Source organism: Sus scrofa, chromosome 3 (assembly GCF_000003025.6).
Source record: "Sus scrofa isolate TJ Tabasco breed Duroc chromosome 3, Sscrofa11.1, whole genome shotgun sequence".
NCBI lineage: Eukaryota > Metazoa > Chordata > Mammalia > Artiodactyla > Suidae > Sus > Sus scrofa.
Window position 1 is genome coordinate 59,330,224 of NC_010445.4, and position 141,113 is coordinate 59,471,336.

At 49.3% G+C, this 141,113-nt stretch overlaps 4 protein-coding genes and 1 long non-coding RNA gene across 19 annotated transcripts; 2 read left to right on the forward strand and 3 right to left on the reverse strand.

Moving 5' to 3' along the window:
* On the forward strand, positions 5,260–36,632 carry CAPG (capping actin protein, gelsolin like). Of its 7 annotated transcripts, none has more exons than XM_021087297.1 (12): positions 5,260–5,390; positions 9,743–9,905; positions 20,413–20,466; positions 27,042–27,077; positions 27,239–27,411; positions 27,509–27,663; positions 27,863–28,030; positions 29,815–29,964; positions 30,324–30,416; positions 30,875–31,007; positions 35,529–35,617; positions 36,450–36,629. In XM_021087297.1, exons 4-12 carry the CDS (start codon positions 27,055–27,057, stop codon positions 36,513–36,515), a joined length of 1,050 nt encoding a protein of 349 aa, XP_020942956.1. In that variant the 5' UTR covers positions 5,260–5,390; positions 9,743–9,905; positions 20,413–20,466; positions 27,042–27,054; the 3' UTR covers positions 36,516–36,629. The 7 variants fall into 7 exon arrangements, with proteins under 7 accessions (XP_020942956.1, XP_003124997.1, XP_003124995.1 ...); XM_003124949.4 differs by lacking the exons at positions 5,260–5,390; positions 9,743–9,905 and adding exons at positions 19,556–19,672; positions 21,903–22,083 and having other exon boundaries at positions 36,450–36,632; XM_003124947.4 differs by lacking the exons at positions 5,260–5,390; positions 9,743–9,905 and adding an exon at positions 19,556–19,672.
* Positions 39,593–70,970, reverse strand: ELMOD3 (ELMO domain containing 3). Of its 9 annotated transcripts, none has more exons than XM_005655213.2 (13): positions 70,715–70,970; positions 69,380–69,548; positions 67,882–68,159; positions 62,347–62,424; positions 61,344–61,413; positions 57,056–57,124; positions 56,025–56,116; positions 55,480–55,603; positions 55,151–55,273; positions 50,750–50,880; positions 41,504–41,580; positions 41,123–41,250; positions 39,593–40,512 (listed from the first exon to the last, which is right to left on the reverse strand). In XM_005655213.2, exons 3-13 carry the CDS (start codon positions 67,933–67,935, stop codon positions 40,310–40,312), a joined length of 1,149 nt encoding a protein of 382 aa, XP_005655270.1. In that variant the 5' UTR covers positions 67,936–68,159; positions 69,380–69,548; positions 70,715–70,970; the 3' UTR covers positions 39,593–40,309. The 9 variants fall into 9 exon arrangements, with proteins under 9 accessions (XP_005655270.1, XP_020942960.1, XP_005655271.1 ...); XM_021087301.1 differs by having other exon boundaries at positions 70,804–70,962; XM_005655214.1 differs by having other exon boundaries at positions 69,368–69,548; positions 70,804–70,893.
* RETSAT (retinol saturase) lies at positions 70,938–86,606 on the forward strand. The gene is made up of 11 exons (XM_003124944.4): positions 70,938–71,315; positions 73,543–73,725; positions 74,208–74,449; positions 75,099–75,300; positions 76,277–76,474; positions 78,870–78,989; positions 83,100–83,238; positions 83,448–83,557; positions 83,642–83,808; positions 84,195–84,354; positions 84,585–86,606. Exons 1-11 carry the CDS (start codon positions 71,147–71,149, stop codon positions 84,728–84,730), a joined length of 1,836 nt encoding a protein of 611 aa, XP_003124992.1. The 5' UTR covers positions 70,938–71,146; the 3' UTR covers positions 84,731–86,606.
* TGOLN2 lies at positions 86,458–96,567 on the reverse strand. The gene is made up of 4 exons (XR_298231.3): positions 96,158–96,567; positions 94,736–95,649; positions 93,007–93,090; positions 86,458–91,059 (listed from the first exon to the last, which is right to left on the reverse strand). It is a non-coding gene; the product is annotated as a trans-golgi network protein 2 (long non-coding RNA).
* TCF7L1 (transcription factor 7 like 1) lies at positions 107,929–128,765 on the reverse strand. The gene is given in 10 exon segments (XM_021087302.1): positions 107,929–109,291; positions 109,294–109,341; positions 110,432–110,507; positions 111,794–111,901; positions 111,999–112,158; positions 113,484–113,627; positions 114,248–114,331; positions 114,630–114,732; positions 116,228–116,360; positions 128,656–128,765. Coding segments are annotated over 10 exon segments (1,314 nt in total). The 5' UTR covers positions 128,731–128,765; the 3' UTR covers positions 107,929–108,908.

The window sequence follows — 141,113 nt, forward strand, 5'->3', positions numbered from 1 at the left end:
AAATCACTTTGCTGTATACCTAAAACTAACACAATATTGTAAATCACCTACACTTCAATAAAAAAGAGAACATATGAAAAGCCACTAGGGAGGCTTAAGGGGAGCCCATTTAGTGTAGTGGGAAAAACTGAGAAAACAAAACAAAGAAAGAATCCAGCCCTGCCATCAGGCACAGGGAACTCCTTCCTGACCTCCACTCCCCACCTGACCTTTGTTCCACATTCGGATGTAAGGCAGGGACAGCTTCCCTAACCACAGGACCGCCCACAGGAGCAGAGTCAGCAGGTCAAAGTCAGCAGAATGCACCACCGGCTGCAAACCCCATACTGAGTGGTTTCCCAGTGCAGACTGCCCTGGCCTCGGCCTCCTCCCCCTTCTGTGCAGGGCTTTGCATAGGCAAATGCCAGGGCCAAAGTGAGGGAAAGAGCCCTGGGCAGAGGGTGAAATCCATGCCTGCTGGGTGGGGGCCCTGGCCTGGGCGGTTCAGGGACAAGGGGCTGGAAGGAAGCTGCCTCCAGGCTTGGTCTCACCCCAGCCAGCCCAGCAGCATTGTTCTTTCTATCGATCGCATTGGCAGGCTTGGACAACCTCTGTTTCTTTGGCACAGGACTGTTTGATGCACAACGATCACTATTCCCACTAGATGCATTCCTAGAAATGGAATTTCTGGAAACTCACATTTTGAAGGTTGTGATGCCCCATTGTCTGGCAGCACCTGAGTGCTAGTTTCATGGTCTTTCCATAGCACATAGCGCTTCTCCATTTTTTCAGAACTTGGTTGCTGATCTCCAATAAGAACAAGTCATAATTTTCAGGCGCAGCATAGTCTAAACTCACCCTCAGAGAGAAAAAGAGCTGTTCAGAAAAAGAACAGCTCTCTAGAGCAGTGTCCACCCCCCAGTTTCACTAGAATCTCTGGAGGGCTTGTTAAAAGTCTTAGATTCCCAGACCCTCCCTGAGATCTTAAGAACTGGATGTTCCAGGAGGGAAGGAGGAACCTATATTAATTAATTAATTAATTAACTTTTAAAACCTTGGACTAGAACCTTTATTTTATTTTATTTTATTTTATTTTATTTTATTTTTCTCCCCCCCCTTTTTCATTTTTGGCCACCCCTCATCATATGAAAGTTTCCAGGCCAGGGGTCATATCTGAGCCTCAGCTGTAACCTACACTGCAGCTGTGGCAACCCCTGATCCTTTAACCAACTATGCTGGGCTGGGGATTGAACCTGTGTCCTTGGCACTGAAGAGACACCTCTAATCCCACTGTGCCACAGCAAGAACTCCTATTTCGTTATTTTTTTGGCTGCATCCGCAGCATGCAAAAGTTCCCAGACCAGGGATGGAACCCATGTCACGGCAGCGACCTGAGCCACAGCAATGACAGCCCCAGGCCCTTAATCCACTGAGCCACCAGGAAACTCCCTTTTATACTATTTAATTTAATTTTATTAATTAATTAATTTATTTTTTTTTTCTTTTTGCCATTTCTTTGGGCCGCTCTTGCAGCATATGGAGGTTCCCAGGCTAGGGGTTGAATCGGAGCTGTAGCCACTGGCCTACGCCAGAGCCACAGCAACGCGGGATCTGAGCCTCGTCTGCAATCTACACCACAGCTCACGGCAACGCCGGATTGTTAACCCACTGAGCAAGGGCAGGAACCGAACCCGCAACCTCATGGTTCCTAGTCGGATTCGTTAACCACTGTGCCACGACGGGAACTCCTTATACTATTTTAAATAAGCATCCTAGATCAATCTTACCACCAGTCAAGAAATCCTGCTCTAAAGGAAACATTCTGAGAGGATCCAACTCCTAGGACATCTTTAGAATCACATATAGCTTTTTGCTCAGCAGGAACACGGGGGTCTCCTGCAGTTCTTTTTCTGTGTCAGAAGAACACAACACAAGGGGCCACACGGAGAGGGCAAGTCCAAGGAGACGTTCAGTCTCTCTGGACTGCGGTTTCCCTCTGTGAAAATGAGGATATGAACAAGGCATTCCTCATGGTGGAGGTGCTTCTGAGGGTTGAATGAGATGAAACACTTGTGCATGCACAGTAAATATCAGTGCTTCCTGAGGAGGTGGTGATGGAGTGGTTGCCACTGTGCAGGGACGGTGGTGAAGGTTGGCTGGGGTCCTTGGTGTGAATGAAATGGGAAGCATTGTGAGCAGGAGGGGGTGGTTTCTGAAGACCTGATGGAGGAGAGCTAAGCAGACTGTGGCCAGAGGTCTCAGAGGTGGGAGAATGCAGGCTGTGGGGGGAGGACCCCTAGAGGCTGAAGGGGCTGTCTGCCATTCCCGTTGGCTGTGAGCATTTCCTGCATTTGGGGCCATCTCCACCTTAAGAATCCTTGCTTCCTTTCTTGGATGACAGATGAGACCTTCCCAGCATCCCTTGCAGCTAGGCTGCAGGCATTCTGCCAGTCAGATGCCCCCATGCTGGGCTGTGGATATTCCACAGGGCATCCACCCTGGGGAGGGGATAACAGCTATATTCTGTTTTCAGAGGCCAGGAAGGCTGACACCCCAGTGGTACCACCCAGGGGCAGGGATCAGCAGCGCTAGCCCAGAGCTGCTCCACCAGGCCAGTCTGGACATAGCCTTAGGGACCTTGTTCCTGGCTGATTCTCTGGTCCTCCTGGAGATGTGGTGAGCTACTGAATTTCTTTTTTAATTGAAGTATATTATAGGTGATTTACAATGTCGTGTTAATTTCTGCTGTACATCAAAGTGATTCTGTTTTTTGGAGTTCCCTTCATGGCTCAGCAGAACCGAATCTGACTAGCATCCACGAGGATGCAGTTTCAATCCCTGGCCTCACTCAGTGGGTTGAGGATCTGTCGTTGCTGTGGCTGTGGTGTAGGCCAGTGGCTACAGCTCTGACTTGACCCTTAGCCTGGGAACATCCATATGCCGTGGGTGCGGCCCTAAAAAGACCAAAAAAAAAAAAAAGTGATTCCTTTTTAAATTTTATTGTATTATTATTATTATTATTGTCTTTTAGGGCCACACCCGTGACATATAGAGTTTCCCAGGTTAGGGGTCAAACCGGAGCCTACACCATAACCACAGCAACACAGGATCCGAGCCAGGTCTGTGACCTACACCACAGCTCACGGCAACACCGGATCCTTAACACACTGAGTGAGGCCAGGGATCGAACCCGCAACCTCATGGATACTAGTCAGATTTGTTTCCACTGAGCCAGGACGAGAACTTCTCCTTTTATTTTTTGCTTTTTTAGGGCCACACCTGTGGCATATGGAAGTTCCCAGGCTGGGGGTTGAATTGGAGCTGTAGCTTCTGGCCTACGTCACAGCCACAGCAACGCCAGATCCTTAATCCACTGAGCAAGACCAGGGATCAAACCTGCAGCCTCATGGATACTAGTCAGTTTCATTAGTGCTGAGCACAACAGGAACTCCTAGCTACAGAATATTATTTTTAATAAATTATTTTTCAGCCTAAACTAGCTAGAGTTGATTTCTCTTTCAGTTAAGAACTCGAATTTATGAGTTCTCTGGTGGCGTACTGGTTAAGGATCTGGCATTGTCACTGCTGTGGCTCAGGTCACTGCTGTGGCACAGGTCTGATCCCTGGTCTAGGGACTGTAGGAACATCTGCATGCTGCAGGCATGGCCAAAACAACAACAACAACAAGCAACAACCTCTAATTTAGAAATGCAGCATCGGTGGGAGCACCACATGGATACCAAGAAGCCCAGTAAAGGTGTCTCATGGGAAGGGGAGACCAGGTAGAAATAAGTATCACAGCTTTATATTCCTAGGCTCTTGGGACTTTATATGACAAACGTTAATTTTGTAATTAAAAAAATCAGGAGTTCCTGTCGTGGCGCAGCAGAAACAAATCTGGGTAGGAACCATGAGGTTGCGGGTTCAATCCCTGGCCTCGCTCAGTGGGTTAAGGATCCAGTGTTGCCATGAGCTGTGGTGTAGGTTGAAGATATGGCTCAGATCTTGCGTTGCTGTGGCTGTGGCACAGGCCGGCAGCTGTAGCTCTGATTTGTCCCCTAGCCTGGGAACCTCCATATGCCACTGGTGCGGCCCTAGAAAAATACACACACACAAAAAAAATCAGTCAATAGGGAGTTTCCTGGTGGTCTAGTCATTAGTACTAGGTGCTTTCACTGCCCTGACCTGGGTTCAAACCCATCAATCCCAGGTCTCGGAACTGAGCTCTCATGCAGCCATTAAAAAAAAAAAAATCAGTCAATACAGATAAAAAGAAGCAAGGGAAGGTGGGCTGGAGGAGCTGCATTTGAGCTATGAGAAAGCTCTAGAAGAAGAACAGCCTAGGGGAAGGCAGGGCCCAGGAGTGCAGCTGAGGCCAAGGGGCATCCTGAAGGTATGCCGCCACCACAGGACAGCCGGGTCCCCTAAGCCAGGGAAGCAGGGAAAAAGGTGGGAAAAACATGTGGCGCAGCAGAAACAAATCTGGGTAGGAACCATGAGGTTGCGGGTTCAATCCCTGGCCTCGCTCAGTGGGTTAAGGATCCAGTGTTGCCATGAGCTGTAGTGGGAAAAAAAGGTGGGAAAAAAAGGTGGGAAAAAGCATGCTGAGAAGACAAGGATTCTTCTCCCAGGAGAATGGGAATCTACTGGCTGGAGTGGAAGGCCTGGGGTAGAAACAGGGAAGGGAGGGAGTTCCTGGTGCAGTTCAGGGGTAATGAACCTGACGAGGATCCATGAGGACATGGGTTTGATCCCTGGCCTTGCTCAGTGGGTTAAGGATCTGGCATTGATGAGAGCTGTGGTGTAGGTTGCAGATGCAGCTCGGATATGGCGTTGCTGTGGCTCTGGTGCAGGCCGGCGGCTACAGCTCCCATTCAACCCCCAGCCTGGGAACCTCCATATTCTGCAGGTGTGGCCCTAAAAAGAAAGAGGGAGGGGAGAACTTTTGGACCATGAGTTAGGGCCACGTAGGTGTCAGGGACGAGAAAGGGGAGGGGGGGATGGAGAGCAGGTCCTGTGAGGCGTGAGAGAGAAGGAACGTGTCCTCAGGAGAGTCTCACCTGAGCAGGTGGTCAAATTAGAAGCCTGAGAGGCACCTAGGGAGGGGCCCAAGGCCAACTGAAGGGCCAAGGATGGGTTAAAGTTAATGTCGGGGGGCAAGCTGAGATGCCAGTGGTTGGAGGGAGGGTTGGTGAGCAGAGGGCAATGTTGGGGCTGATTGAGCCTAAGCAGGCAAAGGCCCCTCCTCCTCCTGCCGCTGCCCTCCCAGACCTGCTCGCTCAGCTTATTCTAGTGGCAGCTATGACAGGCGACCAAAGGCTGACAGAGGTTTCTGGCCCTGTCCCTTCCGGGGGTGCACCTATTGCTACAGCTTCAGAGGCTGTGACAGATCTCCCTGCATCACCCTGAAGGTAGGTACGAAGCTTGGTGTGTAGTGTGTGTTTTTCTGGAGGGTAGCACCCTAGCTTTCTATAGATTCTCCAAGGGTTGGGTTGAAGCTGAAAGTTGAGGTTGGCTTTCTCTGGTCTCTTGGGTAAAGTCCACAAGCCGGCACCACCCTGCTCCTCTCTGCCTCTGCTGGGTGGGGGCAGGGGGCTGTGCTTCAGCCCCCTGCACACTGCCTTTCCCTGTTCTGGAACTTCCCTGTTCATCTCAACAGATTTGGTTCAGACACAGTGCTGCTTGTAACACTTGAATGACAACCCCTCTTCCCTGGCTCCTTGAATGGAGACACTTTTCGCTTATTTTTATTTTTATTTTTTTTGGCTTTTTGTTTTTTTAGGGCCACATCCGCAGCATATGGAGGTTCCCAGGCTAGGGGGTCTAATCAGAGTTGCAGCTACTGGCCTACGCCACAGCCACAGCAACGCCAGATTCTTAACCCACTGAGCTAGGCCTCATGGTTCCTAGTTGGAATGGTTTCCGCTACACCACGATGGCAACTCCACTTTTTGCTTTTTGCTGCTTTGTAAGATCAGTCCTACCTACCTCCCCAGCCTCAGCTCTTCCATTTTCCCCACAGACTCACTCACACGAAATTTCTCCCCACGGTTCCACCATGACCAGGCCCCAGGTGGCCCATTCTACACTCTGCTGAGTTAAGGAAATTCCCAAGTTGGGAAAAGTTTAGATCTTTACTGTCCTTACAGAATATGACAGGGAGGGAACTCTTAAATATAGCAAAGCTGGAAAGAAAGAAAAGGAAAGAAAGAAAGAGAGAGAAAGAAAGAAAGAAAGAGAGAGAGAGAGAGAGAGAGAGAGAGGGAGGGAGGGAGGGAGGGAGGGAGGAAGAGAGAGAAAAAGAGAAAGAGAGAGAAAGAAGGAAGGAACAAAAGAAAGAGGGAAAGAAAGAGGAGTTACCTCTGTGGCCAAACGGGATCAGTGGTGTCTCGGAGCACTGGGACATAGGTTCAATCCCCGGCCCAGCACCGTGGGTTAGGGATTTGTTAATGCCACAACCGCAGCTTAGGTCATAACTGTGGCTCAGATCTGATCCCTGGCCTGGGAACGCCATATGCTTCAAGGGTAGACAAAATAAGAAAGAAAGAAAGGATAAAGGACTCTTATGTGGGAGTTCCCATTGTGGCGCATTGGAAACAAATCTGACTAGGAACCATGAGATTGCAGGTTTGATCCCTGGCCTTGGTCAGTGGGTTAAGGATCTGGTGTTGTCGTGAGCTGTGGTGTAGGTCACAGACGCGGCTTGGATCTGGCATTGCTGTGGCTGTGGCCTAGGCCGGTAGCAACAGCTCCAATTAGACCCCTAGCCCAGGAACCTCCATATGCTGCAGGAGAGGCCCTAAAAAGAAAAAAATAAAAGGACTCCTATGTGTATACTTCAAAAATTTTTACCATCCCCCCCAAATCCACTCTGGTCATCTCTGCAACCAGCAATCCTCACAGGCGGTGCAAGCACCCTGTCCTCCCTCCAGACCCCAGCCCTCTCTTTCCACCTCAGCTCTTATCATAGGGCTCACCAGCGCTCCTTTAGCTGTCTTTAAATGTGATGGATTAACCCCCTGCCCAGATTCCACCCTATGGAGAACCCAGCATGTATCCCAGAAGCAGGAAGCCTGGGCGAGGTGGGGGCAGGGTGACTTACAATGGCACCTGGCTTCTTTCTAGTCTCAAACAGGCTCTTTCTTACCTGGGGCTGTGCACTTGCCTTTCTTCTGCTGGAACATTCCAGTCCCCTGCCTCCCTTTTCCTTGGGGCCATAGCTTAAGTGACCCTCGGCAGGGGTCCCAGACCGGGGAAGTTAGTCCCTCTCACGCTCTCCCGGCTTCCACCAAAATGAAATCTGCAGGGACATTTCGGGCTAGACTGTGGCCTCCCACTCAACTGGAAGAGCTCTAAACGGGTAGCCACTGTGTCTGTCCGGTTCACTGCCAAATCTCAAGTGCCCAACCCACAGCCTGGCACATCACAGCCTCTCAAAAAATATTTGCTGTAGCTGCATATTCAAATCTTACTCATTCTTCACCCCCTGCTCAAAGCCCCCACGGACCTGCAAACAGCCTTGGTGTCTCTCCTCTGAAGCGCCCATGGCTCGCTCCCTTCCTGCCACTGGACACCAGCTACCAGCCCCAGCACAGTGTCCTGAGGCCCCTTCCCTGTTTATCCGCTTCTCAAAATGCAAACGGTACCTCTTCTCTGGGCACCTTTGACCCTGCCCTCACCCTACTGGGTCCTTTCCTCTGTTTACCCTAATAAGTAGAGAGGGGGGTGTCTATTCCTCCCCTCATCTCCCAGCGCTCCATCACCCCCAACACCTTAACCCCCCATCCTTGGCCAGATGTAATCTGGTTCTGCTTAGGCTTCCTGCTCTTCCAGCTGGAGAGCAGGCATCTCTCGTTCCCGTTGCTTCCTTGTTCTTTTCTCTCAGGACTGGTAAGCAGAAAGCATATGGAAACCAACCGCACTGGCCTTCCACCTCCCTTTAGGAGGGAGAGACCCATTGCTGCAACTGGCGGATGTGTCTCTGTCCACACATCCTTCCTTGATGGGTGTGGAGGGCCCTGAGATCATCATCCCCACCTTCACCCACAGATAAGCTGAGACTGGAGCGGAAATGGATGCTGGGCCCTGGGCCAAAGCCATCTAATTTTGTAGAGGACCAAAGCCCTCAGTGCACCGCCCCGACCCCCCACCCCTGACGCTATAGGGACCTGAGCAGTTGTTCCACGGGAAAGGGCGACCCCTGGTGGCGAGAAATAACGTGGCGGCCTGTCCCTTATCTCTAGACTCTCTGTCGGGGGGAAGGGGCGTGGCCTGTAGGACGACAGACTTCGGCTCAATTCACTTGTTTGTTTTTTCTTTGTCTTTTTAGGGCCACACCCCTGGGCCTACGGAGGTTTCTAGACTAAGGATCCAATGGGAGCTATAGCTGCCCGCCCACACCGCAGACAGAGCAAGGCCAGATTCCAGCCGCATCTGCAACCTACACCAGGGCTCCTGGCAACGCGGAATCCCACTGAGCAAGGCCAGGGATCAAACCTGCATCGTCATGGATACTAGTCGGATTCATTTCCACTGAGCCACAACAGGAACTCCTTAATCTACTTGTTGACGCAAGGACCTTGCTTTGAAAAATCAGCAGAAATCTGTGAAGTCCTATACAAATGCAAGATTTTTAAAATATGAACAAAATATGGAACTTAAAGATAAATTCAACTCTAATTCCACTAATTTTTATGAAATTTTTATGAAAAACATTTATGTGCCAAGAATATCTCTAACAAAATGGGAATCTTGCAGTGGTGTCAGGATGTGTAACCCATATAGGTACAGGTTTCCCATGAATAGAACATGCATTTTCCAAGGCCCGGAAGGGGAAAAGAACCCCAGTTTTGGTGCACCTCACCCTTAGACACATTCCCTGTAATGACTTAATAACACTGCCCTGTGACTTTTTTTTTTTGTCTTTTTGCCTTTTCTAGGGCTGCTCTCACAGCATATGGAGGTTCCCAGGCCTATGCCAGAGCCACAGCAATGCTGGATCTGAGGCGAGTCTGCGACCTACACCACAGCTCACGGCAACGCCAGATCCTTAACCCACTGAGCAAGGGCAGGGATCGAACCCACAACCTCATGGTTCCTAGTTGGATTCGTTAACCACTGAGCCACGACGGGAACTCCTGCCCTGTGACTTTAACTACACCCTACTGGCTGGATTTTCAGGAAGCAGGGGTAAGCATTCAATGGCTTTGGCATAACACAAGCAAGTCACACAGGCTCTTACTGATTCAAGAGTCTGGTGCTAAGTCGTGGAATGCAAGAGAGAACAGGGATGGGTCAAGTGCTGTCTCCAACTTTTTATGGCACCTATCTCTTGGCTCTAGGGGCAGAGGGGCTACTCAACAAAATGTGGTTGTCTTAATAGAAACACTCGGAAAACCAAGCCTTTGAGAACTTCCCCAGGCATCAGTAACCAGTTAATATGAACCCTACTCTGGTTCCCAAAGGGAATTTGGGTGTTCTACTTTGAATATCCTTTCTGGAGTTCTTTCTAATTGTTCCAAGATGAAATGGACTATTACTTGAAAGCAGCTGGTTTCTACCTGACCACAGAATAAAATCTCGCTGACATTAATTACAGGGTCATGGCTATACCTTCATAAACTAGGTATTTTTTCTACCCACCTTGATGATTAGGGATATGACAGTATACGGCCAGAGCAGAACATGTAAAAGATGAAAATGGGGTTGGAGACAGAAAGTCCAATGTGCAGCTGGCCATGTGGTGTCACTGCTCCTGATACAGGTGTAACCTGAATCCTCACTTGGGAGCCAGAAATCAGCTGAGAAGAGGCCTCAGGAGAGAGCCTGCCCTGGCCCTGGAGGGTGGATGAAGTGGGGCCTCAGCACCGCTTATCCCACCAAGCAGGCTGGACCCTTGAGTTCCTGACCAGCACTGAGGGGTTTGGGTAAGTCCTTTCTGCGGTGTCTCAGTGGATCCTTAGGCAACCTGGGAAGTTAGTTCTGACGCTTGACGCTGACATGTGAGCAGAGCACTTTGAGAGAGAGCAAATTGAATGAGAGTGCCCTCGTTATTACTTCCTGGCAGCTCCTCAGCCCTATCTGGCTCTGCCATATACAATGATACCTGGGCGCAAGGAGCGGTCAGACACCGTGGACCGAACATTCGGACCTACACCGGAAGACCCTGGCTTTCCCTGGGCTTCTTCAGGAGACCTGCAGGCTGCACAGAGACCTAACAAGTTGAGTCCTGCCTCAGGGTGGGGGCTGCTCCTCCCTTTAGGAAAAGAGAGTTCCTTGCAGACGATGGGGAAAAGGGTCAAGGAGGCACCCTCTGCGTCCCTCCAAGCGTCTGGCCCGAGCCCCCACTTGCCATCCCCCTTCCCTGGCAGCCCCAGCAGGGTCGGGAGGGCGGGGCGGAGCTCAGGATCGCGGAGTAGGGCGCGGGCTGGCGACCCCACGGTTGAGCCCTGCGTGAGGAGGCTGGGAGCTGTATCACGGGGAGAGAGGCCCCTAATTTCCCAGGGCAGGTGAGACCCCGCCCAGTTCTGGGGATCCCACCCCTCCAGAGGTTCCCTTCCGGTCAGGAGCTCCACCCTCCCCGAGGCTCCGCCCCGCAGCCTGCTGCCTGCTGGGATTTGTAGTTCGTGGTGACGGGACTAAAACGGTCAGCGTGTCTGTCTCTGGATCGCAGAGTGTGTATGTGCGCGTGTGCGTGTCTGTCTGTCTATCTGTCTCTCGCAGGGATCGCAGAGTGCCAGTGTGTGTCTCGCAGGGATCCTGTAGGCTGCCGCTCTGGAGGCCCCGCCCCGCGATCCACGCCTGCTGGGATTTGTAGTTCGAGATGGGGTTGGGGCTTGGGTGGGATCTTGGGGTGTCATCCTTATTCCTGCTTTTCCCTGCGAGCCCTGGATCTGTCTGAACAGTGGGCCTGGCGCGGGGTCGCATCTCCGGCCTAGCTCCCGCTGGCCCTTCTCGCAGGCCGGACGCCCCCCAGGACGTGTCTGCCGGCTCCTGCAGGACCAGAGGCTAGATGCTCAAACTGAGAGGCTCGAACAAGGACGCACTCTGACAGGGGTGGAAGGGAGGGAGAGAAAGCCAGAGAGAGGAGTTGGCCTGGGAGGCGCAGCCCAGGCTTGGTGGGTGAGGCTGGGTTAGGTGACTGCCCAGAGCTCTTTCAGTTCTTGAGTTTGTGATCATAGTTGTCTCAAAGGGATAACCACACCCCTTCAGGACTGGCTAGACATCTTAGAGCTAATTAATGACCCTACGGGATTGACAGATAAAATTTTTATTTGCCAGATTTAGCAAACTTACAGAAGGAGCCCTTACAGAGAGAGAGGAAGGCTCTTGTAACCAAGAAAACCAAGAAATGGGGGCATCTCCATAGGTTTGCTTTGAGGATCAAGTACAGGGTGCTTTTTTGCAGGGGAGGGAAGTGTAAACTATAAAGCCCAGGGCATGGGTGAGGTGTTATCATCCACGGGATATGAACTCTGGGGCACTGGGGAAAGGGCACTGGGCCTTCGGGAGCTCTGCTTTAAAGGGGAAGATGCACTTTCTGTAGTTAGGTAAGATGTCCCCACAAGGAGAAGTTGGGTAATAGGTACATGGAACTTCTCTATACAATTTTTTTTTTTTTTTTTTTTGTCTATTATCTTTTCAGGGCTGCAGCCCCAGCATATGGAGGTTCCCAGCCTAGGGATCCAATCTGAACTGTAGCTGCTGGCCTATGCCACAGCCACAGCAACACGGGATCCAAGCCATGTCTGTGACCTACACCATAGCTCACGGCAGTGCCAGATCCCCAACCCACTGAGATAGGCCAGGAATGGAACTTGTATCCTCATGGATACTAGTCGGGTTCATTAACCACTGAGCCACGACAGGAACTCCTCCATACAATTTTTTAATTTATTTTAATTTTTTTGTCTTTTTGTCCTTTTTAGGGCAGCATTGGTGGCATGTGGAGATTCCCAGGCTAGGGGTCTAATTGGAGCTGTAGCTGCCAGCTTATGCTGGAGCCACAGCAACGCCAGATCTGAGCCGAGTCTGTGACCTACACCACAGCTCATGGCAACACTGGATCCTTAACCCACTGAGCGAGGCCAGGGATCAAACTGGCAACCCCATGGTTCCTAGTCGGATTTGTTTCCACTGCGCCACAATGGGAACTCCCTACAATTTTTTTAAAGTGGGGTGCAAATGAGTCAAGGCTAGCCTTGCCACTCAAAGGTTCCAAAGCCCTTTTCTGTTTGTTGACAACTTTATTGAGTGTACAATTCAGTGTTTTCTAGTATTTTCAGAGTTGTGAAACCATCACCACAATCTAACTTTAGAACGTTTTCATCACCCCCAAAAGAAACCTGTACTGATTAGCAGTCACCCCCTAAAATCCCCATCCCCTCTGACCATAGGCGACAACTAATTGACTTCCTGATCTTATAGATTTGCCTATTCTGAACATTTCTTTCTTCTTCTTTTTTTTTTTTTTCCCACACCAATGGCCTGGGTCTGAAGTGCTTGGTCCAGGGACTGACCCCAAGCCACAGCTGCAGGCTATGCCCCAGCTGCAGCAACACCAGATCCTTAACCCATTGTGCCACAGTGGGAACTCCTGGACATTTCCTGTAAATGAAATCATATAATTTGTGGTATTTTTTTGTGACCGGCTTCTTTCACTTAGCATGATGTTTTAAAAATTCAGATTGTAGCACATATCAGTACTCTGCACATTTTTTGTTTTTGTTTCTCAGGCTGCACACGCAGCATATGGAGGTTCCCAGGCTAGGGGTCCAATCAGAGCTGCAGCTGCCAGCCTATGCCACAGCCAGAGCAATGCCAGATCTGAGCCGCTTCTGCGACGTACACCACAGCTCACAGCAACACCAGATCCTTAAACCAATGAGTAAGGCCAGGGATCGAACTTGCAACCTCATGGTTCCTAATGGGATTCGTTTCCGCTGCGCAAGGATGGGAACTCATACTCTGTACAATTTTTGTAATGTCTTGGGAGTCTAATTATTTTGAAATAAAACTTTTTTTCCCCCCAAAGTACAGTATCTAGAGAATGAGCAGAGGCAGCCCCTTATGTGTGAAGGACTCAGAAGTATTATTAGCATTTGGTGCTGAGAGCAGGATGGGCCTTGGTGGAGGAGGAGGGAGAGCAGGGCCTGGGAGAGGAGGGGCTCCTGTCTCAGCCCAGCTGCACCTCAGGAGGCCCTGTGCAGTCTTGGCTGGGAGCAGAGGCATGGGGTCCTACTACCTGGCTCTGCCATTTCCTAAGGGTGTCCTGGAGCCAGTTACTCTGACCCCACTTTGCCTGCATTTCCTCATCTGTAAAATGAGAGTAAAGTGAGGATCTACTTTATTATATTTTTTTGGTATCAATAGATTATTTATTTATTTTTATTCTTTTTTTGAGATTCAATGATTTTTATGTTTTTCCATTATAGTTGATTTACAGTGTTCTGTCAGTTTTCTACTGTACAGCAGAGTGACCCATTTACACATATATCTGTCATTTTTTTTCTCACATTATCCTCCATCAATTCTCCATCACAAGTGACTAGATATAGTTCCCAGTGCTATACAGCAGGATCTCATTGCTTATCCATTCCAAATGCAATAGTTTGCATCTACTAACCCCAGACTCCCAGTCCATCCCACTCCCTCCCCCACCCCTTGGAACCACAAGTCTGTTCTCCAAGTCCATGATTTTCTTTTCGTGGAAAGGTTCATTTGTGCTGTATATTAGATTCCAGATATAAGTGATATCATATGGTAATTGTCTTTCTCTTTCTGACTTACTTCACTTGAGTCTCTAGTTCCATCCATGCTGCTGCAAATAGCATTACTTTGTTCTTTTTTATGGCTCAGTAGTATTCCATTGTGTATATATACCACATCTTCTTAATCCATTCATCTTTTGATGGACATTTAGGTTGTTTCCATGTCTTGGCTATTGTGAATAGTTCTGCAATGAACATATGAGTGCATGTACCTTTTTCAAAGAAAGTTTTGTCTGGATATATGCTCAAGAGTAGGATATCTGAGTCGTAAGGTAGTTCTATACTTAGTTTTCTGAAGTGCCTCCATACTGTTTTCCATAGTGTTTATACCAATTTACATTCCCACCAACAGTGTAGGAGGGTACATTTTCCCCACACCCTTTCCAGCATTTGTTATTTGTTGACTTGTTAGTGATGGCCATTCTGACAGGCGTGAGGTGGTATCTCATAGTAGGTTTTTGTTTTGGGGGGTGGTCTTTTTTTAATTTTAGGGCCATACCTGTGGCATAAGGAAGTTCCCAGGCCAGGGATCCAATCATAGCTGTAGCTGCTGGCCTATGCCATAGCCACAGCAATGCCAGATCCAAGACACATCTGTGACCTACACCACAGCTCATGGCAACGCCAGATCCTCAATCCACTGAGCCAGGCGAGGGATTGAACCTGCATCCTCATGGGTGCTAGTTGGATTCATTTCTGCTGAGGTCATGGTGGGAATTCCCTTTCATAATAGTATCAATTTGCACTTCTCTAATAAATAGTGATGTTGAGCATTTTTTCATGTGCTTGTTGGCAGAGGATCTACTTTAGACAAAGGTAAAAGGGAGGATTAGGTGAGAAAATCATATGAAAGACAGTACCTGGCATACGACGCCAACACTCAAAAGTGTTAGCTCTTATCATGACCTTACAATGGTGCTGAGAACCCGGTGTGACCCTGGCCTTGAAAGGGTAAACTTGTCCTCTCATGTCCTCCTTGGGGCCAGCCTCTGCTGCCCCAATCACTCAGTGCCCTCCCCACCACCACAATGCTCCATTTGAGCTTCTCCTGGACTGATTGTTCATGCTCTATTAAACAGTCCCATTTTCCCAACAGGTCACCAAGGAATTCCCAGGTGTCACCGTCCAGGACACCTCTGAGCACCCAGAAATGACTGAAAGGAAACTTCTTTTTTGGCCATGCCTGTGGCATGTGGAAATTTCCAGGCCAGGGATCATCGAACCCATGCCACAGCTGCCACCTGAGCCACAGCATTGACAATGTCAGTTCCTTAACCCGCTGCACCACCAAAGAATTCCAAAACCAAACTTTCTAATTGTGAGCTTTATTCAGAAAATATGGCCATCCTTGGAGTTCCCTAATGGCCTAGCAGTTAAGGATTCTGCACTGTCACTGCTGTAGCTCTGGTTACAGCTGTGGCACAGGTTCGATCCCTGGCCTGGGAACTTCCACATGCCTCAGGTGCAGCCAAAAAATTCAAACAAGCAAACAAACAAAAAAACCAAAGAGACAGAAAATATGGCTATCCAGACTCCTGGATATTCCTCAGAGCAGCTGAAATGATCTAGAAAAATTCACTATAGGTCATACTTAAAGGCTAGCAGCATCCTGAGTCAATGCTTTCAAAAGAATGTTTTTGGGACTCTGTGATATGGGAATATTTAGAACCCTGTCAGCACCCCCCGGGCCAAGGAAATGCAGCAGCTCAGGCTGACGTGCCCCTTTGGATGGGAGTCAGAGGAACCAGAAGGGACTCCTTGTTTAGTGCCTGCCATTTACAAGTGGCAAACAGTTCTCATTATGCCTCAGTGGGTTAAGAACCTGACATAGTGTCCATGAGGATGTGGGTTCGATCCCTGGCCTCTTTTAGTGGGTTAAGGATCTGGCATTGCCACAAGCTGCTGTGTAAGTCACAGGTGTAGCTCGAATCCCATGCAGCTGTGGCTGTGGCCTGCAACTCCAATTCAACCTATAGCCCAGGAATTTCCATATGTTGCAGGTGTGGCCCTAAAAAGAAAAAAGAAAAAAAAACAAAAAACAAAAAAACCTCTATACAGATGGGAAACAGGTTGAGACGGCCTTATGGCAGAGGAGTTAGAAACCAGGTTGGGACGGAGTTCCCGTCGTGGCGCAGTGGTTAACGAATCCGACTAGGAACCATGAGGTTGCGGGTTCGGTCCCTGCCCTTGCTCAGTAGGTTAATGATCCAGCGTTGCCGTGAGCTGTGGTGTAGGTTGCAGATGTGGCTCGGATCCTGAGTTGCTGTGGCTCTGGCGTAGGCCAGTGGCTACAGCTCCGTTTCGACCCCTAGCCTGGGAACCTCCATATGCTGCGGGAGCGGCCGAAAGAAATAGCAAAAAGACAAAAAAGAAACCAGGTTGGGAACTTAGGGAGAATCATTTGCAATTTCAGGAAATTCTTGGCCCTGGAAATCAGCCCATAGCTTGGTTCCATGGAAAGCAGGCCATTTGGGTAGTCCCAGACCTTGGCCAGAGCTCAGAAGTCAGTCTCTGATGCCTCCCTCTCCTGGTTTCTTTCAGTCAGATATTGTCTTAGCAGTAGGAGTTTATTGGGAGTGTCTGTTGTGCCTCAGAGGTCATGAACCCAACTAGTGTCTGTGAGGATGCAGGTTCAATCCCTGGGTTAAGGATCTGGTGTTGCCGTGAGCTGTGGTGTAAGTCACAGATGCAGCTTGGATCTGGCGTTGCAGCCCTTAAAAAAAAAAAGAAGTAGGAACTTATTAATAATAATGACAATGGCACCCTGTATGTGTCTAAACCTTCATTCTTTTTTTTTTCTTTTCTTTTTTTTTTTAGGGCCACACCCGAGGCATATGGAAATTCCCAGGCCAGGGGTCAAATCGGAGCTGGAGCTGCTGGTCTACACCAGAGCCACAGCAACATGAGATCTGAGACACATCTGTGACCTACACCACAGCTCACGGCAATGTTGGATCCCCAACCCACTGAGCAAGGCCAGGGATCGAACCCACATACTCATGGATACCAGTGGGGTTTGTTTCTACCTCATCACAACAGGAACTCCTTAGACCTTCATTCTTTTCAAAGAGCCTTCCATAGGTCATCTCATTGGATCCTCACAACCCCTCAAGGTAGGAGGGCTGGGGTAATTGTCCTCACTTCACATGTAGTTGGTTCAGAAGGTTCAAGTGACTTTCCCAAGGTGACAGAGGCTAGACAGTACTAGAATTTGAGGATTTTTCTTTCGTGTGTGTGTGTGTGTGTGTGTGTGTGTGTGTGTGTGTGTGTGTCTTTTGTCTATCGAGGGCATCTGAAGCATATGGAGGTTCCCAGGCTGGAGGTCGAAACGGACCTGTAGCCGCTGGCCTACACCACAGCCACAGCAAGGTGGGATCTGAGCCATGTCTGTGACCTACGCCATAGCTCACGGCAATGCTGGATCCTTAACCCACTGAGCAAGACCAAAGATTGAACCCGCAATCTCATGGTTCTTAGTCAGATTCGTTAACCACTGAGCCACGACGGGAACTCCTCTAATTTGTTAATTCATTCAGTTAAAAACATTTTTTTTTCCCAGCTGCGCTGGAGGACCATGGAAATTTCTGGGTCAGGGACCAAATCCGAGCTGCAACTACAGCCTACCCCACAGCTGTGGCAGCACCAGATCCCTAACTCACTGAAAGAGGCCAAGTATGGAATACGAATCCTTACTAGACTACGTCAGGTCCTTAACCTCCCGAGTCACAATGGAAACTACTTTTTTTTCTTTTTTTTAACGTCTATGACCTACTGGGTGCTCTGCTGGGTGCTGGAGTCACAAGGATGACCTGATATGGTCCTTGGGCTGTAGGATCTACCATGTGATGGGAAAGGCACACGTGTAAAATAAGTAGTGGCGAGGGAACTTTCTGGGGTGGTGGCAGTGTTTTATATCTTGGCAGTGATGTGGGTTATATGGGTGTTTGCATATGTCGAAACTCATGGAAATGTACATTTACGATTTGTGCATTTCATTGTAAATTTCACCCTTAAAATGCAGAAAATGGGAATGCTCTGGGAGGGCTATGCCTAGCGGGTCTTGGAGGAGCTCAGCTGTCCAGATGTGGACCAGGGGCTGACTAGGCTGCCAATGAATACAGTTCTATCTTTGCTCCTGGGGTGTGGCTGAAAAGTTTTCCCATGGAGTCTGTACACCCAGATAGTGCCATGGTGTGATGCCCAGAGCATCTGGAGAGGACCAGGGAGGGAGTCTGGGATTACAGCATGGTCTGGAGAAGGGCTATTTAGGCTGAGTCTTTAGGTAAGCAGTTGGTCAGAGGAGGATGGACAGGTAGAGGGAGGGTAGTTTTTTTCTTTTCTTTTCTTTCTTTAATTTTTTTTTTTTTTTTTTGTCTTTTTGCCATTTCTTGGACTGCTCCCTCGGCATATGGAGGTTCCCAGGCTAGGGGTCTAATTGGAGCTGTAGCCACCAGCCTACGCCAGAGCCACAGCAGTGTGGGATCCGAGCTGCGTCTGTGACCTACATCACAGCTCATGGCAATGCCAGATCCTCAACCCACTGAGCAAGGGCAGGTATCGAACCCACAACCTCATGGTTCCTAGTCGGATTCGTTAACCACTGCGCCGCGACGGGAACCCCCCCAAAATAAAATTTTTTTTTTAAATTTTTTATGGCCACACCTACGTCATATGGAAGTTGCCCAGCCAGGGGTAAAATTGGAACTGCAGCTGCCAGTCTACATACATGTACACAGCCAGATCCAAGCCGCACCTATGAGCTACACCTCAGCTTGCCACAAGGCTGGATCCTTAACCCACTGAGCAAGGCCAGGGATTGGACTTGCATTGTCAAAGAGACAGTGTGTACTTCTTAACCTGCTGAGCCACACCAGGCACTCCAAAGAGGGTGGTTTCTAAGCTTCCTCCGGCGTGGAGTGTGGTCACCCAGTGTCGCCCAGTTGGAAAGGGGGGAAGTTCAGGCTTTGAATTGCTTCCCTTACCCCAGACCCCATGAGTGGGCCTCAGAGAAAGTCATGCTTGTTGGAATGTTCCAAGCTCATTCCCAAGGAAAAATAAAAAAGTCCTCTTCCCATTGTGACAGGGGGCCATGACCTAATTCTGATGCCTCTTGTTGCCTCACTTCTTGCTGGGGTCTGCCTGCTGCGCCTGGCTCTCTCCATGCAGAAGCCAAGTTGGGGTATGCACCGTTTGCTGGCCCCCTGACTTCCAGAAGGCCTAGCCTGCGTGCAGACACTGGCCCCTTTTCCTCTGAATAAAGAGGATAAGGGTGAGGTGCTGCAGCTCTAGCACTGACTGAAGCCAAACCAGCCTGGATCAGGATCCTGGTTCTGCCACTGAACTGGCAGTGTGACTCTGGCCAAGTTGCCTACCCTTTCTGAGCCTCCCGGAGACTTCTTCATCTATCAAATAGTACAATGAGGACAGCTGAGAGGACTGAAAAAGATTATGTTTAAAGGACCCAGTACCTGGCAAGAAGTCGAAAAACAGTAGCTGTTACAGCCTGATCGAGGTCAAGGATCTTAACAACTGAATGGGCTGTGAACACTGCCTTGCTTTTAGTTTTCTGCAAAGGACGGTTGTTAGTTCCCCCAAGGCGGGCCCCAATTCTAGGTCCCCTTCGGTCCCCCAGGCTTCCCTGGAGGGACTGTTGCCAGGGGTGGACTTAGCAGCGCCCCCAACCGGCTCAGGCCGGCCCGGCCCCGCCCCTCCCTCTGACTCACTAGGGGCGGCTTCTAGCCGCTCACGTCGGGGGGAGGGGGGAGGGGAGGGAGAGATGGGAAAGGAAGGGGAGGGGGAGGAGGGAAGGGGGAGGAGGGAGGGGGGAGAGAAGAGAGGAGGGGGGAGAGAAGGGGAGGGGAGGAAAGGGTGGCAGACACTGTGGCAGACACTGTGGTCCAAGTAACACAGCGGAGCGTAGGCAGGTAAGTAGCACTTGGGGTCTGATCACCCGGTACCCGGGAGCCCCTTGTAGGGGTCCGAGGGGCTCGGTTGGTCCCAGGCAGCCTCCTCAGGGCGCCCAGCTTTCTCCTCCCCAGTTAGGGGCGCACTCTTGTGTCTCCCGGTTTCCCGCAAGGAGGGGCCGGCGCGTGGGGGCGGGTCCTTGCTGAAGAAATGCTTTCTTTTACTGAACTTGGGACAAACTGAGCATTCCTGCTGGGGAGACTGGAGAGAGAGGAAAATGTGCGTCTGATAGAAAACAAGTTTGAGAGTCTGGTTACCAGATTGAGACTCCTGAAAGCTTTCAAGTGACCAGCTCTTTTGTTTCACTGTTAATTTGCAGATTTCTTACCCCCGCCCCGTCCCGCCTGTGGTGACGGGGCCACCTTTTTAGTTAGACGAGGCTCCAGTGTGGAGAGAGAGCAGTGATTCGTTCATTTTGGTCACTGCAGAGTCTGAGCCTAAGAGCCTCCCCGGTTCTGCTTGGGGGTGGGGCGAGGAGGGGTGATCTGCGGTTTTAACTTTTCATCTCTCTGCTAAACCCTGAGCTGGGGGAGAGGGCAGGGGCATTGATTCCCGAGGTACTGGGCATATGTACTGGGATTTGGTGGTAAATTCTGTGTTAGAAAGTGAAAGTCATCTAGGTTTACTGAGAAGCTCTTATTGCTCATTAATTATATCACCTCATTTAATCTTAACGTTCATCTTCATGCCTATTTTACAGATAGGGCACAAGGAGGCTCCAGCAAGTTGTCACTTGCCAGAGGAAGCGCAGCTAGTAAGTAGCCAAACTGTCTCTTTCCATTTTTCCAGATTATCTGCCAGCCTCTGGTTTTCATGGGATCACTCAGGCGCCAGCTAGAGTTTAATTTATCTTGTTCTGGTCCAGAATTTTTTTTTTTTTGTCTTTTTGCTATTTGTTTGGGCCGCTCCCAGGGCATATGGAGGTCCCCAGGCTAGGAACTGTAGCCCCCGGCCTACGCCAGAGTCACAGCAACGCAGGATCCAAGCCGAGTCTGCGACCTAACACCACAGCTCACGGCAACGCCGGATCGTTAACCCACTGAGCAAGAGCAGAGACCGAACCCGCAACCTCATGGTTCCTAGTCGGATTCGTTAACCACTGCGCCACGACGGGAACTCCCAGAAATTTTTTTTTCTTTTTTAGGGTGGCACCTGTGGCATATGGAAGTTCCTAGGCTAGGGGTCAAATTGGATCTGTAGCTGCCAGCCTACACCACAGCAACGCAGGATCCAAGCTACATCTGCCACCTACACCACAGCTCAAGGCAACACCAGGTCCCTGACCCAACCCACATCCTCATGGATACTAGTCGTTTCCGCTGAGCCAGGAGGGGAACCCCTGGTCCAGAAATTTTAACGCAGGGGATTGATTTACTTCCACTGCCCTTCTCCCCCCCTCCCCCCCCCCACCGCCAGGTGTGGCCTGGACCCTGAGGGCTGAGCCTTATCTCTAACTAGCCTGTTGACCAGCCGTGGGCAAGGCCAGGTCTGTGTTCAGGGAAGGTGGTCCAGGGTCCTGGGCTGGGGGCCCCCTCACTTTCTGCTGGAGCACACAGACCATGCTGCGTCCTCTGGCAAGGGTTCAGGAGGAAATGGAAGCTTCCTTTGCTCTGCTCCCTGCTCCCTGTGTGATCAACGGCAAGTCACTTGTGCTCTCAGGGCCTCGTCCTCCTCCTCCTTGTCCAGAAAGCCAGGGAACCAGTGGGACCAGGCTAGCTTTAGAGCCTCAGGGCCTTACGATGAGGTGGAGGCAAGATGGCCCTGGAGTGAACCAGAACCAGGTTCATTTTTGTCACTGTCCTGCAGAGCACCCAGGACCAAGATGGTGTGACAGTCACGTTCCGGCGAATGCGAAGCTGAGCAAGGATAGGTTTGAGAGGCATGCAGCATGCAGGACACAGCAAAGAATTTTTAACTGGTCTCAGCCACTCCCTGGGCACTGAGCTTTAACCAAAAAGAAAAAAAAAAAAAAAAAAAAAAGAAAGAAAGAAGAAAAAGAAAAATCAAATGTGTGCATTCAGGGCAAGGAGACAGGACAAGTCAGGGAGGTGGAAAAAGTGGTGCAGAGGCAGTGACCCCACCCAGGAAATCTGACTAACCCAGTATCTGTCGAGGCTGGGCAGATGTGCCCACATGGCTGGTGAGTGTGGAATGCAAGCAGTCTCAGCTCTCCTGTGGTTTTTCTTGCAGGTTCCAGACTCAGAGCTGCTAGCCTTGGCCTGAGGCCACTGCAAGGGGGCTGAGGGGGGAAGGGGGGGCCTCTAAGGAGCCAGCCTAGCCTCACTGCCTGCCTGCCAGCCCGCAGTGTTGCTCTCCTCTGTCCGGAGCCTGCCCACCGTCCAGCATAGGCACCCTTTTCCCGTCGGAGGAGGTGGGCTTGGCACAAGCTGCCGGGGGTGGGGCCGATGGGTGGGGCTGCTCTGGAGGAAGCGGAGGGAGTTGAGAAGCTGGGGTGGGGCAGGCTGGGAGGAAGCGGAGCCCGAGAAGCAGAAGCGGGAGCTGCACGGAAAGGTGAAAGTGGAGGGTGGCTGAGGGAGGGTGGCTGAGGGAGGCCCGGCTGTGGGTCAGGCTGGCCGAGACCCTCTGAGGTGGATAGGTGAGGGCTGGCTGCCAGGGGTCGGCATCAGATGTTTCTGGAAGCCGCTTGTCCAGGATTGGTGTGTTCTGCCCGCTGCCCTGTCCAGTCCGATAATCCAGTCCGATACATTATCGGACTGGCTGCCGGGATATGGGTGGGGTGGGCTCACCATACTGATAAGAAACTTCTGAGCCAAGGCTTGTCCCTGCTTGTGAAGAGGTGGTGTCCTGACAGAGGCCACCACACGGAGTGACTGGACTCCTAAAGGCCCTCGGCCAGCCCAGAGGTACATTCAGATTTGAGGATACCTGTTCCTAAGACAGGACAGTGGTGTGATGGTGGACAGGTGGGCTGGAGTGGTTGGGAGGGTAGGGCAGACCTGGCATTTGAATTCCAACTATGTGGCACAGTCCATTATTTTGCAAATTCAACGAGGCCCCAGTGGGGAGTTCCCATTGTGGCTCAACAGTAACGAACCCGACCAGTACCAGTATCCATGAGGACGCAGGTTCAATCCCTGGCCTCACTCAGTGTTAAGAATTCAGCATTGCTGTAAACTGTGGCAGCTCAGATCTGGCGTTGCTGTGGCTGAGTTGTGGGCCAGCGGCTGCAGCTCTGATTTGACCCCTAGCCTGGGAACTTCCATATGCCGCAGGTATGGCCCTAAAAAAGCAAAAGGAAAAAAAAGATCCCAGCGGGGGTCTGGCCAGGTGCCTGGGGGAGGGTGGGGGAGGGAGGCGAAGGTGGAGTAGGAGTCCTGCTTGGTTTCAGGCGAAGGAGCGCTGGACCTCTGGACCCAGGTTCTGGGGATGTCCAGGTTTCAAGCTGGGAGGAGGTGGAGTCATTTCCAGAGCTGACACTCAGCCCCCTATTCTTCCCTGGGAAGAGAGGTAGGGGCTGTTGTATTTCACACTTAAGGGCAGACAGGGACTGCAAGGTGAAGGGACCTGTTGTGAATCAGTGGAATCAGTGGGGTCTGAGGAGGGCAATGATACCATGTGGCCTAAAAGATATGCAGAACCAACCTCCATCTCCCTCTGCAGGGTATCCTCAAAGGCTGGCTGCTTCTTTTTTTCTTTTGGCTGCACCCGAGGCATGAAGAAGTTCCCCGGCCAGGATGGAACTTGAGCCACAGCAGGGACAACGCTGGATCCTTAACCGCTAGGCCCCTGGGGATCTCCACTGGCTCCTTCTTAAGTCAGGACAACCAGCAGGGCACACAACTGCCCCCCCCAGTCCCCCAGCCCCTGCTTTCTGCCTTCAGGGCTGCTCCAGCCTGTTGAACCCCTGTGCCATCTCTTGGGCTCCATCTGGTCTAGTAATTGGAGACCAGTAAGTCCAATTAATCAGACATAGTCTCTGAGCACCTGCAGGGTGCCTGGCACAGTGTGAGCTTCCAGCTAGGTCCAAAGAGGCAAAAGGCGGTTCCTGCCCCAAACGCCCTTATAGTCTAGTCGGGGAGATGCCCAGGCAGGCCCATAACTCAGCACGCTGTGGCAGAGTGGCCAAAAGTAAAGGCTTTAACCTAAGAGGTATAGAAGCAGCTGCCTTGTGAGGTGGTAAGTTCCCCATCACCGGAGGTATTCAAGAAGATGATGGTGAGGGATGTATAGAAGGGACTTCTGTGCTGTGCGTGAATGGGTATATATTGGGATGCGGATGTGGAGTAGGATTAGCTGAGTATTAAGGCCCCTTCTGATGCTGATGTCTGTGATTCTGTGACAGTCCCCATCTAAGGGAAGTTTGTCTACAGTCCCTCAGATGTGATGCTTCCGGTTCACTACCCTTATCAGCTAGACCAGTGAGACTTACACGGGTTGTTCTTCATGTCTGTGCCCCTCCCCCTTCATTCTGCCCACTGCCGGGCTCCCAGCATAGACCTTGAAGAGACCCTGTCATGGGCTGCTTGAGGAATGCAGGAGTACTGGGGGTGTCTCCTGTCAGGCCGTGCTCTAAGACAGCCTGTGAGCAGGAACAGAAGAAGGGTCTGCTCCCAGGTGACGGGGCTGGGAGAACTCCCAGAGCGCTGAGGCCACTGAAAGTCCTGGAAGGTTCCTGGGACAGCTGCGGCTTGAAATGAGCCTGGAGGGGTAGTGGGGCTTTGATGGATGTGAGGGTAGAGGTGAGCATCGAGGAAGCCTAAGGAGCTGTGGGCTTGGGCAGAGGGGCTGGAGGGAGAGGAGGAGTGACAGGTCAGATGTCAGGTGGGTGCTCCCCTGGGAGAGCCTGACGCAGAAGGCTGGGGGCCAGCGTTAGAATCACCTGGAACTTCTCCAGCATTGATATCCAGGCTCCACCCTGGAGAGTGGTTTTAACTGGTCTGGTATGTGGCCTGGGCATTGAGATTTTTTTTTTTTTTTTTTGAGGTCCCCCAGTGACTCTAATGTGCAGGCAGGGAGCTCCTGTCACGGCTCAGCAGGTTAAGAACCTGACTAGGATCCATGAGGATGCGGGTTCCATTTCTGGCCTCGCACAGTGGGTTAAGGATCCAGCATTGCCACCAGCTGCAGTGTAGGTCGCAGACGTGGCTTGGATCCGGTGTGGTCCTAAAAAGACCAAAAACAATAATAATAATATGGAGGCAGGTGTGAGATGCTGTCCTGGACAGAGTTACCTGGCAGCAAGAAAACCACCTGGAACATAGTTCAAAATGCAGATGCGGAATCCAATGTGGAATCCAAATCGCCAGGCATGGGTCTTTAGTTTTTATAAGATCCCAAGGCAATGCTAACAGGCAGCCAGGCTGGAGAGCCAGAGAGATGAGGGACGGGCAGCCATCCCCTCTCACCAAAACACTGCAGTGGCTCTCGCCCCACCTGTATCTATTGTGGGCTGCTGCCTGAGCCCTGAGGTCAGTAACGCAGAACAAAAAGCAGACAGCTGACCATCCGCTCTCTTGCTCACACCACCTCTGTCCCTGAGCTCTCCCCACTGGCTTGGGCTTGGGGGTGGCCACCTCACCACTTGAGGCCTGAGTCACAGGCTGAGTCTTCTGTTGCAGGGGATGTGGGCACAGCATGTGACTCTCTGGGGGATGGCCAGCTATTAAACGTTCCCCTCCCTGCCTCCCCCCATTGGGGAAGTGTGATTCCAAAAAACGCCTTCAGCTCTGTTGTGAATTAGGAAGGGGAGGGAAAGTCAGACTTCACATGGGATTTGATACCCATGACCACTGCTCCTGTTTCTCCCTGTTTCCTACTCAGACTCACACCTTTTGTTCTCCCATCTACCCCTCAAAGGTTGCTCTTTGCCCTTCCTGCTTCCTCAGCCCCCAATAGTCTCCTGATGGTGCCAGTTTGCCTTTTTTTTTATTATTATTATTTTGTCTTTTTGGGTCATACCCACGGCATATGAAAATTCCCAGGCTAGGAGCTGAATTGGAGCTGCAGCTGCTGGCCTGTGCCATGGCCAGAGCAACGCCAGATCTGAGACGTGTCTGCCACCTACACCACAGCTCAGGGCAATGCTGGATCCTTAACCCACTGAGCAAGCCCAGGGATCGAACTGTGTCCTCATGGATACTAGCCACTATCACTGAGCCACTACAGGAACTCTGCTAGCCTGCCTTTTAACCTTGGAATTCCCCAGGCTCTTCTCTCGCACTCACTGCTGGGGCTTCCTGTTCAGCTGCACGGCAGGAACTGTGTTGCAGTGCTTGCTGCTGTGGGCGCTGCATTTTCAGCCAAAGAAAGAAGCCCTTTAGTAATGGGAACATAGGAAACAGTGAGTGAAGCTATGGATACTGCATTTGCTGATTTTCTTTTTTTCCTTTTTTTTTCTTTTTATCTTTTGTCCTTTTAGGGCCGCACCCGCAGCATATGGAGGCTCCCAGGCTAGGGGTCAAATTGGAGCTGTAGCTGCCGGCCTATGCCACAGCCACAGCAACACGGGATCTGAGCTGCGTCTGCAACCTACACCATAGCTCATGGCAACACCGGATCCTTAACCCAATGAGCGAGGCCAGGGATTGAACCCGAGTCCTCATAGTTCCTTGTCAGATTCATTAACCACTGAGCCACAAGGGGAACTCCTGATTTTTTTAATTGCAGTTGTTTTACAATACTGTGCCAGTTTTTGCTGTACAGCAAAATGACTCAGTCATACATTTATATACATTCTTTTTTAATATTATTTCCCATCCTGGTCTATCCTCGGAGATTGGATATAGTTCCCTGTGCTATACTATGGGACCTTGTTGTTTGTCCATTATAAATGGAATAGCTTGCATCTACTGACCCCAAACTCCTTGTCCACCCATGCCCTCCTCCCTCACCTCGGCACCCACAAGTCTGTTCTCTATGTCTGTGGGTCTGTTTCTGTTTTGTAGATAGGTTCATTTGTGCAATATTTTATTTATTTTATTTTTAAATTTATTTTATTTTTAAATATTTATTTATTTATTTATTACTTTTTAGGGTTGCAGCTGTGGCATATGGAAGTTCCCAGGCTAGGGGTTGAATCGGAGCTTCAGCTGCCAGCCTACGCCACAGCCACAGCCAAGCAGGATCTGAGCCACATCTCCGACCTGCCCCACAGCTCACAGCAATGCCAGATCCTTAACCCACTGAGCAAGGCCAGGGATTGAACCCACATCCTCCTGGATACTAGTCGGGTTCATATCCCACTGAGCCATAATGAGAACTCCTTGTTTTAAGTTTAAAAAGAAAGTACTTAGAAGGACCTCCCCAAACCAATGCGAAGGCCAGTTGTCATGACATTTGTAGTAACAACAGCTTCTTCTGTCTTTCCAGATCTGGAAACAGCATGTACACATCCATCCCCCAGAGGTAGGCTGTGCCCCCCCATCCCCTTTCACTCCTCCCCCTCTTCACTTCCAAGGGCTCCCCCTCCTCACCCGGCACTGCAGTCCCCAGGCCTGCCCAGGTCTCTGCTTGGGTCCACTCCTCAAGGGCCTCTGCCGGTCCTCTCACCTTCTCCCCTCCCACAGCGGCTCTCCGTTCCCAGCCTCGGTGCAGGATCCCGGCCTGTACATATGGCGGGTGGAGAAGTTAAAGCCCGTGCCGGTGGCCCGTGAGAACCAGGGCATCTTCTTCTCCGGAGACTCCTACCTGGTGCTGCACAATGGCCCGGAAGAGCTCTCCCACCTGCACCTGTGGATAGGTATGTGGATCGGTGGGGGGACTGGCCCGGGAGGGGCTGGGGCTGGCATGGGTCTCACAGGCTATGCCCTGCTACCTCCCCCTTCTCTCCCCACAAGGCCATCAGTCATCTCGGGATGAGCAGGGGGCCTGCGCCATGCTGGCTGTGCACCTCAACACCCTGCTTGGGGAGCGGCCCGTGCAGCACCGAGAGGTGCAGGGCAATGAGTCCGACCTCTTCATGAGCTACTTCCCACGAGGCCTCAAGTACCAGGTCAGAGCCCACCTCCTGCACCCTCGCCTGGTGGCTTCTTTCAGAGCCCGCCCCACTTCCAGCTGGTCCTTACCCCGCAAAAGGCCCAGGTCCTCTCGGGGCTGGGTCCTTTCCCTCCACTTCCCTGCCCACCTGCCTGCCAGTGGGACAGGGCTTGGCGTGCTTGGGCACCCACTCAGGCTGGCCATCTGGGCTGCAGGAAGGCGGTGTGGAGTCAGCATTTCACAAGACCTCCTCCGGGGCCACCCCAGCTGCCATCAGGAAACTCTACCAGGTGAAGGGGAAGAAGAACATCCGTGCCACTGAGCGGGCGCTGAGCTGGGACAGCTTCAACACAGGGGACTGCTTCATCCTGGACCTGGGCCAGGTGGGTAGGCAGGGCTGATGGAGCACCTGCCTGTGATACCACTGTGTTTAATTATCTATTTATTAAAAAACATTTTTTTTTTTTACTTCGCCATGCAGCAGCTTGATGTGATATCTCAGTCCCAGACCAGGGACTGAGCCTGGGCCGTGTCGATGAAAGAGTGAAATCCTAACCCTTAGACCACCAGGGAACTCCCAGGTGCTGTGTTTTAAAAGGGCAGGGACCAGGAGGCCACGGTGGAAGGAGAGTGACCCTAAGTAGGGTCACTGCAGCCACTTGAAAGCATCCCTGACCCCTTGCTGTCTGGCCATTGCCTCTTGACACTAGAATTTGCTCTCTCCTTCTGAGCCTTTGCAGCTCTGAGTTGGCTGCCTGCCAGACCATGCATTAATCAGTTCACACACCCCTCACTCAGTGAATCTATGATGCTCTGGGCCAGCATGGGGACCACCATTTGCTCGGCCAGGGGAGGCAGCCAAGATGGGCCTGTCACTCACTGTAACCCCTGGCAGGATGTGATGAGGGCCCTCTTAGGGGCATCAGCATGGGCTGGGAGCTTGGGACAGGGAGGGGCCTTCTAGCCAAAGCCACTGCCCCAGGAAGGTACCATTTGCCTGGACTTTCATGGAGGGGAAATGTTATTCCAGGCAAAGGGACTGGGGAGCCGAGCCACTAAGCGGGCAGAAGGGCACAGACATGCATGTTCACAGCAAGGAAGGATCTAGCCTGACTGGGTCCTGGAGAGACAGGTGGAGGACGGGGCATTGGGAGTGAACATTGCCTGGGAGACCAAGACCCAGGTCAGGAAATTGATGCTCTGGGGGTCTGGACTGCATCTTGCAGTACCGGAGATCTGGGGCAGGAAGATCAACCCAGACACTGTTTGGATGGAGGACTGGAAGCAGTGAGATGGAGGCAGAGGACCTGCTCAGGAGAGGTGATGAGGGCTGTGCCTGTTGGGGATGCAGAGGTGTATGAGCTGGGTCCAGCAATGCCAGTAACCCATTCATTCAGTCAAGAAACATTTTTTCTGGGCCTAAATATGTGCCCTTGTCTGTTTCAGCACTGGGCATACAGCAGTGGGCCAAGCCGAGCGAAACCAAACCAAACACCCATGCCCTAATGAGGCTTTCTAGTCAGGAAAATAGGTTATAAACAAGATAAAGGTTTTTAAATATAGGACATAAGTGATGTGGGAAAAAAGTAGGACGGGGGTTCCTGTTGTGGCTCAGCAATTGAAGAACCTGACTAGTATCCGTGAGGATTCAGGTTCGATCCCTGGCCTCGTTCAGTGGGTTAAGGATCTCATGTTGCTGCAAGCTGTGGGTAACATCGCAGATGTGGCTCGGATCTGGTGTTGCTATGGCTGTGATGTAGGCCAGAAGCTGCAGCTCTGGTTTGACTCCTAGCCTGGGAATTTCCATATGCTGTGGGTACAGCCCTAAAAAGTCAAAAAAAAAAAAAAAAGCAGGAAGGACATGGGGACATTAGGCAGAGAAATACTCTTGCAAAGGTTGTCCTTCCCATTCCCAGAGAGCCCTTGGCTTCCCTGTGCCCTTTTTTCTCTTTTTTTTTTTCCAACCAGTGGATGTTCCTGGCCAGGTGATCGAACCCACACCACAGCAGTGACAACTTCAGATCCTTAACCCACTGAGCCACCAGGGAACACCTCTCCCCTGCCCTTTTAATGGTCTTTGTCTGGCCCCAGAGGATGGTTCTGGGATGCTGCCAAGGACAGGATGCAGGCAGCTGTCTCTAACCTGAGCCTCCCCACTTTCCTCCAGAACATCTTTGCCTGGTGTGGTGCAAAATCCAACATCCTGGAGCGTAACAAAGCGCGGGACCTGGCCCTGGCCATCCGGGACAGTGAGCGGCAGGGCAAGGCCCAGGTGGAGATTGTCACTGACGGGGAGGAGCCTGCAGACATGATCCAGGTTCAGAGATGCTGTGGCCGGGGGAGGATTGGGGGTGGGGGCTCTTCTTGGAAGCCCCTGAGAGTGGCAGTGATCAGCTGGGGGCACGAGGGTGGTGGGTGGAGAGCTGTGGGGGCATCTGAGGTTGCTGCTCAGGGCTCGGCTGGCTCATCGGCTGAGAGTGGGATTCAGGGTAAAGTAGCCCCCAGGACAGAGGGGCCAGGAGCTGGGAAAGTGCCCCTGGCCCTCCCCACTTCTGCCTGGCAGTTTTGTGCAGACAGTTTGTCCCACGGGAGGCCGTGGTCCTGGGTGTGATGGACTGGGAAGGTCCAGGCTGGGTGCCCAGGCATCTGTGGAAACGCCTGCCCTGGCCTCTGCAGGTCCTGGGCCCCAAGCCTACTCTGAAGGAGGGCAACCCCGAGGAAGACCTCACAGCTGACCAGAAAAATGCCCAGGCCGCGGCTCTGTACAAGGTGGGTGCCCTGGGACCAGGCAGGGGGTGCAAGCCTGGTGCTCATGGGGCTGAAAGGAGAGGGAAAAGCAGGGTACAGAGTGGGCCAGCCATCTGGGTGGTTTATCCAGGGCTGGGAGTGAGGGGAGGATGGGAATTGCACGAATCCTCAGGAGGTGAAAGCTGCCTTGCTTCTGGCCCGATATTGGAGAAGGAGGTTTGAAACAAGCCAATGCTGAGCTTTATTTTTTTTGGCTTCTTGGCTTTTACTTGTTCATTTGGAGTCTGCTTAATTTCCATGTATTCGGGGGCTCTAGGAGGCCACGACAGAGGGTGAAGTGGAGGTAAATGTGCCCAGGATTTGCCAGTCAATGGAGGCAGCGGTGGGGCCATAGTGGGAGAGGCAGCCTGGTCCCAGAAGAGAGCAGGGCTCTGTGCCATAGGGAGGAGGATGACCTGGCACTGCTCATCCTTCCCCAGGTCTCTGATGCCACTGGACAGATGAACCTGACCAAGGTGGCCGACTCCAGCCCCTTTGCCGTTGAGCTGCTGATACCTGACGACTGCTTTGTGTTGGACAACGGGCTCTGTGGCAAGATCTACATCTGGAAGGGTACGTGTGGCTTCTCCTCCCCAGCCTGAGGCCCCTGCGGCCGCTCTGACAGGTCAGGCTTCCTTCCCCCAGAAGGGCTCAGCTCCAGGGAGTCTTCATGGTTGAGGGTTTTCTCTTGGCCGTGCCTAGACCCTTCATTCCAGGCAAGGGGCCTGAGCCTTTAGCCTGCCTCAGAAACACCCAAGGATAATGAAAAAAATACGACTCATATAACTTGGAAAAAAAAAAAAAGAAAGAAAAAAGGAGTTCCCATCGTGGCTCAGCGGAAATGAATCTGACTAGTATCCATAAGGACGCAGGTTCAATCCCTGTCCTCACCCAGTGGGTTAAGGATCTGGCCTTGCTGCGAGCTGTGGTGTAGTCCGGCAGCTACAAATCTGATTTGACCCCTAGCCTGGGAATCTCCATATGCCCTGGGCGCAGCCCTAAAAAGACAAAAAAAAGAAAAAGAACAAGAAACACCCTAGGGCCTGTTAACACTCATAGCTGGACAGCCCCCACTGAGATTCTGATACTCGAGGTCTGGCGTGGAGCCTGGGAATTCGGGAGTCTAACCGGTTCCCAAGCCTTGCTGCTAGTCCAGGTGTTGCCGGAAGGGGAACCCCTTCCGGGGCCCAAGAGTGCACTCTTGTCTAACCCTCAGAAATGAATTGTCTGTGGTGACACATGTGCTAACGAAGCAAGACTTTATTGGAAAGGGACACCCAGGCAGAGAGTAGCAGGGTGAGGGGAGCCAGGAGAACTGATCTGCCACGTGGCCTGAAATCTCCAGTTTTATGGGAATGGGGTTAGCTTCTGGGTTGTCTCTGGCCAATCATCTTTTTTTTTTTTTTTTTTGTCCTTTTGCCTTTTCTAGGGCCACTCCCGCGGCATATGGAGATTCCCAGGCTAGGGGTCTAATCGGAGCTGTAGCCACCGGCCTATGCCACAGCCACAGCAACGTGGGGTCCAAGCCGAGTGTGCAACCTACACCACAGCTCACGGCAACGCTGGATCCTTAACCCACTGAGTGAGGCCAGGGATTGAACCCACAACCTCAGGGTTCCTAGTCGGATTCATTAACCACTGCTCCACGATGGGAACTCCTCTGGTCAATCGTCTTTCTCAGCCCGGGCTTGCTCTGGCCCAGGGTCCTTCCTGGTGGCACACACAGCATTCAGTCAAAGATGGATTCCAGTGCTGAGGATCCTGGGAGGTTGGTCATATCCTCCCTCCAGTTGGCCCCTTCCCAGTCCTCTCAGTTAGTTTTCAGGGCTGCACCATGTCCTCATCAGGGCCTCCTGCTGAGACTACTCATGCAAGTGGCTATTGTGCTTGGCCAAGGTGGGCAGTGTCAGTCAATGGTCCCCTAAGAGGGCCTGCATGTTGAGAGCCACTGTCACAGAGGTCTCCTAAGTCCTCAGGCCTGCTGGGACCCCTCATCCTGCCATTCTGCCTTAGGGTGTGACAGAGATTTTAGATATTAAATCTCACTTTATGCAGGAGTTAGTGAACTGGTAAAACTTGTTTCTCCAAGAGATGGTATTGGCTGGAAAGAGCAGCACTGCCCCGCAGAAGCCTGTTGGCTGTTTGACTCTGGAAATGTGGAAACAAAGCCTGGAGCATCTCAGTGATACCTGAAGCCTCCTTACTGCTCTGTGCTTGTCTCTTCTTGAACGTGTCTCACCTCCTTGCCCAGATTATAAACCTGTTGAAAGCAGGAACCACATTATCTCTGGACGAGATAGCATTTGCTCAATCAGGAGTTCCGTACTGGTGCAGTGGGTTAAGGATCTGACTGCAGGAGTTCCCATCGTGGCACAGTGGTAACGAACCCGACTAGTACCCATGAGGTTGCAGGTTCTATCTCTGGCCTCGCTCAGTGGGTTAAGGATCCAGTGTTGCCATGTGCTGTGGTGTAGGTCGGAGACTCGGATCTGACGTTGTGGCTGTAGGATAGGCCAGCAGATGCAATTCCAATTCGACCCCCAGACTGGGAACTTCCATATGCCATGGGTGTGGCCATAAAAAGCAAAAACAAAAGAAGAAAATACCACCTGAGCATTTGCTTAATAAATATGTGTGGGGTCAGCCAAGACCAAGAGAAATTCGCAGCCAGGAGGATGGAGAAGTCTTAGGTGTTCTGACTTGGCGGCTGCTGGGCTGCCTCAGGGAAGGGCCAGCAGGGCAGGTTTCTAAGAAGTAGGGCATGGGGTTGGAGGGGGGAGATTGTGCCTCTGGGGCTGCCTTTTCCCTCCTGCCTGCAGGTGCCTTTTCCTGGAACCAATTCTGAGCATGTGCCCCGGGGTGCAGGGAGGGGGTGGGGGTGAGTCCCGGAAGCCCAGGCAAAGAATTGAGTGGAGAACCGAGAAACCAGAGGAGAAACGGGAAACTTGGGAGCCAGGAAGAGAACAATCTTGCAGTCACAGAGGGAAGGACACAGCACATTCATTTCAGATTACATGGTCGCTAACTAGATTTTTATAGCCTGGCTGGCTGGAGAGCCAATCACAGTTGACAACATTGTTTTCTTGGAAAAACCGCTTCCAGCCAGAGCACAGTTTGGTGAAAGGGACTGCCTGCTGGCTGGAAGGGAGGACACAGCACTTTTTTTTTTTTATCGGCTCTCAGTTGGCATAACCATTAGGCCAATGGTGGCATCTGGCTTTGTGGGAATAAAATCACAGTAAATCTCCCACTTTATGTCCAATTTAGTTTTACAAAAAAGGATTGATGGGAGTTCCTGTCATGGCTCCAGTGGTTAACGAATCCGACTAGGAACCATGAGGTTGTGGGTTCAATCCCTGGCCTCACTCAGTGGGTTAAGGATCTGGCATTGCTGTGAGCTGTGGTGTAGGTTGAAGACGTGGCTTGGATCTCACGTTGCAGCTACAGCTCCGATCCGACCCCTAGCCTGGGAACCTCCATATGCCGCGGGTGCTGCCCTAAAAAGACAAAAGACCCCCCCCCCAAAAAAAAGGCTTGACAGATGCAAGGGGTGAGGGGCCCTGGCGTGGGAGAAAGGGGCTCTAGGGTCTGATGCCAGGGAGACACTAATTCTCCCTGAATGTCCCTGGAGCCCTGGTCTCTGAGCAGAAGTCTTTGATGATTGGAGGCAGAGGGCAGTTTTCATCCAGAGCTTCCAGGTCAGGTGGGGCTGACCCCTCACCTCTAAGGAGCCCTAGGTGTTCTTAGTGCCTCCTGGTCCATTTATTTTAGAAGGTGCCAGATATTCTGTGGACCACTTTAAATCTCCTTGAGAGAAAGGGGGTGTGGTGGGAGCTCCCTAGCAGTGCGGTGGGTTAAGGATCTACCATTGTCACTGCAGTGGCTCAGGTCATTGCTGTGGCTCAAGTTCAATCCCTGACACAGGAATTTCTACACACCACAGGCGAGGCCAAAAAAAAAAAAAAGCATGTGGGCTAGAGAGGGTACCTGCTCTTTTAAAAAATCTTGGAGTTCCTTAGAGACTCTCATCCTGAGTGAAGTAAGTCAGAAAGAGAAAGACAAGTACCATATAATATCACTTATATCTAGAATATAATATAAGGCACAAATGAACCTTTCCACAGAAAAGAAAATCATGGACTTGGAGAATAGATTTGTGGTTGCCAAGGGGGAGGGGGAAGGAGTGGGGTGGTTGAGGAGCTTGGGGTTAATAAGTACAAACTATTGCCTTTGGAATGGATTAGCAATGAGATCCTGCTGTGTAGCATTGGGAACTATGTCTAGTCACATATGATGGAGCATGATAATGTGTGAAAATAGTATGTGTACATGTATGTGTAACTGGATCCCCATGCTGTAGAGTAGAAAAAATTTGTATTGGGGAAATAACTATAATAATAATAATAAATCCTGGGGTTCCTGTTGTGGCTCAGCAGTATCCATGAAGATTCAGGGTCAGTCTCTGTGGGTTAACACAGCTCAGATCCTGAGTTGTGGCTGTGGTATAAGCTGGAAGCTACAGCTCCAATTTGACCCCTAGCCTGGAAACTCCTAAAAAAGCAAAAACTAAAAAGAAAAAAGTGAAAAATCCCCTCTTGGGAGTTCTCTGATGGCCTAGTGGGTTGAGGCCTCTGTGATTTCACAGCTGTGGCTCTGGTCACTTCTGTGGCACAGGTTTAGTCTCTGGCCTAGGAACTTCCTCGTGCTGTGGGTATAGCAAAAAAGAAAAAAGAGAGTGAGAAAGAGGATCTAAAATAAATGTTGCAACTCTCATTTACAAAATAAATCAATAGGAGTTCCCGTCGTGCCTCAGTGTTTAACGAATCCAACTAGGAACCATGAGATTGCAGGTTCGATCCCTAGCCTTGCTCAGTGGGTTGGGGATCCGGTGTTGCCATGAGCTGTGGTGTAGGTTGCAGACGCGGCTTGGATCCCGCGTTGCTGTGGCTCTGGTGTAGGCTGGCGGCTACAGCTCCATTTAGACCCCTAGCCTGGAACCTCCATATGCCTCAGGAGCGGCCCTAGAGATGGCAAAAAAGACAATGAATAAATAAATAAATAAATAAAATTTTAAATCCCCTCCCTATGATCCAGGGCGCAAAGCTAACGAGAGGGAACGGCAGGCGGCCCTCCAAGTGGCTGAGGACTTCATCTCCCGCATGCAGTATGCCCCGAACACTCAGGTGAGGGGACCCCCCCCACCCATACCCCACGTCCTCCTCCTGGGGCTCCTCCCTGGCTTCCCACCCATGGACTGGACAAGGAGGGCAGGAAAGCCTGGGGCACCATTATTTCCTTCCTTCCTCTCTTTCTTTTTCCTACTCTCTCTCTCTCCCTCCCTCCCACCCTTCCTCCCTTCCTTTCCTCTTTTTAGGACCACACTTTTTTTTTTTAGGCATTGCCTTTTTTTTTTAAGGGCCACATGTGCCGCATATGGAGGTTCCTAGGCTAGGGTTGAATCGGAGCTGTAGCCGCCAGCCTACACCACAGCCACAGCAAAGCGGAATCTGAGCCAAGTCTGCCATCTACACCACAGCTCACGCCAATGCTAGATCCTTAATCCACTGAACGAGGCCAGGGATCGAACCCACATCCTCATGGTTCCTAGTCGGATTCGTTAACCACTGAGCCACGACAGGAACTCCAATACATGCTATTTTCTAAAAGGCTGTTGGGCAGCACTCCCCTGAGAGCCCAGTGAGCCGAGTGTGCTTCTGGACAGCCTGTGCAGCCCTCTGGGCCATGGTCCCCAGCTGGTTCTGCCCCCTGCCTGCCCCAGCAAGGCAACACCACAGGCCATTCTGACGGGAGCTGATAAGACTCATGTATCATTAGTGCTTCTATCAAATTACACCTGAGTCCTTGAAGCAATCTGTTTTCTCCCTGTCACCTTTGTCTTGGCTTATCTGGAGGGGCAGCCCTGGCCTGGACGATGTAGAGTTGGGCCTGGGTCCCAGCAATCTCCTCCATGGCTCTGGCCTCATGAGCCAGCTTCCTCCGCTGCTGTCCCCACAGGTGGAGATTCTGCCCCAGGGCCGGGAGAGCCCCATCTTCAAGCAATTCTTCAAGGACTGGAAATGAGGGTGGGTGCCTCCCTGCCCCCACCTCTGGCCTACTGGCTCCTCCTGCAGCTTCCTGGTCAGCGCTGAGGCGTCCCCCGCGGATTTTCAATAAAGGACACCAGCTCTCTTGCCGCTCTCTGCCTATAATGCCTGCCCTGGGCTAATTCTCCCTGACCCACGTATTCACGTGGCTCATCCCCATGCTGGGCAGAGTAGGACCCAAGTGACAGTTCCACAGCCTGCAAGGGGCCAGAGCTGGCTTTCCATGATAGGGGCACGAGGGCCAGGAGTCCCATTGGGCCTGGCAGGTGTGGCTGCAAACCCAGTAGGGAGGTGGCAGAGGGCCAGGCTTCAGGATTGCTTTTGGCCAAGGATTCGGTTCAGTCTCACGTTCCCAGTTGGGAGAAGGTTACGGCGGTGGGCATGGGCTGCGTCTCCATTCAGGCCAGGATTTCCCCAGATGTCCTCGTAAACCATCGCGTGGCAGCTTCCAAGTGATGTCTATTCACCAAGCAAGAGGACAACCCTTCACTCCTGGGCGGGGGTCTGTCTTGCCACGTTTTGAGTACGTTGCATCGTGTATTAGATGGATGCGCTCAGGGCCACATGGGGTGGTGGGAAAAGCATCAGGTGAGTGTGGAGAGTTGTGGGTTCTGGTCCTCACCTGCCTGTGGGATCCCGGGCAAGTTGCTTTTTCTCATTCAGACCTTAGTTCGTTCTCTTGTGCACTGGGGCAGTGGCTGGGGTAGCACAGAGGCTAGATGGTTAAATAGGTGAAGAATGGAGTAGTCCCAAAGCAGTCCCACCCTGAAGGGAGTGACCTGGGGGAAGGAGCAAAGCAGGAGCTGGACCAGTGACTGGAATCCGCAGGCCTGGTGGGCTGCAGCCGTCCTGACCCACCCTCGCTTTGGGCCCTCAGGGCTCTGTGGCTTCTGGGCTCCGACACACTGGATCTTCCATCCCAAACAGAAATTTTTTTTTTTTTTTTTTTATGGCATATAGAGGTTCACAGGCCAGGGATTGAATCAGAGCTGTAGCCACCAGCCTATGCCGGAGCCAGAGCCACAGCAACTCGGGATCCGAGCCAAGTCTGCAAACTACACCACAGCTCATGGCAATGCAAGATCCTTAACCCACTGAGCAAGGCCAGGCTTTGAACCTGCGTCCTCATGGATGCTACTCGGGTTCATTTACTGCTGAGCCACTACGGGAACTCCCTTTTTTTTTTTCCAAACAAATTCTAATCAAGTTCATCTTAGTGGTTTGTGCCGAGAAGGACAGACAAATCTGCTCCCTGTCCAATCCTCTCTCTGTGCAGAAACATCCTGGCCCTGGCCTCCACTGGACAGCCTACACAAGGAGCCTGTGGCAAGGATTTTTTTTGGTCTTATTTTTATGGCCCCACCCACAGCATATGGAAATTCCTGGGCCAGGTATCAAACCTGCACCTCTGCAGTAGCTTGAGCCCCTGTGCCAGGGTAGGAACTCCCCAGGGATGATTTTTAAAAAGGGATAGGGTAAGGGTTGTACTGACAAGATTTTTAGGGTTGTGAAGCATTTTAAGTCTCTCGTGAAAGGCCTTGGACTTTCCTAAGAAAAATGCACAGATTAAGATTTTTGCATCTAGGAGTTCCCATCGTGGCTCAGTGGTAACGAACCCAATTAGCATCAATGACTAGGGTTCAATCCCATGCCTCACTCAGTGGATTAAGGATCCAGCGTGGCTGTGGCTGTGGTGGAGGCTGGCAGCTGCAATTCTGATTCAACCCCTAGCCCAGGAACTTTGATGTGCCTTGGGTGCGGTCCTAAAAAGACAAAAAAAAAAAAAAAAAAAGATTGTTGCAACTGGAGTTCCCCTTGTGACTCAGTGGGTTACAAATCTGACACGTATACATGAGGATGTGGGTTCAGTCCCTGGCCTCACTCAGTGGGTTAAGGATCTGGCGTGGCTTTGAGCTGTGGTGTGGGTCAAGGAGACAGATCGGATCTGGCATTGCTGTGGCTGCGGTGAAGGCTGGTGGCTACGGCTCCAAATCGACTCCTAGCCTGGGAACTTCATATGCCCCAGGTGGGGCCCTGAAAAGCAAAAAAAAAAAAAAAAAGAAAAGAAAAAAAAAATTTGCATTTACTTTCAGTCCATCAACAGTACCGCATCTTAATCCCTAGACTGTTACTGCCAACTTCCCCACGTTCAAAGTCACATGGAGAACATCACACAGGGAGTGATGTGGCTCCTGCAGAAGCCGAGGCCTCCCCTCCAGCTAGAGGCGTGTGGGGGGCTGGTCCCTGGCTGTGCTGGGGGCTGAGCATTCATGGTCAAGGTCTGCCAAGTTGAGGGAAAGGAATCTTCTGATCTCAGAGCGACGAGGGGAGGAATCTGCAGGAAAGGAACCATCAAGCCTGACACCCCAAAGTGGAGGCCATGCTGTTCCAACCTCACCAGGCCCAGTAATCTCTACCAGTCAGCTAAGCGCGTAGTCAGGAGGGAGGTGGGCAAAAATTAGCTCAGGTCAGGCAAAGATGTGACACAAGGCAACCAGCCCCACCCTTGAGACTTCCTGCTCAAGTGTGGTCCCTGCCATATTTGGGTGGCCATGTGTGGTCCCCACCTCTGTGATGGGTACCCCCGGCAGTGAATCAGAATTGGAGAGGACTGCGGGGGCTGGACAGCTATTTTCCGTGACTCTACTGGCAGGGGCTCAAGGACAGAAGAGCAGCCTAGTGGGGCTCTTGTCCCCCCACTCCCCACTCCCCAGTACTGAAGCCCTGGGGGCCCTTTTGCGAGTGGAGCGACAGAGCCAGCTTCCCTAGAAGCAAATATAGGAAAAACCCTGGCCTCACACCACCAGGCTGCCTCGCCCACTGGCCAGAGCAAGCAGAGCCTCAGGGTCTGCAGCTGCGGCAGGGTGGGGCTGGGTGGTGTATGAACTTGTGGGCGGCAGTGGCCAGTGCTGAGCAGCCTTTTCTCCTGGGGCCCATGACCAGGGCGGAGACAGCCAGGCTGTCACCAGCCAGAATGCCTGGCTTGAACAAGGACCCTGGGATGACATGGCCAGGAAGGGGCAGAGCGTGTCTGGGAGGAAAAGACTTGAGACCTTTAACCTGGAACAATTCTTTTATTCAAAAACTGCTGGTGTGTGAATTTCCTCCTTCCCTCAGCCAGGCCAGAAAACCACCGTGGGCGGGACCTGTGCGGCCTCCACCGGGAAGCCCAGCTGGTGGGCGGTTAGTGTGGGGGCAGTGGCAACACCGAGCCCAGCACTGGGTTCTGTATCACCGTGGGGGGAAGGAATGAGGGGGTGAAGGTGGAGGAAGTGCAGAGCCAGAGCCCCCCTCCTACAGGGGCTGCTGGGCAGACAAGAAGGCGGGCCCAGCTGCTGAGGTTCACACGGCCCCCTGCCGGCAGCTCCCTTCACATTCTAAGGACCCGGGGGCCTGAAAGCAAGGCTGTCAGCGAGTCAGGATTCCAGCGCCTCTATTTGGGAATATCTTTCATGTAGGGCTGTGTGGGACATCCAGATGGGATCTCCCACCCTGTTACCCGTTCACTGTCACTGACTTTACCTGGAACCCGACTCTGGAAGCTGTAGCCCAACTAAGAGCACAGCAAAGTTTCCCCAACCCTGGAGGCAGGTCTGCCAGGTCTGGGTCAAATCTAAGGGCCCCCAATGCAGGTGAGGGTCCCTGGCTCCCCTCAGGCCCAGGGGCTCCCTTACATCCTTCTGCTGGGGCTGGAATGGGCGTGGCCCAGCCGGGGGTGCCCTCCCAGAGCCCCCCTCAAGGCTTTCCATCCCCAGTGGCCCCTGGAGTTGGTCAGATCAGCCACGTGGCCTGGGGTGAGTTCGGTGGCAGGTCACACACACCCGTGAAAGTGAGGTCCTTGGAGTGAGGGGCTCTGGGCCGGGAGCACTTCTGTGCTCCCAACAAGGAGGCCTGTCCCTTTGACACGCCAGCCAGGTAGATCTCCAGGGTCTTGAGCAGCCGCCTGGGGCTCTTCTTGGCCCACGCCTCCAAATCTGGAACAGAGAGGATTGGGGAACAGATGGCTTGAGGGGGGGGGTCTGGATTGCACACCCCAGGGCCTCTGGAGAGAAGGGGGAAGGGGTCCTCCAGATGGAGAGCTCAGCAGAGAGGGGGGCCAAGGAACCAGATGCGGCCACACGCTTCTTCCTGTCCAGTTTCAACTCTGAAGAGTCAGTCCAACTGCTGGGCCCGGCTTTTTTCTTTGAGTCTATTTAGGGCCACAGGTGTTGCATATGGAAGTTTTCAGGCTCGGGGTCGAACTGGAGCTACAGCTGCCGGCCTACACCACAGCCACAGCCACATGGGATCCGAGCTGTCTCTGTGACCTACACCACAGCTCATGGCAACGCCGGATCCTTAACCCACTGAGCAAGGACAGGAATCAACCCCAGGTCCTCATGGATACTAGTTGTGTTTGTTACCACAGAGCCACGATGGGAACTCCCTGGTCTGGCATTTGATTCAGAAAATATGTGTAAGGCCAGAGAGGGAGGAGGGTGAAGGGAATAAGGCCAACACCAGTGGCGCAACCATGCCCGGGGTCCCTGAACACAGGAACACTAGGGGTGCAGGAGCTAGGCCTCCCCAGAAGAGCGGGCACACCTTTGAGGACAAAGCCCGAGTCTGAGATGGTCTTGTGCTGCGTCCTCCAGATGTGCGCCAGGCGGAGGAAGGTGGCGGCGTAGAAGCTGTTCACCACTGGGATCACCTTCTGCTGCCGGTTACACTCCCTGCAGGACCAAGGGTGCAGTCTGCTCAGCAGGGGGCAGAGGCTGACTCCCGGGCCCTCCCGCCCTGTCCCCCAGGGGAGCCATTCCCCAGGCAGCCTTCACAGTTGAGGTCAGGGATGGGGAGGAGAGATGAGCCGGCAGGCTGGTGCACGGGGACTCTGTCTGGGGCCCTGGAGCCAGCAGATGAGGAAGAGAGCTGCAGACGATGAAGCAGGATGGGAGGGAGGCAGGGGTGATCGGCGTGGGGACTCACCTGGAGAGACACTCCTCCCTTAAGGCCTGGATGGTGATGCGGGTGATATTCACGGACATCACACAGAAGGGGAATTGCTGGATGGGAGTGGGGAGAGTGGGTCAGTCCAGGGCCGAGAAGCTGGTGTGACTGATGCTTATGTACAAAATTTCACAATAATCTTCCCATCTTACAGAGGAGGAAACTGAGACTTAGTGACCTTAAATAACTTTCCTCTTGTGGTTCAGCGGGTTACAAACCTGACTGGTATCCATGAGGATTCAGGTTCGATCCCTGGCCTCGCTCAGTGGGTTAAAGATCCAGCATTGCCATGAGCTACAGCATAGGTTAAAGATGTGACTCAGACCCGGTATTTCTTTGGCTGGGGCATAGGCTGGAAGCTGAAGCTCCGATTTGACCCCTAGCCTGGGAACCTCCACATGCCACGGTGTGGCCCTAAAAAAACAAAACAACTTTCCTAAAGTGTTGGAACCGGGATTCCTACTGAGGTAAATCCACTCCAAAGCTGGTGTGCAAACTCCTGTGCTAATTCTCCAGTCTCTTCAACATCCTGACCCATCAGCCTCCTCGGCTTCACCAGCCCTGCCCTGTGTGCTGCCCACGGACCGCCTCACCCCGAGCTTGGATGGACACAAGAGGACTGAGGCTCAGTTCTCTAACCAACTCTACAGGTTCTGAACATCTCTCCTCCCTTCTCTAGGCTTCTGGTTATTTGACAGCTCATGAGCTCTTCACACAAAAGCAGACAGAGAAGGGACCGGTAGGCAGAAAGTCAGCCTTGACTTGAAGGGTGTGTTCCATCTCTCACTGACACAGGCCCGAGGACCAGCTGTGCAGGTCACACTCCTGAGAGGGGCAGCCTGGGTCCAGCAGGGCTGCTTCACCAGGAAGGGCCTCAGAATACCCTGTAGAGTTCCCTTGAATGCTTTATTTTTGGAAGGGCCAGTTCCTTCCGATTTTTTCTTTTTCGGCTCTACTCCTGGCATGCATAAGTTCCCCAGGCCAGAGAGCGAACCTCCGCCATAGCAGTGACCCAAACCACAGCAGCGACAACACCAGATCCTTAACTGCTAGGCTAGGAGGAAGCTCCCCTTCCTACTCTTTAATAACAAAAAGCTGAGCAGATGAAAAGGGGCTTTTCCCAGGGAATTTGCAAATATTACGTTAGTGCCTGCTGTTGCACCCATCCTGGGACATCTGCTGAGAGGGACACAGAGACCAGTGTGTTCCTTATTTTAGAACAAGAGCCAAAATCTGTTTATCCCATCTGCTTCCCCTCCTGAGAAGAAAAATCCATTACATTATGATATAGAGCTGTGCTGTCTGTTATGACAGCAACTAGCCACATGCAGCCATTTAAATTTTAGTTGAGGAGCTGCCATTGTGGCTCAGCAGGTTAAGGATCCGGCACTGCTACAAGCTACGGTGTAGGTCACAGCTGCAGCTCGGATCTGGCGTTCCTGTGGCTGTGGCGTAGGCTGGTGCTGTGGCTCTGATTCAACCCCAAGCCTGGGAATTCCCATGATGCTGCGGATGTGGCCCTAAAAAGACAAACAAAAATTTAGTTGAAAATTAAATAAAATTAAAAATTCACTTCCTTAGTCATACCAGCTGTATTTCAAGTGTCCAGTGGTCACAAGTTTAGGAGCTGCTGTATCAGGCAGTGGAGAGAGGTTATTTCCATCACTGAAAAATTTCTAGTTGACAGCACTGAACAGCAGAGGGCATTCTGGCTCCACAAGGATTTTTCTCAGGACTCCTGGATTGAGACCTTGGCCCAGCCACCTGCTAGCTGTGTGTCCTTGGGAAGGCTACCCGAACTCTATGAGACCTGGCTCTCCCATCTCTCAAAACCAGAAAGGAAATAAACTTCCTTTATGCTGTGCAGAAAAGAGTCAACACAGCAGGCCTGAGCCTGCATCCTCAGAAAGGCCTACAAACAAGGCCAGCCCTGGGCTGCCCCTGGGAGCCTGGATACTGAGAGGGTTCCAACCGCTCAGCCCCTTGAGAGGCTGACTCACTGGGCCTCGAGGGGTTGTGCAGCGCACAATTAGGTTTATGCTGAAGACCTACTTTCCCTCTGATTCTGGAACTTCCTGCTGATTCTGGAATTTTGGTACGTGCTAGACAGATGGCACCTGGGTGACCAGCCCCCAAGAAAAACCGCGGATACTGAGTGGCTCATGAGCCCCCTGGCTGGCAACATTCTGCCGCGTACCGTGACTGCACAGGGAGAAGACTCCTGGAAGCCTGCACCTAGTTCCCGTGGATGGTGTCCCCCGCATGCCTTCCCCGTGCAGACTCTGCCTCTGCTGCAGTAAATCACAGCTGAGAGAACAACTGTGGGCCGAATCCTGTGAGTCCTCCCGGGGCGGGGGGAACCCCGAACCTGGGGATGGTCCTGGGGACCCTGACACAAGTGCCAGGCTGGGGAGAATCAAGGTGCTGATCACTATGAAAACTTTACAAGATAAAGGTAGCTTTTTTTTCTCCCCCGCACCCTTGGCACAGAAAGTCCCCAAGCCAGGGACTGAACCTGAGCCACAGCCCTAACAATGTCAAATCCTCAACCACTAGGAATTCCAAGACAGCTTTTATTATCCAGCCTCCATTTTCTTTTTCTTGTCTTTTCTTTCTTTTTTCTTTTTTGCTTTTTTAGGGCCGCACCTGTTGTGTATGGGGTCCAAACGGAGCTGTAGCCACCAGCCTACACCACAGCTACAGTAACGTGGGATCCGAGCCGCGTCTCAACCTACTGAACCCGCGTCTCAACTCCTGAATTTCCATTTAAAATTTCATTTCTTGGAGTTCTCATCGTGGCTCAGTGGTTAATGTATCTGACTGGGAACCATGAGGTGGCAGGTTCGATCCCTAGCCTCGCTCAGTGGGTTAAAGATCTGGCGTCACTGTGAGCTGTGGTGTAGGTCGCAGGCGCAGCTCAGATCCCGCATTGCTATGGCCCTGGCGTAGGCCCGTGGCTACAACTCTGATTAGACCCCTAGCCTGGGAATCTTCATATGCTGTGGGCGCAGCCCAGAAAAGACATAAATACATATATATAAAAAATTAAAAAAAAACAAAATTTCATCTCTTGGGAGTTCCCTGGTGGCCTAGTGGCTAAGGATCTGATGTTGTCACTCCTGTGCCACAGGTTCAATCCTTGACGCAGGAACTTCTGCATGCTGTAGGGACAGCCAGAAATGAAATGGAATGAAATAAAAATAAAATTTCATTTCTCTTCATGTCTCACAGTGGGAAACACTGAAGCAGGAAGGATCATCTTTGGTGCCTGCTGCTGACATGGCCCCAACCCTGGAGATTCCAAGTCAGTCATTCTGGGGAGGGGCCTGAGCATCTGCATCCCCAGGTCACTCTCAGGTGTGCTGCCAGCTGCGACCCCCACTGCGAGGAGCTCCCTGCTGGGTGAGCTGTTAGGAGATGGGGGCCCTAGGCCAGCTTTACCACTTACTAGCTGCCCAGCTGTGAAATGAAGGTTTAACGAGGACCACCTCTGCCCTACCTCCCCGCAGGCCTGTCATGTTAACAGAATGAGATAACAGGTGGAAACTGTAGGGAAGGCCATACATACTGCTGGATGTCGCTATGGTTATAAGGGGCTTCACTGCCTGCCAGCAGTCAGCCCGCTGTGCTCTGCGTCAGCATCTTCTCCTCCTCTGGAAAGCATGGGCCATACGCTTCCACGCTGCTGCCATCATGGGAGCCTGGGGTCTCCCAGCATTTGTAGTTTCTGGCCAATTCCCCATTAGCAGGTACCTGAGACTTCAACTCTCTTCTCAGCAAAGAAACAGGACTGGATGCTAACACGGCTGTGTCCCCCAACCATTACTCTCGTCCCATATGTGCCTCCTGGAAAACTGTGTTTGCCAGATGAATACGGGCCTGAGGTCAAGTTTTACCTTAAAACCTTGGAATGACTTAAGAGTTCAATGAATTATAAATCTGGAAGGGACTTTAGAATCATTTAGGCTAAACCCTTTATTTCATAAAAAAGCAAACTGAGGACCAAAGAGGTTAAATGACTTGCCTCGAGTCATGGCCAAGTAATAATACTATAGATGGAACTGGGGTCTAGCTTCCTGACATGTACACCAGACCTCTTATTATTTTAAGCTGCATTCCTTCTTATTGTCTGACAGGCATATTGTGGAGTAAATCTAAATCTGCAATACAGGGTTGGCAGATGCCAACTATTCCATTTACAGTGGCTAAGTGGTGAGGTCCTACTGTACTGCACAGAGAACTATATCCAATCTCTTAGGATAGAACATGATGGAAGATAATATGAGAAAAAGAATGTATATATACCTGTTGACTGGATCACTAGGCTGTACAGCAGAAATGGGCACAAGAGTGTAAATCAACTATATTGTAATTAAAAAAACGTGCCAAAACAACAATCCTTCTTTAAATCTGAAACATATTCCACCAAGGCCAGTAGTTAAGGGATGAGGAACAGACTGGTCGGAGTGGTCAGGCTGGGCCGTGTGGTACTCAGACCAAGTACCCAGTGCTTCCTCTCTTGTCTTGCTGTTCCGTCTTCCCCGGGACAGTCCTCCCTCAGGTGTCTGAAGAAGCTGCCCCCTCACCTATGCAAGCCTGTCCTTGAAAACGCTGACTTTTTTTGGGGGGGGGTCTCTTTGTCTTTTTAGAGCCGCATCTGTGGCATGTGGAGGTTCCCAGGCTAGGGATCCAATTGGAACTGTAGCTGCTGGCCTACCCCACAGCCACAGCAATGTGGGATGGGAGCCGTGTCTGCGACCTAGGCAACAGCTCACGGCAACGCCAGATCCTTAAACCACTGAGCGAGGCCAGGGATCGAACCTGTGTCCTTATGGATGCTAGTTGGGTTCACTAACCGCTGAGCCACGACGGGAACTCCGAGGGCCTCTGACTTGATAGTAACCTTCCACGCTGGTGTCACGTTTCTGTAGGAAGCTCTTACAAGAGAGCCTCCATCAACCACAAGAAGGGGTCAGAAGTGATTTCTAGGAAATCACATAAGCTGGGGGGCCTTAGGAAGGCCACTTCCCTTCTCCGGGTCTTCACTGCCTCTACGGCAAAGGGTTGGCCTCATGATTGCTAAGACGGTCCTCCCCGTCTAGGACTCTCATAACAAAGCAGTGTCACTGCAGGAGACCACGTCGTTCATAAGCTACCTGCTGCAGTTCTCAAGCCAAACCCCGATGTCACCTCCCTGCATCAGGAAACCCAAGAACACACCCACGTTCTCACTTGTGGGTCCTGGGGTATCTCAGGGCCAGATCCTCATGAAGCCCCCTCTTGCCTCCACCAGTGTCTCCTAGAATAAATGGGCATACTGAAGCTGTGAGGTTTTCGGTTTTGTTTTGTTTTGTTTTAGCTACATCTGTGGTATATAGAAGTTCCCAGGGCAAGGATCGAATCCAAGCTACAGCCGTGACCCATGCTGGATCCTTAACTCATGGTGCTGGGCTGGGGAATCGAACCCGTACCACCCCAGAACAACACTGGATCCCTAACCCACTGTGACACAGCGAGAACTCCAGGCTGTGAGGCTGAATGGGTGTTTTTCCCCAGAAGATAGAGAGATATTCAGTGAATGTTAGAAATGAAAAACTGCCCAGGTAGCAGAACTGTGGGATTATTTGTTCTGTATTCGGTAAGCTTTAGATTCAAAATGGATTTACCCAGGAGTACCCGCTGTGCTGTAGGGTATTAATGATCTGGCTTGTCTCCGGGGAGATGCCAGTTCAATCCCCAGCCAGGCGCAGGGGCACAGGTTGCAGCTGCAGCTTGGATTCAGTCCCAGGCCTGGCAACTTCCTTATGCCACAGGTACAGCCAAAAAAGAAAAAAAGAAAGAAAAAGGAACAAAATAAAACAAAATGGATCTACCTTACCCATGGCCGTGTGTGTGTGTGTGTGTGTGTGTGTGTGTGTGTGTGTATGTGCACGCACACACAGACAGACATGATTTTAAAAAACACAAGATGTACTCATGTATGTCATGTATTATCCGTAAGATGTATACAACATGTATTTTTACTCAGTGAAACCAAAAGTCACTGTGATAGGAGTTCCCGTCGTGGCTCAGCAGTAACAAACCCGACTAGGATCCACAAGGACGAGGGTTTGATCCCTGGCCCTTGCCCAGTGGGTTAAGGATCTGGTGTTGCCATGAGCTGCAGTGTAGGTCGCAGACACGGCTCAGATCCCGAGTTGCTGTAGCTGTGGCGCAGGTTGGCAGCTACAGTTCTCATTCGACCCCTAGCCTGGGAACCTCCATGTGCCGTGAGTGCGGCCCTAAAAAGATTAACAACAAAAAAGTAATTGCGATAACATGCCTTGAATGACTAATGTGCTTAGCACTTTACACAGTTTTTCACTTTGCAATAAGTCTACAGGGTTGGAGTTACCTTCTCACATTGCAAAAGAAGAAGCTGAGGGTGTGAGAATTCAGTGACACATAGTTATTGGGACAGTCTGTCTCTGCAGCGCAGGCTGGCCTGACTCCAGCTCTAAGACGCTGTGCTCTGATGAAAACGCTGCAGGTCTGACCTTCGGCCACTCCCTCGGGCGGCCCCCCCATCCACCTTCCTGTTCTCTGGGAAGTGCTGCCGGGGGCAGGCAGGTCTGCTCACCACTGGTGACCTTTCCTATCAGAGTCGGAAGGGGACCAGGGACATACACATAATTTTCCAAGCTCTGTCCACTGAGGGGGCCTAGAAGCAGTGAGAACACCCAGCACTCAGATCTTGGTTTCCAAATATCATTCTCCAGTTAAAGAACAAGCGCTCCTTGGAGACGTGGTGGATCCCAGGGCTGGGAATCATACAGGGAAAACAACAACATGAGCTGAGAGCATCTTCTGGTATCCAGGAAGTTAAAAAGTGCTCAAGAGAGGACAGGGCGTGCTGAAAGGGCACAGGTACCAAGCTGAAAGAGCTCTTAAAATGGCCAAAGCCGAAACAATCTGAGCAACAAAAAAATAATTACAACCCATTGAATAAAATAAATATTTGAGTCCACGCTAATATAAAAAGTACGTGAATAAATAAATAGTATACAGGATTCTTTCTTTCAGAAGAATTCCAATTAGCAAATATAGGAGGAATGAGGAAAACAGAAAATCACCAGGAGAGCCAAGTTTGAGGATAAACAGGGTATGTGCAGAGGCTCAAAGTTTCTTCCCTAAGATAGTTATTAATTACAAAGGGTAAAACAGTTAACAGTGGAGAAACCTGGCTAATATCACCTTAACCCCATGATCAGGGTCCACGTCCCCAGCAGTAACACTGACACGGTGCTCCTGATGTGAAGAACATTGATTCTGTAGGGTTCTCTGACCTCAGTCTAAAATGTATATGGCAAGGGAGTTCCCACGTAGCTTAGAGAACTCAGGATCTGGTGGTGTCACTGCAGTGGCTTGAGTCACTGCCGTGCCACAGATTCGATCCAGGGATCCTGGCCTGGGAACTTCTGTATGCAGCAGGTGTGACACAAAAGAACAGAATAAAATAGGATAAAACAATAAAATAAAATAAAATGTTATGGCAAATGGAACTCCCCACACTTGCTCCTTCTTTTCCCTTTCAGTTAATGGCCACTTTGTCTTTCAGACTAAAAAAATCACCATTGAAGCCTCTCTTTTTCTTACATCTGTATCCATTCCATCAGAAAAATATGCTGATTCTACCTTCTAAAGCCCATACATTCAAGATTCTATATCCAGGAGTTCCTGTCGTGGCTCAGCAGAAATGAATCTGACTTGTATCCATGAGGACGCAGGTTTGATGGCCTCGCTCAGTGGGTTAAGGATCCAGCATTGTCATGAGCTGTGGTGTAGGTCGAAGATGTGGCTCAGATTCCAAGTTGCTGTGGCTGTGGTGTAGGCCGGCAGCTACAGCTTCGATTCGACCCCTAATAGCCTGGGAACTTCCATATGTCTCGGGTGTGGCCCTAAAAAGACCAAAAAATAAAAAAAAAAAAAAAAAAAAATTTCTATATCCAGAAAGTGATCACTTCATAACACCTCTGAAAACACCCTGGTCCAAGCCACCATCATTTCTAACTTGATTATAAAAGCCCTCGCCAGACACTGCTCTCAACCTGGCAGCTGGCAGGATGTATTGAAGAAAGTAAGCTGGATCTCGTCAGCTCAGGCTGTTCAAAACCCTCACCTGACTCAGAGTAAAAGCAAGCCTCCCCATCGCAGTGGGCCAGGCTCTATGCCATCTGGTGCCCGTTAGCCCAAGGCCCCCTTTCCTACTGCGCCCCATGGTCCGGCCGGGCTCCCTGCTCTTCCTTCCCAGGCCATGCATACTCCTTTCTCAGCACCTTTGCTCCCTTTGCCCCGAAACACCAGCTTGGCTAACATCCTCCTTCCCGCCAAGGCTTAGTTAAAGTCTCACTCTCTTATGAGCGCACCCCAACCCCCCCAAACTGTAACCCTCCCACATTCCCCTAGCTCTGCCTACTGGGCACTTACCACGTTTGACACACTCTATACCATTTACTTAGGTATTAGACTTACTGTTTTGTATCTTTTTTGTCTGTTTTGTTCACAATGCACCCCCAAGCACCAAGAACAATAACTAGCACAGGGAATGCTGAATAAATACTTGTTTAGTGAATGAATGAATTCCAGGCCCCATGAATCTGGGAGAGGCAAATGGCAGGGAACAGGTCAAGGTGGTTTTCTAAAATGGAGGGACTACTGCCTTGTACTACCTGGGCAAACCATCCAATCCAACCCCAGAGGGCAGGCCTGGACAGAACCTGAGGGCCACAGGTGCCACTTTGGGCCTTTTGCTAAGTCCACGTGTCACCTGGCCCCGGAGGCAGACTTCTCCCCTGGGCACAGAAGGCTAAGTCCTCCTCCAGGGTCGGGAGAACCTGCCAACATGGGGAGGGCAAGGACAGCGTGTTGCATTTAGTGCTTTTGAACTAGACTATTTAATTGTCCCAACTATCTAGATGAAGTTTCCATGATTTCCATTCTACAGATGAGGAAACCAAGCCTCTGAGGAGCTGAGGCACTTGCTTGGAACACACGCTAACGATGGTGGAGCTCAGATTCCAGCCAGGTCAGGGGACAGGTGAAGCCCATGGTTGCTGTGCCTCGGCCCTCCCGAGGACCCTCAGCAACTGAAGACCTCTACTGGTGAGGCCCCCTCGGACACTGAGCAGAACCCTGCACCCAGGGGCAAGCCCACCGCCCTCTGCTGGCTTCCCACCCAAGCCCTACCTGGATGTGGTGACGTGACAGGCGGAAAATCTCCTGGGCCATCAGCAGGGTCTTGGAGTCCATCACCAGGTATAGGAGATGCAGGAGGGCAAGGAAGCCTGCTCCTCTCAGGTCTGTGGCTGGATTTGCTCCTATAACAGAAACCAGGAGGAAACCATTAAGTGACCAAGACTTAATGAAATCGCTGCCCTGTGAGCTTCAATGATTTGGTTACCTTGATCACAGCCCAAGTGGAGAGTTTAGATTTCCCCTGCCTGACTACTATGAGGTGCCACTGGCTCTGCCAGGGTGCTCAAAGTGGGAAGCTGTGACTTTAGCCCTCCTTGGTCCTAAGGAGCCCCCAACTCTCTGTCCATGGAGGCCACATGGGAACTGTAGTGAGGCAGCCCAGCAGTTCTATTCCCACCTGGCGGTAATGAGGTGACATCACATCACCCTTTCCCCACTCCTCAGTGACAGCGGAGGCCTGCTAAAAGAGAAGATATAAGAAAGGCCCAGTTAAGGATCCGGTGTTGCCATGAGCTGTTGTCTAGGTCGCAGATGTGGCTTGGATCCTATGTTGCTGTGGCTGTGATGTAGGCTGGCAGCTGTGGCTCTGATTAGACCCCTAGCCTGGGAACCTCCATATGCCGTGGGTGCAGCACTCAAAAGACAAAAAAAATAAAATTAAAAAAATAAAGAAGATCCAGGAGTTCCTGTTGTGGCTCAGTGGTAATGAACCTGACTAGTATCCACGAGTCCACTAGTATCCACTAGTGGATCTCTCCACTAGATGGATACCCACTAGTATCCATCAATCCCTGGCCTTACTCAGTGGGTTAAGCATCCAGCATTGCTGTGAGCTGTGGTGTAGGTTGCAGACATGGCTCAGATCGTGCATTGCTGTAGGTCTGATCTGACCCCTAGCCTGTGAACTTCCATATACTGCAGGTGTGGTCCTAAAAAGACAAAAAAATAAAAAAATAGAGAGGACCCAGAATGTCAATACCCCAAATGTATAGGACACAATTAAAAAAAAAATCACTCATTACACCAAGAACCAGGACAATCTCAATTTGAATGAGAAAGTATAATCAATAGATAGCAACACTGAGATCATACAAATGTTAGAATTATTCATAAGGAATTTACAGCAGCTGTTCTAGGTGGACTAAAGCCTAGCACCTCCAGATATGTCCAATCCTAATATCCAAAACCTACAAGTATGTTCTGTTGCAAGGCAAGGCAAAATCAAGATTGCGGGTAGAAAGAAGGTTGCTTGGCAGAATAGGGAGATGATCCTGAATTATCTTGGAGTGTCCAATGTAGTCAGAAGAGTCCTAAAAAGTGAGAGGGGGAGGCAGAAGCACAGAGTCAGAGAAAGAGATATGAGCACAGAATCAGAGAGATGCTACATTCCTGGCTTTGAAGGAAGAGGAATATGGGCAGCCTTTAGAAGGTGGAAAAGGCAGGAAAAAGAGCTTCTCCTAGAGCCTCCAGAAAGGAATACAGCCTTGCTGCCTCCCTGATCTTGTCCCAGTGAACTGTGCCAGACTTTTTTTTTTGTCTTTTTGCCATTTCTTGGGCCGCTTCTGCAGCATATGGTTCTCAGGCTAGGGGTCGAATTGGAGCTGTAGCCGCTGGCCTACACTGCAGCCACAGCAACGCAGGATCCGAGCCGCTGGGTCAGCAACCCACACCACAGCTCACGGCAACGCCGGATCCTTAACCCACTGAGCAAGGCCAGGGATTGAACTCGCAATCCCATGGTTCCTAGTTGGATTCATTAACCACTGAGCCACGACAGGAACTCCTATGCCAGACTTCTGAACTACAGAACTAGAAGATAATACATTTGTGTTTTAAGCCATTAAATGTGTGGTAATTTTCTGCAGCAATAATAGAAAACTACTATACCACCTATCATAAAAATGTCTTTGATAAGAAATTACAAACACGTTACAAAAAATGAAAAAAATAGAAAGTCTCAATAAAGAAATATCAGATATAAAGAACCAAACAGAAACTTTAGAACTGAAAAATATAACTAAAATTAAAAACTCACTGGATGAAGAGATCCTGTTGTGGCTCAGAGGGTTAAGAACCTGACATAGCGTATGTGAGGATGCAGGTTCAATCCCTGGCCTCCCTCAGTGGGTTAAGGATCCATGTTGCCACAAGCTGTGGTACAGGTCACAGATGCGACTAGAATCCTTGTTTGTTCCTCTGGCTGTGGCATAGGGCAGCAGCTGCCGCTCCAATTCAACCCCTAGCCTAGGAACTTCCGTAGGCCATGGGTGAGGCCCTAAATAGATCCAAAAAAAAAAAGGGGGGAAAGAAAACAAAACTTCACTGAATGGGCCCCATGGTAGAATAGAGGCAACAAAGGAAAGAATCAGTGAAACTGAAGATGGAACAATGGAAACTACCCAACTGGAAAAACAGAGAAAAAATGAACAGAGCCTTGGAGACCTCTGAGCTGTATAGAGATCCCCTCAAAATAAACAGAGCCTCTGAGACCTATGGAACAGTAACAGAAAATCTAGCATTTGTATCATCAGGATTGTACAAGAGGAGAAAAAATAGGGCTGAGAAAGTACTCAAAGTAACAATGGCTAAAAATTTACCAAATTCAGCAAAAAACATAAACCTCCAGATTCAAGAAGGTGAGTAAATCCCTAACAGGATAAGACCAAAGAAATCCCCACTGAGACATATCCCAGGCAAACTCCTGCAAACGAAGGAAAACAAAAAAAGATCTTGAAAGCAGAGAAAGAGAAACAACTCCTTACTGATTAGGAAGAAATAATTCAAGTGACAACAGATTTCTCATCAGAAAACGATGCAGGCCAAAAGGAAGGAGCACATTTCTTTTCTTTGTCTTTTTTAGGGCTGCACCTGTGGCTTATGGAAATTTCCAGGCTAAGGGTTGAATCGGAGCTACAGCTGCTGGCCTACACTACAGCCACAGCAACGCCAGATCCCAGCCATGTCTGTAACCTACACCACAGTTCATGGCAAAGCCAGATCCTTGACCCACTGAGTGATTAAACCCACATCCTCATGGATACTAGTCGGGTTTGTTACCACTGAGCCATGACGGGAACTCCCACACTTATTTTTATCTTTTTTTTTTTTCTTGTCTTTTTTTTAGGGCTGCACCTATAGCATATGGAGGTTTCCAGGCTAGGGGTCTGATCGGAGATACAGCTACCAGCCTACGCCACAGACACAGCAATGCCAGATCCAAGCTGTGTCTGCAACCTATACCACAGCTCACAGCAAAGCCGGATCCTTAACCCACTGAGCAATGCCAGGGATTGAACCCGCAACCTCATGGTCCCTAGTTGGATTCGTTTCCACTGCACCATGATGGGAACTCTTTTTTTTTTTCCCCCCAAATGCTGAAAGAAAAGAACTATCAACCTGGAATTCTACAGTAAGAGAAATTATCCTTCAGGAGTGAAGGGGAAATCAAGATACTCTCAGATGAAGGAAAGCTGAGAGAATTTACTGCCAGCAGACCTACTTTAGAAAATGGCTAAAGGAAGTTCCTGAAACAGAAAGGAAGTGATAAGAGAAGGAATCTAACAATACCAAAAAGGAAGAAAGAACAGTGGAGACAGTAAATATGTGGGTAAAAAACACCAGACTTTGCTTCTCCTCCTGAGTTATTTAAATTAATGGTTGAAACAAAAATCCTAACACGGATGTGATTCTCAGTGTATATAGAGAGAATATTTAAGACGATTATAGGTGAAAGAAGGTAAAGGCACAAACGCATTTCAATGCCAACAGAGCACCACTTCACTATGGACATATAAAGTTTCCTTTTAAAATTAAGATATTTGCCTATTCTATACAAATATACTTCAATATGATTTTTAAAAAACACTATAATCCCAAAACAGGGGCAATCACTTTTGTTCCACTCAAAAAATGACAGAACATAAAACAATATTCTTTTTTTTTGGCCATGGTGTGCAGTGGCCTAATGTGGGATCCCAGTTCCCAGACCAGGGGTTGAACCCAGGCTACAGCAAAGACCAAGTCCTAGCCACCAGACCACCAGGGAACTCCCTAAAACGGAATTTTCATCAATATTACAAGAGAAGAAGAAAAAGAAAGACATGGACTCCAAATCCTATTCCTCCGTTGCTCTCCATCTCAGAGTAAATGTCTTACATGGGCCTGCTAACCTTCTTTCCCTTCCCACCTCAGCCACAGTACCTGCTATTTCTCTGGAAGAGTTACGCACATTTCACCCTGGGGCCTTTGCATGTGCTGTACCCTCTCCCTGGGATGCTCTGTCCTAGATGTCCTGCCTCGTGGTGCTGCCAGGGTAGGAAGATGACAACTGGGCTCTCACTCCAGTCCTGGAATAAGGGGTCAGAGAGAAGAGGAACCATTCCTCTCTCTTACCCTGAAAGCCCAGATCTTCCCAGTGGTCTCCGTGGAGGGCGCAGTCAAACTTGGAGCCAGTCAGCTTCTTGTAGATGGTCTGCAGGACTCGGCCATGCATTGGGTCTTGGCTATCCAGGCCACCTGCCCAGAAACACACCCACACTCTGTTGAACTGGCGCTCAGAGGAGGACTGGGTACAGCCAAGACGGAGTTAGCCCGTGCTCCAGACACCCTGCTCTCCACCCCCAACATGGTACGTGCAGGAGCCCTGGCCTAGTCTCAGTAACCCCGCTCTCTGCCCGACCACTCATGCAGCGCCTGCCCAGCGGCAGCACCCGGCCACTCACACTGAGCGATGGTCAGGACCAAGTCCCTTTCTTCACGGAGGTCTTGGTGGAGCTTTGGAGGCCCAAAGAGGCAGTGCCGGAGGGCAGCAAGCCCGGTCCTTCGAATCGTCGGCTGGATTCTTTTCTGGGGAGGAAGGCAATGGGCAGAGGGCCAGGTTCATTTGCTTTAATGGACTTAACCAACAGGCTCAGGACAGGACTAGTCTTGCAGAAAGGAGAGGTTCCGCCAGCCAAGTGGCCGGCCAGCCTCTGGGCCAGGGAAATGGGGCAGAAGCTGTGAAGCATCTGCTGACTCTCTGGAGAGAGGCCCCCTGGCTCCCAGGTTCTTTCTAAGTAGAAGGAGATGTCTCCGAGCACAGGCATTATCTGTTGTCTGCATCTGGGCCTTGGCCACTTGTGATCCTGTGCCCCAAGACTTCTTAGTTGGAACAGGGCCCTGGCAGCTTCCATCTCGCTTGCCTAGGGCCCTGTCCTGGTGGAGTGGAAACCTGGCTCCTGGGAAGACGGTGCTTTGCCTGAGATCCCAAACCTCCCCACGGTCATACCTTGAAGGAGGAGAGGTCCACGGTCTGGAAATGCTGCAGGGCCTCACTGAAGGAGACGAGATGCCCAGGCTGCTCTGAGCTGGCCTGGCTCCCTGTGGCAAAAGGGAAGACATGGCGGGACTTGTGAGAAGAGTCATTCTGGCAGCAAACACTGGCTAAGGGCCTTCCGTTCGTCACCCCTGAGCCCGGCCCTGGCCTCAACTGTCAGACACCTACAGCTACAACCAGCTCTCCACCAAGGGCCAACTCGGCGGGGCCGACTCCCTGTCAGAGCTGTCTGTTCAGAGGCAGGCAGGCCAAGCCTGCTGTGAGTAAGGACGGGTCTGCAGGGGGCGCCCTGCAGGCCACTCATCTGTGAGGGCAAGTCGCTGCCAGGAGTAGGTACCCAAGTAGGAGTGTGCTGCCGAGCTGGTGAGGGCCTTTCCTAGTTTCTCCTTTGGCCTGGATGCCTCCTGCCCTGGTTATGAATGGGATGCCCCCTCCATCCCTTGGTGCAGGGGATAAGCCATCAGTTAGCGATGCAGGTGAAGGCTGATACAGTCCACTGAACATCTCTTCAGGAGCTCAAGGGGGCTCAGGCTAGATATAGGACCCCGTTCTACCCCCCACAGCTCATTCAAACCTCTCAGAAAAGCATAAACAGTTCTGACCCAGCCCTCAGAGTCTTCCAGCAGACGGCTCCAGCCCCCATCTCTAGGGACCTTCCTTGTGCAACAACCTGCCCGACCTTAAGCAGGGGTCCTGGCTGCCTGCCTCCATCCTCTGCCCGAGCTCCTCACCCTGCAGAAGCTGACCCTGACCACAGCCCTCCTTATCTGCCCTCAGGACTGGGCAGCTGGCGGCCCTCTCCCCTGGCATCCATCCCCATCTGCTCCAGAGGTCGGAAGGCATCACCTCTGGACTGGGAAGAGATTTCCTCCTCTGCCACACAGCAAAAAGAACACTCAGGAATTCTGTCTCCCAGGCCCAGAGGTGCAGAGCACGAGCCACACGGCAGCACCGTGTGGAGGTAGCGCCATGCCTGCCATTACCTGTCTCTGGATGGATGCTGTCCACAGCTTCCCACTCTTCTTGGGCTCTGAGCACCTCTGTATTCACAACTGCAACAGTGAGAAAAAAAGACCCTCTCAGATCTGGGTGTGTCGGAATCACCATCGTAGCCCCGGCCTCTTCTGCCTGCCTGGGGTCTTGTTGCCCTCAGATACCCTCACCACACGGCCGCCAGCGTGAGCTTTCAAGTTGGCAGATCTGACGTCACAGTGCTGCTCCGGGGACTGTCCTTAACTCTCAAGACAAAACACAAACCCTTCACAATCTGGATCCTTCTTGCCTCTTTGGCTGGGTCCTAGGGCATCCAGAACTACCTGGGGTTTCTCAACCACCTGCTTTGGTGTCTTTGCACAGGCGGCTCTCCCACCTTCAGTTCTGGCCTCTGCTGAGGCAGCTCCGTCTCACCCTGTGGCCAACGCCAGCACTGCCCTCACCTGGGTGCCGTCTTTAACCTCCACGGTCTGCATGGGGAGCTGCTCCCTGAGAGAGCCTGGCACCCTGTGCTTATCATAGTGCTGTCACTGACACTCTTGCTGCCCTGGCAGCTACGTGAGGGTAGGGTTCTCAGTGCCTGACACATGACAGGCGCTCAGTCAATGTTCGATGAATGAATGAAAGCACAAGGAAAGGGGCGGGAGGGGATAGAGGAGGAAAAAAGCAGCAGGACATGTGCTCTAGAACCACCGCCCAGCCCTGTCCTCCATACTGCAGCTGCCACTCTCTAGCCCACATGGCTGGTGGCTTTTCCCACTTGCTATGGAGACATTGGCAAGTAAGGGGAAAGATGGAGAGATGCCATTTGACACCAGAACTCGTGAGCCCTCCAGCTTGGTGGTGAAAGCCATTTAGGACAGCTCCCCTCTGGCCCACAGCCCTGGCTGAGGACATCACATGCCAATGACCTGCTCTGCAAGTGAGGATGATGTAACTCTTCAACTTCTAGGGGAGGACGTGGCCCCAAGGGGAGGGTTCAGTCCACATCAGCTAGTGTCACTGGGTCTGGGGTTAGTCTGGCAGGGCGGCAGCAAGTGAGATGGGTCCAGGGTCCTGAATGTCTGGCCCTCTGGGAAATTCCATCTTGCCAGCCCCAGCCCACGGGAGCGACGCTGAACATGGGGCTTCCAAACTAGATAATGTCAACAGAACACAGAGTGCTCGACAGGATCAAGGGAAGAAAATAAAACCTAATTCCAGTCTGCTGGGCCCTTGGGCGATGGGAAAGTGGCTCAAAGTGGCTAAACAAACACAGTGGGACGGCAGCCACGGATGCTCATCACGACACTGAGAAGGCGGCCCCCACTGCCCACCCTTCACCGACAACCAGCTGCACTGGCTCGTCAGCCTGTAGATCATGACAAACAACCTTTGACCCGTGACCCCTCACCTACAAATAAGCTGAGAAAAGGCTATGATGTGAGCCAGGGGCATAAACCACACGGGCCAGGGTGTGACAGTAGTGCAGTCAACAGAAAGTACAAGGTCTCAGAGCCACTGCAATCTGGCGTCCAAGCTGGAGACCAACAGCCAACCCGGATGGGTAAGAGCACGTTTTCCTTTCCTGCCTGGGTCCCCCAGAAGGTAGGTGGACAACTCCCAGCCCGAAGACAATCCTGATACCAATGCCATTTCCCCCACATTAACGGAAGAAAGCGGAGCCCAAAACACATCTCTAGAACAAACCAAGTTCCCATTAGCATGGCTCCTTATGGTTCCCCCTTTGTCGGAGGCTTCCTTTACAAAGGCGCTCTTCCGCCCACTCATACAGTAAATGGCACAGCGGAGTCAGTCAGCCTAGTCGCTGAGATTAGCTGAGAGTAATCTGGAAAGAACTGAAAATCATTATTTTTTCTTTTTTGGCCACTCCAACACATATGGAGTTCCTGGGTCAGGGATCAGATGCAAGCCACAGTTGCGATCTATGCCACAGCTGCAGCAATGCTAGATGCTTTAACCCACTGGGCCTAGGAAGGGATCAAATCTGTGTCCTGGCACCGCAGAGATGTTGCCAATACTATTGCACCACAGTGAAAACGCTGTAATTTTTATTTTATTTATTTATTTTTCTCCAAGTGGCTGCACCTGTGGCATAGGGAAGTTCCCAAGCTAGGGGTCGAGCCACAGCCACTGTAGAAGCAACGCCGTGTAGTTACGTTGAGAGCCATGGGGGAAGTTCAGTCATTTTAAAATACAATGAAAAATATCTGGGGGGAATTCCCATCGTGGCGCAGCGGTTAACGAATCTGACGAGGGACCATGAGGTTGCGGGTTCGATCCCTGCCTTTGCTCAGTGGGTTAACCATCTGGCGTTGCCGTGGGCTCTGGTGTAGGTCGCAGACGCGGCTTGGATCCCGCGTTGCTGTGGCTCTGGTGTAGGCTGGCAGCTACAGCTCCAATTGGGCCCCTAGCCTGGGAACCTCCCATATGCCGTGGGAGTGGCCCAAGAAATGGCAAAAAGACAAAAAAAAAAAAAAAAAAAAAAAAAAAAAAAGAAAGAAAAATATCTGGGAGTTTCCCCTATGGTTTGGTGGGTTAAGAATCAGACTGCAGTGGCTGGAATGATTGCGGATGCTCTAGTTTAATCCCTGGCCTGGCACACACAGCGAGTTAAAGGATCTGGCGTTGCCTCATCTGCTGCTTGGATCTGGCGTTGCCTCATCTGCTGCTTGGATTTGGCCCAGGAACTTATATATGCCACAGGTGCAGTCATAAAAAAAAATCTGGCACATAAATGCCAGTTGTATCAAAATAAAAAATATTTTGGCATTTAAAACAAAATCTCTGATAAATGTTGGGTTTATTACATCACGGCAAAGACAAAATTCAACTAAAAGAAACTTCACAAACCTCTAAATAATTTTTCTACACTGGAATTTCTTTTAATCTACTTTTTATTTTTTTGCTGTGCCTGTAGCATGTGAAAGTTTCCAGGCTGGGGATCAAACTCATGCCACAGCAGTGACCCAAGCTGCAGCAGTGACAACACAGGATCCTTAACCCACTGAGATGCCAGGGAACTCTGTACACTGCAATATTTTTAATAGACCCATATTCTTGGAGATTACATAATTTGCATAATTTAAAGATAACAATATGTACCAGTGAGCACTCACTGATTTATATTCAGTGTGCTACGCATTTTACATTATCTCATTTAGTCCTTATAAAATTTCTATCATATAGGAATATACTCCCCTTTTTACAGATGAACAAAGTAAGAGTTAGAGAGATTAAGTTACTTACTTAAAGTCATGGAGTTGGTGGGTGAGAGAGCAGGATTTAAGCCAGAGATACTTTTTTTTTTTTTTTTTTTTTGGTCTTTTTAGGACCACACCTGTGGCATATGGAAGTTTCCAGGCTAGGGGTCAAATTGGAGCTGTGGCCTCTGGCCGACACCACCCACAGCAACATATGATCCGAGCTGTGCTGCACCACAGCTCACAGCAATGCTGGATTGTTAACCCAGTGAGTGAGGCCAGGGATTGAACCGATTGAACCTGTGTCCTCATGGATGCTAGTCAGTTTCATTTCCACTAAGCCATGACGGGAACTTCTAAGCCATAGATACTTGATTCCAAAACTGGTTCTTCTGAATTGGTGAGTGTACTTTTTCATGTAATAAACTAGCAGATAGAATGAGCTTTAAATATAGTATGAGGAGTTCCCTTCGTGGCTCAGTGGTTAACAAACCCGACTAGGATGCATGAGGATGCAGGTTCAATCCCTGGCCTCACTCAGTGGGTTAAGGACCAGGTGTTGCTATGAGCTATAGTGTAGATTGCAGATGTGGCTCAGATCTTGCATTGCTGTGGCTGTGGTGTAGGCTGGCAGCTGTAGCTCTGATTCCACCCCTAGCCTGGGAACTTCCATATGCCATGGGTGCGGCTCTAAAAAGCAATAAAAAAAAAAAAAAACAATAGTATGAGAAGAGTCATGTCAAGTAGATAAAATAGTGTGACTTTTCAAAGCCTTTTCACATACTCTCTTTTCATTTTCACAACATCCCTTTGACCAGTGTTCACTGCTGACATAGAGGTTGTACGATTTGCCCAAAGGTGCAGAGTAAGCCCTAGCTGAGCTTACAAGACCAAATTAGAACTTGGGTCTTTTGATTCCTAATCCAGTGTTGGTTCCAGTTTTCCTTGAGGAATGATAAATCTGTAAAATTCTACAGGAAAGTAGTGAGGGAAACACAAATGAGGAAAAGCAGACCCACAGGGAACTCTGCCTTGAATCCCACCCAGGCTTCAGGGGCCCTGAAGGGGACCTTACCACCTGGCTGCCATCCGTTAGCTTCCACTGTCAGGGCCCGGAGGATGCTGTGGTTCTTCAGTTCTGAGATCTGTAGGGGCAGCTGACCGTCAGTGTGAGGGCAGAGTCCACGGCCCCCCACCCATACAACACATCCCACCTGCTGTACTGAGTGCTGCTTTTTTTTTTTTTTTTTTTTTTTTTTTTTTTTTTTTTTTTGGTGCCTCTCCAGTGGGCATATGGAAGTTCCCAGGCCAGAGACTGGACCTGCCTCACAGCAGTGACAACGCTGGATCCTTAACCCACTGAGCCACCAGGGAACTCCCTGTATTGAGTGTTCTTGAAACTGGAGACCAGAAGGATCTCATCTTCCCAGATGGGTTGAGTACAGCCAATCTTAAAGAGAGGCATGTGGGGAGTTCTCCTTGTGGCACAGCAGAAACGAATCCAACTGGTGTGCATGGGGATGCAGATTCGATCCCTGGCCTCACTCAGTGGGTCGGGGATCTGCTGTTGCTGTGAGCTGTGGTGTAGGTCGTAGACATGGCTCGGATCCCAAGCTGCTGTGGCTGTGGCCTAGGGCAGCAACAACAGCTCCAATTAGCCCCCTAGCCTGTGAATCTCCATGTGCCCCAGGTGGCCCTAAAAAAATAAAAGCCAAAAAAATAAAAAATAAAATAAAAATTAAGAGAGGCACTTGGAAAACTCCAACTATGATGTGCAAGTTGGGCTATGAAAGAACACTCATACGCACTCCCTGAATAGTAAACGGACAAAAATTCATTCAATACAACTGGGACAGCGGTGTGCCTTTGGTATTCCTGCTGCATATTATCTTCTGCTTTACTATAACAATTATCTTATTAGACGGAGGTTGTTTTGCATGTCTGTCCCCTGCCACCCCCTGAAGTGTGAGCTCTGGAGGGGAGGGTCGGTGCCATCCTGCGTTCCGACCCCGGCCACAGAGCATCATGCAACATGAGCTTTTGCTGGTGAGAGGTCCTGAGGTGTGGGAGATACATACAGGAATTCCTCTAAAAGCCAGAAGAGCACTGTTGTCCTTGTCACATGGTGGAGAGTACCCAGCAGACACACCTTCAACCTGCAAGATAAACCAGAGTCAGTCTCTGGGGCACTTATCAGCCGCCTAAAGAGGAAAGCTTAAATGTCATATCTTTTTCAGGAAAACACATGCACACATACAAAATGGATAAACTCCTGAGAAGTCAACTACAAGGAGTACTATAAGGGAAAACTTCTATTTAACCTGGTCTTACCTCTAACTGCAAAAAGTTGAGTCACTGTTACCTCAAAAATCTTTTTATTTTTTTCCTTTGGGGCCACACCTGTGGCACATGGAAGTTCCTGGGCCAGAGGTTGAAATGGAGCTGCAGCTGCCAGCCTACACCACAGCCACAGCAATACCAGATCCAAACCACATCGGCGACTTACCCAACTCACGGCAACACCGGATCCTTTAATCCACTGAGCAGGACCGGGGATCAAACCCCTATTCTCATGGATACTAGTTGAGTTCATTACTGCTGAGCCACAATAGGAACTCCCTCAAAATTCTTATACAGATTTCTTGGCTCCATTAAAGGTCTCAGGGCTCTGAGTTAAGTGTAGTTTGGTCTGCTTTTTTGCTCTTTGCTTTCTAGGGCCACACCCACAGCATACGAGGTTCCAGGGCTAAGGGTCGAATCGGAGCTACAGCTGCTGGCCTATGCCACAGCCACAGCAACAAGGGATCCCACCCAAGTCTGCGACCTATACCACAGCTCATGGCAACACCGGATCCCCAATCCACTAAGCAGGGCCAGGGACCGAACCCACACCCTCACAGACACCAGTCAGATTCATTACTGCTGAGCCATGGAGGGCACTCCCCAAGTTAAGCAGAGCTGAGCAAGGCAGTTTACTCACTTTTGGCCTTTCTGCTCAGCTAAACCTTCCCTCTTTTAGAGCTGAAAAAAAAAAAAAAAAAAAACTGGCCAACTTTGGGCAACCCACATCACCAATCCAGGGCTCATTTTCCTAATATGTTAAAAAAAACCCCAACAACCTACAATCAGTAAGGAAAAAAATCAACACAGTAGAAAAATGGTAATGGATATAGAATAGTTTACACAAAAGGAAACACAAATCCTTGTTAAACATAAGAAAAAATGCTCAACCTTACTCCTAACAAGAGAGATGCCAACGCCTATCAATAGGAATGAATAAAGAAGTCATGGTACATATACACAATGGAGTATTACCATTCCATAAAAAGGAAATAATTGGAGTCCCCTGGTGGCCTAGCAGTTAAGGATCCAGCATTGTCACTGCTGTGGCTCGGGTCATGGCCATGGCACGGATTCGATCCCTGGCCCAGAACTTCTACATGTTTGGGCTTGCCCCCGCCTCTTCCAAAAGAACAAAAGAACGGCATTTGTAGCCACATAGATGGACCTAGAGATTACCATACTAAATGAAGTAAGTCAAAGACAAATACCATATGGTATCACTTATATGTAGATGCTAATAAAAAAAAATGATACAAATAAACTTATTTATAAAACAGTAACAGACTTAAATTTTGAAAACAAACTTATAGTCTACAGCCATACCACCCTGAATGCTGCCTGATCTCATTTGAAAACAAACATAGTTACCAAAGGGGGAGGGGGGGAGGGATAAATTAGGAGTTTGGGATTAACAGATACACACTATTGTATATAAAATAGGAGTTTCGGAGTTCCCATCGTGGTGCAGTGGTTAACGAATCCGACTAGGAACCATGAGGTTACGGGTTTGGTCCCTGCGGTCCCTGCCCTTGCTCAGTGGGTTAACGATCCAGCGTTGCCGTGAGCTGTGGTGTAGGTTGCAGACGTGGCTCGGATCCTGCGTTGCTGTGGCTCTGGCGTAGGCCGGTGGCTACAGCTCCGATTTGACCCCTAGCCTGGGAACCTCCATATGTCGCGGGAGCGGCCCAAGAAATAGCAAAAAAAAAAAAAGACAAAAAAAAAAAATAGGAGTTTCTGTCGTGGCTCAGTGGTTAATGAAACCAACTAGTATCCATGAGGATGCAGGTTCAATTCCTGGCCTTGCTCAGTGGGTTAAGGATCCAGCGTTGCTGTGAGCTGTGGTGTAGGCCAGCAGCTATAGCCCGATTTGACCTGTAGCCTAGAAACCTCCATATGCCTTGGGTGTGGCCCTAAAAAGACAAAAAAAAAAAAAAAAAAAAAAAAAAAGGTAGATAACCAACAAGGACCTAGTGTGTAGCACAGGAAACGCTACGCAGTATTCTATATTAACCTATATGGGAAAAGAATCTGAAAAAGAATGAATATATACTACGTGTAACTGAATCGCTTTGCTGTACACCTCAAACTAACACATTGTAAAGCAACTATATTCTAATAAAATAAAAAAGAGAGAGAGAATTGCCACGTAAAACTACTCTAAGATAATATTTTTCAGGATAATAATCCTATTATCAAAGGTCATAAAGTGTGCCAACACGGTGCTGGCTAAAGGCCAACAGTTATGAGACACTGGGGAGTAAATTATTACCACCTCTACAGCTTGACAATACCTGACCAAATCATGTATGCTGTGTACATTCTGGGCCTGCAACTGCATGCTAGGAATTTACCTAACAGATATGTTCGTCCTTGTTCAGATTTTTTTTTTCGTTTTTGTCCTTTTAGGGCCGCACCTGTGGCATATGGAGGTTCCCAGGCTAGGGGTCCCATTGGAGCTGCAGTGGATGGTCTATACCACAGCTACGGTCACACCAGATCTGATCCACATCTTTGACCTACACCACAGTTCCCGGCAATGAAGGATCCTTAACCCACTGAGTAGGGCCAGGGATGGGACCCAAGTCCTCATGGATACTAGTCAGGTTCATTACTGCTGAGCAACAACAGGAACTCCCTCACCCTTGTTCCAAATATATGGTAGCGCTGCTGTTTATAATAGCAGAAGACTAGGATATCCAGTAATAGAGTTTTTTAATTATTATCTTTCATGATCCTATAGGTTGGCTGTGGGGCTCAGGTGGGATGGCTTGTCCTTTTTTTTTTCTTTCTTTCTTTTCGGCCACGCCCATGACATGCGGAAGTTCCCGGGCCAGGGATTGAACCTACACCACAGCAGCAGCCTGAGCAGCAGCAGTGACTACACTGGATCCTTAACCCACTAAGCCACACGAGAGCTCCCATCAATAGACTTTTAATTGATTTATATTTTTTCTAGTTTTATTGAGATATAACTGACACAGAGCATTGTATAAGGGTAAGGTGTACAGCGCTGATTCAACTTACATCATGAAATGATTACCCTAACAGGTTTAGTGAACATTCATCATCTTGCATAGGTACAGCCTCAACAAACACAAAAACTGCTCTTTTCTTTGTGATGAGAATTCTTAGGATGTACTCTCTCAGTAACTTTCATTTATAATGCACAGCAGTATTGACTATCAAATGTGTACATTACATTCCTAGAACTTATAACTGTTAGGTTGTACTTTTTGACCATCTTTATCTAATTCCCCTTCCCCGACTCCCCCGCCTCTGGCAGCCATAATGCTGATCTTTTTTTCTATGAGTTTGCTGGTTTGTGTGTGATGTATAATTGACCTACAACACCATGTTAGTTCCCGGTATGTAAGACAATGATTCAATAGCTCTATGTTTCAAAATGATCACCATGATAAATCACATTGTCACTAATGGACTAATTTTAAACAAATGAAAGCATACCAACTCAGTGAGATCCTACATAGCCATAAAGAAGAATAAGAAAGTGCTTTAAGGACAACATGGAACCATTTTCACGACATACAAGGTGAAAAAGCAAAGGGCTGAGTATGTACATTATTTTACCATTGTAATTTTTCGTTCTTTTTTTTTTTGGCTGCGCCCGTGGCCAACCCAAGCCGACCCAAGCTGTGGCAGTGACAACACCGGACCCTCAACCTGCTGGGCCACAAGAGAACTGCTACCATTTGTATTTCTAAGAAATACATAAGTATACTTGTTTGTCTTTGCAGAAACTATTACCATAATTACATATAAGGAAGCAGTAACTTTGCCTCTAGCAGGAACGCTGGGTGGCTGGGGGACAAGAGTGGGGAAAGCATTTCCTCTGCACTTTTGGATTCTGAACTTGCGAATATATTATTCTCTCAAGTAAATAAAAGAAAAAAAAATAACTAGATAATTAAAGGAAAACAATGAAGAAAGGAATCATGGCTTATGTCAAGGCCCTGGAGAAAAAGAAAGGATGAACTTACAGTCGATAAGTAACGTGACAGACAGGCTTAGTGGTCGGCCTTGTCACTGCTATTGCCTTACTTGCTGGCTGCTGTTTACAAAACCCCTCCCTCTGGTAAACACCTCTGCTGGTTATAGGGGATATTTATACTGGAAGTAGGATGAGTGGCCATATCTATTCTTTCTTTTCTTTTCTATCTCTTACAACCACTCATGCGAATGGGAGCTTTATACAATAGCAAATTTCTCAAGGATTACAGCTTGTAGACAAATCTATCCCAGCTTGTAGACAATTCTATCCCAGTGCTGGTCTGTCACCTCTACCCACAAAGTGATGCCTATGCATTTCACTCCCAAAACGGACAAAAAAAAAGAAAGTGGTGATTCATCATGCTAAATGACTCCCTGCAAGCATCTGTGACTCAGGACAGATGCAAACTTCCCTTCCCCCTCCAATTGCATCCTTCCAGAGCCCAAACACAGAAGGCCTCTGCAACAACAGTTCACCTGTCTTGGTACAGTGAAGAAAATCTTCTCAGACACTCTCAAAGCAAAGGCTTTGTCCGAATCCCACAGGCTCCATTTAAGACCATTTCTGGGCAAGGAAGGGAGAGAGGTGAGGAATGCAGGGTAAGCTACCCGCCTGGCTCACACAAAGGCACAGCACCGGAAACCAAGGGGCCTGAGGAGAATCAGGCTAAAACAGGAGTTTGAGAGAGAAAGGGCCAGTGAGGTACACAAGCCAAACTGATGAAATATAAACTGGAGTGGGGGGTGGAATTCCTCACTGAAATTCTCCTTTCACCCAAGCAAATCAAACCCAAACCCTATAACCCACTTAGAAAACAAGCTGTCAGAAAAGGCAACAGACCAGAGGAGACTAGAAGCTTCTATTAATAGAACCAAGAGAATAAGGGAGTTCCATTGTGGCTTAGCAGGTTACAAATCCGACTAGTGTCTGTGAGGACGCGGGTCCCATCCCTGGCCTTGCTCAATGGGTTAAGGATCCGGCATTGCTGTGAGCTGTGGTGTAAGTCGCAGACTCGGCTTGGATCTGTCGTGGCTGTGGCTGTGGCTGTGATGTAGGCTGGCAACTGTGGCGATTTGACCCCTAGCGCGGGAACTTCCCTATGCTGCAGGTGCGGCCCTAAAAAAAGAGAGAGAACAGCCATGCTGGGTTTCTCTAAACATTGCTAAGGCTCTGCATTCTCTTGATATGTGCTCTGTCTTATTACTAGTAACAGCATTTTCCAAACCAACACATTCTTTCCCAAACAGAAGTGCTTGCTTACCTGTCCATCTCTTCTTTCTTTCTCATTACGAAAAGAACAAGAGTTTTCGCTCATGACTCAAAATCATTTGTTCCAGTGAGCTTTGTCCTCGGGCTCAGATAATACGGTCTGAGATTAGAAGCTGTGGGGAGAGCTGGGGGTCTGGCTCTTCTGCCTTTGCCTTCCTTCCCGGCAGTCATTCAGACTAAGGACAAGAAAACAGTCCCTCTGTGCCATCACCAGGGTGCAGGTTTCTGTGAGGACTGAAAGAAGTCCCTGAGGTCTCTGAAGTCTCAGGCCTAAAAAAAAAAGTAAGGAGAAAACTGGTTTCGTCATTCAGTTATGCCTCTGCTGAGAAAAAACTGACTTTCCAAAGGTTTTTTTTCTTTCTTTCTTTTTAGGGCCATACCTGTGGCATAAGGAGCTTCCCAGGCTAGGGGTCGAATGGGAGCTGTAGCCACTGGCCTATGCCATAGCCACAGCCACAGTCACATCAGATCCAAGCCGCATCTGCGACCTACACCACAGCTCACGGCAACGCAGGATCCTTAACGCATGAGCAAGGTCAGGGATCAAACCCACGTCCTCATGGATGCTAGTCAGATTCATTAACTGCTGAGCCATGATGGGAACTCCCTGACTTTCCAAAGCTTTAAGCAGCTGTAAACATACTCTGAAGAAACAGGCTGCTTTAGCCAAAGTCTGCCTCTTACTCTGCCTGTCGGTGGATAGAAAGAAGGGGTTTGAGGGCTGTATCATTGTGTCCACTCACCACTGTGAGTGGTGGGGTCTGCTTCTGACATGAAGTCACTGAGATCTGGGGCAGTATCTCAAAGGGGTGGGGCTAATTTAGGGTGGCATGTCGGTGGGTGGTCTTTGCCATGGTGCTCAGGCTTTGCTGTAGTCTCAGACACAGGGTGAGCCTAACACTAGATGTGGCTCCTGCCATGGCAAAAACTCAAAACACAACACAATGCCTACCCTTCCCCAGTTAACACCCATACTAGACAGGTGGCAGCTGCCTAGCCTCCCACGAGTCTACCTTAGGAAAGAGGGCTGGACAGGCCCACACCTCATCATGGAGGAACTGACCATCATGGACGCCTATCAACAAAAATCTGGGCAAGGGGGCAGGTGGCCCACCTACAACTGACAGTCAGACCTCACAGACTTGGTTGACTAAGGAAGGAGGGCAGTGTTGCTTTGGTCAGCCTTCCACTGGGAGAATATGGTCTGGATTTCCTACAAACTGGCTGCCAGTAACAAAACGGACTCTGTCCGGGGCAGGGCACACTGCTTCCTAACACCAAGAGCAGGAACACCTCCCAGCTCTTGGGCTGGGCATTTGGCTCATTGTGATTGGGGGTGGGAGTGGCAGAGGGCAGTGCCCCTCCATCATGGCACCTCAGGAACTAGCTCTCTCTGTGTCCTCTGGAGTCTCAGCATCTGCCTCCCTTTCCTGTCCCTCCCCCTTGACCTCCACGACAGCATACGGCAAAACACTCACACATCAGCTAACCTCGGGAAGCGGACAGGCAGGTATGGTGACAGTAGTCTCAGGAAGGCTCTTCTGTTACTGGGCTCGAAATGAATCAAGCAGTGTAGAAGCATGACCAGCTTTACATGTCTGCTAGCGCCTTAGTTCTGGCTGGAACCCGGCTAGGGGCTTCAATAGGGACAGTTACTATCTGTAACAGAAGAGAAAAGGAGTAGAAACTGTCAAACAAGCAAGGACTCCAAGTTACAAAGTCACTCCTACCGATATTAGGCAAGTTTCTTACACCTGGGCCTGAGGAAATGGCCTTTCTGTAATGATGGATCCTTTCCAAATTCAGTATTTATGCTGCACGCACTTAAATTTTTTAATTAAAAAAATTTTTTTTTTAAATTGAAGTATAAGGAGTTCCCGTTGTGGCTCAGTGGGTTATGAACCCGACAAGCATCCATGAGGATGCAGGTGTGATCCCTGGCTTTGCTCGGTGGGTTAAGCATCTGGCATTACCTTGAGCTGTGGTGTAGGTCAAAGACTCCGCTTGGACCTGGTGTGGCTGTGGCCATGGCCGTGGCCGTGGCCAGCAGGTGGAGTTCCCATTCGACCCCTAGCTTGGGAACTTCCATATGCCGAGGGTAGTGCCCTAAAAAGAAAAAAAAGAAAAAAATTGAAGTATACTTGATTTACAGTGTTGTGTTAGTTTCTGGTGAACAGCACAGTAATTCAGATATATATATATATATATATATATATATATATATACACACACACATATATATACATACAGTATATTTTTATATCTGTACATATGTGTATTTATGTATACATATATGTGTGTATATGTTACTTTTCAGATCCTTTCCCATTATACGTTATTACAAAATATTGAACATAGTTTCCTGGGCTATACAGAAAGCCCTTGTTGTTTATGTTACGGTACATAGCATAGGTTAAAGTACATTCCCTTTAGGCAAGGAGCTACATTAAGGGGAATGATTTTAAGTTTAAGCTTGCTAGAGCTTAAACCCTCTAACTGTTTAATCTAGAAATTGGATCCACACCTTAAATATAAGGATTGGAAGTTACAAAGTTGCACCTACCTAAGGCAGTCTTTTCATCAGGCTTGTCACTGAAGGCTCCCCGCCCTCTCCAGCCCCCACCAGAAGCAACGCCAATCCCAAGAGAGCGCCGCGGCCAAAGCTGTCGCTTAATTGGGCGGAACAGAGCCGGGTGCTCGCCAGCTGCGGTGAACGGATCTCAAATAAGATCTCAATCCACTGAGACACCCAGACAGGGGCTGCAAAGGGACTCCAGACAAAAACTTTCTCACTGCTCGGTGGGGAAAATAGGAAACCAACTTGCCTCAGGTCATCCAGCGAGTTCTCAGCACAACCCAGGTCTCCTGTCTGCTAGTCGGGAGCCTCTCACTGTCCTGCAACGCTCAGCCTTACCTCCGCCCAGGAAGATCATTTCCACCCTACATTCCTCCTCCTCCTCCTCCGACCCTCGGGGCGGCCGGGCGGGTCCCCGAGTTCCCAGCGTTTTCGCAATTGGGGTCCGCAGCCCCGCTGCCCCCCACCTCCGCGCATGCGCACGGCCCTCCGCACAGCAGGCGAAGGAAGTACGAGGAGCGGGGAGGGTCAATCTGCGCTGGAGACTTGGTCTCTGGCCAAAAGATCTGGGCGCATCAGCGGCCAAAGCTATTTCCGCCTACTCTGTGGGGCAACAGGCTAATTGGGCAGAGCCGCGGCCGCAGTCGGAGCAGACGGGTTCCCCACACCTGAAGCCGGCGCGATGTGGCTGTCGCTGCTGCTGCTGGCTGCGCTGCTGCTGGCCGTCCTCGGCCAAGTTTACAAGTGGCTGTTTGCAGGCAGCTCTCCGAACCCCTTCTCCGAGGACGTTAAGAGGCCACCCGCACCCCTCGTGACGGACAAGGAAGCCAGGAAGAAGGTTCTCAAACAAGGTCAGCTGGAGGGATCCCCGGGGTCCGAGGCTGCGCCCGCACTTCCTTGCGGGTTAGTGTTCCTATTTCCGCAGGGCCAGCCGCTGCGCGACCCCGGCGTTAGTTTCCCGAGATTTAAGTGCGGGGAGGGCTTTGTTGCAGGTGGAGGCGCCTGCTTTAGTGTGCATATCCACCACCTGCGAGAGCCTTCACCCCCGCAGACTTGTGGAATCGTGGTCTCAAGGCGCGGGCACTGACCTCGGCGAACCAGTCTTGGCATAGCCACATGCAGGGCCAGCCACTTAGTATAGCCGTGGTTAGGCACGGCTAAACAAGAGAGAAGACCTTTTCCCCCACTTGGCTTGAAGACCTTAATTTTTTTCACTTGGCTTCCAACATGAGTTCCAGGACGTGGGAGAGTGGCCCAGAAACCTTTATAGGAACTTGCATTTGGCCCGTCAAGTGATTTGATTGGCTCTCATGTGATGAACCAGGGTTCAACGGGGTGCCTTCAGGCTTTGAGCTGCCCTTGACCAGAGGACCTGCACTGTTATGTTCAAAAAGTATTTGAGGGTTTCACACAAACACACGCTAAAAAAGGAGTTCCTGTCGTGGCTTGGCAGTTAATGAACCCAACTAGTATCTGCGAGGACACAGGTTCAATCCCTGGCCTCGCTCGGTGGGTTAAGGACCTGGCATTGCCCTGAGTTGTGGTGTAGGTTGCAGATGCGGCTCTGATTCACCCCCTAGCCTGGGAACCTCCATATACCTCGGGTGCAGCCTCTAAAGACAAAAGACGATAAAAAAAAAAGTATTTGAGGGTTTCTACTAGGGCTTAAAGAAAGAATTCTGCTGCTTAAAAAAAAAGAAAGAAAATGAGATGACTAGTTTCAACTGTTTTTCAAACCGGATTGTGATCTCTTAGTGGCTCTTGAAATCAGTTTGGTGAGTTGTGACTAGTATTTCTGAATGCAGTAGAATGGAAAATATCAAAATGCCTCCTATGCAGTTCTGGCAAATAATGTGAAAATTCTATTTCAGGTGTTTATATTATATACTAACACATGTCCTGGGGTGTGATAGGAAGTGTATTTCTCGTTATAGATCCTTTTAAGAACGTTTATAAAGTTAAAATTTTACCAAGCTCTCTAGCAGCTTGAAAAACTCCAAAACTCAGTTCTTCAGGAGCGATCTTGTGTACGAAGTGCCCATGTGGCACCACATGCCATCCAATTTTGTCTTGCCTGGGTGCAGCCTCCTCCAACCCTGTCTCCAGGCTTCCCCAGTGTGAGGGGGCAGTGCTGTGATTTTTCAGAGCAGTTCTGTCCTGCCCAGGCCTCTGCATCCAGATCTGGAAGAACCATCATATGACTGGGCTGTTCCTCTGCCACCTGCAGACCCTGTATTTTCCAACAATAACCTGTTTGTGGATGGCCTGTTCCTTGTGCCAGAAGCCTGCCCCATGGTATTCTTGGCCCCCACCTCCTGTTTCCTTTCTTCCTAGCTCTCTCTCTGTCTGCACTTAGGTTTCTGAGCCTCTATTGCTGTCAGCTTTTTTGGTTCCTATAGTAGTTTATGGATTCTTACTTTCTTTGTAAGTAGGGAAGGAGTTCCCTGGTGGCTCAGTGGGTTAAGGATCCGGCACTGTCACTACTGCTGTGGCTTGGGGTTCAATCCCTGTCCTGAGAACTTTTGCATGCCAAGGGGGCAGACAAAAAAAAAAAGAAAAAGAAAAAGAGAAAAATAGGAGTTCCCATCATGGCTCTGTGGTTAATGAATCCAACTCGGAACCATGAGGTTGCAGGTTTGATCCCTGGCCTCGCTCAGTGGGTTAAGGATCCGGCGTTGCCATGAGCTGTGGTGTAGGTTGCAGACACAGCTCGGATCCAGAGTGGCTGCGGCTCTGGCATAGACTGGTGGCTACAGCTCCTATTGGACCTCTAGCCTGGGAGCCTCCATATGCCGCGGGTGTGGCCCTAGGAAAAAAAAAAAAAAAAAAAAAGGAAAGAAAGAAAAGAACAGAAAGCAGGGAAAATCCCCGGCTACATAGTAGCTTTGGTTGTGTCAGTTCGGATCAAACCGGATCATTTTGTTTCACCTCCCTGGCTGGTCCTGAGTTCTTCCCAGGTAAAATGGTTGGGTATTTTAGTGAGGGAGCTCCATGCCAAAGGGCTCTAGAGTTTTCATCTTTGCTCTTCCATGGCCCCTGCCTGAGAAGCTCACCTTCTACCTCTTCCCTCTGCTGCAGTTTTCTCAGTCAACCGAGTGCCAGAGAAGCTGGATGTGGTGGTGATTGGCAGTGGCTTTGGGGGCCTGGCTGCAGCTGCGATCCTGGCCAAAGCCGGCAAGCGTGTTCTGGTGCTGGAACAACATACCAAGGCGGGAGGCTGTTGCCATACCTTTGGAAAGGATGGCCTTGAATTTGACACGGGTAAGGCTTCTGTGGAAAGGGTTGGGAGCAGGAGGTTTGAAGTAGCCGTGGCGGGATGATACTGGGCATTTCTGTGATTCTGGAGTCCCCACTTTCTCCCTGGGGATCATGTGCCTTGTCTGACGTCCATACTCGCTGGGAGCTGAACTGGGCATGGGTTTGGTTTCAGCTGCAGCTCTCCCTACTGAAAGCCTGGGTACCCCCTCTGGGCATGGACTTGTCCCTGCAGGACAGCCTCTTTCACCTTACTTCCTTGTTGGAGCCTTTCCAGGGCTCAGTCCCCTTAGCCCCATGATGCCTTATTTTGTAGTGGTTGTTGTTGTTGTTTTTGTTTTTGGCTACAGCATGCAGTGGCTTGATGTAGCATCTCAGTGCTCAGACCAGGGATTGAACTCAGACTGCAGCAGTGAAAGCACTTAGTCCGAACCCCTAGACCACCAGGGAAGTGCCACATGAGGCCTTGTTTTTTTGTTTCCCAACAGGAATCCATTATATCGGGCGCATGGAGGAGGGCAGCTTTGGCCGATTTATCTTGGACCAGATCACCGAGGGGCAACTGGACTGGGCCACCTTGTCTTCTCCCTTTGACATCATGGTCCTCGATGGGCCCAATGGCCGAAAGGAGTTTCCCATGTACACTGGGAAGAAGGCCTATGTTCAGGGCCTCAAGGAGAAATTTCCCCAGGAAGAAGCTGCCATCGACAAGTACATAAAGCTGGTTAAGGTAACATGGACATGCTGAGGACCCCTTACTTAGTCCCATCAAGACCTTATTAGTGGAGCGACCGGTGAGGAAGACAGCAGGGAGGAATAGCATCTCTGTTGGGAGCTCATCCCCACCCAGGCTGGCCTCTGTGCCCAGCTGGGCCCTCTGTCTTTGGAGCCTGGGCTCAGCAGCTGCCACTCTCACTCTGGCCCCTGGGGGGCGCCCTGCTCTCCTCCCTGACCAGGTTGGCATCCATGGGGTCATTTCACTACCTACCCTTTTTCCCTTTCTCTGAGACCAGATTGGGATTTTTCTGAAGGAATTCGGGCAGGAAACAGAAAAGCCAAAGAAGGGCTCATCTGAGTGTAGAATGAAAAATTCTACAACATTTTAAAAATCTAAATTCAGGAGTTCCCTGGTGGCTCAGCAGGTTAAGGATCCGGCATTGTCACTGCTGTGGCACAGGTTCGATCCCTGGCCTGGGAACTTCTGCATGCTGTGGGCATGGCCAAAAAAAAAATTTTTTTTTTAAATATCTAAATGCAGCCAAGTTCAGCCAGGGGTAAGTGTTGCTGGGCCCTTGAGCTGGTGCAGGCTGTCGGAAGATGATTCTGTTGCAGCAGGTCTAGAGATGGGACCTGTTCCTGCCTGCTCATTTCCCTCCCAGATGGTGTCCAGCCGCGCCTCTCATGCCATCTTGCTGAAGATCCTCCCACTGCCCTTGGCTCAGTTCCTAAGCAAGTACGGGCTGCTCACTCGTTTCTCGCCGTTCCTCCGCGCATCCACCCAGAGCCTGGCCAAGGTCCTGCAGCAGCTGCCAGCCTCCCCGGAGCTCCGGGCTGTGCTCAGCTACATTTTCCCCACTTATGGTGGGTACTGGTCTTGGGCCATGGGCCCCTCCTGGCTCTGTCTTTCTTCCTGAACCCACTTGGCTGAGATAGAGCAGCACAACCCTGGGCACCCCGGAGCTTAGGAAGGAGGTGTCTGTCGGCCTCTCTGCTGGATGCCGTCATCCCTGCCCTGCGTGATCCTTCCCGACCCACACTGTCTTCCCTGGTCTTGGCAGTATGGAGTTTACAGGGAGGACATTTCCACCAGCCCCAACACCTGTAAGGTTCCCCAGGTTTGGGTGGAAACAGGCCCCCCCTGGCTGCCTTGAGCCCTGGGGTCACGTGGATCCTGGGATGCATAGACTCAGGCTGAGAGTTTTCAGTGGGAATCCACATCCCTCTCTTTCTCTTTCTCTCTCTCTCTCTTTCTTTCTTCCTTCCTTCCTTCCTTTCTTTCTCTCTCTCTCTCTCTCCCTCCCCTTCCTTCCTTCCTTCTTTCCTTCCTCTCTTTCTTTCTCCTTCCCTCCCTCCCTCCCTTTCTTCCTCCCTTTCTTTCTTTCTTTTTCTTTCTTTCTTTCTTTCTTTCTTTCTTTCTTTCTTTCTTTCTTCTTTCTTTCTTTCTTTCTTTCCTTCTTTCTTTCCTTCTTTCTCTCTTTCTTCTTTCTCTCTTTCTCTCTCTTTCTTTCTTTCCCTCTCTCTCTCTCTCTCTTTCTTTCTTTCTCTGCAACCACAGCATATGGAGGTTCCCAGGCTAGGGGTCCAGCTGGAGCTGCAGCTGCTGGCCTACACCACAGCCACAGCAACTCAGGATCCAAGCTGCATCTGTGACCTGCGCCACGGCTCGCAGCAACACCACGTCCTTAACCCACTGAGCAAAGCCAGGGATCGAACCTGCATCCTCATGGACACTAGTCAGGTTCTTCACCCGCTGAGCCACAACGGGAACTCCCCAGATCCCTTTCTGATTGGTTGTGCTACCTGCTCCTGCCCCATCATCCCTTCCTTCCTTCTGTAGGTGTGACCCCCAGCCACAGCACCTTTGCCATGCACGCTCTCCTGGTTGACCACTACTTGAAAGGGGCCTTTTATCCGAAAGGGGGTACCAGTGAAATTGCCTTCCACACCATCCCTGTGATTCAGCGGGCCGGGGGCGCCGTCCTGACAAGGGCCCCTGTGCAGAGCATCTTGCTGGACTCAGCTGGGAAAGCCTGTGGTGAGAGCCTTGTGTCATCCTCACAGTCCCTGGGCTTGGGTGGGAGGGACTTGGGGTCTCTGGATGCAGAGAAAAGAGAGCACTGAGGGCAGAAGGTGTAGAAGAGCCAACTGCCTTGGGGCGGGGGTGGTTAAGGACAGGAATTGCCCCCAAACTGGGTCCTGGGTGTAGTGATTGACCCAGAGGTAAAAAGGACATGGAGGAGTTCCCGTCGTGGCGCAGTGGTTAACGAATCCGACTAGGAACCATGAGGTTGCGGGTTCAGTCCCTGCCCTTGCTCAGTGGGTTAACGATCCGGCGTTGCCGTGAGCTGTGGTGTAGGTTGCAGACGCGGCTCGGATTCTGCGTTGCTGTGGCTCTGGCGTAGGCCAGTGGCTACAGCTCCGATTCGACCCCTAGCCTGGGAACCTCCATATGCCGCGGGAGCAGCCCAAAGAAATAGCAAAAAGACCAAAAAAAAAAAAAAAAAAAAAAAAAAAGGACATGGAGTTTCCTTGTGGCGCAGAGGGTTAAGGATCAGATTTTGTCACTGCTGTGGCTCAGGTCACTGCTATGGTGTGGGTTCGATCCCTGGCCCAGCAACTTTCACATGCCACGGGTGCGCCCCCCCCCAAAAAAAAGGACCCTGGAAGGATAAAAGTTTGCATGGTCCCCAGGGAATAGTATTTCATCATTTGTTCACTAGATACAAATTGCTATCCAATAATCTGTTACTTCCTTGCACGCAGGGGCTGTACCTTGTTTTTTTTGTTTTGTTTTGTTTTTTTGTCTTTTTTTGCTATTTCTTGGGCCGCTCCTGAGGCATATGGAGATTCCCAGGCTAGGGGTCCAATTGGAGCTGTAGCCGCCAGCCTACACCAGAGCCACAGCAACGCGGGATCCGAGCCACGTCTGCAACCTACACCACAGCTCACGGCAATGCCGGATCGTCAACCCACTGCAAGGGCAGGGACCGAACCCGCAACCTCATGGTTCCTAGTCGGATTCGTTAACCACTGCGCCACGACGGGAACTCCGGCTGTACCTTTTTAATCTTTATGTCTATAGGAGTTCCCATCATGGCTCAGTGGTTAAGGAATCCGACTGGGAGCCATGAGGTTGTATCTTCGATCCCTGGCCTTGCTCAGTGGGTTAAGAATCTGGTGTTGCCGTGAGCTGTGATGTAGGTCGCAGAAGCGGCTGGGATCCTGCGTTGCTGTGGCTGTAGTGTAGGCCGTTGGCGATAGCTCCGATTAGACTCCTAGTCTGGAACTTCTATATGCCGCGGGCGTAGCCCTACAAAAGGCAAAAAGACCGAAAAAAAACTTTATGTCTATAGATTTTAGCACATCATAAAGCCCAGAAAATGTTTGCTCACTGACTGACAGAGTGGGTACATAACCTGGGCGCTCCCTAGGGTGGAGTGAAAGCCAGCAGGATGTCCTGCCCTCAGTCTCAATGGCAGAGAGGGGTCCAGACTCTTTGTGCCAGCTTGGGTGTTTGCTGTCACCTGTACCGAGAGTCAGAATCCTACCATGGATGAACTCTGAGAGGTGAGGGTCTATGCAAGAAAGGACTCTGGTTAATGGAAGGCCACCCAGAAGAGGAGGTCGGGGGAGGGGGCAGACAGCAGCCTGGGGAAGGTAGGGCTGGTGTGACAGTGAATTCACCAGAGGAATCTGTCAGGGGGAAGTGGTGAGTGGGTGGCCCAGGGTGCCTAAAAGTCAAGAGAGAAAAGGCCATTAGTGATCACTGAGGACACATTTGTGAAAGAGACTGAGAAGTTGCCAGTGATGGGAAGAGCGGGGTGGCCTCAGCTAACGTGAGACTTGATCTCCCGTTCCTGAGCAAGTTCTCCTTCCAGCCGAAAGGGGTCTGTGAACCAAACTGGGTTTATCCAGTCAATTAAATTCAGTTCTGAATATACTGTTTTTTGGTTTTGTTTTTGTGTGTTTGCTTTTTAGGGCCACACCTGAGGCATATGGAGGTTCCCAGGCTCGGGGACCAATTAGAGCTGGAGCCGCTGGCTCACACCACAGCCACAGCAATGCCAGATTCTGAACCCACTAAGCAAGGCCAGGGATCGAACTTGTGTCCTCATGGTTGCTGGTTGGGTTCATTAATCCACTAGCTGGATTCTTAACCTACTGAGCCACAATAGGAATTCCGTCACTGGAGGATTTTAAAGAGAATGTGTTGGAACTCGATCTCTGGCCCATGAGCTTTGTTGGGGTTAATGAGAATGTTGGTGGGCTGCAGCCCACACATGGTGGGGAAAGCCAGGGAGCTCGTGTAGGGATGATGGGACAGGCTGGCAGTACTTCATGTTCCTGGGTCGATGTGGGAGAGGTCTGGGGGGCTGGGTTCTGGTGCTCCTGGAGCACAGAGAACTCCAGCCAAGCTCTTGTGCCTGCAGGTGTCGCCGTGAAGAATGGGCAAGAACTGGTGAACATCTTCTGCCCCGTTGTGATCTCTGATGCAGGACTCTTCAACACCTATGAGCATTTGTTGCCGGAGAAGGCCCGCTCGCTTCCAGGTACACCGCTGGGCTGCGTCACTCTCCTCCACGTGCCCCAGCCCTGCCCTTGCTCAGCCCAGCTCATGCTTCACCCATGAACCTTTTTTTTTGTTTTTTTTTTTTTGCCCTTTCTAGGGCTGCACCTGTGGCATATGGAGGTTCCCAGGCTAGAGGATCAATCAGAGCTGTAGCCGCCGGCCTACGCCAGAGCCACAGCAACACAGGATCCGAGCCGTATCTGCAACCTACAGCACAGCTCACAGCAACGCCGGATCCTTAACCCACTGAGCGAGGCCAGGGATCGAATCCGCAACCTCATGGTTCCTAGTCGGATTCGTTAACCACTGAGCCACGAGGGGAACTTCCCCCATGAGCCTTTTGACCCTCCTTAGGCAGAAAAGATGAGCACAGTGCTCTCTAACATCTGTTCCCAGCAGGCTTCTGTTTAGGGCTTGGGAAACAACTTCCTTTATATCACATCCTCCCCAAAGACCCTTTGGTCTTTATCATGTCTTTCTTTTTTATTTATTTTATTGTGTTTTTATTTTTTGCTTTTTTTTGGGGGGGGGCACACCTGTGGCCTATGGAGTTTCCCAGGTTAGGGGTCAAATCAGAGCTGCAACTCCTATTCATGACACCACAGCAATGCCAGATACCCGACCCACTGGAGCAAGGCTAGGGATCGAACCCGTGTCCTCATGGATACCAGTCAGATTCATTTCCACTGCACCATTATAGGAACTCCCGGTCCTTATCATTTCATTCTTGGCATATTTACTGCCTTTCCCCCATAACCTAGGCACGTTTCCCTCCCCCTCTTTCAGGTTTCTGGTCCCAGTTATCCATTTCTGGTTTCCCTAGATCTTAGATCATCTCTCTGATAGTTAATGATGGTAGGTTGGGTCCTAAAGAAACGTTTCTTGTATTCTCGCTAAAGTTGCTGCTTCTTTCCTGAATCCCTTGCTTATTTTGAGTGGGGATGGCTGGTCTGACATCATCAGTAAGGGAAACTGAGGCTGCCGTGGAGAAAGACTTTGTATAATTGTTGTGGGTCTTAGGAGTTCCCATCGAGGCTCAGCGGTAACAAACCTAACTAAGATCCATGAGGACACAGGTTCCATAAGGATCCAGCATTGCCATGAGCTGTGGTGTTGCAGATGCAGCTCGGATCCCTCCTCGCTGTGGCTGTAGTGCAGGCCAGCAGCTGTAGCTCCGATTCATCCCCTTGCCTGGGAACTTCTGTATGCTGCAGGTGCGGCCATTAAAAGGCAAAAAGAAAACAACAACAAAACAAAACAAACAAACAAAACCCAAAATAAAAAAACGCAGTATCTAATCACTTATGATGGAGCCTGATGGAGGATAATGTGAGAAAAAGAACGTATATATATGTATGTGTGACTGGGTCACCTTGCTGTACAGTAGAAAATTGATGGAACACTGTAAACCAGCTATGATGGAAAAAATAAAAATCATTAAAGAAAAAAATGCAGCCAGGTTCAGTCAGGGGTAAGTGTTCCTAGTCCCTCAGGCTGGTGCAGGCCATTGGAAAGGTGATTCTGTTGCAGCGGGTCTGGAGACAACTGTGCAGCGTAAGTCACAACTGTGGCTCCGATCTGATCCCTGGCCCTGGAACTCCATATGCTGAGGGAGGGCCAAACAAAAAAAGAATGAAAAAAAAAAAAAAAAAAAAGAATAGTGGGGCCTTGGATTTCCCTGTGGGGAGGGGGTGGCAGTAGCGCTTGTCTCTCAGGTACAGATGCGCCTCCTGAGCTAGCCTCCTCGTCCTTTGCCTGACCTGGCTGGGCCCCAGCTGGCATCTACTGCCAGCAGAGGGCTCCCGTCGCTGACTGGGTGAGCTGAATGGGGTGAGGCAGAGACTGCCCAGTGGCCTTTGGTACTTCCTGCCTCCCTCCCTCCCAGGGCCTCTGAACCCTGACACTGTCCTCTGATGGCCCCAGTGTCACACCCGGCCGGTCTTCTCTCCACGCAGCCATGCCACAGATGTAGCTGCTGACTTGCCTTTCCTCACTGTGATTATGGCTTCCACTGCTTTTCTGTAGCTCAGAACCGAGGACAGTCTCACGTGCCAGCACTGACCTGCCTAAGGCACCAGTTGTCCCTCTTGGGTGGGGGTTGGATGAATCCCAGTTTGAGAACATTCCAGGCAAGGACAGCAACGATGCTTAACTCAGAGACCCCCGGCTGCCAGGGTTCTTTGTTTCCAGCTCTTCAGGGGTAGAGATTCTCAGAGCTCTGTCTCCCTCTCAGTGATGGGAACCAGATATCTGTGGCCTTGGGGACAGGCAGTGCTGGTTGGGGGTGGTCAGGCCTTTGAGGCAGCCTTTGAGAAAAGAGTGCCTTCCTTAAATTTCAGGGCCGAGCTTTGCAGGTTACTGGGGATGGCTGAGAGAGGAAGTTAGCGGGGTTTTTTTTTTTGGAGGGGGGGCTGCTGTGCTTGCAGTATGTGGAAGTTTCCTAGCCAGGGATCGAACCCGTGCCACAGCAGTAACCAGAGCCAGAGCAGTGAAAACACTAGATCCTTAACCCGCTGAGCCATCAGAGAACTCTCGAGAGGCAGTTTTTCAGGTAGGGAAGACGGGTTTGACACACAGTAAGGGGAGCTGAGACTGGTGTGGAAGAAGGAGGGCTTGGTATAGTCGTGTACCTGATATGGGTCCCAAGGTTCTATTTTTCTGGCAGGTGTGTGGCTCCTGAACCCCTTCCTTCTAGCTGGGGGAAGGGGAAGCAGGGGCTGGGCAGAGGTGGTTGCTGTTCTCAGGGCCCTCTGAAGACCTAGGGGGTTTTATTCCTGGGCCCCATGCCCACCTTGCCCCACATGGAGAGGGACTGCCAGCATCATGGAACCCAGGTGGGAATGTGCCCTGGTGGCTCCAGGACAGTGACTGCTCCTCATCACCCTCCTCCCCTCCTCAGCACCTGTACATCTTACACCTGTTGTCCTACTGTAATTGTTACAACACCTCCTTTCACCCTCACAAGTGGCCTTTTCTGGATGATAGATTCTAGGATCAACCTACCCATGGCACTCAGTTCTTTTCAGCCTCTAACAGGATAGACAGCTTCTCAGGAAAGCCTCTTTGCAGTAGACAGGCATCATATCTGATTCCCTGTAGAGTCCCCACAGCCTCCCAGGGGGCCATCACATTTTAGCTCAACAATTATTGGGGTTTTTTTCCCCCTTTCTTAGGCCTGCACCTGTGGCATATGGAGGTTCCCAGGCTAGGGGTCAAATCGGAGCTATAGCCGCCGGCCTACACCACAGCCACAGCAATACCAAATCCTAGCCATGTCTGTGACCTACACCACAGCTCACAGCAATGCCAGATCCCTAACCCACTGATTGAACTTGCATCTTCATGGATGCTAGTCAGGTTCTTAACCTGCTGAGCCACAACAGGAGCTCCAACAATAGTTATTTGTTAAATGATTTAAGCAGAGCAGCCAAGGGAAGAGTTATCCCTCAGGCAGGGCCTGGAAATGGTCCTGGGAATAGGAACAAAGGATGATTGGTGGGATCAATTTCCAGAAAATTGGTCTGGGATCATCTGTTGAGAAGTGGGGCCACCGAGTGGCTTCAGTCTGGAGGACATCTGATGGCTCCCACAGTGGCTGTCACCTTTCTCAGTACTGTTCTTCCCACCTCCCCAACTGAACCCCCACATGCTAAGTGCCCGTGGTGCTGTTGGCATCTGTCCTGCACGGATCCCCATTTTGAAGCCTGGTACTGATGGTCCCGTGCAGGAGGGATTCTGCACATTCATTCATCAGATGGCTTGTTTTCAACCTCCGTACTGAAGCCAAGGCTTATGTCAAACCTGTGTTCATAGCCGCGGGTTTTATAGTGCAGGACCCATTCATCATGCAGAACTTAAAGACATCAAGGATTGAATGACTGGAGGCTGTGAGCCTGAGACTATCCTGTAGATGCTGTGAGCCAGCTCAAGGAGCTGCTCCTCAAGGCCTTCGGAGCAGAAGTCTGGGCCTGTGGCTTCACAGGCCAGAGGACAGAAGAGCAGGCCCCCTGCCTGTTGATATCTGAGTCTGTAGATGGGGCGGGCAGGTGATGCCAGGCGCCCTCCTTCACATGGCCCTCCCACCTGGCAGGGGTGCAGCGGCAGCTGGGGGCCGTGCGGCCAGGCTTGAGCATATTCTCTGTCTTCATCTGCCTCCGAGGCACCAAGAAGGACCTGGGTCTGTGGTCCACCAACTACTACGTCTATTTTGACACAGACATGGACAAGGCGTAAGGCGTGGGTGTGCCCGGCGAGGGGGCGGTAGAGGGAGAAACAGCGGGATACAGGGTGGGAGGAGGTGGGCAAGCATTTCCTTCCCATCTGGGCTGTGCCTTGGCTTCATCCCTTTGGGGGTCCGTGCGGATGAACTGCGCTGGGGGAGGGGGTGCCGGTGGCCTCGAGGAACGAGGCCGGGGCTGACAGCCCATCCCCATTGCAGGATGGAGCACTACCTCTCCCTGCCCAGGGACAAGGCTGCAGCCCACATGCCCCTGCTCTTCATTGCTTCTCCGTCCAGCAAGGACCCGACTTGGGAGGACCGGTTCCCAGGTGGGGCTTGAGGTTCCCTCGGGGAGGGAGGGGCGTGGGCGGGGCCGCAGTAGTGACGCAGCTCCTGTCTGTCCGCATCCCCAGACCGCTCCACCCTGATCGTGCTGGTGCCCACCTCCTATGAGTGGTTCGAAGAGTGGCGGGACGAGCCCAAGGGAAAGCGGAGCAGCGACTATGAGACCCTCAAAAGCTCCTTCGTTGAAGCCTCTCTGTCAGTCGTTCTGAAGCTGTTTCCACAGCTGGAGGGGAAGGTAGGGAAGCAGACCCAGCGGGTGGTGCCTCTCTCCTTTCTCTGGGGCCAGGGAATGAGGCCCGGTTGACTGAGCTTTAGGGAGGGATAGGCAGGCAGGTCATTCAGGGGCGTGGAAGGGGAGAGGCAGGGTGGGGGATGGAGCGGTCTCACAAGGTCCCATTCTGCTGACTTGGCTGCCTCTTATGGAGGTTCCCAGGCTAGGGGTCGAATCAGAGCTGCAGCTGCCGGCCTCCACACAACTATGCTGGATCCAAGCCACATCTGTGACCTACACCACAGCTCATGGCAATGCTGGATCCTTAACCCACCTCATGGATCCCAGTCAGGTTCATTACCACTGAGCCACGAGGGGAATTCCCTTGGCTGCCCTTTTTTCCTCCTCAGGTGGACAGTGTGACTGGAGGGTCCCCGCTGACCACTCAGTTCTACCTGGCAGCTCCCCGGGGTGCCTGCTACGGAGCTGACCACGACTTGAGCCGCCTGCACCCTCATGTGATGGCCTCCATGAGGGCCCAGAGCCCCATCCCCAACCTCTACCTGACAGGTACCCTGACTGCCCCAAGACCCAAAGTCCTCCATTCCTGTTCCCAGACCCTGCTGTCCCTGCCGTCCCCCACACCCTGAGCTGGGCTCCCTCGGCAGCCATGGACCCCGGTCCTGGTCTGAAGCCATCACTGGGTGGCCCCAGCACAGGGAGGTGAACCCAGGAGCCCTTGTCCTTGTTTGTTTGTGGGGTGGGGGCCGTGCTCACGGGCCTCTGCCCTTGTCTCCTAGGCCAGGATATCTTCACCTGTGGGTTGATGGGAGCCCTGCAGGGGGCCCTGCTGTGCAGTGGCGCCATTCTGAAGCGGAACTTGTACTCAGATCTTTGGAAGCTGGGCTCGAAGATCCAGGCACAGAAGAATAAGAAGAAGAATTAGTCTAGTCAGGGAGGAGTCGGGAATTTGGCCCGTGCTAGGGCACAGACCCCTGACCTTCCCGAGCTTTTCTGCCTTAGTTCCTTGATCATGCAAAGATTCTGATTGGTTTCTGATTTCTGAATGGAGGTCTGACATGAAAGTCTAGCAAAGGTCACGGTTCTAAAACTGTTTTTTTGGATTTTTTTGTTTTTTTCCTGGCTGCCCTGCAGCCTATGGAACTCCCGGTTCAGAGGTCAGATCAGAGCTGCAGCTGCAAACTAAGCCACGGATGCAGCAATGCAGATCCCTAACCCACTATGCCAGGCTGGGTATTGAACCTGTGTCCGAGCGTTCCCAAGGTGCTGCTGATCCCATTGCACCACAGAGAGCTCCCTAGGTTCTAACACTGAAGCTCTAACAGCTGGGTAGGTGAGATTATCTTCCTCACACCTTGTAACACACTGTCCCTCCCAGAGGCCAGGTGTGGGCTACTGATTTGGGTGGCATTCATGGCTCATCAAGCAGCACTCTGCGTCCTACAGCCACGCCCCCTAACTCTGAGCCGTCAAAGCGAATATACTTTTGGTCAGGTGGCTAGAACCCTCCAGAGTGTGGGTCAGCTGAAGCAGGCTGGTCCCACTGGCTGGGGGCTTCTCCCAAGCACTCTAGTGTAGCGCTGCAGGACTTCCACATGTTGAGGGAGAGAGGGTGCATGATGAGCATGGTTTCAGTTGTAGCTCCATAGGTTCAGAGTCTCCAGAGCCCATCTTTCTGGTTTCAGCGGCCCTTTCAGAGGTTGGGGAAATGCCCTTATAGGCTCCACGTGGGCGTGGGAACTGGGGGTTGACAGGACGCAGGCGTGAGCAAGGTGTGTTAGAAGATCCAATTCCTACTCAGCTGAGCCCTTGGCTGGTCTTCCTTACCGTCAGGGTTACATTGGGTCTTCACCATGCTGGCACCCAGATAACCCTCCCAGAGCCCAGGGCCTGAGCCTTGTGGCTTGTCTTGCCAGATACAGCGCGGGGCAGGGCGGGGCAAAAAGATGAAAAGTAGTTGGGTGAGGCAGGCAGAAGCACATTCCAGCCAAGGGTACAGCAGAGGACAAGGGCTGAGGTACCCTGTGTGATGACAAATGGCCCAGCTACCTCCCAGACCTGGACCACAGGCTGCCTGGTGGAGAGGAGGGGCAGGATTGGAAGTCTGTCAGGATCAGAACACAGAGAGCTGCAGAATATGTGCAAAGCCGGGGAATGGCCTTTCCAGCATATTGGTGCCTACATTGGGATCAGGTGGGAAGGAGAGTGAAAGCTAAAGCTTCAAAAAAAAGTGACCTTCTGGAGTTCCCGTCATGGCGCAGTGGATACTGAATTCGACCTGGAACCATGAGGTTGCGGGTTCGATCCCTGGCCTTGCTCAGCGGGTTAAGGATCCAGCGTTGCTGTGAGCTGTGGTGTAGGTCGCAGACGTGGCTCGGATCCCCCGTGGCTGTGGCGTAGGCCAGTGGCTACGGCTCTGATTAGATCCCTAGCCTGGGAATCTTCATATGCCGTAGAGATTCTGTTAGGCCTTATTTCAATTTTTATTCTGTACTAATAAACAATAATAAGAGGGGTTAGGAGGTATAATCAATACTGTCACAGCTTTGTATGAGGACAGATGGGACTAGACTGCGTGTGATCTATGTGTAATGTATACAAATGTCGAAGCACTATATTGTAACCTGAAACTAATAGTGTATCTCAACTGTACTTCTTAAAAACAAAAAAAAAAAAAAATGGAATTTAAAGATTTTACAGCTTCAATATTTAAAATTTATTTTGGTTTCTGTGCAGAGGTACAAAACTACATTGTGATGGCATTCACAGAAGCTCAATAAAACAGTGTATGCTAAAAAGTACTCATTAGACCAAATAAGCTTTAAAGAAATAAAATTAAGTTACAAGCCAGAACTATAAAACAGTGCAAACCAGTGGCATTCTAACTGGGTAAACAAAAAAGGGGAGCAATATCAACAATCCACCATTTATTTAACACATTAGACGTCTGCATCAAAGGAATCTCAAAGAGTGTGAGGAAACTGGTTTGAAACACCCTACAGCTCAGACCCAGTGCCTTTATGAGGAGGTTCTAGGTTGGGATATTTAGGAAATTCACACATGACCTGTGATTCAGCCTTGGTTCTGGATGTACACAGTTAAATTAAATGTGGAAATCTCTTCCCAGGATTCTTGCTTAAGCGGAGGCGATGCCAAACACAACCCTCTCAGCCAGAGCTTTCAGATGAGGGCCAGCAGAACTACAGGGTCTTGGGGGGCAGCCCCCTCTCATCCTGTTCTAATGATGCCAAGCATGTGCGGGGCGGGCTGGCGTTCGTCATGTGTGCAGCATTACCTATCAAGTGACCAGGCAAAAACAAGGGGTGGGCTTTTGAATTAAATGAGGTGAAGTGGGAGAAGAAAATGGGAATTCGCAATCAGGGGGATTTCAGAGGTTTAGAGTTCTGTCACCAAACGTGTCATTAAAAGCCATCATGGGAAAAGAAATGCCAGCGTATATATATATGCTGTTGTCACATCTTTCTGAGGTATCTTAGTCCTTCTAGATAGCTGGCCTTCTACTCCCCCAGGTGGACTCTCTGAATCATTCTACTAGGAGTCTGAAGCAGGCAAACAAGGTCCCCTGTTAACACCCGTGACTGAAGCACAGACTCCTCCAAACAAAAACCACTCTTCAGCCAAAAGCTTGGGGCTGGACAGGAGGCACATGCAGGTCGGGATGGGGTGCCTCTCATGCCCACCCCACCCCCACCCATGGGGGGGCAGATCCCCCCCTCCCCGAGGATACCCTCATCTCCACAATCTCTGAGAAAACATGCTTCAAAGAGTCTATCCAAAAGCCAGCTACCCAGAAAACAACTTTCCTTTGGGGTGGGAGATTTTCAGTGCAACTTCTAATGTGCAACTTAAATTCTACTGTACTCCTTTACACAAGAAATGCTACTTCTCTGAGTCTCAAAAAGTGAAGCTCTGTGGACTCCACAACACTTCTTAAATGTCCCCTTGCTGCCAACTCTCTTGGTGCCTGGGGCCACACTTCCTTTCTGCTGTCCTCTTTACTAGCAAAATCCATCAATAAGGGACAGCCACCAGTAGCCAGAAAGCTGCGTGAGACCTCAGTGAAGTCAAAGCCCAATGTCCTGAACAAAGAACACGCTCTCCTTTGCAAGAAGAAACTGGACTCCTCAAGTGACCGGGGAGCGTCCCGTGCGAGGCAGACATGCAGAGGGTGCCATGGGTGCTCCTGCAAGGAGCTTACTTTTCTTGGGGAGGACAGAGACATCAGATACCAACAGCCAACTGCCCTTTTTGCCAAAGTTCCAAAATTTGTACTGGTGTTCTCAGGCGCTACTAAAGCAGAGTAAAGTGGGGAAAGTCGGGGGGGGGGGGGGAGTAGTCAGGAAGGTGCACAGCAAAATGTGAGCTGGGCCCTGAAGGAGCCATGGAAAGAAGAGAAGGGGGGAGCACCCTAACAGGAGAGCCGCAGGAAGCCAGGGGCTGGCTGGAGGATGCAGCAAGGATGAAAAGGCTTAGGGGCCCAAATGGGCACCTGCAGAGAGGGGCCTTCGGCCTGGAGAGGATGCAGGGAAAGAAAGGCAGGCAGGGCAATGCCAGCCTGAGGAGCCCTGAATACCATGGTGCACGAGCTTGATTCTTGAAGACTGAGACACTTCAGATCACCACATGTCCCTTGGAAAGATCGCTCTAGTCTCTACACACACAAGAGAAGATGGGCAGGAGACCAATTAAGGTAGCTCCTGGGGGGAAAAAAATTCCAGGAGAGAAATGAAATGGGTGGGGGTGGGGGGCAGGGAAGCAAGGACAACAGAAAGAAAGACTGTAGCTGGAGACAGTTTCTAAAAGATGGATAGGACTTTTGTGACAAGAGATCAAAATGGCAGAGGTCTGTAGTCTGGAGTCGAGATGATTAAAGAAGGTGGTCTGTGGAGAGGGGCAGTTTAATGGGCAGAAGGGAGAAATTCAGGTTCAGTGACAACAGGGTGACCAAGCTGACACATCGAGCACACAGGTTGGGGCTCTCTGGAACTAGGCCGAGGGTAAACACTTGGGTGCCACTCATTCAGAGGATGAGGAATGGATGAGTTTCTGAGGAGAGAAAGGAGTTTCTGACCACAGCCCTTCAAGCACAGGATAAGGCAAAGGTGGTCTCAGAAGCCAGGAGGGGAAGTTCAGTGCGGATGGCCTAAGGGTCCAGTTCTGTCAAGGACAAGACTAAGCTTTGAGCCCAAGCCACTGGATTTGGTGATTTGAAGCTCAGGGAAAACATCATTCACAGGAAGACGGGGATCAAAGTGAGTCTGTAGAAGTGATGAAGAGGATGAGTGGCAAGGGAGCAGAAGCGAGACTTCTGGCGGAAGCTGAACAGCAAAACGAACAACAAACAGGATGGAGGGGAGCAGAGGAATCTGGGCCTGCGCAAAGGTGGAAGGAAAGGGACTGGCAGAGACAGGCAGAAGGAGAGGACATCAGAGGGAGGAAGAAAGGCAGGGAAACGGGAGACAGCAGGGAGTAAAACCACCGCAGCCAAGGGTATTCAGTCCTCACCTGCACAAATGCTACCTGCAGAGAGCAAAATTGCAATGCAAAGTCAAGGGCTGTTTTAAGCGAGCTGGAAGGTACCATGACAATCGGGATAGCCCCTTCTTCCGCCAGACTTTTCAACAGCCCAGAACTCACCCTGTTCCTCGCTTTGCACAATCTGTGCACTTCTCTGAGATGAAACATTCTACTTCAGCCTTTGCTGGTTGTGCCCGTGGCCTGCTGAAGTTCCCAATGCAAGGACTGAACCTGTACCACAGCAGTGACCTGAGCCACAGCAGTGACAATGCTGGATCCTTAACCGCTAGGCCACTGGGGAACTCCTATTTTGGTTTTTTCTTTGCAGAAACAACTCTCTTTAGGCTCTCTATAATAGGGTGGCACAACTAGAACAGGTTTAAATAAAGCTTGAAACAGCCCAAACCCCAGGGAACGCTCTGAATTCCTTAAATTTTAATAACCCCAGATGTGGGATAGAAGAAGGATATTTACTAATTAGCCTTGGATTTTATTTTTATTTTTTAACGACTCCCATGGCATGTGGAAGTTCCAGGGCCAGGTATCTAATCTGAGCTAGAGCTTCGACCTACACCACAGCTTCAGCAATACCAGATCCTTCACCCACTGGGCTGGGCTGAGCTGGGGAATAAACCTGCACTTCCGCAGAGACATGCTGGATCATTAACCCAATGCACCACAGTGGGAACTCCAGCCTTGGCATTTTGTACCAGATAAGAGGACCATTAACTAGATTTAGGTAAAAGAGGGAGGACAGTCAGTCTGTAAATATAAGTCAATTTTAGGCAACAAAGGCAAAACAGTTTGCAGGAAACCTGTTTCATAACAACCCTTTGAGAAAAACTGCTGACCAAAGCCAAACTGAACCACGTGCTTTCTTGCCCAAAACATGAACTCACCCTATTTCAAAAAGTTCTCCTAACAATAGTGAGTAGGGTGAACATAGTGTTTCAATCATGGTTAACTGCTATTTAAAAAAAAAACCTGTGATGGGAACCGGAGCTTTAAGGCTTTCCTCCCAGAATCCCCAAGTATGGTTTTCTGCCCAGACCGACCAAATGGAAGTAGGGTGGCTTAGTCCTAGGTGACATGAAAATGTCAGAAGAATGTGAAGAGCTTGTGCTGGGCAGGCCGGGCTCGCCGGCGATAAAGCACGTTTTCTCGCTGCTGTTTTGGTTTGCTGTCAAAGCCTTTGAAGAGAATCGTGTGCTCAAAGGAGCCCTTCACCCATCAGCATTCCCCACCTTCTCCATCTTCTGTGGGGCGCATCCCCCCAAAGGGAGAGGCTCTGGGAGACGCACCTCAGCCTGCTGTAGTCGCCTAGGTCTGTGAAGGTAAACAGGGGCGAGTGCAAGAGTTTTCAAGGGAAAACTTTACCACAAGGCCAAGGTCCCACAGAGGGCAGTCAGCAGCGAGCACCTGCTGAGGGCTGGGGTCTTCCTTTGGTCACTGCTGGGTACCCACATGCTCCTCTACTCACACTCAGAGGGGGACAGGCTGGAAGACACCAGCATAAATAACAGGAACACAGGAGGACAAGGTCACCAAAGTGCAGGTGCAAAAACCAAAGCAATCCCCCCCTGCCTCTGCCAGACTCGCCACCAAACCCGAGAGCAGGGGGTCTCTCTTAGGTCACAGTATTTTTCTCTTCATTTTTCTTGACTTAGAAACAAATCAGCAGGGAGGACATGGTTCTCAAGAACAGAAAATTCAAATCTGAAACGAGAGCAACACAATCCATTAGTAATGTTCATCTTTCTCCAGAGGGCTGTACCTTACTACTATGATTTTTTTTTGTTTTTCTTTTTTGGCTGCCCTGCGGCATTATCGAGTTCCCAGGCCAGGGATCGGATCCGACCTGCAGCTGCAGCAACGCCAGATCCTTAAACCTCTGCGCCGGGCCTGGGACTGAACCTGCACCCCAGTGTTACAGAGATAACACCAATCCCACTGTGCCACAGTGGGAACTCCACTACTCCGATCTTGGGAGGAAAAAAAAAAGATCTTACAGGAGTTGAAGTTCAGGGGAAAAAATTCAGAATTAAGACAAACTGACCCTCAGAATTCCCACTGTGGTGCAGTGGAAAAGCATCTGACTAGGAACCACGAGGTTGCAGGTTCAATCCCTGGCCTTGCTCAGTGGGTTATGGATCTGGTGTTGCCGTGAGCTGCGGTGTAGGTTGCAGACGCAGCTCGGATCTGGTGTAGGCTGGCAGCTGTAGCTCCGATTAGACCCCTAGCCTGGGAACCTCCATATGCCATGCAGATGCGGCCCTAAAAATAAAAAAAAAAATAAAACGAATAAAAAGACAAACTGACCCTCTACAATACAAACAGCAATTGGTAAAATAAAAGCACTTAAAACTATTTCACAGGTCAGCTTGAAAGAAAACATCCCCTAGAAAGATACGTACTTGGTGAAAGGCATATGGGAATCTTGGCATCTATTTTGTACCATTTTCTATTGTTTTGAATTGTTTACATGGACTTTTTTTTTTTTTTTTAATTGGGGGAAAAAAAATAACAAAGGGGAAAAAAAATCCTTAGAGTCAATTGTAAGGGAAGGTACTTGGCCAAGTTTATAGTGTGAGGCTGACCTACTGGGTTAGCTAATAGAGGTTCTGAGTGAGTGGCTTCTTCTGTAGCTGGTATGAGCTGTAGTGTGAACCCAACTCTGGGAACAACCCAGAGTCAGGCACCAGTGCCCTCACTGCTGCTGCACAGAGGGAGAAAGAGCGAGTGCCAGCAGCAAGGCTGTGGAAGCCTTGTCCCTGCTCATGCAGGTTGCCACTGGGGTGGAAGGAGGACTTTGCTTTCTGGCAGAGGCCTGGGTTGGCCGCACTCAGGAAGTCTATTTGCAGGAAGCTTCCAGATTCTCTATTTCTGGATTTGTTTGCTTTCAGGGAGTGTAGTCTAGTGTTTTAAGACCCAAAGAGCAGTTTCCTGGGCATGTGGTGTCACCTGGGAACGCCCTGGAAATGCAGAAGCATAGACTCAGCCCATACACACCGCACTTTTCTTTTCTTTTTTCTTTTTCATTTTAGGGCCAAACCCATAGCATATGAAAGGTCCCAGGCTAGGGGTTGAATTGGAGCTGCAGCTGCTGGCCTCCGCCACAGCCACAGCCGCACCAGATCTGAGCCACATCTTTGACCTATGCCATAGCTCACAGCAACTCCAGATCCTTCTCCCACTGATCGACACCAGGGATCAAACCTGCATCCTCATGGATACTAGTCAGGTTCTGAACCCACTGAGCCACAACAAGAACTACCCAAACTGTGCTTTTAATCACAATTCTTAGGGTGAGTCACATGCCTCTTAAAATTTGCGAAGTGCTGGTGGAATGTAAAAAGAACAGGCCGGAGCCTAGGGAGTTGCCCTCAGGTCTTAACTTCTGCCTCGAACTTAGGAACTTAAGCGGGTAGCAGGGGGGATCACAATGTTTCTGGGCCTGAGCTTCCTCATCTGTCTAGGGAAGAAGTTGTCGCAGAGGTCTGAAGGGTCTCTTCAGCTCTAACGTTGCAGATGTGCTAACGTGGATGTCTGGACGCCGTGGTCTGAAAAGGGCAAGGGCCGCAGGGCCCCCGGAATCAGCCAAGCCAAAGGCAAACCCAGTGCTGGGCCTGGCTGAGACAGCATTGCCCTTCCTTCCTTCCTTACCTTCTGGTCCAAACGCTGGTAATCACTGGCCTTTGGCCGCCGTGTGACTTTGGATCTTTTTCCTTCCAGGACGAAAGCAATAATCTGAGGAAAGGAAAAAGAAAGTGATTAACAAGTCACTCGCTAATGACTTATTTCAGTCTCTGAAATCAGTGGCCCGTTTGTTAATGACCCTAACAGTAGAAAGAGCAGAACATCCACAGAAAGGCCCTGTGAACAATTAGAAGGAGGAGAGGGCCCAGTTGCATCAGAATCCCTTCTACTGCTAAACAGGAAATGACAGATGCAGGAGGGCTGTTCTGGGCTCTAGCTCGTGGAGTGTACATGATTTACTCAAGAGCACTCAGTGAAAAGAACTGCCAGCCCCTCCCCAACTTGGCCTCCTCTGGGCTAAGCCACCCCCCTTCTTTTTTAAATGATAAGCAATAACTATTTCTTATCTGCTCTTCCCCCCCCCCCCAACTTGGCTTCATCTTTACCTTACCACTCTCATTTCACACCTAAGGTTACTCTCCACGATGAACACTTAAATGGAGAATAAGGAACACTTTTTTTACTAAATGTCTTCCCTCATTTCTCACTACCCAAGGCTTTACAGCTATCACAAGTGCTTTTTTTTTTTTTTTTTTAAGGGCCACAACTGCGGCATATGCAGTTCCCAGGCTGGGGGGTCGAACTGGAGCAACAACTGCCTGCCTACACCACAGCCACAGCAACTCAGGATACTTCAACCCAATGAGCAAGGCCGGGGATTGAACCCAAATCCTCATGGATACTGGTCGGATTCTTAATCCACAGAGCCACAACAGGATGGCTATCATAAACTGAACCCTTCAATTTTAACCCTGCCTAAGAAAAATAAATTCTTAGGACTCATAAGAAATCATTTTGTTGTTAGCGGTTACTAAGCAACAGAACAAATGCTGCCAAAGCAGAAGACGCGTGCAATAAGGCAATCTCTGGCCTTTCTTCTAATCAGAAACTCAAATGACCACAGAAGAGAGTCCCTGGGCACTCTGCTGTTGGTGCTAAAGACTAGGCAACCCTTGAAGATGAAAGCTTGGGAAAGGAAGCTAGAAATAATGAAAAGACAGGAAGCACTGTCTTTTTGAGAGTGGAAACAGGAAGGCGAGTGCTCGAATTACTTTATGAACTGTCAGGTACACAGGTCCCCTCAAGTTGCAAAGGATGGAAGTCTGGGATGACACCCTAATTCGGGTCGGGTCACAATAACGTTCCAAAGTGGGCACCTGACGCAACAGTAGCAGGTACTCAGGAAACAGTGCTGAAAACAAATGATTTCTAAAAGAAGAGCAAAGCGCCCCAGCAGGATCTGAGAAAACTGAAGTTTTGTTTTTGTTTTTTCATATTTTTCTTTTAGGACCACACAGGTGGCATATGGAAGTTTACAGGTTAGGGATCGAGTCAGAGCTGCAGCTGCCAGTCTACAGCCCAGCCACAGCAACACCAGATCTGCACCATGTCTGTGACCTACACCACAGCTCACAGCAACACTGGATCCTTAACCGAGTGAGGCCAGGGATCGAACACACATCCTCATGGACACCAGTCAGGTTTGTTACCGCTGAGCCATAAGGGGAACTCCTGAAGTTTGTTTTTAAATTCCCAGTGCTTACAGGCAGACGAGTGATGGAAAACTCATGCACCACGCTTTCAGGGTAGAGGAAATCCCATCCCACTCCTCTTCTTAAGGCAACTCAGGACTTACCTTCCGCTTATTGTGGTAGGCAATATAGAGGACAGCGACGAGAATGGCTGCCGTCACCAGATATGCAAAGAAGTGGCTGCTCTCTGCACTGGCATTTCCAAGATTATCCTTATAAACGTCATCCTTCTCCTTATCCAAGGGTTTCGAAAGTGCCCCTTCACGGTTCTCACTGGAGGCAGGGCCAGGCATTTCTTTCTCTTCTTTGGGTGGTATATCCTCTTCAGGCTCTGTATCCCCTTCTTCAGTCTCCTTGGGCTCCACAACTTCAGCTGGCTCTAAAGACTTACCTTCTCCCTCCTGCTGGGGAGAAGAGGAGTCCAAGTCCAGTAATCCTTTTTCCACAGGTTTAGTTCTAGGAGACTGCAGAGCTTTGTCAGCTGATGGATTTACAGCAGGCTCCTTGTTATCAGAAGAGGGGTTGGAGATTGGATTGCCGGAGTGGTCTTTGGAAGAAAGCTGCTCCAGTTCCAGTTTGCTAGGGTCCTCAATTGTGGCAGTATGCTCTTCAGATTTCCCCTTGCCAGAGCCATTATTCGTGATGTCCTGCTTCAGTTCCAACTTGTCAGGGTTGCCATCCACAGCAGGGTCCTCAGATGTCGCTCTGTCAGAGCTGTCATTCGTGGAGTGCGGCTCCGTTTTCGACTTGCCAGGGTCAACATTTGTGTTGTTGTTATGGTCGACATTCGTGATATGCTCTTGAGATTTCGATTTGTGAGGGCTGTCATTCGTGGTGTTTGGCTCCAGTTTCGACTTGTCAGGGCTGACTTCCCCGGTGTTTTGTTTCGGAATGGATCTGTCTACTTTGTCTGACTGAGAAGGCAGTTCTGCGGTTACGAGCTTGGAGTCTCCAGTAGACTGACTTACCCTCAGAGTGGGTATTGTGGAGGCTGGCACAGAACTTGACGGCACGGAGTCTGAAACAGAGAAACCAGCTAGCTAAAGAAAGGCAGGCGTGGGAGATCCCGTCCTGGCTCAGTGGTTAACAAATAGGACTAGGAACCATGAGGTTGCGGGTTCGACCCCTGGGCCTAGCTCAGTGGGTTAAGGATCTGGGAGCTGTGGTGTAGGTCGCAGACGCGGCTCGGATCCGTGACTGTGACTGTGACTGTGGCGTAGACCGGCGGCTACAGCTCTGATTAGACCTCTAGCCTGGGAACCTCCGCATGCCGCACCCGCGGCCCTAGAAAAGACAAAAAAAAAAAAAAAAAAAAAAAAAAAAAAGTGAGAGAGGGAGGCAGGCGGGGAGAACGGAATCCTTAGATGGGTTCAACCGGCAAAAAGGGGAGGGGGTGATGGTGAGCGGAAGGATGACGACAGCCGGGCAGGGAGAAAGTAAGGTCAGATTGCCCACCGGTGAGGATGGTGGGCCTGGGGGCGAGAGTGAGATGACGAGAGGCTACTAGAAGGGGGGGGGGGTCTTACCCTCCGCTGCGACGCTCAGCAAGACAAACGCAACCAGGAACCTCATCCTGGACAGACTGCACTTCCGCCCTCTACTGCTGTCGCGAGATGAGCGCGCAGACTCAGTGTTTACCGCTCCGTCCCTTCCGGCTCAAGTCTCTTGCAGCCCCGCCCAGACAGGGGGCGGGGCTTGGGAAAAGGCCAGGGTGCTCCAAGAGAGCCCCGTTTCCTTAGCTCGGTGACGGCGTTTCTCCGTGGCGTGTCTGCTGTCGCCCGTTAAAGGCGTCTCTCTCTTTTTCTGGTTTCTTTGCTTAATAGCAGCCACAGCAAACCGTCACTCTCCCTTTCCTTCTTTGCCCTCCTGATGACGAGACAGTACGGACGAGCAGGAGCTCCCCCGGCGGGTGGACTGCCCCACGGAGTGACGTCGCAGGGGGCCGGGCGCCTCTTGGCCCTATCCTCTGCCCGCAATTCTGCCTTCTACCTTTCTTGTGTTTTTTTGTTTGTTTTTTAGTTTTTTTTCCTGCAGGACACAAACGTGTGGGAATCTGGAAAGAGAAACCTAGCCTGTCACCTTTTAGCGGCAGCCTTCCCGACCCTGCTCCCCTCAGTTCTAGCTCCATGGAACCTGTGCCTTTCGCCATCGCCAAAGCTCTCTCATTAAAAAGTGCATCCTGGGAGTTCCAGTCGTGGCTCAGCGGTAACGAACCCAACTAGTATCCATGAGGATGCGGGTTCCACCCTAGCCTTGCTCAGTGGGTTAAAGATCTGTGAGCTGTGGTGTAGGTCGCAGACTCAGATCCTGCATTGCTGTGGCTGTGGTGTTGACCTGCAGCTGCAGCTCGAATTTGACCCCTAGCTTGGGAACTTCCATAAGCCGTGGGTGAGGGCCCTAAAAAACAAAACAAACATACAAACAAACAGTACATCCTTTTTCTGATGGAAGAACTTAATTATGTTCATTGTAGAAAATTCACTGAATGTGTAGAAGTAGAAAATCTTTGTTCCACCTTTCTGGCATGATCACTACTGTTTTACTGTATGCTTTTTATTTATTTATTTATTTTTTGACCATGCCCCTGGCATGTGGAAATTTCCTAGGCCAGTGATCAAACCTACCACTGCAGTGACTCAAGCCACTGCAGTGACCCAAGCCGCTTCAGTGACAACGCTGGATCCTTAACCCCCTGCACTACAGGGGCGCTCTCATTTTACTGTATTTGTCTTGCAAACATTTAATATTTTTGATTAAGTAATATAGACTGTTGGTTGAAACATCAAAACGGGATTTTTGGAAAAGTAAACAATGGGAAATTCTTGCTTCCTACCTCTCCACATGTTTCCATCTTTTTTTTTTTTTTTAAATACAAATGTACTTATTTTCCCTCTTCTTCTTGTTTACTTTCTCTTCTCATTTCTTTTCTTTTTCTTTTTTTTTTTTTTTTTTTTGTCTTTTTTTTTTTTGCTATTTCTTCGGCCGCTCTCTCGGCATATGGAGGTTCCCAGGCTAGGGGTCTAATTGGAGCCGTAACCACCGGCCTACACCAGAGCCACAGCAACACGGGATCCGAGCCGCGTCTGCAACCTACACCACAGCTCATGGCAACGCCGGATCGTTAAGCCACTGAGCAAGGCCAGGGACCGAACCCGCAACCTTATGGTTCCTAGTCGGATTCGTCAACCACTGCGCCATGGCGGGAACTCCTCTTTTCTTTTTCTTTAGGGCTGTACCCAGGGCTTATGGAAGTTCTGAGACTATGGGTCAAATCAGAGCTATAGCTGCTGGTCTACGCCACAGTTTCAACAATGCAGGCTGCAAGCTGCACGTGCAACCTACATCACAGCTCAGGGCAAGGTCGGATCCTTAACCCACTGAGCAAGGCCAGGGATTGAACCCGCATACTCATGGTTAGTAGTTGGGTTCGTTACCACTGAGCCATGATGGAAACTCCTCTTTTCTTTCTTTCATTTGAGGGCCACACCTCTGGCACATGGAAGTTCCTCAGCTAGGGGTCAAATCTGAGCCACAGCTGCCAGCCCACACCATAGCCACAGCAACACTGGGTCTGAGCTGGATCTGAGACCTATGCCACAGCTTGCAGATGCCAGATCCTTAACCCACTGAATGAGGTCAGGGATCAAAGGCTCATTCTCATGGAGACTGCAAGTCAGGTCCTTAACCTGTTCAGCAACAGTGGGAACTTCCCCTTCTTAATTAGTGTATTTTCATAGGATTCGCTATGCATAATCATTTTCTCTGTAATTGGAATCATTGGGTAAATAGTTTTGTATCCATGGTTTAAAATTACTTTTACAATTATACATTAATTATTGCTCGATATCATTTTATGAACATTGGCCAAGGTAGGTAATTTGTGGACCGTGGTTTTTGAAATGGTAGGCTCTAACTTAATGAAGCATATGATCTAGTATGGCACACAAACATTAAATATTTACACACATGTATGTGCATGTGTGCACGTGTGCACATGCCCTTCCCAAGAAATGCCAAGAAAGAGGAGTTCCCGTCGTGGCATAGCAGAAATGAATCCGAATAGGAACCATGAGGTTGCGGGGTTCGATCCCTGGCCTCGCTCAGTGAGTTAAGGATCTGGCATTGCTGTGAGCTGTGGCATAGGTTGCAGATGTGGCTCGGACCTGTGACTGGTGTAGGCCAGCAGCAACAGCTCTGATTAGACCTCTAGCCTGGGACTCTCCATATGCTGCAGGTGCAGCCCTAAAAAGACAAAAGACAAAAAAAATAAAGAAAGAAAAATATTCTAAGCTCCTCTGTTAAAAAAAAAAAGAAAGAAAGAAAGAAAGAAATACCAAGAAAGAAAAGTACAGACATTATGAGCTCTGTTGAGAATGGCACTTTGAACTGAAGACAAAGGGTGTAGGCAGTCCCCAGGGAAGGTTGAAGGGAAGAGGAAGATGAGATTTCAGGGCTGAGTGTACAGGGTGTGCAAAGGCCTGGGGGCATGTGGGAACTTGATGTTTTGTGTAAGAAAGATGAGGACAGGAGTGTCAGAAAACAGAGCAAAGAGAATGGTGGTGTGGAGTTTCTGCCAGGGCACAGTGGGTTAAGAATCCAATAGAGATCACTTGGGCCACTGCTGAGGTGAGGGTTTGATCCCCAGCTCAATGCAGTGGGTTAAAGGATCTGGGGTTGCCACAGCTGCAGTGTAGGTCACAGCTGCAGTTCAGATTCAATCCCTAGTCAGGAAATTTCCATAAGGATTTGGTGTGGCCAAAAAAAAAGAATGACTGGATTCTAGGCTGAAGCAGAGCCAGATGAAGGAGTAAGTGATCTAGGAGTTGTCCAGAATGTAAATAGCTATTGGACAGAAAAGCACATCAGAAAATATGCTAGTTAACTCAGGTTGAAATGTAACCCTGGCGTTCCCGTTGTGGCTCAACAGTAGACAACCCGACTAGTATCCATGAGGATGTGGGTTGGATCCCTGGCCTTGCTCCATATGCTGTGGGTGCAGCCCTAAAAAAAACAAAAAAATAAAAAATAAAAAACTGTAATCCCACCAAAAAGGACTATAGCTGCGAGGTGGTATCTGAGTACAATATTTGGGTCACATGGCATGCACTTCTAGTCATTTGAAATTCTGAAGAATTTTAAAGATTAGTGCATGGTATAGGTATAGTTTTCAATAGCAAATGTTTTGTTATTAAAAAACCCTTTAGGAGTCACACTGTCCACCTGAGGAGACAAAAGAGGCAGCCAAGGGAGTTCCCATTGTGGCTCAGCGGGTCATGAACCCAACTAGTATCCATGAGAATGAAGGTTCCATCCCTGGCCTCGCTCACTGGGTTAAGGATCTGGCGTTGCCGTGAGCTGTGGTGTAGGTTACACATGTGGCTTGGATCCCACGTTACTGTGGCTATGCAGCTCCAATTCGACCCGTAGCCTGGGAGCTTCCATATAATAGAGGGGCAGCCCTAAAAGACACGAAAAAAAAAAAAAAGAATAAAATCCTTAGAAATAAATTTAACAAAGGAAACGCAAAACTTATACTCTGAAAACTGTAAAATATTATTAAAAGAAACTAAAGAAGCCCTAAATAAACGGAAAGACATTTATGGATTGGAAGACATAATTGTTAGAATGGCTGTGTACCCCAAATTGATCGACCAACACAACCCCTATTAAAATCTCAGAAGGCTTCTTTGTGGAAATTGACAAGCTGATCCTAAAATTAATATGAAAATGCAGGACACCCAGAATAGCTCAAACAGATTTGTAAAAGAACAAAATTAGAGGATTCTCATTTCTCATTTTTAAAACTCACTACACAATTACAGTAATTAGGACAATGTGGTACAAGTATAAAGACATATAGATGAAAGGAATAGACTTGAGAGACTGGAAATAAACCTATACATTTAGGGTCAATTGATTTAAAAAAATTTTTTTTATTACTCAAATGAATTTATCACATCTATAGTTGTATAATGATCATAACAATCTGATTTCACAGGGTTTCCATCCCACAGCCCAAGCACATCCCCCCACCCCACAAACTGTCTCCTCCAGAGACCATAAGTTTTTCAATATCTGTGAGTCAGCATCTGTTCTGCAAAGAAGTTCAGTTTGTCCTTTTTTCAGATTCCACATGTCAATGAAAGCATTTGATGGTGGTGTCTCATTGTATGGCTGACTTCACTTAGCATGATAGTTTCTAGGTCCATCCATGTTGCTAAAATTGCTGGTATTTCGTTATTTTTGATGGCTGAGTAATATTCCATTGTGTATATGTACCACATCTTCTGGATCCACTCCTCTGCCGATGGACATTTAGGTTGTTTCCATGTCTTGGCTATTGAAAAGAGTGCTGCAATGAACTTTGGAGTACATGTGTCTTTGCAAGTCATGGTTTTCTCTGGGTAGATGCCCAGGAGTGGGATTGCTGGATCAAATGGTAGTTCTGTGTTTAGTTTTCTGAGGAATCTCCATACTGTTTCCCACAGTGGTTGCACCAATTTACAATCCCACCAACAGTGTACTAGGGTTCCTTTTTCTCCACACCCTCTCTAGCACTTATTGTTTGTAGACTTTTTGATGATGGCCATGCTGGCTGGTGTAAGGTGGTACCTCATCATGGTTTTGATTTGCATTTCTCTAAGAATGAGTGATGTTGAACATCTTTTCATGTGTTTTTTTTTGCCATCTGTATGCCTTCTTTGGAGAACTGTCTGTTTATATCTTCTGCCCATTTTTTGATGGGGTTGTTTGTTTTTTTGGTATGGAGTTGCAGAAAGTGCTTATAAGTTTTGGAGATTAATCCCCTGTCAGTTGATTCACTAGCAAAGATTTTCTCCCATTCTGTAGGTTGTCTTTTTGTTTTGTTTAAGGTTTCCTTTGCTGTGCAGAAACTTTGAAGTTTGATTAGGTCCCACTTGTTTATTTTTCTTTTTATTGTCAGTACTCTAAGAGGTGGATCTGAGAAGATGTTGCTGTGGTTTATGTCAGAGTGTGTTTGGCCTATGTTTTCCTCTAAGAGTTTGATAGTGTCTGGTCTTATATCTAGGTCTTGAATCCATTTGGAGTTTATTTTTGTGTATGGTGTTAGGGAGTATTCTAATTTCATTCTTTTCCATGTGGCTGTCCAGTTTTCCCAGTACCACTTATTGAACAGGCTGTCTTTTCTCCATTGTATATTCTTGCCTCCTTTGTCATAGATGAGTTGGCTGTAGGTGCATGAGTTTAATTCTGGGCTTTCTATCCTGTTCCACTGATCTATATGTCTGTCTTTGTGCCAGTACCATGCAGTTTTGATGACTTTTGCTTTGTAGTATAGTCTGAAGTCCGGGAGCCTGATTCCTCCAGCTCTATTTTTCTTTTTCAGGATGTCTTTGGCTATTCTGGGTCTTTTGTGCTTCCAAACAAACTTTAAAATATTTTGTTAGAGTTCTGTGAAAAATGTCCTTGGTAATTTGATAGGGATTGCATTGAATCTGTATATTGCCTTAGGTAGTATAGTCATTTTGATAATATTAACTCTTTCAATCCATGAGTATGGTATATCTTTCCATCTATTTGTGTCATCTTTGATTTCTTTCATCAGTGGCTTGTAATTTTTTGGTGGTTTTTTTTTTTTTTTTTTTTTTTTTTTTGTCTTTTTGCTATTTCTTTGGGGCTGCTCCCACAGCATATGGAGGTTCCCAGGCTAGGGGTCGAATCGGAGCTGTAGCCACTAGCCTACACCAGAGCCACAGCAACACGGGATCCAAGCTGCGTCTGCAATCTACACCACAGCTCACGGCAACGCCGGATCGTTAAGCCACTGAGCAAGGGCAGGGACCGAACCCGCAACCTCATGGTTCCTAGTCGGATTCGTTAACCACTGCACCACGACGGGAACTCCAGTGGTTTGTAGTTTTCAGAGTACAGATCTTTTGTTTCTTTAGGTAGGTTTACTCCTAGGTATTTTATTCTTTTGGATGCAACGGTAAACGGGATTGCTTCCCTAATTTCCTTTTCTGCTTTTTCATTGTTAGTATATAGAAACACTATCGATTTCTGTGTATTTATTTTGTATCCTGCAACTTTGCCAAATTTGTGGATGAGCTCTAACAGTTTTCTGGTAGAGTCTTTATGATTCTCTAGGTATAGTATCATGTCATCTGCAAATAGGGATAGTTTTACTTCTTCCTTTCCAATTTGGGATTCCTTTTATTTCTTTTACTTCTCTGATTGCTGTGGCTAGGACTTCCAGAACTATATTGAAGAGTAGTGGCGAGAGAGCAGGCATCCTTGTCTTGTTCCTGATCTCAGCGGGAATTCTTTCAGCTTTTCACCATTGAGTATGATGTTCACTGTGGGTTTGTTGTATACGGCCTTTATCATGTTGAGGTAGGTTCCCGTTATGCCCACTTTCTGAAGGGTTTTTATCAGAAATGGGTGTTGGATTTTGTCAAAGGCTTTTTCCGTGTCTATGGAGAGGATCATATGGTTTTTATTCTTCAGTTTGTTAATGTGGTGTATCATACTGATGGATTTGCAGATGTTGAAGAACCTTTGCATCCCTGGGATAAATCCCACTTGATCATGATGTACAATCCTTGTAATGTATTGTTGGATGCGGTTTGCTAGTATTTTGTTGAGGATTTTTGCATCGATGTTCATCAGTGATATCGGCCTGTAGTTTTCTTTTTTTGTGGAGTCTTTTTCTGGTTTTGGTACCAGGGTGATGGTGGCCTCATAGAATGAGTTTGGGAGTATCCCTTCTTCTGCAATTTTTTGAAATAGTTTCAGAAGGAGAGGTGTTAGCTCTTCTCTGGATGTTTGATAGAATTCGCCTGTGAAGCCATCTGGTCCTGGACTTTTGTTTGTTGGAAGTTTTTTAATCACAGTTTCAATTTCAGTTCTTGTGATGGGTCCATTCATCTTTTCTATTTCATCTTGGTTTAGTCTTGGAAGATTGTACTTATCTAAGAATTTGTCAATTTCTTCTAGGTTTTCCATTTTATTGGCATATAATTGCATATAGTAGTCTCTTATGATCCTTTGTATTTCTGTGGTGTCCGTTGTTACTTCTCCTTTTTCATTTCTAATTTTATTGATTTGAATCCTCTCTCTTTTTTGCTTGATAAGCCTGGCTAGGGGTTTATCAATTTTGTTGATCTTTTCAAAGAACCAGCTTTTCATTTCATTGATCTTTTCTATGGTTTTCCTTGTTTCTATTTCATTGATTTCTGCTCTGATCTTTATGATTTCTTTCCTTCTACTAACTTTAGGTCTTGTCTGTTCTCTCTCAAGCTGCTTTAGATGTAAAGTTAGCTTGTTTATTTGGGCTTTTTCTTGTTTCCTGAGGTGGGCTTGTATTGCTATAAACTTTCCTCTTAGAATGGCTTTTGCTGCATCCCATAGGTTTTGGAGTGTCGTATCTTCGTTGTCATTTGCTGCTAGGTATTTTTTCATTTCCTCTTTGATTTCTTCAGTGATCCATTGGTTGTTTAGTAGCATGTTGTTGAGTCTCCATGTGTTTGTGTTAGGGTCAATTGATTTTTGAAAAGGGTGCAGACTGTTCTGTGGTGGAAAGAATAGTCTTTTTGACAAATGGTACTGGGGAGTTCCCATTGTGGCCCAGAAGGTTAAGAACCCGACTAGTATCCATGAGGATGCAGGTTCGATTCCTGGCCTCACTCAGTGTGTTAAGGATCCAGTGTTGCCACAAGCTGCAGTGCAGATGGAAGATGTGGCTCAGATCTGGCATCGCTGTGGCTATGGTGAGGGCCGGGAGCTGAGCTCAAATTCGACCCTTAGCCTAGCAACTTCCATACACTGCAGCTGCTGCCCAAAAAAGAAAAAAAAAAAAAAATGGTGCTAGGATAATGGACAAATAACGTATGATTAGATGTCCAACATCATTAGTATTAGTTAGGTAAATGTAAGTCAAAATCACAATGAGACACTTGTTCACACCTACTAGGATGGCTATAATTAAACTGAAAACAGGGAAATGAATCAGGGAAATACAACTTAAATAAGATATCACTTCACACCTGCCAAAAAGGCTATCATCAAAAGGAACACAAATAGGAGTTCCTGTCGTGGCTCAGTGGTTAATGAATCCGAGTAGGAACCATGAAGTTGTGGGTTCAATCCCTGGCCTTGCTCAGTGGGTTAAGGATCCAGCGTTGCCATGAGCTGTGATGTAGGTCACGGATGTGGCTTGGATCCCGTGTTGCTGTGGCAAAGGCTGGCAGCTACAGCTCCGATTAGCCCCCTAGCCTGGGAACCTCTATATGCCATGGGCACAGCCCTAGAAAAGGCAAAAAGACAAAAAGACCAAAAAAAAAAAAAAGACACAAATAACAAATGTTGGAGAGGATGTGGGAATCTAAATTGGTGCAGTCACAGTGGAAAACATGGAGGTTTCTCAAAATACTAAAAATAGAATTACCATGTGATACAGCAATCCCACTCCAGGATATGTATCTGAAAAAAACCACTATGTTGAAAAGAAACACACACCCCAATGATCATAATAACATTTTTTTGTCTTTTTAGGGCCACACCCTCAGCATATGGAGATTCCCAGGCTAGGGATCCAATTGGAGCTGTAGCCACTGGCCTACGCCACAGCCCCAGCAATGAAGCATCTGAGCCTCTGTCTGTGACCTATACCACAGCTCACGGCAATACCAGATCCTTAACCCACTGAGCGAGGTCAGGGATTGAACCTGCATCCTCACGGATGCTAGTCGGGTTCATTAACCACTGAGCCATGACGGGAATTCCAATAGCAACATTATTTAGAGTTGCCAAGATAGTGGTAACCTATCAACAGATGAGTGGATAAAGATGTGGTATACATCCACAATGGAATATTACTCAGCCATAAGAAAACATGAAATTTTGTCATTTGTGGCAACATGGATGGACTAGGAGGGCATTATATAAGTGAAATAAGTCAGAGAAAGACAAATACTGAATGATATCACTTACATCTGGCATCTAAAAAATACAACAAATTAGTGAATATAAAAAAAGAAGTGGAGGACTTCCCATCATGGCTCAGTGGTTAACGAATCCGACTAGGAACCATGAGGTTGCAGGTTCGATCCCTGGACTTGCTCAGTGGGTTAAGGATCCAGCGTTGCCGTGAGCTGTGGTATAGGTCGCAGACATGGCTCGGATCCCGAGTTGCTGTTGCTCTGGCAAAGGCTGGCAGCTACAGCTCCAATTGGACCCCTAGCCTGGGAACCTCCATATGCTGCGGGAGCGGGCTTAGAAAAGGCAAAAAGACAAGGGAAAAAAAAAGAAGAAGAAGAAGTGGATTTACAGATGTAGAGCACAAACTAGTGGTTACCAATGGGGGCACAACATAAAGATGGGGGAGCGGGTGGTACAAACTATTGGGTGTAAGATAGGCTAAAGGATGTAATAAACATGGCCAGTAGAGTCAGTATTTTGTAATAACTGTAAATGGAGTGTAATCTTTAAAAATTATATTAAAGAAAGAAAATAATATGTTGGTAAGGATGTGGAGAAATTGGAAACCTCAAAAATTGCTGATTGGAATGTAAAATGTTGCAGCTGCTATAGAAATTGCAATGGCAATTCCTCCAAAAGTAACATAGAATTACCACATCTCTTAGCAATTCCACTCCCAGGTCTAAACCCCAGAGAATTGATAATGGACTCAAACATATTTGTATGTGAATGCTCATAGCAGCATATTCACAATGGCCAAAGTGTGAAAACAACCCACTTATTCATCAAGAGATGAACAGAAGAACAAAATGCACTTTATATAGAAATGGAATGTTATGCAGCTATAAAAAGGAATGAAACACTGACAGATGGTAAAATATGGATGAATCTTGAAAATATTATGCTAGACACGAAAGGATAAATATGATTCTGCTTATATGAGGTACTTAAAATAGGCAAATTTATAAAGGTATAGAGCAGATTGCAAGTTCCTAAAGTCTGGGGGAGTTAATATCTAATGTGTACAGAGTTTCTGTTTGGGATGACGAAATAGTTCTGGAAATCAGTAGTGCTTATAGCTGCACAATATTGTGAATATTTATTGCCACTAAATTATCCACACGTACTTTATGACAATTTATATTATATACTATTTTACCACATTTAAAAATCTGTGTGGGAGTTCCCATTGTGGTTCGGTGGTAACGAACCTGACTATTATCCATGAGGACATGGGCTCAATCCCTGGCCCTGCTCAGCTCAGTGGGTTAAGGATTTGGTGTTGCTGTGGCTGTGCTGTAGGCAGGCAGCTGCAGCTCCAATGCAACCCCTGGCCTGGGAACTTCAATATGCCGCAGGTGCAGCCCTAAAAAAAAAAAAAAAAAAAAAAGAAGGAATGGACACGGACATAACGGATTTGTGCTTGCTGCGTGGGGGAGGGGAGGAGGGAAAGATTGGGAGTTTGGGATTAGTGGATGCAAACTAGTCAACAGCAAGATCCTACTTTATAGTACAAGGCGCTATATCTACTCTTCTGGGATAGACCATGATGGAAAAGAATATGAAAAAGAATGTATATATGTATAACTGGGTCACTTTGATGTACAGCAGAAATTGGTACAACGTTGTAAATCAACTATACTTCAACACAATTGAAATGAACAAGGGATGAAGTGCTGATAGAGTTACAACATGGATGAATCTTGAAAATATGCTGAAAGATGTCAGGGAGAAAAGACACATTGTATGATGCCATTTAAATGGAATATCCAGAATAGACCAATCCAGACAGAAAGTAGATCCATGGTTGTCTAGGGCAGGGGGTGGGGCTGGGAGTGGGGTATGAGAAGGAGGAAGTGGAGGGTAAGTTCTAAAGAGTAGGAGGGTTTCTTTTCGAGGTAATGAAAATATTCTAAAATCCACTCTGATGATGGGTACCCGACTTTGAACATACCCCAACCCATCGAATTGTACACTTTAAATGGGTGAATTGTATGTTATGTGAATTACATCTCAATAAAGCTGTTGCAAAAAAAAAAAAAATCATTGCGGTGCTAGGTACATGCAAAGCAACCCAAGGACACCCTTCCATCTTGGCAATTACAAGACAAACGAAAATAAAGATTCCTCCCCCTGGATATCTCTGTTATCTATACCACTGGTCTCTGCATATTCGAGGCTGGAAAGCTGGGTTGGGGTTTTTCTCGTTGTGTCTGGCATGATTTATATTCTCCTCTAAGAAGCGGCATTCCCCTTTTGCATGTCTTGCAAAAACCTTGCCCGGGGCTCGATGTGATGAAGGGGGCTTGGTTCAACAAAGGGACAAAAATACTCAGAAAAGGTCTTGCCACTGCAATTTTATTTTCTTATGTGAAAATAAACAACTGGGAGTGTAAACTGCTCCCCAAAAACCCCGTAAAAATGAAAAGAAATACACACAGAAGAAGCATGTGAGGCGATGGAGGTGGCGGGGTCGGGGGGTAGGGTCTTCAGAACTTTGGCAGATTGTGCTAACACTGACCCAAGTGACAGAGCCAGACCTCGGAGCCAAGTCCTGTCTGCCACTCTGGGGCCTCGAGGGGACAACTTGACTGGTAAGGGGATGGAACACAGGCTTCTTCGCTGAGGGAGTGGCAGGCACCTTGAGTCCCTTTAAATGCGGGGGAAGAACCATTTCAGAGAATCTCGTCCCCCACCGGAAGCTGGAGGCTGGCAGGTTAAGGCCACTGAGGAAAAGGGGACGCTGGCAGAGACCAACCAGGCCAAGGTGTCTTCTCACCTGGTGACAGACAGCCTTACACTGGGCAGAGGACGACGATGAAGGCAAGAACCCACGGAGCTGAGCAAAGGAGAAAAGCGTGGGCCAGGCAAAAGGGGGTGTCCAGGAATGGGATGGAGAGGAAGGGGCCGTGGGCTAGAAATGGTAGCAAGTGGCCACCATGCAGGCCACGTGGGGGACGCTGGGAAGAGGGAGGGAGGAGCAGAAAGTCCAGGAGGTGGAGAGGAAGGTGCCTTCTGCCCAGGCCCATCCACCGCTGCACAGACGGGAAGAGTAACATACTACTTTTCAGTTCTCGTTCTTTTCAAGATTTTTTTTTTTTTTTTGTTTCGTTTTGTTTTGTTTTTTTAAAAAAAGCCTTAAGATCAGCTACTGGTTACATCTACAAAACGTAAAGTGCTGCTGTTACCAGTCACTTTACAGAACAGTCCAGAGTGGTCAAATATTGACCAATAAAGTTTCCTTTTCTTTTTTTTTTTTCTTCTGCATCATTACTACTCGATGAGTCACGTGTCAGCCTGCGTAGGTCAGGGGGCAGCTTAGTGGGCAGACTTGGTGACCAAGGAAAGAGGCTGGGCTTGGAGCACCGGGAGGGCCTGGTGAGCACGGAGAGTGGTTGGGAAAGAAGGGGGGGACGTCAGCAGAGCTGTGGGCACGGACCCCAGGGGGAGGGGCCGGGACAGGAGGGGGGCCTGGCTGCCCATCTGGCCAGAGGAGGTGGCGGCAGCCTTTGCTGACAGGAAGGCGGCTGAGTGGAGAGCCAGCTGGGCCCGGGTCTCTGGCTTGGTGGTGAGGGAGAGGGGCTGGGCTTGCTCGGAGTGGGTGGCGGCCGGGGCTGCAGGAGAGGCCAAGGCCGCCGAAGGGGTGGCTGGGGAGTCCAGCATGCTGCCGTGGGAGGAGGCAGGGCTGTCACAGGGCTTCTCGGGGGCAGGTACTGGACACATGGCTTCTTGCTTTTGGAGGCCAGAGCACCTAGGGAAAAATAAACCCCAAGAGAGACTCAGCAGCTAGTAGTGCTGGGTGCGGAACCCCAGCTACACACAGCAACACCGGAAACAGGAATGCGTCTAGGGAGGGAAGTGAGGACCTGAAATGCCGGCGAAGCCTTCCAAGACACCTAGAGCACAGAGAAGGGGCAATGCCAAAGTGCCAAGACCTGCTCGGTATCTGCCTGCAGGGAAAATAGCTCAGCCTTTAGCATCACCTTCCTGATTAAACCTCATCATCCTGGGGATTGGCCCTCAGTTTGCCTTCCATTCCTTGGTTTCTGGTACTGCCAGGGACATCTGTTAAGCAGAAAGTATGCTGTGGATTTTGCACCATATACATAGCTTACTTATGTGAAGTCCTATGGAGAGGAACACACAAATGACATAGATGTTACAGAGATAGCAAAGGAAAAAAAGAGAAAGGGGTAAAAAGCGCTTTGGTTGGAACCAGTAGTTCTATGCTTGTCCTGGAGTGAGCATGAGATAGGATGTGTGACAGAAATACTGGTTCTGGTGTGAGCGTCTCTGTACAGGCTGTGATTCTGGTGTAAAAAGATACAGTGCATACTTGTGGCAAAAAGGGGCTCCCCAATCCAAGCGAGCGATAATTTCTGATATTCGACTAACCAGACATTGAACGAAAACCTCATTCTATTGGACACACGGATAGGATCCATGTCAATCTCCAAAGGGCCACCTTTCCGAGGGCATTTCAAGAATCATGTCAGCTGCATTCAGGTTTCACCTTATACATTGATTTTAGAACCTGACCCTCAATAAGATGCAATTCAGCTGCATTAAAAAGTGCCTTCTATGTGAGAAAGTGCTGGATCAAATCCTACCTCTACCATGTAACAAGCATAGGGCCTGGACCATCCCTTCACTCCTCTGAGCATCTTATCTGATCATCTCCAAAAAGGGGACTAGGTATACATGAGGCTGAGGCCTTGAAAACAGCAGCCGCAATAATACAGCCTTGTCACTGTGTCCAGAGATGCAGTACAATGCATGGGCAGGCATGGCTGGGACAGCAGGAAAAAGAAGACAGACGCAGTGCCCTTCGGAAGACTCACCCTCTGCCTCTGGGACTTGCTGCTGGGACTGTGTCTGCGATAGCTGCTTTTCCCGCTTCCTCTTCTTTTTCTTACCCTGAAAGACATGCCGAAGAAGGAGGTAACCAGGGACAGAATAAAGCGGCTTTTCTGGGGGAGCCCCAGTTACAAAGCGGGGAGGCAGGAGATAGCTCGTCCTGGGCACCTGATCAGTCCCCAGCAGCCTCACTAGGAGGCAGAGTGAGCCCTCCTGAAGGGCACCTCCCTTCCCCTCTCCATCCCTCCTTTCAAGCTCCAGTGTGGTGTCCTGGCTTTCTCAAAAGGCCTTTTTCTTTCCCTGCCCTTCAGGCCTATTTTTCTATTTCTCTCCCTAGAACAGTGTAGGGCTCCTGATCTTTTTAAGGTGTCCCAGGTCCCACTGAAAATCTGACACAGCTCTGAAGCCTCTCAGCAGAAGAAAAGGCAAATAAGAACAATACATATAGAGAGTTCCTTTGGTGGTGCAGCAGGTTTAGGATCTGGTGTTGTCACTGCTGTGGCTTGGGTCGCAGTGTGGCGAGGGTTTGATCCCTGGCCTGGGAATTTCTGCATGCCCAGGGTGTCTCCCCCATCCATTGCCCCCACCCCAAAAGAACAATACATATAAAAACCTGCCCAGGAAGTTCTCTTGTGGCTCAGCAGGTTTAGGATCCAGCATTGTCTCTGCAGCAGCTGTGGTTACTGCAGTGGCGTGGGAAATTTTGAGTGCTGCAGGCACAGCCAAAAAACCTCCACAAAAACAAACAAACAAAAAAAACCCTACACAATTTTCCCAATTTCAGGGAGTTATCAGAACTGCTGGCAATGAATGGCTCACACATGCTGAGCCCCAGGTTAGGAACCCCTGGTGAGACAGGCATTGGCCACCAGCACGAGCCCCCAGCACACACTACACCCTGAATGATGGAATTAAAGACTGTCAGAGTTCCTAATGTGACTCAACAGGAACAGCGGAGTCTTGGGAGCGCTGGGAGGCAGGTTGGATGCCCGCCTGACAGTGGGTTGGGGATCCCGCGTTGCTATAGCGGTGGCTTAGGTGGAGACTGCGGCTGGGATCTGATCCCTGGCCTGGGAACGCTATGTGCCGCCCACTGGTCAAAAAAGAAAAAAGAAAAAAGAAAGAAGGCTCTGTCCACTGCCCATGGCATGGGCACAGATTTAAGTCTGTCCTCAGGACACCAAAACTCTGTCCTCATTGACCTCCTGAGAATGGAAATGCCTTCTTTATTTCCAGAGAAGGACAGACTTCCCCGGGGCCTCAAGGGTCCTCTATCAGTGGAGATGGAGTCCTCCCTTCCTCCCCCTCCGGCAGAGGCGACTCCCGGGCTCTGAGCCAACACGTACGTAGTTGTCCCGCGCGGACCAAGTCGGGTAGAGCTGCGAGTGCAGCTGCCGCTCCTTCCGGGCCAGCTCGTAGTACTTGGCCTGCTCTTCTCGCGAGAGGTTGTGCCACTGCGGGAGAGAGGGCCAGAGACGCCCGGGGGCCGTGAGCGTGCACGCCGCCAGCCCGCGCAGCCTGGACCGCCCCGAGCAGGGGGGCAGACCTTACCTTTCTCCCCAGGATCTGGTTGATGGCTGCACTTTCCTTTAGGGTGCACTCGGCCACCACCTTGGCCCTCATCTCCTTCATATATAACATGAAGGCATTAAGAGGCTTCTTCACGTGGGGTTTCTTTTCTTCCTCTTTTTTCACCGTGACTGGTGATTTCCTGGGAAGTCACAAGGCCCTAGGTTAGCATGTGTCAGGTGTCACCTCTCAAGGAGGCTAAGCACGTCAGCGCCTGAGCCCCCAGTTCCTAGAGGCTAATCAAACTAATCAGGAGAATATGTGTTAATTCAGATTATATTGTACTTGGATGTTGACTGACCACCAGCCATATTCTAGGAGAACACAATTTTCTGACTAAGGAGCAGAGGGTGGTGGCCAGAGCTGGGATGCACTGGCCCCAGACGAGAAAGGCGAGGGGCCAGGGCACTTGAGGAAGAAACAAAAGGGGGGGTGGGGTCCTCAAGAAGAAAAGATAAAAAAGAATTAGGAGTTCCCATTGTGGCTCAGCGGGTTACGAACCCCACTAGTATCCATGAGGATGCAGGTTCCATCTCTGGCCTTGCTCAGTGTGTTAAGGATCCCAGGTTTTCATGAGCTGCCGTGTAGGTTGCAGACACGGCTTGGATCTGGCGTTGCTGTGGCTGTGGTGTAGGCTGGCAGCTGCGGATCCAATTTGACCCCTAGCCTGGGAACTTCCATATGCCAAGGGTGCAGCCCTTTAAAAAAAAGGGCGGGGGGGGTATCCCCCATCAGCCATGAGGCACTGACTTTGGCTTTCCTGCCATCTTTATGGCACAGTGAACAAAACATGGGTGTGGGTGCTGGTCTCAGCTCTGCCACCAGTCAGCCATGTGACCTTGAGAAAATTCTCCTTTCTGGGCCCTACAGTTTTCATGTGTATTAGGGGAGGAGAAGAAGGAAACTAAAAGCTCTCTTGGTTTCTCTTTCAGCCTCAAAGTCCTAGGGCGTTCCCACTGTGGCTCACGCTAGTATCCATGAGGATGCAGGTTTGATCCCTAGCCTTGCTCAGTGTGTTAAAGGATCCTGCTTTGCTGTGGCTGTGGTATAGGCCAGCGGCTACAGCTCTGATTCTACCCCTAGGCCTGGAACTTCCATATGCCGCAGGTGCGGCCCTAAAAAGACAAAAATAAGTCATGATTGTAGGGAGTTCCCTGGTGGTCTAATGGTTAGGACTGGGCATTTTCACTGCTGCAGCCTGGATTCAATTCCTAGTCTGGGGACTGAAATCCCACATCAAGTGGCTACACACCAATAAAGGAAAAAAAAAAAAAAGTTCCGATTGCAAAACTTTCCTTAACACAAGAAAAGATCCATGATGTCTCTGAGGAAATGGGAACACCAAGGGTCAAAGGGAACAGTTCCCAAGTGGGAGGGTGTGGCTGGGCAGAATGTCCCCAGGAGAGAAATCAATGGCACCTGCTGCTCAAAGACTGGCTCTCCCCATCCAGGCTGCCCATTACTCACGCGCTCACTGCCGGGCTCAGGCTGGGGGGCGCTGGTTCCTGCTTGACGATGGGGGAGACGATGGCGGGGTGGGGGATCCCTGAGGTGGGCAGACCAGGATGGGCCGGAGCCACCATGTGAGGGGAGAACCGACTGGAAACCAGGCTACGGACCAGGTGGAAACAAAGACAATAGAGGGATTTAGACTGAATGCTTATCACCCACAGAGGACGTGGAGCCAAGAAAGGTCATTCATTGACCTCGACAGAACCGGATTAGGGAAACAGCCAACAAACCTCCCCTCCCCCATGAATGCACAGGGTTCCTGTATCTGATGCTGAGAGCATGTCGGACCAAAAACAGAATAAGATGCAGCGGGTCAGAGGCCAGGACACACAGGGGAAAAGAAGGGTTTATGCTGTGGGATGCATCTCTTTTGTCACTGGAGGACCACTATCAGAGAGACTGGTCTCTGAGACAGAAATCCTCCCTTTTACTGCCCCTCTCCTGACATTTCTCTCAGGAGCAGTGAATCTTCTCCCAGTCCCTGACTTCAGTGCCAGAAAGCCCAGCCTGGGAGGGACCGGCAGGAGGGGTGAGTGGGAGGGCTTGGACATGCTTCTCTTAGAGAAACTGAGCTTGTGGTCTCCACTCTCACCTCATCAGAGAGGCGGGGAGCAGAGGGGAGCCGCTGCCTCCTGGGTCACTGCCAAGAGAAGGCTGTGTAACAGTCAGAAATGGCAGGGACACCAGGAGACAACCATTCCCCAAGTCCTTGGACTCACCTGGACATGGAGGCGTTCATGGCGAGGGCAGGGTAGGGGTGCCGGAAGCCGCCGGGAGGAAGGGAGTACATGGGCTGTCCTTGCCTAGGAGGGCCCGAGGGCAAGGAGATCTGGTCAGCAAATAGGCTAAAATGGGAATGTTCAGGACAGGGGAGAAGGGGTTGGGAGGAAAGGATGCTGAGCAAAAGGCAGGAAGTAGGAAGTAAGAGGTGGGAGGAAGCTGCCCTGGGGAGAGCCATCCAGGCTTTGGTGAAAGGGCTGCTTGTGTGTGTGGGGGGGGCATCTACATGGATCCCCCCACCCCCAGGGCAGGCTGGACCTACAGAAGGCAGAGCTCAGCATGAGGCAGGAGAGAGGGTAGAAAGGCTTCAAATTTCCTTACTGTGGGACGAGCCAGCCGAGGGGATGGGGGATTTGCCCGACAGCTCCAGGAGAGAGTGGGTAATACGGAGGCAGCTCAGACGGGTGAGGGGGCCGGGGGATTCCTGCTTCCAAAGAGAGATGTGTCAGACGGTTCCCTGGCCCTGCCTCAGCACCTGAAAATAACACCAAACCGGAAGTTCCTTGTCCTATGTCCCCACGTGTTCTGGAGCTTGGAAGGCCCTTCCTTTCATTCTCCGTGTCCTCTGGCACAAGTAACTCCCAGCTGCTTATACAGAAGTTTTCTGAGAGACCGGCAGGAAACCTTAAGAGACCCAAGATGTCCCCAGCCATCAGCTAGGAAACCTGCCTCATTCCTGTGAAAATAAACTTTGGGTCTCTGCTCCACATTTGTCCTCCTTATTATTATTATTATTTTGCTTTTTAGGGCCACACCTGTGGCATGTGGAAGTTCCCAGGCCAGGGGTCGAATCCGAGCTGTAGCGTCCGGCCTACGCCACAGTCACAGCAATGCAGGATCCGAGCTGAGTCTTCTACCTACACCACAGCTCACAGCAATGCTGGACCTTTAACCCACCAAGCAAAGTCAGGGATTGAGCCCACGTCCTCATGGATGCTAGTCAGGCTTGTTGTCATTGGGCCACTATGGGAATTCCAAACTCCTTATTATCTCTGAACTTGAAGTAGCTGTGATTTCTCTTAAGAAAGGCTCCAAAGATGCTTTGAGCCATGGTAATTCTATGAGAATTTCATGGAGACTATGGCTCCCTCTGGTATGGAACGTACAGTTCAGGTGATCGAATTTTTTTTTTTTTTTTTAAAGAGAGAATTACAAGTTCCCATCGTGGCTTAGCAGTAACAAACCCCACTAGTATCCTCGAGGATGTGGGTTCGGTCCCTGCCCTGGCTTAGTGGGTTGGGGATCCGGTGTTTCCGTGAGCTGTGGTGTAGATCACAGATGCAGCTTGGATCTCGAGTTGCTGTGGCTGTGGCATAGGCTGGCGGCTACGGCTATGATTTGACCCCAGCCCGGGAACCTGCATATGCTGCAGGTGCGCTCCTAAAAAGCAAAAAAAAAAAAAAAAAAAAAAAAAAAAGCCAACACATCCTTCTTGCTTACTTAGGAGTCTGGCTAAATTGCTTATTCTACTTGAGTATGTCTGGTTTAGGGCATAGGTCTTGGTTTAGGGAGGTACAGCCTGCAGCTGGGCTGGACTTTAAAGTCAATGAAAACGGAGACACCACCCCACCCCTCCCTACCAGATCATTCCAGTCTTAAGGTGTTAGGAGAGTCTAAAATAAAAGAAACAATGGCAGAGCAATAGCATATGCTTGCTGCTAAGCCTGGCCCGGTGCATTATCTCATTTAATGTCTTTTCATCCTCACGACGACCCCGTGACGCAGAAAGGCCAAGTAAGGCACTGAAGACAAAACAGAAAAGCCTAAAGTTAGCAGCAAGGTTAGAGACTCTCGAGAGTTGGAGACAAGGCTTGAACCCAGGTCTGCCTGGTGCCAGGGCTGAAATATTCCTGGAGAAGCAAAGCCTGCCCCCCATTGGAGCTCCGTACCTGGTCCAGCCTGAGCGGCAGCCAACTCACCTGTCTTTGGATCGATCTCCGGGGAGAGGTGTGTGGGAGGGGAGCCAGGGGAGAAGTGGTCGTTGCTGTAGGTGATGAGGGGCGTCAACGGGTGCATGTGATGTGGGTGCTGAACAACAGGAACTTTATTGGACTGAAAGAGAGACAAAGACTAGGGACTAGTTGCCAAGGAGATGGAGAGCACAGGCACACCTGCAGGTTCGGTTCCTGACCACCAAAATAAAGCGAGTCACGCATGGTTTTTGGTTTCCCAGTGCATATACAAGTTACGTTTACACTATAGTCTGTTAAGGGTGCCATGGCATTATGTCTAAAAAACATATATATAATCCTAATTAAAATATTTTATTGCTAAAAGGTGCTAACGATCATCTGAGCCTTTGAGCGAGTTGTAATCTTTTTGTAATATTAACATTGAAAATCACTGATCATACATAACAAATTGAAAAAATTTTGGAGTTCCCTGGTGGCCTAGCAGCTAAGGACTCAGCGTTGTCACTGCAGTGGCTAGGGTTATAGCTATGGCTCAGGTTTGATCCCTGGCCTGGGCATCTCCCCATGCCTCAGGCTTCACAAAACATAAAAATAAAAAAAAAATAAAAAAGAAAGAACAATTGAAGTATTGTGAGAATACTTGACACAAAGTGAGCAAATGCTGTCCAGACTTGCTGGATGCAGGGTTGCCGTAAACCTCCAATTTGTAAAAAAATGGAGTTATCTGTGAAGCACAGTAAAGTGAAGTGCAGTAAAACAAAGTCTGCTGGTGAAATCTGTGGTTATTCACTGAGTCAAGTATATGCCAGGTATTTTCCATGCAACATCCCATTTAGTCCCTGAACAGTACTTGTGAGAGAGAAGCAGTAAACACAGCAAAGAACCAACAGAAGAGAATTCCCATTGTGGCTCAGCAGTAAACGAACCCGACTAGTATCCATGAGGACGTGGGTTCAATCCCTGGCCATGCTCAGTGTGTTAAGGATCTGGCGTTGCCGAGAGCTGTGGTGTAGGTTGCAGATGCAGCTTGGATCTGGTGTTGTTGTGCCTGTGGCACAGGCTGGCAGCTACAGCTCTGATTGGACCCCTAGCCTGGGAACTTCCATATGCCGTGGGTGAGGGCCCTAAAAAGACAAAACAAACCCCCCTCCCCACAACAACAGAATTAGAAAGGGAACTACATCCACCCTCCTATATACCCTCTTCAAAATAGCCCCCCGTTCTCATTTCTTGTATACTGTGTGGTCCTTCAGGCCACAGGCTGCTGAATTAGAAACTGTGCTCTGTGTAATCTCTGGATTTAACACACGCCTTCCAAATTCACTTAAGAGAACTAGTAGTTCATGGGTTCAGGTCTGAGACTGGGAAGAGTTGTTGAGGGAATGTCACCATCAGACCTCATAAAGATTCAGGTTCAGGTTCAGCCTTTACAGACAACACCAAGAGCACTTGAGAGAGTTCTCCTCGGAATGTTTCAAACACTCTGCTGATCTAATCGCCACAGTTTCATTGAAAACACCAGTGAGTATAAGAAGCACCATTATTTATTTATTTATTTATTTATTTTATTATTGAAGTATAGTTGATTTACAATGTTTCGTCAAGTTCTGTTGTACAACGAGCAACCCAATCACACACATTTCCCTGTGCTGTACAGTAGGATCCCATTGCCCATCCATTCCAAATATAACACTTAAGAAGCACCAATAGTTAATTAATTTATTTCTTTTCAGCTGCAGCGTGCAGTGGCTTGATGTGGAATCTCAGTTCCAAGACCAGGGACTGAACCCAGACTGCAGTGGTGCGAGCAATGAATCCTAACCACTAGAACTCCAGGGAACTCCTGCACCATTATTTTATATAACTGTTAAGAAAGCAACAACACTGGCATGTCATTGACACTTCAAGACTTTTTTTTTTTTTCCTTTTGTGGCTGCCCCTTGGCATATGGAACTGGGCCAGGGATCAGATCCAAGCTGCCGTTGCAAACTAGACCACAGCTGCAGCAACTCTGGATCCCCAACCCACTGCAACTTGACTGGGGATCAAACCTGCTCCCAGCATTCCCAAGGTGCCACCAATCCCACTGCACCACAGCAGGAGCGCAACATCCAGATTTTAGAAATGTTAAGACAGGAAAAGCCTGGGGGTCCTAGAATTGGTAAATTGAAATAGTTTTTTAATTGTTTTAACCAAGGCTGACTTAACAATAAGGAAATTTATTTATTATAAAACTGGCCACAATCCTTATTATGACCTAGCAAAGGAGCTATGATTATCTCCATTTGAAGAATGAGAAAACTAAGTTTAGAAGGATTAAGTGACCTAGGCTGGGTCACAGAGCTCATCATTGGCAGAACTGGATTCGCATACCAGTCAGAGTGTTTTCTCTTTCATTACTTGCCTTTCCAACAGTATAATCAAAATATATGTCAGAGAAAGAACTGACATACATCTTTTTTTTTTTTTGATAACAAGGTAAATGAGTCATAAGTGGAGAAGAACATTTATTTAAAAAGAGATTTGTAAAAAGGGCCATGAGCTGTTGTGTAGGTTGTAGACAAGGCTTGGATCTGGCATTGCTGTGGCTGTGGTGTAGGCCAGCAGCTGCAGCTCTGATTCCACCCCTAGCCTGGGAAGCTCCACATGCCGCGGGTGCCACCCTAAAAAGACCAAAAAAAGAAAAAAAAAAAGGAGAGAGAGAATCGTTAAAAAGGATGAAGCAGCATCTTCAGGGCCTAAATTCCAAGCTGCTGTCTTCTTGGTTGAATGTTTCGCTTCATAGATTTTTGCCTTTGACTTGGTGTCCCTTTGGTGCTCATCATGAACGCTACCATCTGTATTCCATCCTCCTAAATATTGTGGGCTGACAGCGGTCTTGCTCCATTTTGAGTAGGTGAAGCAGACCTAAAAGGCAGAGTCCTGGAGACAGGCCTCCAACCCCGGAGTCCTGCTCCCAGACCCACAGGTCTGAGGTGGAGAATTTAGATGGTTTAGAATTTAGAATTCAGACCACGACCACTAGGGGGAGCAGGAGCACAACCAGGCCCTGCCTGTATCTCACCTTTACAGCCTCTCTCCTTCCACATTGGGCTCACTTGACGGCACAGTAAATGCTAAAATTATTTTCTTCTCCATGTTTTCACCTGTTTCCTGACTAGTTTTTGAAGAGGCCTCTACATACATGAACATATAGCACAAATAAGAGTCTAAAAAATTATTTTAAGGTCAGATTTCTAGGATCCAGATGCAACTAAATGATACATGAGGTTTTCTGGAAATAGCTTTGTCTAAAGGGTGATTTTTTTGTATCATAAAAGCAATAGAATTATTACTAGAGTAATAAAAATGATTAAAGAATTACACAGGATGATTACAATTTTTTAAAAAAACACATAAACTCTATGATTAAAAAAAAAAAAAAGACTAGGAGTGCCCATAGTGGGTCAGTGGTAATGAACCCAACTAGTAGCCATGAAGATGCAAGTTTGATCCCTGGCCTCACTCATTGGGTTAAGGATCTGGCATTGCTGTGGTATAGGTTGCAGATGAGGCTTGAATCTGGCATTGCTGTGACTGTGGCATAGGCCAGCAATTGCAGCTCTGATTTGACCCCTGGACTGGGAACTTCAATATACTTACGAAGATAATGCTTCAAATGTTTGCAGATCTATGGTCAAAGAGTTCTACCCAACTGTTCACTGAAAAAAGTCTTTCCGTACTAAATATATACACATACACATATATATATATTTATGTTGAACACAAATTTCCTAAGAAAGAAAGACAAACTACATTATAAAACATTTAGAAAACCACCCTAACCTAACCCAGTCACTATTATCATTTTGGCATATTTCCATTCATTTACATTTCTTGTGCATCTATTTTTAATTTATATCATTTCTAGCTGTGGTTTTTTTTTTTTTTTTTTTTTTTTGCCTGCACTAGCAGCATAGGTACGTTCTTGGGCCAGGGATCAAACCCTCACCACAGCAACAACCCAAGCTGATGTAGTGACAATTTCAGATCCTTAACTCACTGTGCCACAAGAATCCCTAGCAGATTTTTTTTTTTTGGGGGGGGGGTCTTTTAGGGCTGTACCCGAGGCATATGGAGGTTCCTAGGCTAGGGGTCGAATCGGAGCTGTAGCCACTGGCCTACACCACAGCCACAGCCACATCAGATCTGAGCCGAAACTGCAACCTACACCCCAGCTCACGGCAACACCAGATCCTTAACTCACTGAGAGAGGCCAGGGATCAAACCTGTGTTCTCATGGATGCTCATCAGATTTGTTTCTACTAAGCCACGATGGGAACTCCCTTGCCAGTCTTTTTTTTAATTATTTTTTTTTCAGCTTTGACAAATAAGATTGTAAAACATTTAACGTGTACTATTTGATGATTGGATATATAGATACATATATAACCCATCTTAAAGTACTTAATAGTATTATGACATCTTGACTGGCTATGAGGGATCCAAGCCGCGTCTGTGACCTACACCACAGCTCATGGCAACACCTTAACCCACTGAGTGAGGCCAGAGATCAAACCTGCAATCTCATGGATATTAGTCAGGTTCGTTACCACTGAGCCGTGAGAGGATCTACGAGAACATAACTTTTTTTTTTTTTTTTTGTCTTTTAGGGTCGCACTCAAGGCATATGGAGGTTCCCAGGCTAGGGGTCTAATCAGAGCTGTAGCCGCCGGCCTAAGCCACAACCACAGCAACACCAGATTGGAGACGTAACTGTGACCTACACCACAGCTCACGGCAATGCTGGATCCCTAATGCACTGAGCAAGGTCAGGGATCGAACCCGCAACCTCATGGTTCCTAGTTGGATTTGTTTCCGCTGTGCCACAACAAGAACTCCAAGAAAATAACTTTTGAATGAATGTGTGAAGGCAGTAGGGGTGAGATGTGAGGGCGTGAAGTGGGGGTGCATTTTGCAAGAAGACACAGGGTGCAGTGGTTCTGAGGTGGGCAGGATGCTTGGCATGTCTGAGGAGCCCCCAGGAAGCCAGTGGACTGGAATGGAGAGAAGAAAATGAGGGGATGAGGGCTTATGTTAACATACTAACAAATACTCGCTGAGCTGCTCACAGGCAGCAAGCTGTACGCTGCAGACTCTGAAAGGTGTAAGAAAAAGCCAGGGTCTTGGTAGCAACGCTGCAGAGCGTAAGTGCTCAGGAAACTGGGAGGTGCTTCTGGTCCTTCTTGGAAGCAGCGGTACCCTTCTGCGGGCTTTGCAAATTGAACCCTGGACAAAATTCTTAGGATAACTCTTTCCTCATCAAAATTATCTTTTTGGGAGTTCCCGTCGTGGCGCAGTGGTTAACGAATCCGACTAGGAACCATGAGGTTGCGGGTTCGATCCCTGACCTTGCTCAGTGGGTTAAGGATCCGGCGTTGCTGTGAGCTGTGGTGTAGGTCGCAGACGCGGCTCGGATCCTGCCTTGCTGTGGCTCTGGTGTAGGCCAGTGGCTACAGCTCCGATTGGACCCCTAGCCTGGGAACCTCCATATGCCGCGAGAGCGGCCCAAGAAATGACAAAAAGACAAAAAAAAAAAAAAAAAAAAAAATCTCTTTTTGGATGAGGGTTAAGGATCTGCCATTGTCACTGCTGTGGCTTGGATTCAAACCCTGGCCCAGCGACTTCCACATGTTGTGAAAGGGGAGAGTTTACCTTTATTTTTGTTCCTTTGACACTGGCCTTTTCCCTCCTGCGGAGATACTTGTAGGGAAAAACATTAAATGCTTGCAGTTCGGACTGTTGTCAAGATCAAGGCTACATTTGTTTTAAAACTAAAATCAAGCATAACATTGACAATTAAAAAAAATAAAGTTGGGGGAAAATCCCAACTCTTTTTTTCTGTGTACGCACACCACCACTCTCTAACAAATACTATTTCAAAGGCAAAATGTAAGCTCTTTGCCGATTCTGTCACAGGATCCTACACATTTGTGTAAATTTATACACATACAAGGAGAGGGAAACTGGAAATCTGGGAATCTCCATATGCCATAGGTTCAGCCCTAAAAAGTCAAAAACAAACAAACAAACCCACAAAAAAACCCCATGGTGTTCATTATTACTAAAGAAAGCATTTCGGTCATCATCTAGAAAGCAAGTTACAGGAGCGTGCACACACAGAAAAGAGGCCAAAATGCTACATGATAAAATGTTTGTGGGCTGTGTGTGGGATTACAGGTCTTGGTCTGTGTGCTTTGGCATTTTCCCCAAGTGTTTTACACACGCGCTTTACTTTTCTGATTTTAAAAAATGATCTAATTGAAAATCCTGAATAAGGAATTCCCTGAGGCGCAGTGGATAATGATCTCGTTTGCCTCTGGAGACACCAGTGTGATCCCCAGCCCAGCGCAGTGGGTTAGGATCGGGCATTGCCACAGCTGTGGCGTAGGTCACAGCTCCGGCTTGGATCCAATCCCTGGCTGGGGAACTTCCATATGCCTCAGGGGTGGCCAGAAAAGAAAAATCCTGAATGAGAAGAGAAACCAGACTCCAAGGTCAAGAGGGGTTGGGAAGCAGGTGCCTACCTTCCCCAGCCTCTCCATCCTTTCACAAATGCATCCCAAGGACCTACCCCGTGCCAGGCATTAAGACAGGTGCTGGGGAAACAGCTGTGAAAAGACACAACTCCTATCTTTGAGTTGCTACTCTGGAAGTGCACAGATTTGTTTCGAATGGCTGGGGGACCCCTTCCAGGGGGAGGGTGGAGGGCAGGACAGGGGCCAGGCACACGGGGCCATGGCGAGGGATCTGCATAGCAATGTACATTCAGGGATCAGACATCGAAGATATTTACATGTAAAATATCACCACTACCTCATTGTTAGAGCTTGTTTTTCTTCTTCTTCTTCTTTTTTTTTTTTTTTTTTTTGTCTTTTTAAGGTCCACACCTGCGGCATATGGAGGTTCCCAGGCTAGGGGTCAAATCAGAGCTGCAGCTGCCAGGCTACACCACAGCCACTGCAATAGGGGATTCCAACCACGTCTGCCACCTACATGGCAGCCCACAGCAATGTCAGATCCTTAACCCACTGAGCGAGGCCAAGGATGGAACCCAAAGCATCCTCATGGATACTAGTTGGGTTCTTAACTCGCTGAGCCACAACAGGAACTCCTTTAGCGCTTGTTCTGAAGGCATAAAAATTCAAGTAGTGATAGCACTTAACTCCATCCCCACTCTGGTCCAGTTATGGCTTGTTTATACACATTTCCCTGACAGGCAGCTTCACCATGACTCACTCACTACTTCTTTGTAAGTATGCGGGCTGTTTCCTGCATCATTTGCCCTTCTCCAAGGGCCAAACTCATCTTCACATATTTTTCTCATGATTCCAAAAGGGATTTAGTAATCAAGTGTTTTCATTTTTCTAATAAAAAAAGTCAGCATCCAAACCTCCGGTTCCTTCCAGTAACCTGCTCACCTGCTTGCGCCCCCAGGCTAGAGAATCCAGCATCTGTGAATGGGGGTAGTCTCAGGATCTTCCTCCCCTCTTGCCTCTGATTTGGTGAGGACAATGCTTCTCTATTCTGGCTGCCCCCTGGAATCTCCAGGGGAGCTTAATAAACTAAGATACCAGCCCCACCCAGACCAGTTAAATCATATCCTTCGGAGATTAGATGCTCAATTCTATAGGCTCATTATCTCTATTACCTTTGCAATGTGTCAATTTGATCTGGCACCTAAATTCAAGCCTTCATCACCTCTTAGCCTGCCAATTAAACAGGGTATTATTGTTCTTTCCCTCTCTCTCTTTTCTTTTTTGGCCATGCTGAAGCATGCCGAAGTTCCCGGGTCAGGAATTGAACCTGTGCCATAGCAGCGACCCACGCCACAGCAGTGACAACGCCAGATCTTCAGCCCACCAAGCCACCAAAGGAACTCCTATTCTTTTCCTGTCTTAATAATAGCAGTGCTAATTGTGGTGGTAATTGTAGCAAACTAAGAGCCATTACGACAGAAATTATCACAACAGTGTACATCAACTATATGTCAATAAAACTTTAAAAATTAAAAAAAAAATCTCCAAAACAAACAAACAAACAAAAACAGTCATTGAGGCTTATTTTGTGCAGCACACGATTCAAAACTTATTACAGCACTGGCTCATTTTCACACAAGTCAGAGGTCGAGACCTCTTCTAATTCCAGTACTATAAATGAGGAAACCAAGGCAAAAAGAGATGAGGTGATTTCCCGAAGCAGCTCAGGGAGGAAGAGGTGAAGCTGGGATGCAAACCCATGTGTTAGACAACCTCCAACACACGTCATCCTCCACCGGCATCTCACGTTTGCCTCCTACACATACACGCATCTCAAAAGTTAGAATGAGAAGTTCTAACTCGAAAATGGAAAGGGGCAGTCTTCTCCCATCTACAGAATTTCAAAGGAAGAGTTAGTTTTTCTCCCATAAATGCTCCTTATGCTTTTGAGGCCTGTTTCTGCTTTTCTTTCTCTCTTTTCGTTTTTGGCCCTGCAGCATGCGAAGTTCCCGTGCCAGGGATCAGATCTAAGCTGCAGCTGCAACCTACGCCACAGCTGTGGCAACATTGGATCTTTAACCTGCCATGTGGGGCCAGGGATTGAACTTGCATCTCAGGGCTCCAGAGACACTGCTGATCCCACTGAACCACAGTAGGAACTCCTGTCTTTGCCTTTCTAATATTAGTATATAGAGTGTGGTACTCAGCACCTTACTAGAAAAGTATCTTTTTGCTATCTACAATGTGATATATCCACTGTTCCTGCTTATCCACTCTCAGACAAAATTAGGAGCCCCTGCTCCCCTGCAGTGCTGAGTCAGGATCTGCAGAACACACATCTGCAACAGCTGGAGGTTTGCTTGGCCTTGGGTACAGAGCCTTGTTGAGAGTTTAGGGATTTCAGATGTTTTTATGTCACTTACACTGAGATAGTAAGTGAGGATGAATTGCTGATTTATTGGAGGAAAAAAGTCTAGAAGGAAAATGGAAGCTTAGGGCAGAAAAACTTGATACTGTATATTAATATAGTCTCCCAGAGGCAATGAAAGAATTATAGGAAGCAGAGGATTGAGGAAAATTCTGACACACAGGAAACTCTACTCAATGTTCTGTATTAACCCACATGGGAAAGGAATCTGAAAAAGAATGGATATGTGTACATGTGTGACTGAATCCCTTTGTTGTACGCCTGAAATGAACACAGCATTGTAAATCAACTATCCTCCAATATATAATAAAGATTTTTTAAAAAATCAGGCAAATGACTGGACTCCGGTATTAGATGGCAAGTGGATTTGGGGATGGAAGTGAGGCTCTAGTGTTTGTATGAAGCTGGGAGGGGAATATTAGAAGGGAAGGTAATGAATCATATTACATTGGCAGAGTATCATTTTATTTAATTTTATTTTTTTGTTTTTAGCACCACGGTCATGGCATATGGGATTCCCAGGCTAGGGGTCGAATCAAAGCTGTAACTGCCAGCCATGGCCATAGCCACAGTCACAGCAACGCAGGATCCCAGCCATGTCTGCAACCTATACAACAGCTCATGGCAACATGGATCCTTAACCTACTGAGCAAGGCCAGGAATCAAATCCAAGTCCTCATGGATACTAGCAGGGTTTGTTATCACTGGGTCACAAAGGGAACTCCTTATTTTATTTTTTAGAGATGGATTGCTCTGTGCAACAGGAAGGATGAGAAACTTGTTTTAAGGGAACTCACTTCCCCTAAACATAGATGGAGATTGCAGGGGATATGTAGAGAGCGTGTGGAAAGAAGAGAGGGGTTGCTGGAGAGGGCTCGGGGGTGCCACAGGATGGGTAGGGGGCAAGCAAAGATTTGAAATGGAGAGAGAAACTGCTGGGAGGGGACAAGCCAGCTTTGCAGCAAGGGTGGGCTGGGAGGCCACTGTGACTGACCACTAGAGGGCAACGCATGCCGCACTCAGCCATCTGGAGCTGTTCTGGAATCTGCAGCGCCACAGGCACCACCCCCCTGCTTCTGGACAGGACAGCTGGCCCTGCTGCTCACTGTTGCCCCCACACTCACTGGTCTCTCTCAGAAGCTGTGAAACAGCCATCCCCACTTGTCTTCCTTGAGGATGGCTGTGACGGTCACCTGAGAACTACTCATGGCACTGCTTTGTAAACTCCTACCAGGGGATCTGCCACTATAAGCTGGTCTCAGGATTACTGGAAATCCTACAGGCTCACTGCGCCATTATTTATCTCTAAGTACACGTGTACCTTCCTTCTCCTCAGTTTCTAAGCTTTACTGTATTTATTTATTTTGCTTTTTAGGGCTGCACCCGAGGCATATGGAAGTTCCCAGATTAGGGGTCAAATTGGAGGTACAGCTGCCGGTCTACACCACAGCCACAGGAACACGGGATTTGAGCCACATCTGTGACCTACACCACAGCTCATGGCAACATCGGATCCTTAACCCACTGAATGAGGCCACGGATCAAACCGGCATCCTCACGGATCCTAGTAGGGTTCATTACCTCTGAGCCACAAGGGGAACTCCTAGTCTCTAAGCTTTTAATGAGAAAGGATTGGGGAGTTCCCGTCGTGGCACAGTGGTTAACAAATCCGACTAGGAACCATGAGGTTGCGGGTTCCGTCCCTGCCCTTGTTCAGTGGGTTAACGATCCGGCGTTGCTGTGAGCTGTGGTGTAGGTTGCAGACGCGGCTCGGATCCAGCGTTGCTGTGGCTCTGGCATAGGCTGGTGGCTAGAGCTCCGATTGGACCCCTAGCCTGGGAACCTCCATATGCCACGGGAGCGGTCCAAGAAATAGCAAAAAAAGACAAAAAAAAAAAAAAAGAAAGGATTATCTGGGGGGGAAGGATGGAATGGGAGGTTGGCGTTAGCAGAGGTAGACTATTCTATATGGAGGAGATAAATAACAAGTCCTACTGTAGAGCACAGAGAACTATACTCAATATCCTGATAAACCATAATGGAAAAGAATGTACGAAAGAGTACATAGATATGTATAATGGAATCACTCTGCTGTATAGCAGAAATTCATACAACATTGTAAATCATTATATATCAATAAAGAATAAAATTAAGGAGTTCCTTAGTGGCTCAGCGGATTAAGGATCTGGCATTGTCATTGCTGTGGCTTGGGTCACTGCTGTGGTGTGGGTTCAGTCCCTGTCTGTGGAACTTCTGTATGCCACAAGAGCAGCCAAAAATAAATAAATGAATAAAAATAAATAAATAAATAAGATATCATTAAAGGTCCTGAATGAGATGAAAAACTACGGGATTTGCCTAAAAACAACCCAGGGTGGTGGGGGTGTGGGTGAAGGGACCCGCTGAAAATTTCTGAAATAGAGTTTTAAAAGCATCATGTGGGAGTTCCCGTTGTGGCTCAGCGATAACGAACCTGAGTATCCATGAGAATGTGGGTTCGATCCATGGCCCTTCTCAGTGGATTAAGGATCCTGTGTTGCTATGAGCTGTGGCTTAGGCTGATAGCTGCAGCTCTGATTTGATCCCTAGCCTGGGAAACTCCATATGCCTCAGGTGGAGCCCTGAAAAAACAACAACAAAAAAATCATGTATTCCCAGGTCTCCTTGTCTGTAAAATGGACAAGTCATGCCAGCTGGGGTTCCTTCTAATGGCACCCTCTACGCCTCTGAGACCCATTCCAGAGGGGACAACACCAGTTAGCTTGTGGGGCACGTGAGCTCAAGAAAAGTCCAGGAAGGGGAATGCAGGGTCCCCAGAATATGGCCTATCCTCTCTTTGGTTCCTTGCAAGCCCTGAGGTGAGCCCCAAAAGACCCATGGCTCCTCCTCTCAGGACCCTCCAGACAAAGGACCCTTGACAAAAGGGCCTCTGCTGCTCTCAGGAGCTTTGTTTTGCACATGTTTTGTTTTGTTTTGTTTTTGGCAGTCACCAGGGCACATGGACGTTCCCTGGCCAGGGAATCTAACCTGTACCATAGCAGCGACAATGCTGTGTCACTGTCCCAAGCTACCGCAGTGACAATGCTGGATCCTTAACCTTCTGAGCCATCGGGGAACTCCCTGTTTGCACGTTTTAAGTCATTCTTTCCCAAAACATCCTGTATACAAAGGGCCTCTTCACCTGTTGCCTTGCAGCTACTAGGGGGAAGTAGAAGCTGCTGAGCGAGCTCCAGGGGGAGGGAAAGGCTGCGCAAGTGGAGGGGAGGCAGGTAAGACATGGTTCCCCGGCCAGGGGCAGGGCTGGCATTCCTGATCACCCAACATCCGAGCGGGGTGTACACAGGTGACAACCTAATTGCTGCACCCCTGACCGTTCAGCTCACATGAGACAACACTGCTGGAGCTTCAGGGCAGTGGAGGGGAGGCAGTGGCAGGGGACCAGGTCAGTGAGAGCATCCCTCCCACACTTTAAGGAGAAACAGACTTACCAAGTGTGCTGGGGATGGTGACCTGGTGTCCTTGACCGTGGCGCTGGTGGGGACATCGAGGAGGGGCCATTTCATCTGCAGGTACTGCACAAGGGACAGAAAACAACGCAGCCAGTGAGAGGAGGCCTCGGAAGCATCCCAAGTGAGCAGGGAGGCGCTGTGCAGGTGGCTCACGTGACCTGCACGCCCCTTATGTCAACAAACATCTAGAGGACCCTGGGTTCCCACGGGGTGGTCTTGCCCGTTCATTTCCATTTCTTACAGCATCACACACAATGCTAACGAGGAAACAGCCACTCCAGAATTATCTGGTGAATGAATGAATAAAAACCATCTGCCTGACACTCCCAGGATCATGGGTTATATCTGTCCGTATTCAAGGATGTGGATTTTTGTTACAGGGTTTTTCAATCTTGAAAAGTTATCTAGTACCCTACCCTCTGCCATGTATACTTGCAAAAACCCCAAACAGTAAATCCTCCTAAACACACATACACCTTACACTTCTTTTTTTTTTGCCATGCCCCTGGCATGCAGAAGTTCTTGGGCCAGGGATCAAACCAGGGCTATAGCAGCGACCTGAGTCACAGCAGTGACAACGCTGGTTCTTTAACCAGGGCCACCAGGGAACTCCACACATACTTTCTTCAAACAAAAAGCCTCTCCTCAAGCCCAGCATGGCAGTCTTGGGCAAGAGCCTGGAACAACATGGGTGGAGTAGCAGTGAAGGGGTCTTCAGTCTTCATGGGTTCAAGTTCTCACTCTGCCAGTGCTCGCTGTGTGATCCTGGATAAGTGTCTTAACAACCTTGAGTCTGTTTCTTCATCCATAAAGCAAGATGCTCCTCCCTGACTTTACAGGTTGTGAGAGGATCAGTGGCAGTGCTGGTACTGAGCACAGTGCTTTGCACGTGGAAGACGCTGGATAAATGGCAGCTGTTATTTTCATAAGCGAACCATTATTCTGCGCCAGCAGCAAAACACACATGTTGTCTTAGTGTCAACACTGATGTGGTGCTTGCAGGCAGCAGACCAGCGATGCAGCCTCTGTGCAGAATTCTCGAGGCTACTTTGAAAATTCAAGATCTAATAGGAAGCAGTGGCTCCAGGCAGAGTTTCACAGGGAGACAGAAAGAGGTCTTTGAATCATCCCTTGCTCTGGTCATTACATTTCAGGAGGAAAAAAAGTCATGATTTGGCCTTGATCTCTGAGCACAGAATCAGGAAAGGAGGATGGGCAGTGGCCCTTTGCTCTCCATCAACCCCCCCAAACTGACTGAGAGAACAGGCTTTCCAAAAGGGGTCCACAGGCAGGATAATGACCCAAGGACACTTCTGCCAGTGAGGGGCACAGAGAGCAGCAGGAGTGGGGGTGGGGCAAGGAGGCACGAACCTTGGGAGCAGAAGAGGGCCCCACAAATAAGGATAGTTCCAGGAGTTCCCTGGTGGCTCAGTGGGTTAAGGACCTAGCATTGTCATTGCTATGGCACCGGTTCGCTCCCTGGCCCGGGAACTTCTGCATGCTTCCAGCATGGCCAGACCAAAAAAAAAAAAAAACAAGACAAAAAAGATAGTTCCACTCTGGGCCCTCTGGCACCTGCCCTTCCCCCCTGTAACTGAGTGTCATCTATGTCCCTGTCCTCCACTGATCCCATCTGCTTCCTTCCTCCAGCATCCCCCCCCGGCCCCCCTGCCACCATCTATTTCCCTTCCCAGAGCCTACATTTCCTAGATGAACAAACTGCAATTTAAATGCCTTTGGCAAGTTAATAGCACTGGACAAACATTGGTATCATTAGTTAAAACTCATTTCCTCAGTGAATAACAACATTTGTGCCACACAGGCAGTTTTCTACACATAAACCATGGCAACCCTGCTATGACAAGTAGGGGTGACTGTTCCAATTTTCAGGGGGAGCTGACGGAGGTAAATTTGGGGTCAATGACTTGCCCACGTTATGAGGAGCTGGAGCTGTGGTCTCTTGACTGCAAATCCCACACGCTTCACCACAACATGAGTCATAAGACTTTTCATAACATCGTCTTCTTGAACATTTCACCGTCCCCCAGGGAGAACCACCAGTCTAGTGATGGAGGCTCGGGAACCCACTATATATTATGAGACACATGAGGGTCGATATGCCTTGATACTGGGGCAATCAAGGTACAAACATGTATATAAACACATTTACACAAGAATAATAAGGAGTTTTAGTAGCAAGTACTATTTATGACTGTCTATCGTGAGCTTGGCAGTTTACCTGCCTACCAAGACGTCCGGGCTTCTGGTGGGAGGAAACCACACTGGCCTCTTCTCCCCTTAGGGTCCATTCTTTCTTTTTTAGGGCCGCACCTGCAGCATATGGAAGTTCCTAGGCTAGGGGGTCTAATTGAAGCTGTAGCTGCTGGCCTACACCACAGTCACAGCCACAGCCACAGCCACGCCAGATCTGAGCCACGTCTGCAACCGACACCACAGCTCATGACAATGCCGGATCCTTAACCCACTGAGCAAGGCCAGAGATTGAACCTGAGTCCTCATGGATGCTAGACAGATTCATTTCTGCTGAGCCACAACGGGAACTCTTTTTTTAAAAAAAACCGAGACATAGTTGATTTACAATGTTGTGTTTCAGGTGTACAGCAAAGTGATTTAGTTATACATATGCATATGTATATTTATGCATATATATATTTTTCATTATAGGTTATTATAAGATATGGAATACAGTTCCCTGAGCTATAAGTAGGTCCTTGTGGTTTATCTATTTTATATAGAGTAGTGCTGATCGCCTAATTTCAAACTCCTCATTTATCCCTCCCCTTCCCCTTCCCCTTTGATAACTGTAAATTTATTTTCTATGTCAGTGAGTCTATTTCTTTTTTCTTTTTTTAAGATGTGAAGTTTTTTTCATTTTATTTTTTCTCCAATTTTGTTTTTGTCTTTTATTTAGGGCTGTGCCTACGGCACATAGAGGTTCCCAGGTGAGAGGCTGAATTAGAGCTGCAGCTGCTGGCCTACACCACAGCCACAGCAATGCAGGATCCAAGCCACATCTTCCACCTACACCACAGCTCATGGCAACACCGGATCCTCAACCCTCTGAGCGAGGCCAGGGATCAAACCCGAATCCTTATGGCTACTAGTTGGGTTAATTAACCACTGAGCCATGATAGGAACTCCATGGGAGTCTATTTCTGTTTCATAAATAAGCTCATCTGTATCATATTTTAGATTCACATATAAATGATATGATATTTGTCCTTCTCCATCTGATTTACTTAACCTCTAGGTCCATCCATGTTGCTACAAATGGCATGATTTCATTCTTTTTTTATGGCTGAGTAGTGTTCCATTGTGTATATGTACCACATCTTCTTGATTCATTCATCTATTGGTGGACATTTGGGCTGCTTCCATGTCTTGGCTATTGTAAATAGTGCTGCTGTGAACAGCGGTGTGTGTATATCTTTTTGAATTACAGCTTTCTTCAGATAGATTGATGGAGTGGGATACTGGACTGTATGGTGGTTCTAGATTTAGTTTTTTAAGGAACCTCCGATCTATTTTCCAAAGTGGCTGCACCAATTTACATTCCCACCAGTAGTGTAGTAAGGTTCCCTTTTCTTCACATAGGATCCACTCTCACTCACTAACTTTACCTGGAACTTGGAAGCTTGGAGGGCAGGTGAAAATCTTTAGCCCCATCCATCACTGAAGCCTGGCTCCTTACAGGATAATTCAGACAACTGTGGAGCGGTGGTTCTGGGAATAGCGAGCATCCTGTCCAGGATCCTTCCTGCTCCAGGCGATCACGGGTGTGTGTGTGTGTGTGTGTGTGTATGTGTGTTGAGAGAGGGCTGCATTCTGGAGGGTTGTTACTTCCCCCTTTCCACTTTTCTGCCTTTTTTAGGATTTTGAAACAAGTGCTGAGGGTGGGGTAGCAGAAGACAGGCATGGTGGAGCCGGGGCGGCTTAGTCACTCGCAGGATGTCTTTGGATTATAATTCAGAGGACAGGCGCAGTCTAAAGGGACAGCTGAGCTTCCCAGAACCACAACTTGGGGCAGAAGGAGCAGGCGACTCCCACTGTCACCCTCCCCAACCTTGTCCCCAGAAATCTGGAGGTGGCCATTCAGTTCTGAATTCCTAGGTCAGGCTCAGCCCCATGTTCAGTGGAAGGAGCACTCTCTTGGCTGTGATTCTCCCGTGAGGCCACCCCCACGGGGCTAATCACTCACCGATGGCGAGCATGTTCTTGGGGACTGAGAGATGTATGGCTGAGCCAGATGGTCTGCACCATGATGGCATAGAGGCAAATTAAAGGTGCTGGTTTCCCCAAGCCCAGCTAGGCTTCAACCAACTGGCCACAAACTGGCTCCTGACCAGTGTGTCATGGCCAAACTTCAGCACACAGGGAAGCTAGTCCAGCTACCTCCCTCCCCAGCGTTGCTGCAGAAGGCCTCAGCTGCAGCTTCGATTCCACTCCTGGCCTGGAAACTTCCCTATGCCGCAGGTGCTGCTGTAAAAGGAGTGAAAAAAGAAAGAAAAAAATCCAGATCCAAGTGGTGAGTGCTGTGAACCCTCAATTTACAAACACCACATAACATGCAGCTGTGTTTGATGACTCTCTGAGACAGGCCAAGCCATTCCCTAATCTTACTGAATCTGGGGAACTCTATTGGGGGGGGACTGGGGTTCCACGGAACACACTTGGGGAAGTTCTGCTATCGTGGTTCACAGTTGAGTGAGACTGCGGTTTAGAATCTGTCTTTCCCTTGTTCTATTCCTGTTGTTAATCGTTTTCACTGGGGCTGTTGTTGAATTCTCTCAGAATCTTGTGTGGTTTCTCTTATTTGACTCAGTCATGAGATGTATAGGTAGTCATAATTTTTCTTTTTTCTTTTTACAGCCACACCCTCGGCATATGGAGGTTCCCAGGCCGGGGGTCAAATCGGAGCTGCAGTTTCTGGCCTATACCACAGCCGCAGCAACGCCAGATCTGAGCCATATCTGTGACCTCTGCAGCAGCTGTGACAACGCTGCATCTTTAACCAACGGGGTAGGGCCAGGGATCAAACCTGCATCCTCATGGAGATTATGTTGGGTTCTTAACCTGCTGAGCCCCAGCAGGAACTCTGTCATAGATTTTCTTACACTGAAGCACCTTGCATTCCCCAGGTAAACCCTCTGTGACCACAGTGGTTTTGTTTGTTCCTGTATATATTGTGGAATGCTAACCATGAGTATTTTAAGATTTTTGTTTCTAACATTCCTAAGAGTGAACAAGTTCTTTCTGTTTTATTTTTGTGAAATCTTTATTGAAGGTTGCTATGGGTGCTATTTTGGCTTTGTTATTATTATTATTATTATTATTGGCCCCCCACCTGGGGTCGAACCCGAACCCTCACCAAGGCAGCGACAAGGTGAATCCTTAACTGCTAGGCCACCAGGGGACTCCTTGGCTCTCTGATATCTCAGAGGGTGCTGCTGCTGCTCTCTTCCTGAAAGTTCTGGGTTCCTTTCTGCATCTCGGGCCCCTCCCCAGGACCCTCCTGGCGGGGGATCCCTTGGCCAGGTGGGCTGTTTCTGCCGACTGAGGCCCAGCGAAGAGTTCCTGTGAAGGGTCTCTCGCTGGAGAGCCAGAGCTCTCTTCCTGCAGGGAGGTGGAGCCCTGGGCCCGCAGGATCCCGCTTAACTTAGAGACTGTGCAGCAGATTAATTGCAGCTGTGCCCTGGAATTTCCCCAACATACAAATCTTCATGATGTGAAACAGCTGGGAGGAAATCCCGGCATGCCCCGGACAGCGGCAGAACTGCCAATGAGCTACGGAGATTAACCCTCCGCCTCCCAGGAGGTAGGGAGGGCCCCTCCCCCAGCCCCCCCCCCGCCCCGCCCCGCGCCCCCGCGCGCCAGGCTCCGTCCTCACAGAAAGCCCTTTAAGCAGCGCCCAGGCAGGAGAGGAAGTAAAGCTTCACGTTACAGAATCGAGAGCCGTCTTTCCAGAGGGGGGCGCTCTACAGCCAGAAAACAAGGGGTCTCTGGGAGCTCCCCAGGGGAGAACACCCCACTCTGCAGACTCCTTTGCAGCTTCTCCTGGATGGGAGGGACAGGTCTGATGCAGAAAGAAAGGGCCCCTTTCTCTACCTTTCCTGCCCTGATGCTTTCGTGCTTCAGAGCAGAAAGTTATCAGTTGAGGTGACCAGTCTTTCCTGCCTCTCTGGTCCCTAATGGTGACACTAGAGATTTCTTTGGGACACCAGAACTGGGGCCCCTTTTATAGAGAAAAGGCCTCCCTCCCAGATCACAGGGTGCGCCAGCCTCTCAGGAGTGCGGGCTAGAAACCCAACCCCGAAGGCAGGAGGCCACCCACCCTCAGTGACAAGGATGTTGTACACAACTCCCTCCACTTCTTTTTATAGGTGATTTTTTTTTTAAACATCAAGAATCGTATTATAAATGAAAAAAATGTGAACCATCTCTCAGTTTTTCCTTACTTTTCATTCTGCCACATTTGGGGACGAAATCATGCAACAGTGTCCCAGACTCTATAAGAGTTTAGACTTCTAGGAGTTCCCGTCGTGGCTCAGCGGGTTATGAATCCAGGTATTATCCACAATGATTTGGGTTTGACCCCTGGCCTCGCTCAGTGGGTTAAGGATCCGGCATTGCCATGAGCTGTGGTATAGGTCGTAGATGTGGCTCAGATCGGGCATTGCTGTGGTTGTGGCCTGGGCCAGTGGCTACAGCTCGGATTCAACCCCTAGCCTGGGAACTTCTATATGCCGCCAGTGGGGCCCCAAAAAAATAAGGGAAAAAAAAAAAAGGAGTCTAGACTTCTAAAATCTCATCCCTGCTTAAAATCCTACCCTGGGTGGTTTTGGGTCAGAGGATACTCACCTATAATCTAGGGCCAACCTAACCTTCTGCTTCAATCCTCATTGTTCCCGTACCCCTACCAACACCAGCTGCCCTAAAATGCTGAATATACTTTGAATGTGTCATACAGAGGAACCAACTGGTTCCTGGCCTGGTGTATCACCTACTCATGGGAAACTCCATCTCCTTCTTCAAAACCTAGCACCAAGGTCACCTTCCCCGACAAGCCTTCTCCAGCTGCTCTCATGGCCAGTCATGCTCACCTCTGGGCCCCAGCCAAGCGAGCTTAGGGTTCCACTGTACTCAGCATGTTGCAAATTCGGTCTGTCCTTTGGACTATAAGCTCCTCAAGGGTCATGTCCACATCCCCCATTCCTCGTCCAGAAGCCAGGATCCATGATGTGTCCAGACCCTGTCCCACCTTGAGCTTGAGCATCTTATCAACCTCATAAGCCCCAGTTTCCACATCTGCAGCCCTGGGTCGTCCAGCCTCTTCCTGAACCCTTTCGAGACACAAGACGCACATAATGAAGCCCTTTTCACTCTGGAGTGATTGGTTCTCACTTCAGTTGGCTTTGTATTGCCAAGAATTTGTAAAGGCGGCCTGGAGGCTGTAATACCCAGCCCTGCCAGTTCCTGGAGGCCTATTTAAGGTCCTCCATCTTCTATCAAAATGGACATAAGTGGATCTAACTTTGAAAACATACCAATATTGAGCAACAAACTCATTAGTGAGGAGACAGAACAGCTTTCCCAAGTGGAAACAAACATTTAGTTTTCAGGAGTCACTGAAGGAGATGAAATCAAAGTATTAGAAGAACTGGTTCCCAAACACGATGGATTAGGCACAGTTTCAGGAGCAAAGTATAAAAAAAAACAAGGTTTACACTCTTATCCCTTATTTCCTTTTTAGAAAGATGAGTAGTTTCCGCATTTGCTTAATTTTGCAAATGGCACTAGCCCCCTAATATAATCACCTTCTTTATTTTGCTCAAGTACAGAAGGTTGGGTTCCTTCTTGAGGTTTTGTTGATAAGTGAGTTGTTACAAATAAATCCAATTAATAAATCCATAAAGCCCTAAAATAAGCAACTTTTCTTTTTTTGGCTGCCTGGCAGCATATGAATCCCTCGGCCAGGGATCGAATCCAAGCTGGAACGGTGTCACAGCAATGCTGGATCCTTAACCCACTTTGCCGGGCCAGTGATCAAACCCTGCATCCTGCTGCTGTAGAGACACTGTCAATCCCCTTGTGCCACAGTGGGAACTCCTTTTTTTCTTTTTTTTGGGGGGGCCTGCAGCACACAGAAGTTCCCAGACCAGGGATCAGACCTGCGCCACAGCAGTGACAACACTGGATCCTTAACTGCTAAACCACCAGGGAACTTCATAAGTGACTTTTCTTTTTTTCTTTCTTTTTTTGGCTTTCTAGGGCCACACCCATGGCATATGGAAATTCCCAGGCTAGGGGTCGAAGTGGAGCTACAGCTGCCAGTCTATACCACAGCCACAGCCACAACAACTCGGGATCTGAGCCAAGTCTGAAACTTACACCACAGTTCACAGCAACGCCAGATCCTTAACCCACTGAGTGAGGCCAGGGATCGAACCCACATCCTCATGGATAGTAGTCAGGTTCGTTACTGCTGAGCCACAATGGGAACTCCAAAAGTGACTTTTCAATTTAATACAACAGACACAATTTTTCTTGGAAAAGTTATTTAGAACCACATTGTGGTAGTGTTTTCAACTAATGAAGTTAATTTTTTCCTTTCTAGCATCCATCCCAGCAAATTAGTCAACAAACATTTTTGGAGCCTGTCCTCATACTGGCAGCAGAGGGGCTCCAAGAATATTCCAAGACTGAGAATAAACTTAAAAAAATAAGAGCGGGCTGTTTGGGTTTCAGTCTCCCCAAAAAACATCTTTTTCCTCCTCTTCTCCCCAATAATTCCTTTTCTTCCTGGATGGCTTCAAACTAATCTCTTCCCCTCCCAATTCGGAGAATCCTGCCATTTTGCCTTCAAGATTTGATGAAAGGTTTGCTTTTCTCGCTTTTTAGGGCCGCACCTGTGGCATGTGGAAGTTCCTGGGCTAGGGGTCAAATCAGAACTATAGCTGCCAGCCTACAACCCAGCCACAGCAACTGGGGATCCAAGCCACGTCTGAGACCTATACCGAAGCTTACAGCAACCTGATCCTTAAATCCCTGAGCAGGGCCAGGGATCAAACCCACATCTTCATGGATACTAGTTGGGTTTGTTACCACTGAGCTGCAACAGGAACTCCCTACATTAAGGTTTTTGAGAAGTTATTATCAAAGACCACTGCCCCCGCCTCCCCCGACCCCTGCCCTGCCCCAGCCCAGTCTACACTGCTACCAGCAATGCGAGAGAACTCATTCCCCCAAACCCTGTGTTCCCGCATGGTGTTATTAAATTTAACCATTTTTGCCCAACTGACAGGTGCAAGTCTAGCTCACAGTAGTTTTAATTTGCCTTTCTTTTATTGTGAGGCTGGGAATCATCACCCATACAGGTACTGATTGGGGGGACAGGAAAAAGGTGTGTGTGGTCAAAAGGAAGTGGCCTTACAATCTATGGAGGAGGAGCAGGAAAAGGGTGAGAGTGTGAGTGTGACATGTGCAGGTGCAGAGGCAGATTAGGGTAGGACATGAGGGAGGGGTCTCTGGGATTCCTCTAATTACAGAGGACTGAGCAACCTCTACTGCATTTGACCGATGCCAAAGGCACGGTCTGTGGGACATGTGTGGGTGCAAAGGTGGAGGGGGGCCCAGGATGCCGCTGCTGCTTCCACTTCCCCAGCCCTGCCCACCCATCTCTGTTACTGCGAGGCCAGTGAGGACCCGAGAAGGAAAACTAAGGCTATTGGCCTTGCATAGGCCAGAGGCTATATGGGCATCTCTGGGGAAACACAGTCCCTGCCCAGAAGCCCTCTCCCCTCCTGTCACCCATGGTTCCTTCCAGGTTCTTTGTGCCTTCTGCTGGATCAACTTTTATTGATCTGCACGAAGGTCTCAGACAAACTCTTTAGTGAGTTTAGCCAGACGGAATCCAGAAAATCACCAAAATATTTTCACTGGGTTTTAGCATTTTGAGCAATTTTCTTACTTCTTTGCGCTTTTCTTATTCATTTGAAATGTTTACAACAGCCGCCTGGTGTATTGTCGCAACAGTAAGCAAAGCTATTGAAGTGACAGCAACCCTAGATTAATCATTTTCCTTCCCCAAACCCATGCCTTCTGCTTCCCCACCTGGAAACCCTGAAATTCACCACCACGTTAATGTCTTTAGCTGCCTCCCCTACCTCCTATTGGCTACCTAGTTCCATGGATTCTAGGCATCTCTCTAGATTCTAAGGATTCAAGCCCTTTCTAATTCATGGCTGGGCCACGGCCGCATCTGGATCTGGTCTCCTGGCTTCTGTTCCATGTCTGCTCCAGACTGTCCAGGAGGCACCTGGGGGCAGCAACTGGGTTCAAAGGGAGTGGTGGTGGGGCTGCAGTCATCTGGTCTCAGAGGAACAAAATACTTGTTGTCCATATCAAAGTATGGGGTGGCAAGCAGAGATTAAGGGGCCCCAGCCCTCTTCCAGTGTCACCACCTCTGTGGTGCTCTGGTCTCTCCCCCTATCTATTCCTGCCCACCCTTCACTCACCCCCAGAAACAGCTTTCTAAAACATAAAACACTGCTGTTTTAAGCCAGCAGGTAGCTTCCCATTCTTACAGAACTGCTTACTTCGACTTACAAAGCTGACCAAGGCGGTGAACGCTATGCACAGAGCACTCCCTCATGTTTAATGGGCACCTCCTCTGATGGCAGCTGTTCATGTGCATGACATGTGCATGTTCATGTGCCATGGGGGAGATTTGGAAAAGGCATATCAATAACTAGAATATAAGTCAACAAATGAAAGGTTCAGAGAAGAGCAGGGTTGCAGCCAGCAGGAGTCCATGGAAAAACCAGAGACAGCATAGAAGAGGTGGCATCTGAGGCAGAATACACTTCTGTAGTCATTTACTGTTTTTGTTGTTTGTTTTCGTTTGTTTCCCTTTTTTGGCGGTGCCTGTGGCCTGCAGAAGTTCCTGGGCCAGGGACTGAACCTGAGCCACAGCACAGACTCAAGCCACAGAAGTGACAATGAGCCACAGCAACGACAATGTTGAACTGCTGGGCCACCCAGTAACTCAGTAACTCCTATAGTCATTTAGGTGTTTTTTTTTTTTTTTTTTTTTTTCTTTTCTTTTTTCTTCAGGGCCACAACCGTGGCATATGGAGTTTCCCAGGCTAGGGATCGAATAGGAGCTGGAGCTGCTGGTCTATGCCATAACCACAGCAACGTCAGATCCGAGCCACATCTGTAGTCTACACCACAGCTCACAGCAACGCCAGATCCTTAACCCACCCGAGTGAGGCCAGGGATCAAACCAACATCCTCATGGTTCTTAACTCACTAAGCCACAATGGGAACTCCCTGTAGTCATTCACTTTTGACAGCGCTTTATATTAATTGCCTCATTTGATCTTACTGACCCCCAGAGATGGATAAAGGAGATATTATCACCCTTATTTTAAAGATGGGGAAACTGAGCCTGCTGGGAGCTCCTGGACTTACCCAAAGTCGTGAACTGGTTGAGTCCAGTTGATATGAGACTAGGGAGTTTTGGGCTTTGATGGTAGGACTCAAGGGTTTCAAGGCATGCCTTTTGTCTTCTAAAAGCTTCTTCTTGGGATCTTGGGACAGGTACTATGGGGCAGGAGTGTTGTCACACACCCCTTGTGGACCCATAGCAGACACTACTAACTGATCACAGCACTCTTCCAATCCGTGCTGGGTAAGACCTCAGAATCCTCAACCTAGTACACTGCTAATAGTTGGTTAAAACTGATTTGTGAGATGTAGTCTATTCTGATTGAAGCCTGAAGGGAGATGCAGATATTCTGGCTGACGCGAAGGAGGAGAGGTGAGATCAGGCCTTAGGAACATTTCCCTCCTGGCTGGCACGGTGAGGAGCGAAGCTCCTGGACAGAGGGCAAGGAGCCACAAAGACGGTGGCTGGATAGCAAACCCTGTCATGACCACAAAGCCCATTGACCAAAAGCAGCCCTGGGAATTCTGAAGTTTATGGGTTTTCCCTGTGGGAGGAGAAGCTGGAAGGCATCCCAGGTATTGAGGAGAAAGGAAGCAGGATCCGTGGATAATCAATGGGGAACAGGAAGCGCTTATCTCGGGGCCAGTAAAACACACAACACAAAAGAACAGCTAGGCGGCCCGGAGCTGCCTCCCAGTGCAGGGAGCTCCAAAAACCTCTCCAAAAGCCCACGCGGCCACTCCCGCAGACCCAGCAGCTGGCCAAAACCAACAACCCGTGGGCACCAGGAAGCGGGCAATGTCTGAGGAGGTCCCTGATAGGTGGGCAGTCCTGGGAGAGATCTCGGACCCTAATGGCAAGAAAGGATGCTGAGAATAAGGCCACACCAGCCCCCTCTATGTAGGGTCGTCACTCCTGATAAAAGAGCCCAAAGTCCCCGGATTCCTGCATTGCATCGAATCCTAGT

Coding starts and splice junctions, on each gene's coding strand:
- CAPG (XM_021087297.1), top strand. CDS start 27,055: ATGTACACATCCATCCCCCAGAG. Junction 27,078..27,238: donor TACACATCCATCCCCCAGAG/GTAGGCTGTGCC, acceptor CCCCTCCCACAG/CGGCTCTCCGTTCCCAGCCT. Junction 27,664..27,862: donor CACGAGGCCTCAAGTACCAG/GTCAGAGCCCAC, acceptor TCTGGGCTGCAG/GAAGGCGGTGTGGAGTCAGC.
- ELMOD3 (XM_013987879.2), bottom strand. CDS start 67,935: ATGAGCGAAAACTCTTGTTCTTTTCGTAATGAGAAAGAAAGAAGAGAT. Junction 55,604..56,024: donor TGGACCTCTCCTCCTTCAAG/GTATGACCGTGG, acceptor CTTCCTCCCCAG/AAAAGAATCCAGCCGACGAT. Junction 55,274..55,479: donor GGTCCTGACCATCGCTCAGT/GTGAGTGGCCGG, acceptor GTTTCTGGGCAG/GTGGCCTGGATAGCCAAGAC.
- RETSAT (XM_003124944.4), top strand. CDS start 71,147: ATGTGGCTGTCGCTGCTGCTGCTGGCTGCGCTGCTGCTGGCCGTCCTC. Junction 71,316..73,542: donor GAAGAAGGTTCTCAAACAAG/GTCAGCTGGAGG, acceptor CCTCTGCTGCAG/TTTTCTCAGTCAACCGAGTG. Junction 73,726..74,207: donor TGGCCTTGAATTTGACACGG/GTAAGGCTTCTG, acceptor GTTTCCCAACAG/GAATCCATTATATCGGGCGC.